This window comes from Spermophilus citellus (genome assembly GCF_964194105.1).
Source record: "Spermophilus citellus genome assembly, chromosome: 8".
In the NCBI taxonomy this organism is placed as follows: Eukaryota; Metazoa; Chordata; class Mammalia; order Rodentia; family Sciuridae; genus Spermophilus; species Spermophilus citellus.
Window position 1 is genome coordinate 57,939,354 of NC_138189.1, and position 144,179 is coordinate 58,083,532.

At 36.1% G+C, this 144,179-nt stretch overlaps 1 protein-coding gene and 1 pseudogene across 2 annotated transcripts; both read left to right on the forward strand.

The window, feature by feature from the left end:
* The first annotated feature begins 7,377 nt into the window (after positions 1-7,377).
* Positions 7,378-113,460, forward strand: LOC308654680 (afamin-like; annotated as a pseudogene). Its single transcript has 12 exons — positions 7,378-7,465; positions 9,748-9,793; positions 10,088-10,219; positions 10,807-11,031; positions 12,451-12,555; positions 12,787-12,931; positions 13,748-13,917; positions 19,076-19,207; positions 22,903-23,000; positions 24,430-24,547; positions 25,386-25,609; positions 113,301-113,460. The product of its transcript is annotated as an afamin-like (transcript).
* LOC308654602 (albumin-like) lies at positions 52,666-80,261 on the forward strand (the record flags this gene model as incomplete). Its single annotated transcript, XM_081304256.1, has 14 exons — positions 52,666-52,744; positions 53,416-53,473; positions 54,401-54,533; positions 63,140-63,351; positions 63,880-64,012; positions 64,776-64,873; positions 71,974-72,103; positions 73,059-73,273; positions 74,325-74,457; positions 75,542-75,639; positions 77,137-77,275; positions 77,871-78,094; positions 79,459-79,591; positions 80,220-80,261. 14 exons carry the CDS (start codon positions 52,666-52,668, stop codon positions 80,259-80,261), a joined length of 1,827 nt encoding a protein of 608 aa, XP_081160382.1.
* Positions 113,461-144,179: the final 30,719 nt, after the last annotated feature.

Below are 144,179 nucleotides of genomic sequence, written 5' to 3' on the forward strand. Positions count from 1 at the left end.
ACATTGTTTCTTAAATGACCACTAAACATCAGAATGGATAATCTGGAGGCAAGAAAAGAAATTATTGTGCTTTTATAGGATCCATGAAAATTTAACATCTCAATCTTTCCTCAATCTTGTTCACTTCTCTACTCACTGGCATTTTAAAAACGTGTTCACTGTGCTATAGATGTCTGTATTGAATGGAATTAATATTTATATCAATCTTTTTATTCCGCAAGGATTTACTGAGTACACACTAGGTGGCAGCCCTGTTTTGGGTATAGTCACTGTCCCCAGTTGTTTTAGTAGAGAAGGAAGCAACTAAGTAGCAATACCACAAGAGTATGACCCTAGTGGAGCAGACAACAAATTGTTGAGGGAATCAAAGGATGAATGAGACCAATTCTGACTTTGGAAAGTGCCACAGTCAATTAAGGAGAGACTTAGAAGATGAACAGTCATTCAGCAGTTCTAGTAAAGGAGGAGATCATTTCATAAAATTAGAAACCATGGCCAAGGGACTGGGCATGACAGAACATGAGGATGGAGGAAGTTAAAGATGCTCAGGGACTGGTGTGCCTATGTGGAATGTGGTCTTGGAGCAGTGGTGTAGGGTAGCTGGTTTAAAAGACAGTGGGCTGGGAATGATTTTAATTTGTGATTTTGCCTATACACTAATTGCAAAGAAGACTCTCATTTGTCTCATTGCCAAGAAGTAATAGAAATCAGAAGTCCTTAAATTTTCTGGTGTCCATGGGATAATACTAGAAGGAAGCTAAACTTCTGAGGGAACAAGGTGATGCAAATTGGTGCCTGGAAACTAGCCACTCTTAAAAAATTAGCTCTCTCTTCAAAGCCAGCCTTAGCAACAGTGAGGCGCTAAGCAACTCAATGAGACCTGTTTCTAAATAAAATACAAAATTAGGGCTGGGGCTCAGTGATCGAGTGTCCCTGAGTTCAAATACCAGTACAAAAAAAAAAACAAAAAACAAAAAACAAAAAACAACAACAACAAAAAAAACAACTCTCTAAACCTCTTCCCTGGTTAATTATCATATAAAGAATTTGTCTATCCTCAATGATGCTGCTTTAAAAAGATTAAGGAAGATAACAGAGAATTACTTGATAATATGGAATTAAATTTGCAATCTTTAATAATAATATCTCCAGAAAGTTCCAATTATATATGAACTAAACAACACACTTCTCAACAACTCGTGAATCAGAGAAGAAAGCAAAAGGGTACTTAAAAACATTTTGATCTGAATGAAAATGAAACATATCAGAATTTATGAGAGGCCACTAAGACAGTACTTAAAAAGAAATTTATCCCAGTGGCTTGGGAGGCTGAGGCTGAAGGATCACATATATATTGATATATCTAACAGTATGATATATCTAGCCAGCCTCAGCAAAAGTGAGGTGCTAAGCAACTCAGTGAGACCCTGTCGCTAAATAAAATACAAAATAGAGCTGGGGACGTGGATCAGTGGCCAAGTGCCCCTGAGTTCAATCCCTGGTACCAAAGGGAGGGAAGAAGAAGAAGAAGGAGAAGGAGAAGGAGAAGGAGAAGGAGAAGGAGAAGAAGAAATTTACATAGAAGAGGAGGAGGAGGAGGAGGAGGGGGGGGAGGAGGAGGAGGAGGAGAAATAATTTACATCAGTAAATGTCTACATTAGAAAACAAAGAAAATATCAAATCAGTGATGTTGGCCTCCATCTTTCCAATAAATGTTGATGGAGCAATTATAAATTTGTGTCAAAAAAGAACTTAGAACTATATCTTACATCATTTAAAATTAATTAAAATGGATCACAAGAGTGAAACCTAAAGCTATAAAATTTATAGAAAATTCAAGAGACATTATTTGGGACTTTGAGGTTAGAAAATCCTTCTGAGACAATAAAAGTATAGTCTATAAAAGAATATATTGATGAAATAGATTTCCTAAAAAACTAAAATAAAATAAAAACTGCTCTAGGAAAAACACCATTAATAGAAAAAAAGATGAACCACAGAGTGGGAAAAATCTTTGCAAAGCATATATTTGATAAGGAACTTACTTGTAGCCAGAATAATTTTTCAGAGTCTCAAAACTGAAAGAGAAAAGCAATACTATAAAAGAGAAAAATAATTGGAGCAAACACTTCACTGAAGATGTGTTAAATACATATGTGGATGCCTACTCACAATAAATTTGGGTGGGGGGAAGGATAGAAGTTCACTAGATTAGACAAAGAGGAATGAGGGGAATGAAGGGGGAGATGGGAATAGGAAAGACAGTAGAATGAATCCAACATAACTTTCCTATGTTCATACATGAGCATTTCCAGTGTAACTCCACATCATGTACAACCACAAAAATGGCAAGTTATACCCCAAGTATGTATGATATGTTAAATACATTCTACTGTCATGTATAACTAAAAAGAACAATTAAATAATTTTTAAAAGATGAAGGCTGGAGATGGAGCACAGTGGTAAAGCATCTTTGGTTCAATCCCCAATACCAAAATATAAAAAAAAATAATATGCTGTGGGTTGAGCCCAAAGTGTGCATTCTAGGAGAACCCTTACATCTTGTCATAGTTGTTTTAAATTCCCAGCCTGATAATTCCACCATACCTACCATATCTGATTCTGGTGCTAATATTTGCTCTCTCTCTTAAAATTAAAAAAAGATGTGTTAAATAAGCAAAAATGGCAAATGAATACATGAAAACATATTGAATATAATTAATCATTAATTCAAAGTTATCAGTACACGCTTATTGGAATGGCTATAATTTAAAATACTAACACTAGTTGTCAAAGAAAATTTGAAAGATTGGATTGAGAATGTAAAATGATCCAACTAATTTGAAAAATACTTCAATGGTTTATTAATATTTTAAATTAATGCCTATCACATCATCTAGCTACTCTATTTCTCAATATTTACCCCAAAGAAAAGGAAATATATATATGTTCATACAAAGATATGTACACAAATGTTCATGGCTGATTTATTTGTAAGGATCTCAACTAGAAACAATAAAGATGTACAACAGGCAAGTGTATAAACAAACACATTGCAGTTTTATTCATACAATGGAATACTATTCACAATAAAAATTAAATTATTGATATATCTAACAGTATAAATGAATCTCTCTAGTTATGAAAAACAGCCTGAAAAAAGTACATGTTCTGTGATTCCATCTACAAAAAGAATTTTTGAGAATGCATACTCTTTATGATGTCAGATCTCAGTAATTGCTTGAGAAGGGAAAGAGTGGGAAGAGGTTGGAGGGAGGGGTTTACAAAGGGTCTCAGGGAAACTTTTGGAGGTGAAGGACAAGTTTACCTTGTTGATTATGATGCTGATTTCATGGGTGCTGCAATATGTCAAAATTTATCAAAATATGCACTTTAAATATATGCAGTTTTTTTGCACATCAATTATACTTCAATAAAACTGTTTTATAACGTTCATTTAAAAATGAGGGTTGCGTAGTTTCAACTGAAAATTTGTTATTTCTTTTCTTACACACTAAACAATATGATTTCTAAGACATTAACCTAATTCCTTCTTTTAAGTATTCTGCATGATATTGAATAGTTTCAAAATAATAACATAATATACTTAAAATAAGATTATTTTTGTGAAAACCTCAAAACTTAGAATGAGGGTGAGATACTTGCATGGAAAACAGAACCAAAACAAAACCAAGAAACACATTGGAATGGTAAGAGGAAGGTCTCATTTTGAACACATTTCCTGCACCCCCCAAGTTGGTATGATGCTACACAGAGGGGATTCTCTGGGTCCAGAGTTACAACACTGGGAAAAGAGAAGTTGAAGTGTACATCTAGTTTACCCAGAATTGTGGGATGTTTCTTAGTAGGACACTCCTATCTTGCCTCATGGGGCACAATAAAGATCAAAACATGACTAGATTGTCTGGAGTCAGGTAGAAACAAAGAAAGGCTCACAGGGTCAGCATGAAGATCTTGATGGTAGCTGTGTGTTTTTTCCAGCGGTGGTGATTAGAGATCAGCTTATCCCTTAGGCTGAGCTGACTGCTCCCAGAAACACAGTAAGAAGTTCTACCTGGTTGAGTCTTTAGACAGCCATCCCTTCCAGTCTCAGAACCAACATGAAAGCTCTCTGTGCATTTCTGCAGAGCATAGCAACTGCCCCCCACCCACTCTGGGAGTTTAAGCCTCACCCAAGCCCACCCACCCAAAGCTATTCCCAGGCAGAGAGGCAAGCCTCAACTGTACATCCCCATTGAGCATAATTTCTGTTCCCATTTGTCTTAAGCTACAGCTGTAGCTTTGGAACCCATGCTGGGACCTTGCCCAAATGCAGAATGCAAATAGCAATACCACCTGACTAATGAATTCAGCCTGCATCTCTGCCTGATGAGAAGCAATTGCAGTACCCGGCCAGTAACTGTGCCTGATTTCAGAGTCTAGCCAGTGGTCTCATCAGAGAGTGGAGCCCATTCAGTAGCCCACATGCTTTCAGAGCAAAGGCAATGGACTAGCCTGGCTAAAGAACCCAACAGCAAAGTCTGCCTGTCTATGATAATTACCAACTGGCTCATCCAGAATCCCAGATAAGACTAAGCGGTGAAGGTGTACCCCTGCCTAAGAACATTTATAAAATCTGGAAGAGGTAGCTACTTTTTCAAATGCACAGACAAAAATCAAAGAACAGAAGGATTGTAAAAAATCAGGGAATTATGACATCACCAAAATAAATTAAGAAAGTCTTAATAAAGAACAATGAATAGGTGATGATATATGAAATGACTGACAAAGAATTCAGAATCATCATCTTTTAAAAGTTCAGTGAGCTACAATAAAATGTGTATAGAAAATTATATAAAGTTTGGAAAACAACCACAGTAACAAATCAAGAAGTCTGACATAGAAGTAGAAACAATAAACAAGATATATTAGGTGAAGAGTGTAACAGAACTGAAAAATTTAATAGAAATCTTTATTAGCAGACTTGATCAAACTGGATAAAAAACCAATGAGCTGAAATACAGGACATTTAAAATTATAATAAGAATAAAAAGTTCTGTTAAAATTATCAGACACTACCGAAAGAATTATATTTGCATAATTTTAAGAAGTATGTGAGAAAAAATGGTCACAAAGCCTATTTAAAAACGTAATGCCTGAAAACTTTGTAAATCTTGGGAAAGATGACAACCTTCAGGAATAGGATGCTCAGATTTCTCCAATCAAATTCAACACAAAAAGGCATTCACATTATAATCAAACTATGGAAGATCAAAGACAAATAATTCTGAAAGTATCAAGAGAAATGAAGCATATAACATTCAAAGGAGACTCAATATAGCTATTGAATTTCCCAGCAAAAATTTTATAGGCTGTGAGATAATGGGATAATACAAAGTGCTGAGAAAAGTACCAACAAAAATCATGCAGAAAAGCTATTCTTCATAAATGAAGAAGAAATAAATATACCCTTAGACAAACAAAACATGAGGGAGTTCATCACCTTTGTAGACAAGCCTCACAGGAAATGTTAAAGTTCTTTAAGCTGAAGGAAAAAAAAAATGCTGATTAGTATCATGAAAACATAAAAAAAACCACATAAATCAATGGTAAAAGAGAATGTGTAGCCTCATGATAATCACAAAGCAGACACTTTTAGTAGGTACACAAGGGATAAAAAGAAAAAATTCAAAGTATATTATTACTAAAAAACATTAAACCACAGAGGAAGACAGCAAGAGAGGAAGAAAGGAACAAAGTCCTATAAAATAACCAGAAACAATTAACAACTTGCTATAGTAAGTCTTTACCTTTCAATAATTACCTGGAATGTAAATAGATTAAATTCTTCAATCTAAAACTATAGACTGAGTGATGGACTTTTTAAAAAAGACTCAACTCTATGCTGTCTATATGGAGATTCACCTCAGTTCTAAGGATGCACATAGTCTGAAAGTGAAGGAATGAAAAAGATATCCCATGCAAATGGAAACCAAAAGTCAGCAGAGGTAACTATACTTACATCAAAAACTAAAAAATAGACAAAGAATGTCATTATTAATGATAATGGGGCAATTAATCAAGAAGACATATAAATTATAAATGTGTATGCATCCCCCACTGGAATACCTAACTATATAAGAAAATGTTAACAGGTCCAAAGGGAGAGATAAATTGCAATGTAGTAATAGTAGAAACTTCAATTTTCCACTTACAGCAAAATTACACTTTAGACCAAATAAACCTAATAGACATATACACAACATTCCATTCAAGAGCAACATAATGCAAATTCTATTGAATGGCTTCAGAGCTAAAATCTACCAAACGTTTAAAGAACTAATGTCAAGTCATTCTCAACCTCTTCCAAAAAAACTCAAAGAGGAAGGAACACTTCCAAAGTTATTTTATGAGACTTGCATTACCCTGATACCAAAAACCAAAAAGGACATTACAAGAAAATTGTAGGTCAATATTCCTGATGACAAAAAAATGCAAAAACTTCTCAAAAAATCCTCAGTAAATTGAATTCCACAGCACATTAAAAGGATAATTCACTAAGATCATGTAGGTTTTACCATTGGGATGAAAAAAACGGTCAAACATAAGCAAATCAATAACTATGCTACACTAAATATGGAATAGAGGACAAAACCCATATGGTCATCTCAATGAAAGCAGAAAAAAATTGACAGAATTCAACCTCCATTCATGATAAAAACTTTTAGTAAATTAGGTATAGAAAGGAATGTCCCTCAACACAGTAAAGGCTATGAGCCTGTATTGAAAAATGTTTCTATATATGGAATCATGTCCTTGGTATAGATTTCCAGAATCTGGGTGATTGGTTCAAATGACATGAATATTTTTAAGACTATCAATTCTTATTATAATCTTATTTTCCAAAAGCTTTGAATATATGAGCACTTGTTTTTCTATGTTTCCAGAATTAACTATTTTCATTGTTCTAATTCTATGAAATATATAAAATTTACTATTTTAAAGGTTAAATTTCTTTGATTACCAGTGGAACTTAATGTCTTCAGAGTTTTTATTTCTTTTGGTAAATGTTTTTCCTTTAAAATTTTCAGCATTTAAAGTTTTTTTTTTTTCTTCTTTTGGTTGTCTGATTGTTCATACTTAGCTTGTAGACCCTTTTTCTAATTCAATAGATTTTTCCAGAGAAACACAGAGGCATATTTCCCCTAGCTAATAGTTCACAAGAAATTCTACAGTGTGATCAAATAAAAATCAAATACACAGTATTTCATAAATGGATTGAACAGGTTACTTTTTAACTCATGGTGTGAAAGGTAATATAAAACAGCATTCCTCAGCCACATGTCTTTCTTTTGTGAAGGTGATTTCTTTAAAAAAATGAAACAATTAAAACTTCCAGATTTTATATTTTTCTTATTGTTCTTGACTGAATCCCTAAGCCTGCTTACAGAGCCTCAGGATGTAGGTAAGAAATATACTAAATATCAGTAAGGAATGACAAAATTAGTATAGTTTCTCTTTTTAAACACATCTTAAAATTTAATTATTCACATATTTTTTCTCCTTCTCTCTAATTTATATTTAAATTTCAGTTATCTCAAGCTACCTCCTTCAGAATTTGTATTTTGTTGATTATATGACCAAACCTGTAGGCAGAGACAGTTTTCACACTCTGAAAATGGTCAGCAACCTATGGCAAGAAAGATGGTGTTGCTTATAGATACAATTTGAATTTCAAAATATTAACACTTCTTGCAAATGTATACAGTTGATGGTAACATTAGAAGAACAGATGGTGAACAACTTTAGGGTATAAAGGACCCTGATCTCTCCCTCAACTGTACATTTTATACATTCTCTCCAAAACTGCCCTAAGCAGTGTCAACCTGGAGGAAGGGGCAATTTTTCTATTTTTTTTTAATGCCCCAAAAGGAAAAACTGAACTTGTAAACTGGTCTTGTAAACCCTCTGACCTGGAAGTTGTACCTTTTTGTAACTTGCACAAAAATGTCCTAAGTGTCTTAGTCACAGGGCTTGATGAAAATGATTGTTCTTCAGTTCTCCCTCTCTTTTCCCCTTGTAACAATCTGTTTCAAATGTGGATGTGTAACCGATGTGAATCTGCAATCTGTATACGGGGTAAAAATGGGAGTTCATAACCCACTTGAATCTAAAGTATGAAATATGATATGTCAAGAGCTTTGTAATGTTGTGAACAACCAATAAAATAAATAAATAATTAAAAAAACAATCTGTTTCAAAATCCTGTTGATTTTTGTCTAATATCTTTTATGTTTGTGTTTTCCATTTCTTTTCTATTACTCCTACCCAAAGTAAGGTCCTGATGATTTCTCAATAGGACAATTGCAAAAATCTCCTAATGTGCTTCTTCTTCTATCCATCTATTTGACTAATAGTTCTTATCAGTTTCTGTGTGTTAGGCACTGTGGAAGTCCCACTATATAAAATATATCACTACCCGATTGGTATTTCTTGGTAGATAGCAATCATCATGTTACTGTCCCGTATAAACATATTCAATGGCTTTCAATTGAGGCCCTAACTCTTCAATTTTATATGCAAGAGTCCCATAATCTGAACCCAGGCCCTTTTTATCTTAAAGAGGTCCTATTGCCTTTCTTTATGACCTACCTTCTCATCAAAATAATTTGGCTTTCCCCAAATATATCTTAAAATTTATCATCTTTGTGTTTTAATCACATCACTCTCTCCACACTGAAAGGCAGGGCTCCTTATTTTCATGTTAGTTGAATCTTTTACATTTTTTTCATATGCAACCCATATGCCACTCCTGTAAATCCTTTTCTGGTTCCTCACTCAGGGATCACAAAGCATCCCTGTGAAATATGTAACCACATTCTAAATGGGATAATAGTCATAGGCACAAGCTGATTTCACTATGAGGGTGATTAAGAACACCATCTCCAGGAGACATATCTTTCTTGATCATTGGTGATGGCCTCATAGTGTCCAGCTTGATAAAACTAAGGACTTCATAAACATATTCTATGTGGAAAACATAAATGTCTTCTGATACACTTGCGCTCATTGGGAAAGAATCTATGATTTTATGATTTTAGTTGAGTCTGGAGATCACTTAAATATCTATGTCTGAGTAGTACTATAAACTATACTCCCCTCAGCATGCTGAAACCTCTCTTATCAACACCTGTTCTGGAATTATATCACTTACCAGTTAGTCTTCACATCACTTCTCTAGTCATAAGTGACAGACATTTGGCATGGACATGGTGTTTGTATTTCACATTAGTTATTGGGGGAACCATCAATGGCAAATTTAAAATCCTATCAGTTTGAGATTAAGTCAATCAGTTCAATTTAGTAAACATATCCCGAGCACACAATTAGCTAGGATTAAGATCTCCTATTTAGGGGCTGAGGTTGTGGCTCAGTGATGGAACGTTCGCCTAGCATGTGCAAGGTCCTGGGTTTGATCCTCAGTACCACATAAAAAGAAATGAATAAAATAAAAATATTGTGTCCAACTCAACTAAAAAATATATTTTTAAAAAGATCTCCTTTTTGGTTCATTTGACTCCTATCTTTCTCATTAAATGTCAAGATAATTTCTATCATAATATTTTATTTTATACTTTGTATGCTTAAGTGTCATATGTAGTTTTTCATTAGAAAACTGTTAAAATACCAGAATATTTAATAACCTAAATATCTTTTCTTTCCAGACAACTTCATATTTCTTTCCAGACAACTTCATATTTCAGAAATTTATAGAAGAGAACATGGGATCCATGTGAATTGTGATAGATCTTTTTTGATGATGATAGTTTTGTAATCTTATGTAATCATTCCAAAAATTTTAGTGCTTCTTAAAGATAATTTAGTTAAACTGAAGCCATATAGAAAAGTAAATACAACAACATTAATTATAAAATTCAGGCTATGCAATTGAATTGTTAAGAAAATATAAAATTTATAGCCTTCATACTTAATCTCCTGAGGCTATAGAACAAGTGGACATTCCTCTGAGTTTTCGTTAGCGGAAATTCCGTAGATGATCACTGATTCTGCACGCAGACTGTTGCAGCACCATTATTGCTTTGCTCAGTATGTTCAGGAAGAAACCTTTAGTGAAATGGAAATTCTGGTGAAATACACAATAGAATACAGGGATAAATGTTTTGCTCACAAGACCCTTCTAGAGTGTGCTGAAATAGCTTTAAATAAATCACTTGCATTTCTTATATATAGGAGATTATTTGCCAACAATGAGAAAGTTTCTGGATTACAATCATGAAAAGAAAGATACCTTTTCTGCATCATTTTTATTTTACCTAGTTTTAGTATTTAGGATAGGGCTTATTTATCAGGTGAGATGCACTTCTTTTTATTAAATACAGAAGGACTTAGTTATATACTTGCAATTTGTATGCATATATGTCTTATATATGCAGAGTCACCATCTGCATCTCTAGAAACTACTGAAAACTATTTCCAAGTCCTCTGCTGATACACTGACCTTGTTTCCTTGGGAGATCAGGAGAAAAGCCATGATGCAAGGGAAATATAGGTAGTAAAGAAAGAGTAGCAGGTTAAGGGGGCTTGTGGTGGGATAAAGACAGCTTCCCAACTCATGGGAGGGTTGTCAAGGGTGTGGGTGAAGATGTTCTGCTGGAAATAGCCGGGAAATTGCAATCTTTTCCCCATAAGATAGCACTGATCATTTGTTGTGTTTATTGTTTCTCTTCAGAAGATAGAACAGATTAACCATGACTAAAAATTGTCCTCTTGTTCTCTGTTGTCCAGATGAATGTGTTACAGGGAAGGATATGTACTATGGAGGTGTTGTCACAAAAGTATATTTTTTCACAGTGCTGCAGTAAAAAAAAAAAAAAAAAAAGTGGACTTTGAAAGAAGACTCTGTTTCTGTATAAAAGAAAGCTGTTGTAGGATTTCTGCCCCTTTCCCTACTCTGGATCCTGAAGAGAAATGCCAGGCTTATAAAAATAAAAGAGAATCTTTTCTAAATCAGTAAGTTTAATCTTGGTAGATAAATGATTTAATCAAAGCATTATTCTTAGGATAAGACATATACTTACCTCAAAAGAACATGACAGGGTTCATTGATTGATTGAGTCAAGGAATGTGTTATCATATGTCAGGTTCTGTTTAGGATACGGTTATGACTAAGATGTGGTCCACCTTTAAGATCTTTACATTAGTGCTGTGTATCTTCTGATGAGAAAAGCCCTAGAAGAGAGGTATGTGCCCAGTGTTTCAAATTGCTAGGAAACTAGTGAGTAAATGACATATTTTCCCAAGGTGAAGTTTCAGCTCTTTTTTTTTTAAAAAAAAAAATTTGTTTTAACTAATTATACATGACAGCAAAATGCATTTCGATGCATTGTACACAAATGAAGCGCAACTTTTTATCTCTCTGGTTGTACATGATTTAGAGTTGTACTACTTGTGCAATCATACATGCAACTAGGGTAATGATGTCCAGCTCATTCCACTATCTTGCCTACCCCCATTCCCCCTCCCTTGAAGTTTCAGCTCTTAGTTTGGGAAGACATGAAATTATTGGCTGTTTAGCTAACAAGCTATTTTAAAAGTTCAGTATTTGCAGAAGCACAGGCTTTGTATGGAAAGATAGTGTGCTTTGAAACCTTTCACAGACTTATTTGAATAGAAGTAAAAATTATCCTTGAATCTCAAATGGGGTGTATATTGGTTGTTATTCTTTGAATATGGAAGGGAGATCTGCTACCCACCAGGAATCAAGGGTAGAGAAAGAGATTATTCATAGATGAGTGTGCTAGATTAGAGCTGCAATTATCAATCTTAATTTAGAGTTAGCAATGTCAGGGATATGGACTTTGAAGGATGCTACTAAGGAATGTATAATGTTGCCTGGTATAAAATTTTCTATAATATAGACCTTTCTTTTACCTTCTTTATTTTTGCGGGGTGGTGGTGGTGGTAGTACTGGGAATGGAACTCAGAGGCACTCGACCACTGAGCTACATCCCCAACCTTATTTTATATTTTATTTAGAGACAGTGTCTCACTGAGTTGCTTAGCACCTCGCTTTTGCTGAGGCTGACTTTGAACTCACAATCCTCCTGCCTGAGCCTCCTTAGCTGCTGGGATTACTGGTGTGTACCATTGAGTGTGGCTTACCTTCACTTTCTTTCCCTTTCATTTTCTCTCCCTTCCCTTCTCTGATCTACCATTCCTTTCCTGCTTCTTCCCTTTACCTTTTCCCATTCTTCCCATCCCCTTGCCTCCCTTCTCCTTTTTTCACTCCCTTTCTTCATTCTCACCTTCCTTCCTTAGTGCTGGGGATGCAACTCAGGGCCTTGCCCATGTGAGGCAAGTGCTCTACTACTGAGCTATACCCCTACCCCTTCTTCTCTGCTTTGAGAAATATTTTGAACTTTTTTATGGCTACATGCATAAAGTTGCCAGAAGGAACCCCTTTGCCTTTGGCCCTACACTTTTAACTGTTGCTGCTTGATTTGAGGAAGAAGCAAAAACAGATAGCAAAGGTGGGTATTGCATTTTTTTATTAAAGGATAAGGAATCATCCCACTCCATGGCTCTGGACACTTACTTAAAACTATAATTATTTTATAGCAAATGAGTTATTTACCATATTCCCATATACCAAGATAGTATCATGGTATACTCACTGATTTAAACCCATTCTCTTTACCCCAAGACCCTTGACAGATAACCACAAATTTTCAGGGTCTATTTTCTGGCTTTTTTTTTCTTTTCAAGTTGGAGAAAAACGCTAGTGAGTCAATATCAGGGTGAAGGGAACTGTTTATCTTCTATCCTGGACAAACCCTCTTTGACACTTCCTCTTTGGCACTGGAGCCATCAAAGGAGAGATGGCCAAGCTCACAGCATACTGCCCAACCAGGTGAGCACCACACATCCCAGTCAGTTCAGCCATCAGAGACACCAGCCTAACCTTCAGAGTGTACCACAAATGCATATTTCTTTCCATATGCAAATGTGCCAACACAAAAATTCCATAGATTTTCTTCTGTGAACAAACTCTGTAATGATACAGATGTAGTTTATAAGAGAATAGGGAGATTTTGGTTTTGTTTTCAACAGAATTTCCTCTTTCTCCTTCAGGCAGCACCTGTCACACAATATTTAAAAGCATGGTTTTCCCATGAAAAACTGTGGTACCTTTTTGATATTTGGACCCAAAATGTTAAGCTCTGTATGAGTTCTACGTCATCTATCTTGTCTATACTTGTATTTTCTTGTCTGCATCCCATTTTGGTTAAATAATTGATCCTTTTCATTTGTATTCCTCCAGAGGTTTTGAGGTGGGTGAGCATGGCTGGCTCAGAACCAGGTCATTAGAATAGGATGAGATAAAACTTGGGAGGAGGGAAGCTGTCAAGGAGAAAGGAGGCACTTCTGAGATGTATTTTGGTCAGTTTGTGGATTATCTATGCCTCCTGTGGGCTCACAGCAGGAAGTGGAGGCCCTTATGCCTGTGCCCTGCTGGGATTATGGAAGGAAACATCTCTCTTGGGTCTTTTATTTGCTTGGATCCAGCCAGGATTTTTTGAAGTTTCGTACAGATGGTGCAATATGACATCAGCTGTTTGATGAGGACATCTGGGCAAAGTCAGTGTGATACCAGTGGCTTTGGAGCTGTTTATGTTGTATGAACAAAGAACTCGCTATTGTTTTATGGTTGTTCAAATTATTTCAGTGGTTTATCAGTTCTCTTTCTAGAAATATTGCTGTATTCAATCAAAAATTCCCCAAGATTGAATTTAAGGAGCTTACTTCCCTCCTAGAAGATGTTTCTTCCATGTATGAAGGATGCTGTGAAGGGAATGTTTTGCAGTGCATCTGTTGCCGGGTAAATATTCCCCAAAAGTAAGTAAAAATGTGATTTGTGGCATTCATCTAAAATTTTCTATTTCTAATTAACATGTAAAGTTGTACATACTTTTTAGATAAAGTGTGATATTTCAATAGATATATAAATGCATACTGATCAAATTTTCAATTAGCATTTCTTTGTTTAGATCTCTTCAAGCTCTTCCAGTTCTTCAATATATATATATGTAGGTTATTATGAACTATAGTTACTGTAATGGACTGCAGAACACTAAAAATTGTTCTTCTTACCTAACTATATTTTGGTAGCCATTATCCAACCTCCACTGCCTTATGCAACTCTAGTCTCTAATTGCTATTCTACTCTCGCTTATTTCAAGATAAACTTTTCAAGGTACCATACACGAAATAAAACATTTCACTCACTTAACATTATATCCTCCAGTTTCATCTATTTTACCACAAATATTTTATGGATGAATAGTATTCCTTTGAGTATAGAGATCACATATTTTTAAAAATCTATCATCTGTCAGTGGACACTTAGGTTGTTTCCACACCCTGGCTATTGTGAAAAGTGTTGCAGTAAATGCAGATGTGCAGGTATCTCTTTGATATGCTGATTTCATTTCCTTTGGTTATAGATCCAGAAGGGAAAGAGCTTGATCATATATCTATTTGTAGTTTTTGAGGAACATCACCATAATGTTCTCCATAATGACCATACTAATTTACATTTTCACCTAAAGTGTATTAAGTGTATTTCCTTTCCTCTGCATCCTCACCAGCATTTGTTATTTTTTGCTCTTTTTGAACATAGATGTTCTGATTGTAGTAAGGTAACATGTCATTTTGGTTTTGATTTGAATTTTCTTGACAGCTAGTGATGTTAAGACCTTTTTCTTATAAGCTGTACATTTTCTTCTTTTGAAGACTGTCTATTCAGATCATCTGCATATATTTAAATTGGATTATCTGCTTTTTTATTGTTGAAAATTTTTAGTTCCTTTTGTATTCAGAATGCCAAACCTTTCTCAGATGAATAGTTTGTGAATATTTTCTCTCATTCTTCATGTTGACTCCTTTGCTATGCAGAAGCTTCTAGTTTGATGTAATTCTGTTTCTCTAATTTTGCTTTTTTTTTTTTTTGTATGTGTTCTGGGGTCCTTATAAAAAAATGATTTCCTGTAAGAAATTTTGAATTGCTTTCTCTGTTTTCTTTAAGGAGTTTCAAATTTTCAGTTCTTAGATTTAGGTCTTTGATCTATTTTTTTTTTTTTGAGTTGATTTTTGCATATGGTCAGAGATAGAAGTCAAGTTTCATGTTTCTGTATATGGATATTTGTTTTACCTAGCAACATTTATTGAAGGGGATGCCCCTTTCCCAGTATGTTTCTCATACCTTTGTGGAGAATCAGTTGGTTGTAGATGTGTGGATTTATTTCTGGACTCTCTATTCTGTTCTACTGGTCAGTATGTCAGTTTTTATACCATTGCTATGCTGTTCCAGGTACTATAGCTCTGTAGTATATTTTGAAGTCAGGTATTGTGATGCTTCTATTTATGTATCTGTTTACCGATTCCTTCTTCCCTCCCTTCCTCCTTCCCTCCCTCCCTCCCTTCCAATTGACAAGTAAAAATGTGTGCATTTATGGTATATGGTACATTTTGATATACATATATATTGTGTAATGTAAGTAAAGCTATTAGCATATGTATTTTCTTATATTCTTATCTTTTCTATTATCAAAACACTTTAAATCTATTTTCTTAGCAAATGTTAAGTGTAAAATATATTGTTATTAACCATAGTCACCATGATATACAATAGATCTCTTGAACTTGTTCCTCCTGTTGAACTGAAATTTTGTGTCCTTTGAGTGACATCTCTTCAATATCCCTGTTCCCCAACATCTGTAACCATTAAAGTAGTTTTATAAAATTATATATTGGTAAGCATATTGTTGGCATGGTTTAAATTGTTCATGAACTCAAAGATAATATGGTTTCATTATAACCTGAAATAGTCTGCCTCAGTTAAATTAGGCTTTATCGTAGTGAATTTTAGTTTAAATGTTTTAGACTCAGTGAGGATAACATATAAATATGATGTATTTTAGTGTATTGAGAAATATCCCTTTCATTTTAAGCAGTAGACAGCAGAGGTTCCCAAGAGTCATCTTATTTCCAACAGTATTGCAGTGAAAGGAATCTTACTCATGTTTATATTTGTGGTTGTTTTGTTGCTTATGGAAATGCAGGATTTATAATGTTAAGTTGAAAGTATTGAATTAGGACATAATTAAAAATTTCTGTGAAGTTTGGAATGAAACTAAGGGATTGTATTGTATTTCAAATGATCTTCTTTTTAATGCTTTTATAGAAAAATAAAGGAATTCTATTGTTGTTAATTGAAAATAGAAGTAGATTCTCAGAGAATAATGATGCTGTTCCTGGGACACTGATGGCCTCAGCTGAGATCTGAATGTGTGAACTGGTGCCCTAGTCCTGTGTGTTTTGTCAGAAACGTGGTGCCAATCTCCATTCCATTTCTAACCACAACCCCAAACTTCATCTCATTCCTCACTCTTAGTGTTCACCAAAAGATTCCAGGCAGTGGGAATAATTTGAGTAGAGGCAGGGAGACCTGAAACAGTCAATGAGCCTGGATCAGAGTAAGAAGAATGTACAGCCTCATTCTGGAGATTCTGGAGAGGATTAGGGGCCAGATCAGTTTTTTTTTCTTTTGTGGTGCATATTAACTGTACAGCACAGTGGGTTTCATTTTAGACATTCAAACATGAATCTGATTTGATCAATTTCACTCCCCATTTCCTTCTCTTAGCATCCCCTCTCCTCCCCTATCCCCTTCTTCTTCTCCAGTAGTCTCCCTTCTACATTTATAATGTCCTTTTTGGTTGGTTTGTTTTCCTTCCTTTAGCTTCCACATAGGAGAGAAAACATGTAATACTTGTCTTTCTAAGTCTGATTTATTTAACTTAACATGATGATCATCAGTTCCATCCAGTTACCTGCAAATGACATAAATTTATTCTTCTTTATTGCTGTTATGGTTTAGAAGTGAAGAGTCCCCCAAAAGTCTAGGTGTGAGACAATGCAAGAAGGTTCAGAGGAGCAATGATTGGGTTTTGAGAGTCTTAATCCAATCAGTGAATTAATCCCATGGTAGGGCTTAACTGAGTGGTCACTGAAGGAAGGTAGGGTGTGGCTGGAGGAGGTGGGAATTAGAGGTGTGACTTTGGTATATATTTTGTATCTGGCAAGTGGAGTTTCTCTCTCTGCTTTCTGATCAAAATGTGAGCTGCTTCCTGTCATGAGCCATCCATGGGCTGTGTGTGTGAGCTATCATAGCGATATGAGGGGACAGGTCTGGCATTGCATTCTAATTGGGCTGTGTGATGCAAGTGCACCTCTCCTCTTGCTCTGCCTGTGGTCCTACACAGCACCTGAGATAGTGCCAAGATGTTAATCAATCTGCTGATCACAAGACATGATGAAGCAGAACTCTTTCGCTGACTAAAATAATGGCCGAATAATACTTCATTGTGTATATATGCCTCTTTCTTTCTTTCTTTCTTTCTTTCTTTCTTTCTTTCTTTCTTTCTTTCTTTCTTTCTTTCTTTCTCTCTCTCTCTCTCTCTCTCTCTCTCTCTCTCTCTCTCTCTCTCTCTCTTTCTTTCTTCAATCATCTGTTGATGAGCATCTGGGCTGATTCTGCAACTTGGCTATTGTGAACTGTATCACAATTAATGTGGGTATGAAGGTATTTGTAAAATATGCTGACTTTAATTCTTTCAGATAAATACCCTGAATCATATGGTAGTTCTATTTGTAGTTTTTTTGGGGAAACTCTGTATTGATTTTCATGGTGGCTGTCCTCATTTACATTAGTATTAAGTGTTTCTTACACTTCATTGCCAGAATTTCTTGCTTTTGTATTCTTGATGATAGCCAGTTTGATTGGAATAAGATGGAATCTCAATGTAACTGTGATTTGCATTTTAAATTATTGGCCATTTATACTTTTTGGAGACCTATCTGTTCAGTTCATTTGCCTATTTATTGAATGATTTATTATTATTATTATAATTATTTGATGTTAAGTTCTTTTGGCTTCCTTATATATTCTGAATATTTATCCTATCAGAACAGAAGCAGGCAAAGATTTTTCTCTCATTCTACAGGCTCTCTCTTCACTCCATCAGTTGTTTCCTTTGTGGTGCAGAAGTATTTAATTTGATGACATCCAAGAGACTGGTTTATGAAATCAACCTGTGCTTACATCTTGAAGTGTTTTCCAGCATTTTGTTCTACTGGTTTTCAAGTTTCAGGTCTTAGATTGAATTGACTTTAGTAGAGGTAAGATCTTCTATATATGAAAATGCAGTTTCCCAGCACCATTTGTTAAAAAGGTTGGCTTTTCTTCAATTTGATTTGACATCAGGAGGTCTGGCCTAAGAAGTTAACTGCCATGCAATGCTACCCCACAGCTCTTAACGGGAAGGTTAGCATGGACTAAATTGAATTCTGGTTGAGTCACTAGGACAGGTTAAATGTTTTGTGCTTTAATTTTTATCACATATAAAGTTCACAGAAGAATATTCATTTGAAGTTATTAGTTATGAAATATCATCTAAAGACTATGGGGTGTCTTCCTCCAGGACGATTTCATCTACAGGGAGTGTGAAATGGGAAGAGACAGATGCACAACTGAAATAGTGCAAAAAATGTTCTTTTAGTTCCGATAGCACCATGTGTTAGGAATGTGGCAAGTAACAGGTAGTAATGGGAGAGGCTGCTTCTCTTCTCTCAGGAAGGCTGCACTGGGAGTGAAAAGAAAGCCATACTGCCCCCCATCCCAAGTTGGAAGTCTGAATGTATTTTCCAACAGAATTCGTCACAGTGTATAATTGCTAAAATACTAGTTGCATCAGGTACTATTTCTGATACTTGATGAGTTGCATTGTTCTAATAATTAACTCCAAGTAATTCTAATAATTCTATCCACTCAAAAAAAAAAAGTCTAAAACATAACATGGATGAGAATTTATCAAACCTGAGGAGGAGCTTAGCAATTGAAAGTGGACTCAGTATTAGATGTGAGTAGCCTAAAAGAAAGCGAGGCTGGATATTTTTTTAAGTTTTAATATATAAAATATTTTACACATCTCAGATTTCTTCATGAATATACAAGGAGACATCCAGAGCTGTCTATACCAGACCTTCTAAGAGTTGCTAGAGTATATGAGGATCTGTGGGAAGGTTGCTGCTACAAAAAAACCCTCTAGACTGCTACTGTCAGGCGGTAGGTTCCATTGTTGCAGGTTCAGAAAAATCTAAAATAAATAAATGAATATAACACTTCAAAATTGGTATTTAAGTTTTACTCCAGTTTAGGACTGTAAAATGTGATTGATTGACCTGAGTTTATTTTAGATTCAATGAAGATGATCACTGGCAAAACCCACATCATCAATTTGGTTTATGCAAATGCTTTGAAGTACTAGTCCAGTTGTAATCCAAAAAACTCTTTCCAGTTAAAATTTTTTATTTTCACTTTTATTTCTATGCTATGTTTTATTGAGTCTTATTGGATTTTGGTATGATTATAAAAGTAATAAATGATTATTATAGATGACTAGAAAAGTAGTAAAGTTACAAAGAAAAAAGTAAAAAAAGAAAACTTTTGATTCTATTGCCAAGAAATAGCTATAACTATCATTTCTTTTAATCTTTTCTGTGCATATAGGCATATTTGTGTGTGTGTGTATGTGTATGTGTGTGTGTGTGTGTGTGTGTGTGTGTGTGTGTGTGTATGTGCCTGCTTAAAAACAAGATTAGAATAATTCCTTTATAGGAAACATTTGGACCTGCAATTTATTTGGAGTCATAGAAATTTTTGTTATAAATGATGCTATATTATCATTCCATTATGGTCACAAACATAGTAACTTAAAACAACAGAAATCTACTCTGTTTCAGGGGCCAGGAGTCTGAAATGAGTCTTATAGGGCTAAGATCAAGGTTTTAGAAGGACTGTGTTCCTTCTGAGGCTCTAGGGAGAATCTGATCCTTGACTGTCCCAGTTCCAACCTTACATGTCATTAAACAAACTTCAACATATATATCATTTTATTTTATGTTTTTAGTTGTAGATGGACACAGTATCTTTAATCAATTTATTTATTTATTTATTTATTTTTATGGGTGCTGAGGATCGAACCCAGTGCCTCAAGCATGTGAGGCAAGGGCTCTACCACTGAGCTACAGCCCCAGCCCTACATTATTTTAAATAACGTTTTCCCATCATAATGATTTAACTAATTTTACTGCTTTATTATTTGTGTTGGGCATTGTGGATGTTTAATTAGGTTGTTTTTCATTTTATAAGTGATTCGAACGTAAGTATCTCATTTCATTTTTTTATGAGTTTTTATGAGTTTTCTTAGGATAGATTATTAGAGGAGAAATTATTGGGTTTAAATATATGGACTTTTAAATAACATTTGACACAAATTGTCAAGTTATTTTCTAGAGATGTTTTGTCAGTGTACATAGCAATGTATGAGTATACTCATTTCAATTTCATATTTACCAACATTGGACATGATTATTAGCTTTGTTAGATTTACACATAAAAAATATGGCTGAGCACATCAATGTTGACAGCAGTACAATTCACAATAACTAAACTGTGGAACCAACCTAGATGCCCTTCAGTAAAGGAATGGATAAAAAAATGATATGTATAATATATAATGGAATTTTACCCAGCAATAAAAGAGAATAAAATCATGCATTTGCAGGTAAAATGATGGCGATGGAGAAGATAATGCTAAGTGAAGTTAGCCAGTTCCAAAAAAACAAATGCTGAATGTTTTCTCTGATATAAGGAGGCTGATTTTTTAGTGGGGAAGGGAGGGGGAGCAAGGGAAGAATAGACAAACTCTAGATGAGGTTAGAAATGATGGAGGAATGAGGTGGACATTATCATCCAAAGTACATGTTTGAAGACCCAAATGGAGTGAATACACTTTGTATACAACCAGAGATACGAAAAATTGTGCTCTATGTGTGTAATATGATTTGTAATCCATTCTGCTGTCATATATAGCAAATTAGAATAAAAAATTAGGGCTAGGTATGTAGCTCAGTTGTAGAGCATCTGCTGAAAACGTGCTAGGTTGTAAGTTTGATCCCCATCCCCCGCCAAAAAAATTGAGAGAAATATATATGTAAAAAAAATAATGGTTGTGTTTTAAGTCAACATTTATTTGATATTTTAAATTTCATTAAACTTTTCACATATGATTTTAGCTATTATGTTTATGAATTTCCTGTGAAAAATTAGTTCATGTCTGTTACCCATTTTCCTACTGAAATTAGAATGTTTTTCATATTAACTCTGATGCAATCCTTATATATTATAGAAATTAAGTATTTGACATTCTAAAATTTCTCATTCCTTTGATAAGTGCTAATTTTGCTTTATTTAAAATGTTTCTTTTACTTGCTATAATTGTTAGTTTACTGGTTCAAATTTGAGCAATGAAGTAAGAAAACTTGAGTTTTTAAATTCCTGCCCTGTCACTTTCCCTAACAAGGCAGTCTGCTCCTGATTCTTAATGAATCATGGTGCTAGAAAAGTCTTTTTATAAAGGGAAACACAATTTGTCCCATAGCATTCATACACTGGTATGTAGTTCTTTATGGTGGTCACTTGTTAGAAGTCCAGTTTTTATGCCATGTGACTGACGGTCCAAAATATATTTGAAGAAGACTATTGGAGGCCCCTACGTCCCAAATCTAAATGATGAAAAAAAAGATAGATAAACACAATTTAAAATGTTCTGTAGTAATACTTACTTGTTGGGTCATTCCAAGTAAGTCACTTAATTTTACAAGGCCAGTTTCATTTACTTAAAAATTCAAGGCACACTCAAACATTCCTGGTGGGACTGAAAATTGGTGTAACCAACCTGGAAAGCAGTATGGAGATTCCTTGGAAAACTTAGAATGGAACAATCATTTGATCCAACTATCCCTCTCCTCCATCTATACCCAAACAACTTAAAATCAGCATACCATAGTAATGCAGCCACATAATGTTTATAGCAGCTCAATTCACAATAGCTAAATTGGGTTTCAATAGTTATTCCATAGACAATGGGAACCTACTTATGTTCAGAACCAAATTAGATGTCCTTAAATAAATGAGTGGATAAAGAAACTGTGGTGTATATATATATATATATATATATACACACAATGGAATATTACTCAGTATTAAAAGAGAATAAAATTATGAAATTTTCAGGAAAATGAATGGAGTTAGAGAATATCCTGTTAACTAAAGTAAGCCAATTCCCCAAAACAAAGGCCAAATATTCTCTCAGATAAGTGGATGCTGATCCATAATGGGTAAGGAGGGGCATGGAAACAATGGAGGAACTTTGGGAAAAGGGGAGAGAGGGATAGGGAGGAGGCTTGAGGTCAGGAAAAATGGTGAAATGAGATGGACATTATTACTCTAGGTACATGTATGACTACACATATGGTGTGATGCTATATCATGACAACCAGAGAAATGAAAAGGTGTGCTGCAATTGTGTATGATGAATCAAAATGCATTCTACTGTCATATAGACCTAATTTATATAAATAAACTAATTAATAAAAAATGCAGATAACAACCACCCTGGCCATTTGAATGAGAATGAAATATAGTCATTGTCAACATAAAATTTGAATTGTACTTTGAAATTCTTTAAAGCTCCAAAAATTTTGTACTTTCAAATTTCAGCAAAAAATACATCTTTAATAGAAAAATTCAAATTCTTACACATACATGTAAGACATGCTCTCAACTTATTGAGTAACTTATAATAAGGAGAGTCTGAAAATGTTCTATAAATAGAGAAGGTATTGGACAAGTTGACATAGAGTTTATGACCGAATCTTAGATAAATGTTTCTACCTGTGATTATTCTTAATTTTCAGGAAGACAAATTCAATGAGACAACTGAGGGAAGCCTTAGGATGGTCCAACAAGAATGTGAACAGTTGCAGAATTTGGGGAAGGATGGCTTGAAATACCAGTAGGTTGCTTACACAAGTGTGCTAATACTTGGTGGGACTGAAAATTGGTGCAAATTGGTGACCAGGGCAAAATAAAAAATTCCTAAGAAGTAAAAAATAAAAGTCAGTCTTTGTTTTGCAGTTCACAAACTCTGGGAAATAATAAAAACACAAAACCCAACAATGCACATTGGATTGTCACATTAAATCTTCTATCAGAAATGAGGTTAGAATTGGGAAGAGATCTAGTATTCTGGACAAATGGCACAATTTGGTTCTCTGATCTTTAATTGCTGTTTGAAGTTGACTTTCCCAATCCCAAATCAGGGTCCCTGGATTTTGCCTTGTTTGGGAATAGGACGGAACAAACTAAAGGTCATTATCATTTTCTGAGAAAGAGATGGTTTGCCCAGGATTTGAGCCTATCTTAACTAAGTTTATAGAAATATCTCTGGATTTGCTTAACACTGTAATAATTATTCTTTCAGTGCTCTTGTGAGCAATCACGAATAATATACAGTTAATTCCAATTTTCTTAGTTATGCTAATACAGTGTTTGTTGATAGCGAACATCTTCAAAACAAAACATGGTTGTATTTATTTATTTATTTATTTGGTATGGGGGATTGAACTCAGAGGCACTCAACCAAACAGCCACATCCCCAGCCCTATTTTGTATTTTACTTAGAGACAGGATCTCACTGAGTTGCTTAGCACCTTGTTTTGCTGAGGCTGGCTTTGAACTCACGATCCTCCTGTCTAAGCCTTCTGATTCTCTGGGATTACAGGTCTATATGACAGTGCCCAACTAAAACATGGTTTAAAAAATATGACTTTACTATTTCTGCCATCTTGCTGTTAGCTGAGAATTCAAACCCAGACCATTAAAGATCTTATTTTCCTTCATCTCACTGCCAACATGTGTCTATCAATTTCTCCCTTTAATTCTTTTTTTTTTTTTTAGAGAGGGAGAGAGGAGAGAGAGAATTTTTAATATTTATTTTTTAGTTCTCGGCGGACACAACATCTTTGTTGGTATGTGGTGCTGAGGATCGAACCCAGGCCGCATGCATGCCAGGCAAGCGTGCTACCGCTTGAGCTACATCCCCAGCCCTCTCCCTTTAATTCTAATTGACTACACAAATGATTTCAAGCAGGATTTTCACTTATAAGCCAAGGTGTTTGCTGCCGTGGAGCTCCACAGGGGAGACAAGAAAAAAATCTAAGAGCTTCTGAGATGACCATGAAATGAGAAAGGGAGCAAAAATGCAGAGATATAGGAGGCAGGGTAGAGGAAGATGGAGAGTGAGGAGACATTTCTCTACCATTTTCTGAGAGTAGGGAGCACATTGTACTTATTTTGACTTACTTGAAGGGTCTGGGTTTCAATAGTTATTCCATAGACAACGGGAACCTACTTATGTTCAGAACCAAATTATGTTCTCTCAGCTCCCTTATCAAGCTCACAAAGATAGCCCCCAGATCTTCACTTCTTGGCAAGGAAGTGGTGACAGCTTTGACTACCTGCTGTACACTAAGTGAGGAGTTTGCCTGTGTTGATAATATGGTGAACATGGCCCGTACATCTGAAATTGATTCCCATGCATGTATGAGTTTATCAGGATGAACCAACTACTATGTAGAATCAAAAAGATAGACTAAAACATAAATAAATAAAACAAAATTTAAAAAGGAAAATGAAGAAAAAGTATTTCCACTCACCAATTAGTATTGATTATCTACTTTCCTCTCTTCCTTGTTTTCAACATTGTTGAGCAAGTAATGTCAAGTCCTCCTTTTGGTTTACTGTATGAAGACCCTAAGAGGGAAAAGAGAATGACTTAAATATTTGTCAATGATTTTCTAAATTATCTTGCTCATTCCTTATTTATATGAGAAATGATTTGTTATGGTAAATGATCTAGGAATCACAATATTGTTTCAGAATCATGCAGGAAACCTTATAATTTTAAGTCCTGATACAAATTCTTCCTTTTGCTCTGAGAGGAAGAGTTCAGGAAGAGATCTGCTACTTCCAGCCCAATCCTTTTAAGCCTGGGGAGGAAAATACCCAGCAGGGAAACATACTCAAGAAACACAGTGTTTGCTCACCACTTTCTGTTTGTTGACTGCAGTTCTCTGCTTACAACTAAAAATTTGTGTGTATGTTACTAAGAAATTGATCTGTACGCATTCCAATTGCTATACTTTGAATTTTTGTCATAATGTCACTTAGGCCCTAGGCTTCACTTTCCTTTGGGCATAATATAGTGTTTTGAGATCTTGTGTCTTCTGAGTGAAGTTCACAGTGATCATGGAGCTTATAACTATTCATCTAATCATACTTTTCAAAACTCCATTTAATATTTAAAATCACATCTGAGTTCCAATCCCCATCGGTACAGGAGGATTTAGATCTTGGAGAATTATGTGGAATAAATGAAAATCGAACCATCAACCCTGCTGTGGACCACTGTTGTAAAGCAAACTTTGCCTTCAGAAGGCTCTACTTCAAGGATTTGTAAGCTGATGAAATGTATGTGCCGCCCTCCTTTCAAGATTTCTTTACCTCTTGTGTGGACTGGTGTCAGGCTTAGAATGAGGACCTTCAGAGAAAGATAGATAAGAAGTTATTCTTCTATGCCTGCTCTTTTCAGCCAGGGGGCACACCATACAACCAAGAGAGGTTTATTGTAACCTAATGACATGGGTTATGTGCTTTTGGTGTTCCTTGCACCAAACTGTCTACTCTCTCCTATCAGAAAAGCACCAGTGTATATTTATTGCCACTGTTTATAATAAAATCCCGTTTTGTCTTTTCCTCTGCTAGACACTTGGAGTGCTTAGCAGACCGTGATTTGGAAATGTGAGCTAGGGCAACTAGCAAAACGCCCATGGACAGGTTCACAGTGAATTGGATTTTATTAAGAGAATGACAAGAATATTTGTCTTGAATATTTCACTTAATGATTGAAAAAAGAAGGAATCCTAAAAAAATTTACTCACATTCCTTTAGATGTGATACTTTAGATGCTAAGAAATAAGACCTGTTTTTAAAATTATTTACACAATATCTGTATCAATGTAGTACAAACATTGTTCTTGAAGAAGGGAGATTAGAATTGTTTTGGAAATAATGTTCTGGAAAAATCAAGTATAGCAATTTATTTTACAGTTCTGTTCATATTTTATACCGTTTTACTTATAGATCCACAACCCTCCAAGAGTCCATCCTGTAATTTTAATGGTAAAGTTTCAGAAGATCTTTTCAAAAATGGAATATTTTAGCTCTTTACATTTACTCAATATTTAGATGCCCAAGATATGCAATTCTCCAACAAGCATTTTGGAAAAGAGGAGTGTCAGGGGCTGGGGATGTGGCTCAAGCGGTAGCGCGCTCGCCTGGCGTGCGTGCGGCCCGGGTTCGATCCTCAGCACCACATACCAACAAAGATGTTGTGTCCGCCGAGAACTAAAAAATAAATATTAAAAATTCTCTCTCTCTCTCTCTCTCTCTCTCTCTCTCTCTCTCTCTCCTCTCTCACTCTCTCTTTAAAAAAAAAAGAAAAAAAAAGAAAAGAGGAGTGTCAGGAAGAAATTGTAAACTAATTCTGTTTGATTTCTTTGGGCTCAAGCCTGGACTCACCTATGAGTAGCTGCAGCCTTTGTTTACAAATCTCTATAATATGGCAAAGAAATGTTGCCAAATGCAGGAGTCGGAAGCCTGTCTTCTTGAAGAGGTAATTATATTTCTTTTCCACTGATGTGCCACTGGTATCTCTGGTCAAATAAAATCAAATAGAATTCCCTATGGAACTCTGTGTCCACTGTGCATTGTCTCTGAGACCTGTGTTTGAGAGTACACGTGCTGTCTAGCTCACCTGCAGATACCTCTCTGATTCAGGTGTTGGGTACTGTCTCCTTCATGAGCACATGGTGTAAAGATAGCTGACAGGAGTCATTATAAGATTTTGAGTGAAAGAAAAGATAACAGATGCATATCATATTCTAGAAAACAATTTGGGGGAATAATATGCAAAATAGCTTGTGTTTGAAGTATATCTACTCTTTAATATATCACTACAATGAAATAGACTAAGAGATGAAGTACAAATAGATTGAAAGAATTAAAAATTAATTATTACTCATTGACTGATATATAGGGAACAAAGAAGCACAAAAAGATAAAAGATACAAAGAGTTGTCAGCGAATAAAATGTGAACAATTTTTTCCATTACGTCCAACTATGATGCACCAATAAAAAATAGGGGGGAAAAGAATATGATTTCACTGAGGTCAACATCAGAGAGGCTAATCAAATGCCATTGACTGTGTCCTTTCATATGCATGGAACATATAGCCAGTTCTTTCTCACTGGGATTGAATAGTGACTTGAATGCAGTTTCAGAGCAATGATAGGGAGTGGTGTGACAGAAACGTGTGAATTAGGCCAGGGTAGGACTGTTGGGAGTAAGGCTCTGTGGTGAACTGAATGGTCCATGATCTGCCTAATGACATGCAGATTAAAATGCTTATAAAACATTTTTAACCACCAAGTTAACAACTGGAATATTTATGTAACTGATCAACGAGATTTAAAAATGCAAATGTTAGATTGAGTTGTAGAGGGAAGGACCTCTTGCATTATGGAGTGGTCATATAACCTGACCTCTATCAAATGGATGTTTGGGTTAGAACTCAGACCTCAGGTTTTACATCATATCTTTCCTTTCTATCGAGTTAGTAGTTTAGGACATGAAAGAATGATAACAGTGACTCACTTGAGTTGCCACTATCTCTGGCTATAGTGCTTGGAATAAGGCATTTTTTACAGTCTTAATTCTTATGTTTAATTTGAACTCCCCCTACCTTTAGCCTAGTCTGAGTAGGAGAACAACACAGAACAAAAAGGTTGTTAAAAACAAATATGTTGAATTCTTAGTGAAGAGGGGATAACTGGGTATTTTTAGAATTTTCCGTGGTTGTTCACTTTCACTGAAAAATAAATAGTAGTGACCACAGCCAATTAATATTGTTAATATTATCAATACTGTTGTAAATATTTATAGGCAATTAACTCAATTTATTTAATTAAATGATTGCAAGTGCCTTTGGTATATAATTGTGTGGCTTTAATTGGTGAAGAGGTTACATTTTTCCCTATAAAAATAAGCATATAATGTTATAAGAAAATCCAAGAGAAGAACAGAAATACCCTATCAGAAATTTAAGAACACTTTTGCACTTCAACACAGAATATTATAAAGCAAAGCAGTTGAAGATTATCATATCATAAGATATTTTAACATTATTTTCAAGTAGCTGTAACACAAGATCATACAGGATTATTCTTTTGAAGAATAAAGCAGAAAGGTAGAAGTTCTTTTTATATGAAGTGTAAGTGACAGAAGAGATAGGAAATATTTTTTCAGCATGAGGATTTAAAATTTACTGTTTCAGGGGATGACACCCTTTAAACAGCATGTGTGTATGTCCAAGGGTTTGTTTAACTTAAAGAGATGCAATATCTACAAGTTTCCACACAAAAATGTCTGGTACAAAGTTCTGTGACCAGTGGCATGTAAGGCAATCCAATCAGGGCAACTCTGGTGATGCTCTGTTAAATTTCAAAGGTTACCATGCATGGGTTTAGAATTTGTTTAGAGAAGCTGTGATAACCTTTACTCCCTTTTGGCAGAAGCACAATTTTATTAATCTGAGACCCACTCCCTACGTTTGAATCATTAACGTTTACCTTGAGTTTCAGGTAATCACATTTTTTCTACTTCAGGTTTGTTGATTCTTGAAGCTGGGTGACTATATCTTGTTTGCTTTTCTTCATGCTCCACCATCTTAAATTATCTTTCTACAATTTAGTATTAATTCAATTATTAAACTTAATGAAAGATGGCTGAATACAGTTATTAGGGATCCTTCTTGATATTCTTGTAAATAGTAGGATTGGGTTCATGACTCCATTGTTAAACTCAAGTTTAGGCAATCATTGTTTTGTTGAAGAAATGGAAATAGATCTTAATTTTATCTTATAAATAATCCACTTTTTATTGGAAAGGTCTTTTGTATACAAGTCAACAAACATTTCTTTCAAAAAAATATTTAAAGATAAATTGGTTGAGATCGAACCTCATCAAACTCAGTGAAGAGGTGTTTAATGTGCAAGAACATATGCTCCATGAGTATCTTCAGGTTTCTCATTCAGGCTTCCCCCTTCCTCTTTTACATGTGATCAGTTCTCAGTTTTCTTTTATGATGTCTGAAAGGCAGATTTGCATTTCACTTTATGATGTGTAACAAAACCACAATTGTTATCTTCTGTTAGTTGTGATCTCCCAGTTTCATCCTTTCAAATGCCAATAAAATAAAGCTTGTTTTATTTTGGCAGATGTTGCTGTGACAACCTTTTATTTGACATCTATATTTAACACACATTTCTTGGATATTGGTGCATAAGGTAATAAATCTGCTCTTGTATGCTTTACATGTTTTAAATGAATACTAGGAGAATGGGAGGATGCTAGACTCCAACTTAGAAGAACCAGGTTTTCATCCTGCTCTACCACTTACTAGCATTTGAACTTTGGGCAAGTTCACTCTTCTGTCTGTGCTTTCCTCATTGCCTTCCAGTGCTGTTAGAAGAGCTGTATTCAATTGTACAAGTAATTTTGTTGCATAGCTGTTAGTGTTACAGTTCTTGTTAGGTCCTGAAATTAAGGACTAGTGCCTGTTTAATTAAATTACGAGGGTCATATTTTGAGCAAAAAATCATTGTAAAACAAAAGATATTTTTTCTTTGTGAATTTTAATGGGAAGACTTGAAATGTATAACATTAAGTCATATTCACTCTTTTATCTTTATTTTGAAAGATAATTATAAAATTATCTTTATCTGAAGATAATATTGAATAGAATATAATTACATTAAAAATCAGTTTGTCTCAGAAGATTTGGATGGTGATTTGCCACACATAGGAATCAAACAATTTTCGAAAGCAATAATTTGATCATTTAAAATACTCTAACACTTCTATTAAATGTATTTTTTGTTGTTGTTGCAAGGAGAATGAACAGTAGAAAATCAGCTACTTTTCTAAAAAATAGTATAAAAATTTTTGTTTCTGATTTTGGGAACAATTGGTGCATATGTGCTCACTCATTTAAATAATATTTATTGAATGTGCAGTATTTTACCCAATGGAGATAAAATAAGAATTAAGATTGGTTAGGAACCTATGATCTTGGGCTGGGGATGTGGCTCAAGCGGTAGCGCGCTCACCTGGCATGCGGGAGGCCTGGGTTTGATCCTCAGCACCACATACAAAGAAAGATGTTGTGTCTGCCAAAAACTAAAAAAAAAAAAAAAAAAATTAAAAAATTCTCTGTCTCTCTTAAAAAAAAAAGAACCTATGGTCTTCAGTGAGAAATGTTTTATAATAAAGGAACAAGTTCCACTGAAGGCTTTCAAGAGGAGGATGGGAATTCAGAATTCAGAATATAATAATCAGGATAGTCAAAAGATGTCTGAATTCTTCATGAGACCTCTATTTTCAAAATATAATCGCAAATATTATTATAATGTATAATGGAATTTCAGGGAGATATATCTATATCTTTGTCTATATATCTATCTATCTATATTTATATCACATGTTTGTTTATCTCTGCCTTTTGCCTTCGGTTAATATTTAGGGAAACCAGGTACTGTTTATGTTGACATGTATTAACTAATTTAGCTTTTTATAGCCACCCTATTAATAAATATTATCCTTAATTATCAGGAGAAAAATTCAAGGACCACAGTGTTGAAGTAAGTTACCTAATTCCATGCAACAAGTAAGTAGTAGAGTTGGTATTTGAATCTGGGAATCTATTTCCAAGTCTGTCTTCTTAACAAATACATAATAATATCTCAGATGGCACCTAGAACAGACACTTAATAGAGTGGGAAATATAGCACACACTAAACACACATTTGAATGAACTCAGTGAATAAACAGGAAAGAAATACAAAGGTGTAGCTTTGTGGAGTGTATGTATATCATATATATACTATTTTTCTTAAAAATAGTAAATTAATATAAAATAGTAGGTTCCATCCTGGATCTATTGGGAGAATATCTAAAATTTGAAATGGGGGTCATGGATACATATAAAAATTCAAATTAAATTTATTTTTAACTTAAAAATAAAAGTTATTATTATTAATGGTATGTCATATAATGTAGTGATACAGGTATACATGGTGTAATGTTTAAATCTGGTTAAACATACACATACACACACACACACACACACACACATCCTCAAACATTTATCATTTCTTTGAGGTGAAAACTTTTAAATCTTTTCTTTTGACTTTGTAAAATGCCCAGAACATTATTATTATCTGAGGTCATCCTGTTATGCCATAGAACACCAGCACTTCTTGCTCCTATCTAACTGCAACTTAGTACACATTGATCAATCTCTCCCCACCCCTCACTTCCCTCTACACTCTCCATCCCCTTATAACCACCATTCTACTCTCAACTTCTATGAGACCAATTTTTTAGATACCACATATTAGTGAGATCATGCCTGCTTCTGAAACACATTCCCCTCACATACTCTCTCTCTCTCTCTATATATATATATATGTATGTGTATATATATATATATCACTTATTACATTTTTTTGGTTTAACAAGAAGGGAATCTATGTTAACATCTGACCAAACCAGATTTGTTCTTTTGAGTGAAAGAATGCCACCAATATCTGCCCTTCCTTTTCTTGCAAACACATTTTATATTTGATATTTCCCAGGATTATTCTCAATTTTAATTCATAATGAGAATGAGCCAAAGAGTAACCTCTATAAGGATGGATTAGGTTGTTGTGGCTGACATTTCAATTTGACTTTCAAGAACCATCAAGAACCATGGTGAGTGGCTATGAACATGTTTCTCTACAACAAAGGCCCTTGTTTTGCAGGATGGTTGAGTTACTGGAAAGATTTTCATGGTTTTTTTTTTTTTTTTAAAGAGAGAGAGAGAGAGAGAGAGAGAGAGAGAATTTTTTAATATTTATTTTTTAGTTATTGGCGGACACAACATCTTTGTTGGTATGTGGTGCTGAGGATCGAACCCGGGCCGCATGCATGCCAGGCGAGCGCGCTACCGCTTGAGCCACATCCCCAGCCCAGATTTTCATGTTTGACTTTCTTCAGCATTCCTTTTACTTACTAAGATAACAGAATACAAAAGAATGTAAGTGGGAATTACCATTAGGTTGGGACTTAGATTTGGGTGGGGAGGGCAAAGAAGTGTCTGTCTTAAAGGCTCATTGTAAGTAAGTATTGACCAATATTCTTTGCAATACATGTATCTACTGGGCCAATGGGATAGATCATAAACCTGTTTAAAGAGACCCCAGTATATCTAATGCTAGAGTGGTTTAGCCTCTTCAGTTGGCCATGGTGAAAACAAGACAGCTTCTGCTAACCTGTTTACCTCCATTTTATCTAACTATGCTAATATTCATGGCATTCTTGTGAATAAAAGAATAATGTGGGAGGACACATCAGTTGCTCAGGACCCCTTGCCACATGAGTGAGGTTGTTTCTTTATCAGTTAAATTAAATTAACAATCAATGAAAGTTTTAAATCGCTCTTGATTCAAGATACGTCCTAGACTGTTAGATATAGTGAGCATGAGACATGGATTGTGCTTTCAAGGACTTTATGTTGGGGATGTAGGACACAAAATGAAGCATTTCACTTGTAAGGAAACATTAATCTATCAACCTCAATGAGAAACACAGTGATGGGTGGATTTCTGAACAGCCAAACAAACATACATTCCAAAGTTTGCACATCAAAGTTCAGGCTGTAATGGCTGTTTACAAAAGTCAGTTAACCTTCTGTCCTAATGCACTAAGACCTGTGTGATAAGATCTGAAGCAGCACAGAACTACTGCTTTAGTTTCTTCTCTCCACTTTGTCACCTCACTGAGATGCCCTCCATTAGGAGCTCACAGAGACTATAGCAGCCTTTTCTAAAATTCTTCTACTTCTAGGAAGGTTAGGTGCAGTTTAGGAGTGGAAATAGTGCTAAGGAAATTGTGAATATGGTTTTGGGGTAGGGAGAGACAGTCAGGTTTTGTGAAGCTTGTTTAATAAATTGTTGCTCTTCATCACCTGTCTGATTTTGTCCACAAGTTAAGAAATGGGAATTTCTAGCATGTGGTATGCATTACAGAAAAGGCACATGGGTAATAGTGCTGGGTAATAGTGGCGGACTTGGTGCCCCTAAGAGATATGTCCTGGGGCGGAGCGGGGGGGCGGGGGTGTAGACCAGTGTTTGAGGTTAGGGTTATAGATTTTTCTTACTTTTCAACGTAGCCCAAGGCAATCAATCTCTCCACTCAGGACTCTCTCTCATTCACTCTGACTGCCTCATGCTTCTCCATTTCCCTGTAGTATTCAACTCCAGGCTCTTCATTCTTAGGTGCCCCTACTTTAAAGACAAAACACTGTAGGAGTTACAGATGGATTTTGATTCTAAATGAACAAATCTAACTGTATCTACATCCATTCAATCCTGCTTCCCTTCAGTTTTGCTAGGTAAGCTGCTCCTCTGCTCAGCTTCATTTGTACTTTTGAGCTTATCCTTTCATCCACTATCTCTTCTATTTTCTATGTTTAATACCTGAATCTCAGCGGAACTCTTCTTTTTAACTTCTGTTTGCGCTCAAGCAAAATCTTTCATTTCCCTTCAGCCCTTTTCAGCTGCCCACCTTCACATTCAAATTTCTTGGGAGATTTATCTATGTCAGTTTCTTATTTTTCACTTTCAGTCTTCCTTTTTTTTTAAATATTGTTTTTAGTTATAGATGGACACAATATCTTTATTTATTTATTTTTATGTGGTTCTGAGGATCGAACCGAGTACCTCACAGGTGCAAGGCAAGTGTTCCACCCCTGAGCCACAACCCCAGCCCACTTTCAGTCTTTCTGTATCCACTCCAGTCTGGGTTTTGGTCTCAACATTCTACCAAAGTAGCTGTATTAGGGATCTAGGTCACCTTCGTGCAATAGATGGTTTTTCAATTCTCATCTGTAATCCTTGCTGGTAATATTTGTAACTCTTGAACTATTCCTTCTCAAGCATTCACTTCCCTGTGCCTTGACCTACCACCCCTCCCGACAGCTGCCTGATCTTGACTCATTTATCTTTCTCAAGACTCCATCATGGGGCTCTCCCTGTTTCACTTTCCTTACTTCCTCGGCTATTTCAATCTTGCCCTTCTTGAAGGTTCACAAATAATGTTCCAAGGTTAGGCTTGTCTCTAGATCTTTTCATCTATAATACCTACTTGATGTCTCTTCTTAAAAAATAAAAAATGCCTAAAACTCAACATGTCCAATCCTACCATAGATTTTTCTATAGGAAGACTGACACTTGCTAGACCATTTTGTTGTATTAAAATTATTGCATTATACAAGGCAAAAGGCCTAAATCGTCACACTTGGAGTTTTGTACTGGGGACAATCAGGCTCCAGCCCTGGCCCACATCTGTGCTCTGCCCATCCTTGGCTCCCTCATGCATTGTGTGGAAACTTCACTCCTCCTTTCCCAGCTCCACCCTTGCCCCTGTGAATAGCTGCCTCCTGGCCACTCCTCAGGCCCAATGGTAAACACTTCAGTGATGTTCTTTGCTCAAGGTGGGATTTGTGCATATCAGAAGCCCTCTCAGGCTCTAGAAGAGATTCATGGCTATTTGGATAGGGAAACCCAGAATCAGTGTGCCCAATCATGGTCTAGAAGAGAAGGAAGGCAGACTTTGGTGTTCACATAGCCTTGGTTTTGTAAACTTTTTGGTCCATGGGGCAGAATAGAGATGGAGAAGCTCATGAGAGGTCTTCTAAGCATTAACTTTCAGAAAGAGGACTCTCTTGCTTAGGTGAAAAGCCAGTACTCCTCCTAAATCTCTCTAATATTTTTCCTTCTCTCCATTCCTCCACCACTGATGCAATTCAAGATCTCATCCTGTTTCAAGGGATTGTTGCATTTGTTCCCTGACTGGTCTTCCTGTATACACTCTTGCCCTCTTCATGCTGTTCCCCACATGTTAACCAGGGTGACCTTCTGAAGCATAAATCAGATGACATCATTAAGCTAATAAATTCATTCAACATCATGTCATTGTTTTTGAAAAACCCAAATACTTACTGTAGCTAAGATGACATACAAAGTTACCTCCTACTCTTCTTACCCTCCTCACACTATACTTCCCTATAACTTAGAATGTAGACTTTCTTAGTTTCTTTCTCACATTATTTATTTATTAATTTCCTCAAGCATTTGCACATGCTATTGCTTTTGCCTGGAAGCTATTTTTTTCCCCTCTCATTATTCATGCATTTTATATTCTCAGCTCAAAACCACATCTCCCTGAAGGCCCTTTCAGATTTGTAGGTCCATGCTATTGATAAAAAAAATATATACTGCCTGAATCAGGTAGAGTGTTTCATCCTTAAATAATCATGTTGTCTACAGACTTTGTCAATCATCTTAGATAATCCGTTTCCCCTTGAAGCTTTTGTAGTTTTCTATGAGAATATTATTCTGTGGTGGTGGAGGGAATTATAATATTAAAATGACCACATCCTCATACTTACCTTTGACTGGAAACCCAAATAATTGCAAGTTCTGCTTTTCTTTTCAGAATGCTTTTCTTTATTTCTTAAAATTCCTGCAGGGAGTTCCCTTCCATCCTTCTCTATGTTGAAGCCCATTTCCTTTTTAAATATGTGACACTAGAATGTATTTTGCAAATTATACATAGATAGGATATAACTTATTCTACGTAGGATCCCACTATGTGGTTGTAGATGATATGGAGGTAAGGCTAGGAAAGTTATGACCAATTCATTTTACTGTTCCTGTTACCCACCCAATCCCATCTTTTTTTCCCCCTTTGTCTAATCCAATGGATTCCTATTATTATTTCCTACCCCAGCCTCCCTTGTTTTAGGTTACTATCCATGAATCAGAGAGAACATTTGGCCTTTGGTTTTTTTGTGATCAACTTATTTCACTTAGCATGATATTCTCCAGTTTCATCCATTTACTGGCAAATGCCATTATTTCATTCTTCTTTATGGCTGAGTAATATTCCATTGTGTATATATACCACATTTTATTTATCTATTCATCCATTAAAGGATACCTTTGTTGTTTCCATAGCTTGGTTATTGTGAGTTTAGATACTATAAGCATTGGTGTAGCTGCATCACTGGAGTATGCTGATTTTAAGTCCTTTGGGTATAGACTGAGGAGTAGGATAACTGGGTCAAATGGTGGCTCTATTTCAAGTGTTTTAAGGAATCTTCATACTGATTTCCATAGTAGTTGCACCAATTTGCAGTCTCATTAGCAATGTATGAGTGTAAATTTCTCCCACATCCTTGCACCATTTATTGTTACTTGTAGTCTTTACAATTGCCATTCTAACTGGACTGAGATGGAATATCAGTGTAGTTTCAATTTGCATTTCTCTAATTGTTAGAAATGTTGTAATTTTTTTCATATATTTGTTGATTATTCATATTTCTTCTTCTGTGAAGTGTTTGTTCAGTTCCTTTTCACATTTGTTGATTGGGTGATTTATTCCTCTGGTGTTAAGTGTTTTGAGTTCTTTGAATATCCTGGAAATTAATGCCTTACTTATCTGAGGTACTGGTGGTAAAAATTTTCTCACATTCTGTAGAATCTATGTTCACATTTTTGATTCTTCCTTTGCTGAGAAGAAGATTTTCAGCTTGATACCATCCCATTTATTGATTCCTGATTTTAGTTCCTGTGCTTTAGTCTTGTTGAGGAATTCAGTTTCCAAGCTGACATGTTGGACAGTTGGGCTTACTTTTTCTTCTAGGAAGTGCAGAGTCTCTGGTATAATGTCTAGGTCCTTGATCCACTTGGAGTTGAGTTTTGTGTAGGGTGAGATATAGGGGTTCAATTTCATTCTATTACACATGGATTTCCAGGTTTCCCTACACCATTTGTTGAAGAGTCTATCTATCTTTTCTCCAATGTATTTTTATGGTGCCTTTGTCTGGGATAGCATAACTGTATTTATGTGGGTGTGTCTCTGTGTCTTCCATTCTGTTCCACAGGTCTTCAATCTGTGCTGGTGCCAGTACCATGCTGTTTTTGTTATTATAGCTCTGTAGTATAATTTAAAGTCTGATATTGTGATGCCTCCTGCATCACTTTTTGTGGTGAGGATTGCTTTGGTTATTCTGGGTCTCTTATTTTTCCAAATTAATTTAATGATTGCTTTTTCTATTTATGTGAAGAACATCATTTGGATCTTTATAGGAATTACATTAAATCTGTATAGTGATTTTGGTAAGTATGGCCATTTTTATGATATTACTTCTGCCTATCCAGAAATATGGGAAATCGTTCTGTTTTCTAAGGTCTTCTTCAATTTCTTTCTCAAGTGTTCTGTAGTTCTGTTTATAGAGGTCTTTCACCTATTTTGTTATATTGATGACCAAATATTTTATTGTCTTTGAGGCTATTATGTATGGGTAGTTTTCTAATTTCTCTTTCAGCTGGTGTATCCTTGGTGTATTGAAATGCAATTAAATCATTGTTGTTAATTTTATATCCTGCTACTTTGCTGAATTTGTTCTAGAAGCTCTAGAAGCTTTCTAGTAGATTTTTTTGGAGGAGGGGTAGTCTAAATGTAGAATAATGTCATTGGAAAATAGGGATTGCTTGAGCTCTTCTTTTCCTATTTGTGTCCCTTTATTTACTTTCTTTTTTCGGATTACTCTGGCTAGGGTTTTGAGGGCTATGTTGAATAGGAGAAGTGAAAGAGGGCCTCTTTGATTTGTTCCAGTTTTGGAGAGAGAATGTTTTCAGTTTTTCTTCATTTATTTCAGGGTCCATGATCATAATTGTATTCTCATCAGGATTTTAATAATTTGGGCTTTTCTCTTTTTCTTTGTTAGCTTGGCTAAAGTTTTATCAATATTGTTTATTTTTTCAAAAACCTAACTTTTTTTTCTTTTGAGTTTTTTATTTTTGTTTTTTGGTTTCACTTTCATTATATTTGGCTCTGATTTTTATTGTTTTGTATCTTCTACTGCTTTTGGTGCTTGTTTGTTTTTCTCTTTCTAAAGTTAGATTTTTTTTTTTTGTGATTTTCTGTTCTTTTAATTAATGAGCTCAATGCAATGAACTTTCCTCTTAGAACTGCCTTCATAGAATCTCATGGATTTTGGTATGTTGGTTTACTATTCTCATTTACCTCTAAATATATATTTTTTAATTTCGTCCCTGATTTCTTCAGCTACTCATTGTTCATTCAGTAGTGTATTATTTCGTCTCTAGGAGTTACAGTTGCTTCTATTTTTTAATTATATAATTAATTTCTAATTTCATTCCATTATGATCTGATAGAATGCAAGGTATTATCTCTATTTTTTTTTTGTATTTGCTAAGAGTTGCTTTGTGGACTCAAATGTGGTCTATTTTAGAGGATGTTCCATGTGCTACTGAAAAGAAAGTGTATTGATTCGTTGATGGATAAAATATCCTACATATGTCTGTTAAAACTAAATTATTAATTGTATTTTTTTAGCTCTAAGGCTTCTTTCTTTAGTTTTTGATTTGAATATCCATCTATTGGTGAGAGAGGAATGTTGAAGTCATGCAGTATTATTGTGTTGTGATCTATTTGATTCTTGAGATTATGAAGGATTGGTTTGATGTACGTATGTACACCATTGGTTTGGGGCCTAAATATTTAAGATTGTTATGTCTTGTTGAAGTATAGTTTCCTTAGGCATGTGAAATAGCCTTCTTTGTCCCTTCTGATTAATTTTGACTTGAAGTACACTTTATCAGATATGAGGTTAGAAACCCCTGCTTGCTTGCGAGGTCCATGTGAATGGTACATATTTTGCTATCCTTTTATCTTCAGTCTGTGGATGTCTTTTCCTATGAGGGGAGTCTCTTGGAGACAGCATATTGTTGCGTCTTGTGGTCTTGATTTTTAGTTCAATCTGCCAATCTAGGTCTTTTGATTGATGAGTTTAGACTGTAACATTCAATATTATTATTGAGAAGTGATTCTTATTCCCTGTCATTTTGAATTCTTTCCAGTTTTTAATTTGAAATAGCTTCTTTTTTGATGGACTGTACTTCTACTGTAGTTTCCCCCTTTGCTGGATTTCATTTTCATTTTATATTTCTTCTTCAAGAAATATTTGGTTGCAAATGTTTTGTGGTGCAGGCTTTTTGGTTGTGAATTTTTTTGTTTATCATGAAAGGTTTTTATTTCATCCTCAATATAAAGCTTAGTTTTGGAGGGTATATTATTTTTGCTGGAATCCATATACTTTCAGAGTTTGGTACATGTTATTCCAAGACCTCCTAGCTTTAAAGTTGTGGGTTGACAATTCAGCTGAGATCTGAATTAATTTCCCTCTAAATGTTACTTGATTTTTTCCCTCTGGCAACCCTTAGAATTCAATCCTTAATCTGTATGTTAGATATCTTCATAATAATGTGCCTTGGTGTGGACCTGTTGTCATGTTTTATATTTGGGGTCCTATTTGATTTTTAAGTTCATTCTTAAGGTTTGGGAAATTTTCAGACATTATTTCATTGAAAAGATTGTGCATTCTTTTGGTTTGTATCTGCGAGCCTTCATCTATCCTGATAAATCTTAATATTTTTTTTTCATGCAATCCCATATTTCCTGGAAGTCTGTTCATAGTCTCTTAACATTTTTTCTGCATACCCAGCTTTATTTTCAATATTATATATTTTGTCTTCATTGCTTGTGACTCTGTCTTCTAGTTGGTCTAGTCCGTTGATGATACTTTCAACAAATTTTTTTTATTTGATTTATTGATTTCTACATTTCCTCGATTTCTGTTTGTTTAGTTTTTTTAAAATCTCTCTTTATTGAAGTAATCTTTTGCTACCTGTAATTTTTCCCTTACATCAACCTTTACCACACATATCAGTTTAACTCTGTACATTCTAAATTTCTTCTCTGACATTTCTTCCATTGTGGTGTTGATGGATTCTCTTTTTGACATATTTTGTTTATTTCAGGCAAATGGTTCCCTTGCTTTTTTTATGTTGTTTTTATGTATAACCATCTAACAGTTGATTTTGAGACATTAGGTTTTTTCCTTGTGGTATTATAGTGTTCCTGAAGGTTTCCAGTATCTCACGGTTTAACAGGAGATAGATATTAACAATACTGACCCAAACAATTACAGCATTAAACCAAGGAGCTCTTGCAATGAACTCTACAATGCTGGTTGTTACAATACTGAGAAATGATACGATCATTTAGATCATTTATTACCCACGAGTAAATCAGTAAGTTCACATAAGAATTTACAATTTCATGTGATGACAGGGGTATAATAGAAGTGATATAGGATGTGATGATTATAAAGGTGGAGGAGGAAACATTGAGGTAGAAAGTTAAATAATCAGTGGAAAAGAGAACATTAGAGCTTGGCTATTAGTGGAAGAAAAGAGAGAAGGAGAGTGAAAGGAAATTAATAAGTGAGAGAAAAAATAATAATGAAAATAAAATAAAAAATAGAAAAAAATTAAAAATTAAAAGAAAAAAATGAAGTATACAGAAAAGAAATAAAGTTTACAAGAACAAAATTGATACATTCTAATCAAACATTTTAGTCTATGAAATATTGATCCATGAAAAATAACTGCATTCAAATAAAATGGTAGAAAGAAAAAGAAAAAAAAGGATATGTAAGTATGTATAAGTACCAGTTAAAAATAGAGTTCTTTAAGAGGAAAAGAAGAAGAGATGGGACAGTAGAAAAGGGTTTATAGATTCAAGAGGGGAGTAGGGTCTATGCAGATGCTACAGGATGTATTATTAAGAGGTGAGACAAAAAACCAAAACAACAGCAACAACAACAACAAGAAGAAAACAATAATTAAAGATAAAATAGAAGTAAAAGAATTAAAGGAAAAGTGAGAGAAAAAAAATAGTAGAGTTTGGCTGTTAAAAATAGAGAAGTATAAATAAAGGATAACAGAGTTATGAAAGAGTCAATAGGGAGTCAATCCAACATATACTAATCCATGACCTAGTCTTCCAAAAAATAAAGAAAAATTAAAAAATAAAAAACTTTAAAAATATAAAGAGAATGAAATAAGGAAAAAAGCTATCTTAAATCCTAAAAGCTAAAAAAAAAAAAAACCCAGAAACAAATTGTATATGTACAAATGCATAAATGTCAATCATTTGTCAATCAGTACACTTCAAAAACAATTCAAAATATGACGAAAGGAAAATCAAAGTAGCAAAATAGTCAATGAATTTTTTTTTTTTTTTTTTTTTTTTTTTTTTTTTTACTGTCTGTACTAAAGTGCCTTTCAGTTTCTAAGCATCCCTTCTCAGTATGATGGGCTGAGGAGCTGTGGAAGATGCTGGCAGCATGACTCCTTGAGTGTTGTCTTTGAGATCTGTTAACTGCAAGTGAAGCTCCCCAGGGTGGGGATTTGCTATTTCCCCAGCTGTTTTTTATGAGGGGATTTTCAGGTGTTTAATGAATCAGCTTGCTTCTAGGACTGTATTCCAATGCCTTGCACAGGGCACTGCCCAGGGAAAGAGGCAGTTGGTCCTTCAGCAGTTCTGTGTTTCTGGGATACTGACTGTTATTGTATTTTTGGATTCTCAAGGATGGCCGGGGTCGGGGGTGGGGGTGGGGGTTGTGGTTTAGAAACTGAAATCAGTCATTCAGCCCCCCTTCAGTTTCTCCCAGCTGCTGGTCTTGCTCACTGCCCATTCAATGGAGTAGAGAAGGGGGCATGGACTTTCTCTGGCCTCTCTGATCTGTAATGCCCTGAGGCAATATGATCTCCATGCAGACTCTGCTGCTTTGCTAGGCTCACTTTACATCTCACAGTTGGAATCTGCTGGATTCATGTGCTGGGATTTTGAGGATCCAAGCACCTGATCTGAGTTTGTGCTGCTTTTACATGGAGGTATTTAAGCCTATGCTTCCTGTGCTGGTCTGGCTGGCTATGTCATTTGAGTACCAGTTTATTTGGACAAATAGCCTCTGGCTCTGCCCAGGGTGGCCTGCCCTGATTCCAGGGTTCCCCACACCATGATATTCCAGAATTTATAGACCTTTTCAGAACTTGCAGTTTTCTTTTTTTCTTCATCTCCAGCTCCTGCCTGGAGTTCAGCTCCAATTCAGTTCCTTAGCCTTGTCTGGTATATCCCAACTTTTCCAATGTTCAAGGTTTTCTGTCAGACATTGAGTATCAAGGGAGTTTTTTTTTTTTTCCCCCTTTCACTCACCTCCTGCATAAGTAATTTCCCTGCTGTTTAAGTCCAAGTCATGGAGTTGTGAGCATTACCTCTTTCAGCTAATCTGCCATCTTTCCAGTTTGCTTTAATCTTTTGTACAACAGAAATTGCACATCTTGATTTTTCTTACCTCCCTCAGTACTCTGCCAACTCATTCCATTTCTGCAGGCAAAGTTCTTTCACAAGTTAAAATGAGCTCAGTGACAAATTTGAAATTTAACAGTCTGTTTAATTGCATAGGTAGCTAAAGAGGTTAAAGTCCACATATCTCATTTATGCACAAGATTGCCTTTCTCCAAGTCCTAACTTGTATTCTACATGCATAGTAACTTATAATGTTGCACTATAATTATCTTCCAATGTTTGTTGAACGGCGAGCTTCTTGAAATCAGGGGCTGTGCCTTATTAATCTTTTGTATCTTCAGAGTTTAGTAAATGCTTGCTTGGCATATAGGGGACACTCAATAAATTTTAAATCTGAATTAGAATAAGAGACACAACTGAAAGTATGAAACGTTACTTAGTTCCTTCTGCCCTGTCAACAAGAACACTGTGGTTCTTAAATAAATAGTTACCTAACTGTTTACTTCACATTTCTCAATTATTTACTCTGTAGTTAAATTCAGTTCAGTGTCAGTTTCCAGCTGCAGACTTGCACATGTAGATCTGAATATATCTCCATGTTGCATGAGTCAAGTTGTGTTAAATTATCTTTAAGACAATAATCCAAAAATTTTGCTGTGATGCCAAGACAGTGTTTGCTTTAGATACTAACATTCCTGATGTACTTTCCCCCCCAATATTCCATATAGCTGCAAAAAGAAATTTGCACTAATCAATACCATCATTTGCTTTTAAGATGTTAACTGCAGAAAGACTAATTTATATAATTTTAATGCATGAACAAATAAATTGTATAAATAAAAATTTAAATTGTATTCAAATAGTAATTATATATATTTTAAACTACTTGTTGAAGCTATTAATGCTAAATATACTTGCCATGTCACAACTATAAATCAGAAGCTGTTTCTGATTTTGAAAGGACAGCACCATCCTGTTACTGAAATTCATTCTTTATTCTATTTGAATGTGTACTTCTGACAGTTTTTATTATTAAGTGAACTATTTTTGCAAAATACCTTCAAACCCACATATATTGTTCTAATAGAAAGTTTTTTTCTAATGTTTATATAATTAAAAACTAATTTGAAGAATTCAAAACTTATATATCCTATAGTAATATATTAAAATCACTTTAAACCATTTACATCAGGTTTTTTACTATAATTTAGCCAGAGAATAATTTTTCTCCTTATTAAAAAAACATATAGGCCAATTATTTATATGATCTATTTTTTAAATGTTTCATGGTTTAACTTTTAGATCAAATCATCCATTTTTTAATGTTAGCCCACACACAGCTCTTAAAAAGCTATGACAATTCCAGGACTTAAATTCCCAGCTTCAGTTGGGTAGCAGGTTGGGAAGGATTTAGCTAAGAACTAGCACTAGAAGATCACAAGATACCTAACAATTTCTAAAACTTTAGAAGATACTGAGGAGAAAATTTTACCCTGTAATTAAAATAATCTGAATCTGAGCCACTAAAATTTCAACAAAGGAACATTATAACAATACAATCTTTGTACAAGTTAGGAAAATTTATTTTTGTAACTTTAAACTTCTTTTAGTTAGTCTTTTGAATTGTATTTGGAAAAAACATGGAATGTGAAAAGACTCTCAATAGTGCATTCATTTCTGCTTGATTTCCATCTTAGCTATCATTATGAATGGAGTTACTAATATTAATTTCTGTTTATGTTTATATATTCTATTTGTTGTGAATATTTCAAGAATGAATAAACAGATTATAGACATTAGTATATTTTTCTTTCAGGTAAGGGAAAGTCTCATTAATGTAGCTTAGAAAGTTTGCCTTTTTAAATTTCTTAAAAATGTTAAGCTGAGCTCTATAGAAAGAAATGCTTGCCAAGCACCTGTTTAGCTTAGGAATGGACAAGCTCTCAAATTTGAGTTCCAATTCCCTAATGTGTTATATTTTTTCCTAACAGATAGGATGTTTTTTCATTTGATAAGACCATCATCAGAAGTATAGAATTATGAAATATTCAAGGTAGAAGGCTCCGTAAGTGTAATTTAATCCAACTTTATTCATATGGCATAGAAATGTACATAGATTTACATCTCCATGCCTGAAGCTAGAAAATTACACTGAACTAACTGAAACTACCAAGTAAATAATCAAGAAATTTGAAGTAAATGGTTAGGAAATATGAGTGGAAATAAACAAAAATTCCAGAGACTCAATCTAAAATGAGAAAGGGCAGAAAACAGGACCCTTACCCCAAGGGAGCTTTGGGGGAAAGGAATTAAGAGAGAGGACAAGCTGTTTTAGACAGTGTTTTTGCTGCTGTGACTAAAAGACCCAACCAGAACAACTTTAGGGAGGAAAAGTTTATTTGAGGACTTATGATTTCAGAAGTCTCAGTTCATAGACAGCCAAGTCCATTTCTCGGAGCTTGAGGTGAGGCTGAACATCATGATGGAAGAGGTGATCAGAAAGAAGAGAGAGAGGTTTTCACTATCCAGATACAAATATATACCCCAAAGCCCTGCCTCAATGCCTACTTCCTCTGGCCACAACCTACTACTTCAGTTACCACTCAGTTAATCCCTATCAGGGGATTAATTTACGGATTGGGTTAAGACTCTCACAACCCAAAAATTTATCCTCTGAACTTTCTTTCATCGTCTCACATGTGAGATTTTGGGGGACACCTCACATCCAAACCATAACATTCCACCCTGGGTCCTCTAAAGCTCACAACCATCTCATAATGTAAAATACATTTTGTTCATTTCCAAGAGTCTCTATAGTCTCAACAGTTCTGAAATAGCTCAGAGTTCAAGTCCAAGTCTTCTCTGAGGCTCAAAGCAATCTTGCATTGTGAGCTCCTGTAAAATTGAAAGCATTTTACAAGTATCCAATATATAAAGGTACAGAGCAAACTTTGGTCTTACTTTGGTCCCATCCCTGTGGATGGGACCAAAGTAAGAAAAAGGGATGGGACCAAAGTAAGACCAAAGTCCAACTGGGCAAACAAGTACTATAGTTCTGTGTTCTACATCTGGAGCACATGGCATGATGTCATCTCCAAAGGGCTTCTGTAACTCCATCCCTGTGTCCTTGTTGGTTGCAGCCCAAGTGGCCTTTCTTTTGCTTGTCTCAGCTGAATTCCTACAGCTTTCCTAGGATGATGTCATATATTACTGGCATTTCTTAATCTTGGGGGTCTCCAATGCAGCTTCATTTTCCTCCTCAAATCTCTACACTTTGCATTCTCAGGGAGTGCCTCCAAGGCTCTGATTCTGCTGCACTTAACCTGACTTCCAAGGTCTTCCTTCGAAATCTTGCTGGAAACCTCCAGTGACCCCCTAACTTCAGCATTCTGCATTACTGCAGAACCAGCACTATGTGGTTGACACCAAGTTCTACTGTCATCTTGAGCAATAGCCAAACCTCCAGGGACCCTGGCTGCAGCAGCTTCAGACTATGTGGGTGGCTGAGCATGTTAAAAAAACTTCCTCTATCAGACGCCGTGTCTCTGATTTAATATCGAGCTCCTTGATCCATTTTGAGTTAACTTTTGTGCATGGCGAGAGAAAGGGATTCAGTTTCATTTTGATGCAAATGGATTTCCAGTTTTCCCAGCACCATTTGTTGAAGATGCTATCCTTCCTCCATTGCATGCTTTTAGCCCCTTTATCAAATATAAGATAGTTGTAGTTTTGCGGATTGGTTACTGTGTCTTCTATTCTGTACCATTGGTCCGCTCGCCTGTTTTGGTACCAGTACCATGCTGTTTTTGTTACTATTGCTCTGTAGTATAGTTTGAAGTCTGGTATCGCTATACCGCCTGATTCACACTTCCTGCTTAGCATTGTTTTTGCTATTCTGGGTCTTTTATTATTCCATATGAATTTCCTGATTGTTTTATCTATTTCTACAAGAAATGCTGTTGGGATTTTGATTGGGATAGCATTGAACTTATAGAGAACTTTTGGTAATATCGCCATTTTGATGATGTTAGTTCTGCCTATCCATGAGCAGGGTATATTTTTCCATCTTCTGAGGTCTTCTTCTATGTCTCTTTTTAGGGTTCTGTAGTTTTCATTGTATAGGTCTTTCACCTCTTTTGTTAGATTGATTCCCAGGTATTTTATTTTTTTGGGGGATATTGTAAATGGAGTAGTTGTCCTCATTTCTGTTTCAGAGGATTTGTCGCTGATATACAGGAATGCATTTGATTTATGCATGTTGATTTTATATCCCGCCACTTTGCTGAATTCATTTATTAACTCTAATAGTTTCTTTGTAGAACCTTTTGGGTCTGTTAGGTATAGAATCATATCGTCTGCAAATAGTGATAATTTAAGTTCTTCTTTTCCTATTTTTATGCCTTTAATTTCTTTCGTCTGTCTAATTGCTCTGGCCAGTGTTTCGAGGACTATGTTGAACAGAAGTGGTGAGAGAGGGCATCCCTGTCTTGTACCAGATCTTAGAGGGAATGCCTTCAATTTTTCTCCATTTAGGATGATGCTGGCCTGTGGCTTATCATAGATTGCTTTAACAATGTTGAGGAATGATCCTGTTATCCCTAATTTTTCTAGAGTTTTGAACATAAAGGGATGCTGTACTTTGTCGAATGCCTTTTCTGCATCTATCGAGATGATCATATGGTTCTTATTTTTAAGTCTATTGATGTGGTGAATAACATTTATTGATTTCCATATATTGAACCAGCCTTGCATCCCAGGGATGAATATGATCTACATACTGTGGGGTCAGGCCCCAAATTCCTCAATAGGACACCCATAGCGCAAGAGTTAACAACCAGAATCAACAAGTGGGACTTACTCAAACTAAGAAGTTTTCTCTCAACAAAAGAAACAATAAGAGAGATAAACAGGGAGCCTACATCCTGGGAACAAATCTTTACCCCACACACTTCAGATAGAGCCCTAATATCCAGAGTATACAAAGAACTCAAAAAATTAGATAATAAGATAACAAATAACCCAATCAACAAATGGGCCAAGGACCTGAACAGACACTTCTCAGAGGAGGACATACAATCAATCAACAAGTACATGAAAAAATGCTCAGCATCACTAGCAGTCAGAGAAATGCAAATCAAAACCACCCTAAGATACCATCTCACTCCAGTAAGATTGGCAGCCATTAAAAAATCCAACAACAACAAGTGCTGGCGAGGATGTGGGGAAATGGGTACACTTGTTCATTGTTGGTGGGACTGCAAAATGGTGCAGCCAATTTGGAAAGCAGTATGGAGATTTCTTGGAAAGTTGGGAATGGAACCACCATTTGACCCAGCTATTCCCCTCCTCGGTCTATTCCCTAAAGACCTAACAAGAGCATGCTACAGGGACACTGCTATATCGATGTTCATAGCAGCACAATTCACGATAGCAAGACTGTGGAACCAACCTAGAAGCCCTTCAATAGATGAATGGATTAAAAAAATGTGGCATTTATACACAATGGAGTATTACTCTGCAATAAGAAATGACAAAATCATAGAATTTGGAGGGAAATGGATGGCATTAGAGCAGATTATGCTAAGTGAAGCTAGCCAATCCTTAAAAAACAAATGTCAAATGTCTTCTTTGATATAAGGGGAGTAACCAAGGACAGGGTAGAGACGAAGAGCTTGAGGAAGATTAACATTAAACAGGGATGATAGGCGGGAGGGAAAGTGAGAGTTAAGGGAAATTGCATGGAACTGGAAGGTGAGCCTCAGGGTTATACACAATTACATATAAGAGGAAAGGAGGAGTAGGAGGAAAATTATATAAGTGGAAGAAACGATTTATAGTAGAGGGGATGGAGAGAGAGTAGGGGAGGGGAGGGGAGGGGAGGGGTGAGGGGACAGTGGAGAATGGGATAGACAGCAGAATACATCAGTCACTAGAAAGGCAATTTGTAAATCAATGGAAATGTAACTGATGTGACACAGCAATCTGTATACGGGGTAAAAATGGGAGTTCATAACCCACTTGAATCAATCTGTGAAATATGGTAAGTTAAGAACTATGTAATGTTATGAACAACCAACAATAAAATAATTAAAAAAAAAAAAACTTCCTGAGCTCCCTTGTGCAAGAAGGATGCCCCACTGGTCTCAAGAGAATTTTTACTTTTACTTACTTGAGTCTGAGATGGATATGATCTTGCTAATTCCTGAGATGCCCTCAAGCCATCTTTCCTATTGTCTCTGAGCAAAGTCTTTAGCATTTCTTTAGTGGCAATAATGTCTTTAACAACTGCAACTCCATTAGTCCCAGTTTTACTCTCACCTTTCAAGTCCAAGTTTTTCAAATCTTTCTGCTCTGCTGTTTGTTCCTAATTATCACAATAAACTTGGCTAAAAACTGGCAGCAATATCCACACAACTGCCTGAATGCTATGCTACCTGAATATTTCTTCCACCAGATTAAGAAGTCCATCACATTTAAAATTAGCTTCACAGAAAGTCATGGGCAAAATGCAGACTACTTCTGAGCCAGAACATAACATGAATGGCCTCTACTCCAAATTCCACTAGAGTTCTCCTTCTCTGAACCCTATTGATTCCTGCCCTCACTGTCTATGGTCCTTTTGGCATTCTGGTCTCCTGAGCTCCCACCAGAATTGGTCATTAAGCTCCATTTACAACAATCTAAAGTATTTCCAGCTTTTACTGCTAAACATCACAAAATTCCTCCCACCAATTCCCCAAAGCTCCAAAACTTATGAACCATATTGTTAGATAAGTCACAGCAACAACCCCACTCTCAGTACCAATTTCTTTTTAGTCAGCTTTTTCACCACTGTGACTAAAAGAACCAACCAGAACAACTTTAGAGGAAGAATTTATTTGGAGGTTTACAATTTTATCTCAGTCCATTCCTTAGGCTCAAGGAAAAGCTATACATCATGGTGGTAGACTATGACAGAGGGAAGCAGCTCATATGGTGATCAAAAAAGTGTGTGTGTGTGTGTGTGTGTGTGTGTGTGTGTGAGAGAGAGAGAGAGAGAGAGAGAGAGAGAGAGAGAGAGGTAATTCACTTTCCAGATACAGTTATATACCTATATACCCAGGCCATGCCACCAATTCCCACCTTCTCCAGTCACATCCTACTACTCAGTTAATTCCTATCAGGGGATTAATTCACTAATAGAGTTAAGGTTCTCACAACCCAATCATTTCTCCTCAGAACCTTCTTGCATTGTTTCACATGTGAGCTTTTAGGGGCATCTCACATCAAACCATTACACTAGCCAAAGATGGTGATTGTGTGTGTGTGTGTGTGTGTGTGTGTGTGCGTGTAAACACCTAGACAACAGTGCTTTATTGAAAAGATTTGTTTAAATGAATATAAAATTGTGAAAAATAATTGTTTTCGAAATACAATTCTGTAGGTAAAAATTATCTTTTACTAAATGAGCAACTATCACCAAGAATATGTATTTAGATTTGGGTAGCAAAACAACAGGGGATTAAGAAGTGTGACAGTGTGAGCTCTCTCACCCAAAATAACCATTATTAGGTGGCAACTCTTTCAACCAGCAGTTTTACTCAAACATACATAGGGTTTTCATTGATCACTTGAATATGTTTTTTAAATTTTTTACACTTTTTTTTCCTAGCAAAGTTAATAAATGTCAAAATAATTCAAATAACTGACTCTGCCTGGATGTACTCTGAAGTCATGTAACACTTTTCTTGGTAAGAACTAAACACAATAAGTGTAAACATAGAGTTTTTTGACCATTCACAATTATGCAACAGTGAAGGGACAAAGTTAGAACAGCAGATTATTTTCTGTAATACACCTTTGTAATATTTCTTGATCAACACTGACTTCATTTTATTTTTTTTCTGGTCAAAATAGCAACAACAACAAAAATTGCTTTCTCATTCTTGAATGAAGTGTTTTTTTCTATCTCAACTTTTGCTGAAGCAAAATGATAGCACTGACCTAGCACTTGCCTCCTCTCAATGAGTTGTCTCCTTTCTGTAGGCCCTTTCTGTGGTCAAGTTTCCTAACATTAGTGTAAATGATTAAAAAAAAAAAAAAAAGCTACTCCTGAAGTGTGTCACAGGGATACAAAGGAAGAAAGGGCAGGAAAACGAAAGCACAAGGCCACAGTGCACCGAAACCTGACCAGGTGCAGTTTTGACTGTGGGCAACTATTGATAAGCTTAGGCTACAGATTTGAAATGTATTTCATTTTTTCTTCCACACATGGATAAAATTGTACCAAACAAATGAATAAACTGACAATAGCTGAAAATAGAGTAGGAAGTCTACCACTGATATTTTCCTCCTAACAGAAAAATTATTTCAAAAGGAAACAGAGGAAATCCAAGACAGGTAAATTGGTAGGCATTTGGGTTTCCTGGTGGGGAGACTTTGGGAGTAGGAACTCTGTCCAGTAACAAGTCTAGATTCGGGGGTGTGCCTACCAAAGGATCTCAATTTCCATTGCTAGGGTGGATCTTGTATACTTGCAGATACTGAAAATGCATTATAGTGCAGTATAAAATATAAAAAGGATGATTTCTGAATAGGTCAACTGCCAATTTTCCTTAAAAAATTATTCTCTAATTTAGTTGAGTAAAAATAGTGTGTATACTTAATTGTAATATGAAAACTGGAGATCATAGCTGCTTTGGTTTTCTTTATAACATAGTAATAACGCCATTCCTGGAGAACGCTAAATAAATTGACTTTGTAGGGTATGCTCTTCAGAGTGGATTTAAAAATTACCTAGTATGAGAATCCAGAGACTTCTTAAAGTTTATGCTTAAAAGTGTGCATTTTAAAAGCTATTTAAATTTAGAAATTTGTCATTAGATAATTCTATTTATTTCATTTTGCTAAAAATGTGCATATATGTAAATGAAGTAATGATATTGTCATAAAAGCAAACCTGGTTTTAAATGTTGTATATAAACATAAAATAAAGGAATTTAATTGTTACCACAGGGTATGTGGTAACATTTTATAAACATAAAATAAAGGAATTTAATTGTTACCACAGGGTATCTAGTGATATAAAGCTTTTTATATCACTAGATATATGTCTCTGCCATACAGGAACATTCTGGGTAAGTCTGAATGTTCTAGATGTAAATCAAGAATGCTTGTTAGTGTAATTATTAGTTAGGCTATATAAATCAAAGAAATTCAAAATGAACTAAACATTCTGACTCATTCTTGGAAATCAGTTCTACCATTTGTGATTAGTTAAGGAAGAAGAAAATGAAAACAAAAGTTTACCTCCAAAAATATAAAGTATAACATAGTGGTGAAATACAAATGTCAAAAGTACTCCTTTGAGTCACTGAAAACAAAAACAAAAACAAAAACTCAATGAACAAAACAGAAACAACAATAAAAACTCCTATGTTTCTCTCAGTTATTCTAGCCTCTTCTGTGTATAATTATTTAAAATAAGGTCATAGAAAATATATTTCATTATAATACTTCTCCTGAGTATTTATTAGTTTCTGTACCTGTATGTGTTATGGGGCATTTTGACTGACTCAATTATTTAGTTAAATAACTGGCTTGTTACTTAGGCCATAGCTAGGATGGAATCATGGGACTTGTTAATATCTATTTTAGTTGTCATTGTTGCTATGCTTTTCTCCTAGTTTGTGTTTGAGGCAAAAGTCAGACTTTTTCTGATAGTTTCAAAAAAAAAAAAGTAGAACCCCCATGAGATGTCTCTTTGTGTAAATTTCTCATTACCTTTAGTAAAAAGCATACTTGGAATTATTAGTAGATGCAGTTTAGATCTTAACTCAATTCCAAGCAGCAGCATCGGGTTAGTTGTATTTTTTGCAAATATCACAAACCAAAATATTGAAATGAGAAATAGCAGATATAGAACATGGTCTTGAATAATAGGTACAAATCATTTAAACTGTTATACAAAATTTGATAAGATGTTTTACATAACTTTGATAAATTGACAAAGTGTTGTGGAGAAAACAGTTCCAGATGGCAAACATACGCAAAGAATCTAGTCAAACATTTTTTTTGGAAAGAATCTTATGACTTTGTAATCATCTGGGAGCCAATGAAATACAGAGATGAGTCTAGTTAATAATCTACAATTATTGGTTAAAGAAGTATATTAGGGCTAATTTTCCTGCATTCATCCTGCCTTTTCTATCAACCCCACAAGCCCTTGGCACAATGAAGTGGGTAACCTGCATTTCTCTTCTCTTTCTCTTCAGCTCTGCTTATTCCAGGGGTGTGTTTCGTCGAGAAGCAGGTAAGAATTCATTTTTCCCTTTGTACAACTTTTTTTTTCCTAATAAAAGTTTCAGTAAGCCCCCACGTATTTAAAGAATTGAATTTTCCTTTAGCATTTATATCTAGAATGTGATGATTTTTTGTTTTTGTGAATGCTTATGTGGTTATTTAATTAATATAGTTAAGAAGAAACAACATGGTGAGAATTATTTAGTGAATGTAATTTCTTTTCTCTAATGAAGAAATGCCAGGCAGAGTGACTTACACTTCATAGAACAGAGAAGAAGATAGGATTCACAACAATTTCTAAGGCCTACCTAATGCACCTTGCTTTATTTAGAATAGAAAAACTCTTGTGTTATTAATAATAAAAATAGGATTTCCACTTGTATTTACTTCTCATTTGCTGTTCATAGGTTCTATAAGAGCATTAGATTTTATACAGCTAGAATATAAAGTTATAAATATTTAATATTAAAAATAATATTCTTTGTGATCGAATAATATCTTCTTTAAGTGCAGAAGACATAGTTCACCATCCTAAGACTTTCTGTAAGAATAAGAATCCAATATTTTGAAGCAAATAAACAACCTAAGTTAAATGAAAAGAAATATAGAACATAGCATATAATTAATTGTTTTCTTCAGTATTTAAACACATGTTGTTTTGTTTCTTCTCCTTTTCCTTAGATGAAAGTGAGATTATTAAACGATATAAGGAATTCGGAGAGCAAGAGTTCAAAGGCCTGTAAGTTAAAATATGGAAGAGTCAAATTTAATGTTTCTGATTACATTGATTATTACTCTAAATGTCTTACATTTTCCTGTCATCATGGTCCAGATTTTAGAGCATTGTTGCCCCATACAATTTTCTGTACTGATGAAAATATTCTGTATCAGTGTCATGTAATATGGTAGCCACTGGCCACACGTGGCTGTTGAGTACTTTAAATATGGCAAGTGCAATGGAGGAATAAAATGTCAAATTGTATTAAAGTTTAGTTAAATTGCATTTAAGTATGTACATTTTAATTGATTTAAATTTAAATAGAATATTAATTAAATTTAAACAACTTAAGAATATAGTCACATATGTCTAATGGCTACTGTATTGAACAGTTAAAATCCAGAGTTCTCATACTACCCAGAAACTCTGGAACAGTGGTGGAAAGACTAGTACATGTTCCTTTGGCAGCTCACTTACTAACTTCCCTTTATATAGCAAATTCTTCTGTGGTTTCTTGGGAACATTTTAATATTTTTTAAAAAATTGAGAAAATAATCTATTTTTTTAAAGGTCATTACAATCCTATAGCCCGAATAATGATGTATGTGTTTTTATTTTCATTTTAAGTAACCCAAAGGATTTATGCAAAGCCCAGTCTCAACAATTAAATCTATTTGGTATAAAAGTTTTCTAGTTTGCCCTCTGTGTCTGCCTCTACTGACATGAACCCATACAAATTTGGACATGGCTGAAATACTATCCTGCCTACCTAAGAAGCCACATGTACCTGATAGGCCTTAGATAACACCTCATATGAATAGGCTTTCTGGATAATTATAAGAAAGATACATAAAACATAGATTAAAGACACATAAGTGATTTGCTCTCTAGTATAGCAACCTGTTTTATGTTAAAGTTTTATTGTGCTACTGTATTTTTTTGTTTCAGGGTACTGGTGACCTTTTCTCAGTATCTCCAGAAGACCGAATATGATGACCTTGCAAAATTTACAGTTGAAGTGACTGACTTGGCAAAAGCATGTGCTGCTGATAATACAGGAGCAGATTGTAACAAACCACTTGTAAGTTCTGATTTTGAGGATTCTTTCTTTTCCTTTAAGTTATTATGAGTATTTCAAAGGAAAAAATTCTTTTAAAACATTACTATTAAGTGACAATTTGTAAGCTACACTCAAAAGTTTCATATGGACTGATAAGTCATTCACTGTTTATTCAGGGACAGAGATGTTGTGGGTATGCCCAGTTTTTTTTTTATTGGTTGTTCACAACATTACAAAGCTCTTAACAAATCATATTTCATACATTAGAATCAAGTGGGTTATGAACTCCCATTTTTACCCCAAATACAGATTGCAGAATCACATCGGTTACACATCACATTTTTACATACTGCCATATTAGTGACTGTTGTATTCTGCTACCTTTCCTATCCTTTACTATCCCCCTTCCCCTACCCTCCCATCTTCTCTCTCTACCCCATCTACTATAATTCATTTCCCTCCATGTTTGTTATCCCATTCCCCTCATAACCTCTTATATGTACTTTTGTATAACAATGAGGGTCTCCCTCCATTTCCATGTGATTTCCCTTTTTTTTCTCCCTTTCCCTCCCACCTCATGTCTCTCTTTAATGTTAATCTTTTCTTCCTGCTCTTCCTCCCTGTTCTGTTCTTAGTTGCTCTCATTATATCAAAGAAGACATTTGGTATTTGTTTTTTAGGGATTGGCTAGCTTCACTAAGCATAATCTGCTCTAGTGCCATCCATTTCCCTGCAAATTCCGTGATTTTGTCATTTTTTAGTGCTGCGTAATACTCCATGGTGTATAAATCCCACATTTTTTTTATCCATTCATCTATTGAAGGGCATCTGGGTTAATTCCACAGTCTAGCAATTGTGAATTGTGCTGCTATGAACATCGATGTGGCAGTATCCCTGTAGTGTGCTCTTTTAAGGTCTTCAGGAAATAGTCCGAGAAGGGCAATATCTGGGTCAAATGGTGGTTCCATTCCCAGCTTTCCCAGGAATCTCCATACTGCTTTCCAAATTGGCCGCACCCGTTTGCAGTCCCACCAGCAGTGTACAAGAGTACCCTTTTCCCCACATCCTCGCCAGCACTCATTGTTGTTTGACTTCATCATGGCTGCCAATCTTACTGGGGAGAGGTGGTATCTTAGGGTGGTTTTGATTTGCATTTCCTTGACTGCTAGAGATGGTGAGCATTTTTTCATGTACTTGTTGATTGATTGTATGTCCTCCTCTGTGAAGTGTTTGTTCATGTCCTTGGCCCATTTGTTGATTGGGTTATTTGTTTTCTTATTGTCTAATTTTTTGAGTTCTTTGTATACTCTGGATATTAGGGCTCTATCTGAAGTGTGAGGAGTAAAAATTTGTTCCCAGGATGTAGGCTCCCTATTTATCTCTCTTATTGTTTCTCTTGCTGAGAAAAAACTTTTCAGTTTAAGAAAGTCCCATTTGTTGATTCTTGTTATAAACTCTTGTGCTATGGGTGTCCTATTAAGGAATTTTGAGCCCGTCCCCACAATCTGTAGATCAGAGCCAACTTTTTCTTCTATCAGACGGAGAGTCTGTGATTTGATATCTAGCTCCTTGATCCACTTTGAGTTGACTTTTGTGCATGGCGAGAGGAGGGGATTCAGTTTCATTTTGTTGCATATGGATTTCCAGTTTTCCCAACACCATTTGTTGAAGATGCTATCCTGTCTCCATTGCATGTTTTTAGCTCCTTTATCAAATATAAGGTAGTTGTAACTTTGTGGATTAGTCTCTGTGTCCTCTATTCTGTACCATTGGTCCACCCGCCTGTTCTGGTACCAGTACCATGCTGTTTTTATTACTATTGCTCTGTAATATAGTTTGAAATCTGGTATCACTATACCATCTGATTCACACTTCCTGCTTAGAGTTGTTTTTGCTATTCTGGGTCTTTTATTTTTCCATATGAATTTCACGATTGCTTTATCTATTTCTACAAGAAATGCCATTGGGATTTTGATTGGCATTGCATTAAACCTATAGAGAACTTTTGGTAATATCGCCATTTTGATGATGTTAGTTCTGCCTATCCGTGAACAAGGTATATTTTTCCATCTTCTAAGATCCTCTTCTATTTCTTTCTTTAGGGTTCTGTAGTTTTCATTGTATAGGTCTTTCACCTCTTTTGTTAGGCTGATTCCCAAGTATTTTATTTTTTTTTGAGGATATTGTGAATGGAGTGTTTTTCCTCATTTCCGTTTCAGAAGTTTTGTCGCTGATACACAGAAATGCCTTTGATTTATGTGTGTTGATTTTATATCCTGCCACTTTGCTGAATTCATTTATTAGTTCTAGTAGTTTTTTTGTGGACCGTATTGGGTCTTCAAGGTATAGAATCATGTCATCCGCAAATAGTGATAATTTAAGTTCTTCTTTTCCTATTTTTATGCCTTTAATTTCTTTCATCTGTCTAATTGCTCTGGCCAGTGTTTTGAGAACTACATTGAATAGAAGTGGTGATCCCTGTCTTGTTCCAGATTTTAGAGGGAATGCCTTCAATTTTTCTCCATTCAGAATGATGCTAGCCTGAGGCTTAGCATAGATAGCTTTTACAATGTTGAGGTAAGTTCCTGTTATCCCTAGTTTTTCTAATGTTTTGAACATAAAGGGATGCTGTACTTTGTCAAATGCTTTTTCTGCATCTATCGAGATGATCATATGGTTGTTATCTTTAAGTCTATTGATGTGGTGAATAACATTTATTGATTTCCGTATATTGAACCATCCTTGCATCCCAGGGATGAATCCTACTTGATCATGGTGCACAATTTTTTTGATGTGCCTTTGTATCCGATTCGCCAGAATTTTATTGAGGATTTTTGCATCTAGGTTCATTAGAGATATTGGTCTGTAGTTTTCTTTCTTTGAGGTGTCTTTGGTTTCAGAATCAGGGTGATGTTGGCCTCATAGAATGAATTTGGAAGAGCTCCCTCTTTTTCTATTTCCTGAAATAACTTGAAAAGTATTGGTATTAATTCCTCTTTAAAGGTTTTGTAGAACTCCGCTGTATACCCATCCAGTCCTGGGCTTTTCTTGGTTGGAAGTCTTTTGATTGCTTCTTCTATTTCATCTATTGATATTGGTCTGTTTAAGTTGTGAGTTTCCTCCTGACTCAATCTGGGCAAATCATATGACTTAAGGAATTTTTCGATGTCTTCACTATCTTCTATTTTATTGGAATATAGGTTTTCAAAATAATTTCTAATTGTTTTCTGTATTTCTGAAGCGTCTGTTGTAATATTGCCTTTTTCATCCCGTATGTTAGTAATTTGAGTTCTCTCTCTTCTTCTCTTCGTTAGTATGGCTAGGGGTCTGTTGATCTTATTTATTTTTTCAAAAAACCAACTTTTTGTTTTGTTAATTTTTTCAATAGTTTCTTTTGTTTCAATTTCATTGATTTCTGCTCTGATTTTAATTAATTCTTGCCTTCTGCTACATTTGCTATTGTTTTGCTCTTCCTTTTCTAGGGCTTTGAGATGAAGTGTGAGCTCATTTATTTGTTGGTTTTTCCTTTTTTTGAGGAATGACCTCCAGGCGATGAATTTCCCTCTTAAAACTGCTTTCATTGTGTCCCATAGATTCCGATATGTTGTGTCTGTATTTTCATTTATCTCTAAGAATTTTTTGATTTCCTCCTTTATGTCTTCTGTAACCCATTGATCATTCAGTAACATATTGTTCATTGTCCATGTGATGTAGGATTTTTCCTTCCTTCTTTTATCATTGATTTCCAGTTTCATTCCATTATGATCTGATAAAGTGCATGGTATTATCTCAACCCCTTTATATTTACTGAGGGTTGCCCTATGGCATAATATATGATCTATTTTTGAGAAGGTTCCATGTGCTGCTGAGAAAAAAGTATATCCACTTGATGATGGTTGATATATTCTATATATGTCAGTTAAGTCTAGGTTATTGATTGTGATATTGAGGTCAATAGTTTCTTTATTCAACTTTTGTTTGGAGGATCTGTCCAATGGTGAGAGAGGTGTGTTGAAGTCACCCATGATTATTGTGTTGTGGTCTATTTGATTCTTGAACTTGAGGAGAGTTTGTTTTATGAACGTCGCAGCACCATTATTTGTTCCATAAATATTGATAATTGTTATGTCTTATTGGTGAATGGTTCCTTTTAACCGTATATAATGACCTTCTTTATCCCTTTTGATTAACTTAGTCTTGAAGTCGATTTTATTCGATATGAGAATGGCCACCCTGCTTGCTTACGAGGACCGTGTACGTGGTATTTTTTTCCCAACCTTTTACCTTGAGCCTGTGTATGTCCTTTCCAATCAGATGTGTCTCCTGGAGGCAGCATATTGTTGGATTTGTTTTTTTAATCCATGTTACCAGCCTATGTCGCTTTATTGCAGAGTTTAAGCCATTAACATTCAGAGTTACTATTGATATATGGTTTGTACTTCCTGCCATGTTTGATTATTTATCCTTTTTTTTTCTAATTTAGTTTGTTTCTCCATGATTAGCTTTCCCCCAGTCCTCTGTCTTTACCGAGGCACTTCCCGCTGATGGTTTTGGTTATTGTTTTTCATTTCTTCCTCATGTAGAGTTTTGCTCAAGACGCTTTGCAATGCTGGTTTTCTGGCTACAAATTCTTTTACCTTTTGTTTATCATGAAAGATTTTTATTTCGTTGTCGTATCTGAAGCTTAATTTTGCTGGATACAGAATTCTTGGTTGGCATCCATTGTCTTTCAGTTTTTGAAATACATTGTTCCAGGATCTTCTCGCTTTCAGCGTCTGTGATGAAAAATCCGTTGTTAACCTTATTGGTTTACCCCTAAATGTAATCTGCCTCTTTTCTCTTGTAGCTTTTAATATTTTCTCTTTGTTCTGTATATTGGATAGCTTCATAACAATGTGTCTTGGCGTTGGTCTACTGTGATTTTGTGTGCTCGGTGTCCTGTATGCATCTTCAATTTGTATATCTGTTTCCTTTTTTATTTCTGGAAAGTTTTCTGTAATTATTTCATTCAGCAAGTTACTCATTCCCTTGGCATGAATCTTTGTGCCTTCCTCTGTCCCGATGACTCGTAAGTTTGGTTTTTTTAAGTTATCCCAAATCTCTTGGATGTTTTTCTCGTGATTTTTTTTACCAGCCTATCTGAGTTGGCTAGACTCTTTTCAAGATGATATATTTTGTCTTCATTATCTGACATTCTGGCTTCTACTTGCTCCACTCTGTTGGTGATACTCTCAATTGAGTTTTTAATTTGGTTTATCATTTCCTTCATTTCTAGAATTATTGTTTGATTTTTTTTTATAATCTCTATCTCCTGATCTAACTTCTTCTTTTATCTGTTTATGTAATTCATTTTCAATGTGATCTTTAAGGTTCCTTTCCATCTGTCTAAGGTCTTCCTTGAGTTCTTTATATGGCCATTTTTCTGATTACTCCAGGTCCTCCTGAATATTTAGGCTGTCTTTCATTGTTTGTACTCCTTTTCTTCCTTGCTTTTTTATGCTCATGATACTTCTTGTTCTGTTTGACTGCTGAGTTACTGTTTACTCTTATATATTTATTTGATGCTTGGGAGGAGAGGTATTAGAAGGGAAGGGAAGAAGTCACTAAAGAGAGTGAGTGTAGGCAGGTAGAATTCAAGAAAGGGGGAAATAAGAAAATTGAAAAGAAATGAAAAGACAAAAGAAAAAAAGTGAAAAGAAAGAAAGAAAAAACGAAAAAATAAAAATTTAAAACAAACAAAAAAATTATAATGATAATAAAAAATGGAAATTGAAGTTTAAAAAATAATAGTAATAATAGTAGAATAAAAAGAATTTAAAAAAATTGAAACCATTAATAAGAAAGTTAAAGAACAACAACAACATCAACTACAAAAAGTGAGAATAAAATAAAAAAAATACTAATAATAATCATTAAAAATAATAATAATAATAATAAATGCAGTCATAGAGCTCGATTAACTTCTCTTCCAGTAGGTGGAGCTATGCCCACTGGGCCATGCTTCTCCTCTTGATAGGTGGGAACCAATCACTGTGCCTCAGCTCTTCTTCCCAGACTGTGCGGGTCTCCAGTCCTGAGTGCCTAGGTCCTTCTCTTGTGGTTCCTCAATCCAGGCCCCACTCGCCCCCTCCTCCAGAGCACGGGTCCCCTCGCAGGGGGATGCCGAACGACCCCAGAGCAGGCTCTGCCCCAAGGTGCAGCAGGGAACAGGCTACCGAGGCACTTGAGGCCGTGGTCCAGCCTTCGGAGGACAGGGCTCGGCACGCAGCCCAGTTCCAGTCTCTAGATGCGGCAGCTGGACTGTGTAGACAGGGCCATCAAGACAGCATGCAGAAAGCAAATGGCGGCTCCCGCGGAGTGGATTTTTGGCCCCGAAACCACAGCCCAGCCAACAATTCCAATCCACTAACTCTCCCTGTATAGACAATATTCAAAAAAAAAAAAAAAGGCGGGGTGTACTGAGCTTTCTTTGCCTCAGGTACTTACAATCCACTGCTAATTACCCATTCAGCTTCTCTGCCGGGAGCGAAGTGAAAGAGGAAGCAGATGGGCGCAAAGCGCCCACGGCTCTGAGCAGGAAAGCGTCACGGAGCCAAGCGTCTCTTTTTCAATCTCTTTGTTTTTTCTGCTGCTTGGCCGGGTGGTCCAATACAGATTAATGGTGAAAGGAGCTCTAACAAGCTGCGCGAAGTCTCGATTAAAGCTGCTGCTCTGAGCACCAGGCTCAGCACTTCAGCAACCCCCCTACGCAGCGGCCATCTTTGGTATGCCCAGTTTTAACAAGATTTTTTTCATTGAGAACACACGTGACAGTCACAGTGTATTTAAATGGCAATTTGTGATTTGTAACCATCTCTTTTCAAGAAGTTTGGTTTCTTTTCATAGAAGCTAATAGAGATAAAGTATCTTTGTGTATTTATTAACTTTATTTTATTGTGGTTAGAACACTTGACAGGAGTTCTATCCTTTTAAAAGTTTATGTGTGAAATACATTATTCGTGATTATAGGTACAATATTATGCAGCCGATTGTCACAGTTTATTCATCTTGCTTAAGTAAAATTTTTGCCATTTCATTAGCCACTCCCCATTTCCTCCTTTTCCTAGTTCCCGACATTTTTATTCTTTGATTCTGTGAATTTGACTATTTTAGAATTTATTATTTTTTTTTAAATGCACTTTAAAAAATTCATATGTAGAACTATAAAATTGGGGGAAGTTAAAGTACTTATTCGCAGCAATGAGATATTAACGGAATCATCCATCTTCGTCTGTGATTGGTTTATTGCACTTAGCACAATGCTCTCAAAGATCATCTGCATTAGTGCCCATTGTATAATTTCCTTCTTTTAAAGGATGAATGATATTCCCTTGTATATAGATACTACATTTTCTTTATTGCATCCACATTTTTCTTTATCCGTTTATTATCTGTTGATGGACACTTCAGTTATTCTCATATCTTGACTAAATAATGTAAATAATGCCTGACTGAATACAAGAGTCTAATATCTCTTTGAGGTAATAGCATGATTTTTACTTCCAGAAAGCACCAACTGATTTCTATGCTATGGGCAAAATAATAGTTATAGTTATTTATTCATCATTTTAGGGTTATTAATTTTTTACATAAAATAAAAAAACAAGGCACTCAGTCCTTTTGAAGAACTTGAACGTTTGCTATTTCTAAATACATCTTTAAAATAAGAGGCCTATGTTTCTTTCACCACTAAATCTTTATATGCCTCTCCAGGGTCAAGGTCCATATTGTCATTGGACCCTTTCCTCTTATTGTTTATCTCTGGACACACAACTCTCGTTGCTCCAAATAAGTACTTTAACTTCCCCCAATTTTATAGTTCTACATATGAATTTTTTAAAGTGCATTTAAAAAAATAATAAATTCTGTCTAGACCAGTGAATTTTCTATATGGTTAGAATTACTTATATAATAACAATGAATGAGGGAAAAAAGGATTTATTCAATGAGTGAAATAATTAGAGAGAAATATTTCTAGAATAAAAAAATCTATATTTTAATGCAGTAATAATGTGTGGTAGATTTGTATATGGTATCTACCAAAAAATTGAGTCTCTCAAAAAGAAGCAGATTAAATGAGAAAGTATCTGAGTATTTCCTCCCTAAGATGAATTCACCTGCTGCACTATAGGCTACTTTCCCTAGTGATGGGTAAGAAGCAGAGAAAGGTAACATTCCTTAGAGCCATCAACTCTCTTTTTGTCCTTCAATTTTATTCATCATAAGTAATATTGTGGCAGTTGATTGTTATGACAATTTCACAGAAGTAGCCAAATCAAGGAAATTTAATGGGGGAAGTGAATTTTTATATAATTTCCTTTTTTGATGGGTTTAAAATTTTGTATTTCATTAAGTTTTTTTTCATATTTAAATTTATTCTTTCACTCATACATAAAACATATTCATGGGGTCCCCTGGGATGTTTCAATATAAGATATATCAGATATATGTGCAATATAGATGATTTCTTCACCAAGCTTTAACAGTTTGTTAAATATTTATGCTGGGTTTTTTTTTTTTTTTTTTTTTTTGTAATAAAGAAAATAAACACCTTCCCAGTAATGTGTAGGTTGCTCTCTTTCATTTAGGACACTATCTTTGGAGAGAAAACATGCTCAATTGCCAATCTTCGTGATACCTATGGTGATATGGCTGACTGCTGTGCTAAACAAGACCTTGAGAGATTTCAATGCCTCATAAAGCACAAAGAAGAAATGCCTAACATCCCTGCACTTGATCTAAAACATCCTGATGCTTTGTGCACCTCCTTTGAAGAAAGTGAGCCGAAGGCTTTGGGACAGTAAGTAATCTATGTTTCAAAATTAAAAATTAAGGAGTAAGTCAATACCCATTATAATAAATACCATACCACAAGCCATTTCCAAAATTAAGACTTGGAAGTTTTGTTTTCATGTTGAGTTTTAAAGAAGTAATACTTCACATCACAAAATTCTGGTCAACAAAAAATATAATCAAAATTCTTTGATCTTGAAACAGTATGATCTATATGAAAATTTGAAAGAGACATGTTTTAAAACATTCTGAAAAAATATATACTCTCTCAGGATTGATTTAGTCAGCAATATTATATCACCCCAGTTTAACCATTTATTATGTGATCCACATACATGTACGTCACAAATTCATCCTCTCTTTTCACTGACTTAAAGAATGACAAAGACAAGGCCATCATATGCAAACTGAGCTTCAGTGGTAAATTACATGTCTTTGGCTTTTGGAGGCTCTTGGGAGAATGTTGATTGTAATTGTTTCTGTAATATTGTGTGGTATGGAAAAATGACTTCTTGTTATCTTCTTTTAAAATTAGCTTTGTATATGAAGTTGCCAGGAGAAATCCTTACTTATGTGCCCAGAAAATCATTGACTTGGTTGAAAAGTATAAAGGCTTTGTGACAGAATGCTGCCAAGCTGCTGATAAAGCAGAATGCCTGACACCAAAGGTATTTCCCAAAAAGAACCAATTCATAGTGCAATGTCAGATTTTAAACATCCTATGGTTAGGTTTAGGAAACCTTATTCTCCTAAACACACTTCCCTACATGTTCCAAAGACCTTTACTTTTATGTCTTCCAAAGAAGTTTTATTCTTTTTGAAGGCCTCTCCTATTCTTCCTTCCTCCTTTTGAGATTTAGAAGTGCTGATCTGATGGAGGGAATCACTGTGCACATAGTTAAATGTCATGCCCCTCTCTATGGTGATTCTCTCTATAGGGAAGTATTTGTCAAGCAAGGGCCCACAGTTTTGTTTTATTTTTCATGAGACTTTTTGATGGATAAGGAATTCAAAGTAGAGAATTTTACTGCAACTAGAAACAAGAGATCATTTATTTCTTCCATAAGTATTTATTGTGTACCTCGTTGTGTTCTCCGGGGAGTTTCTTGATGTTATCAGAGGAGGGACTTAAATGGATTATGCACAAAATGCAGAACTCAGCTAGGTTATATGTTCCTGGGATATTAGCATATACTTTTTCTTTCAGAAGCCTTTTTCTCTGGCAATGTGTCCTAGCTGGTTTTAACTACATAGAGGCTTCCACTGTGACCAGAATAATTTTTTCTCTTACATAGCAAAATGATTATTTCCCAAAGGGAGTACTTGGGAATTTAGATTGAATGTGGCATAGTCTCATCTGAGTTTTTGAAGTTGTGTTTTGTATAGAAGTTTTCTTTTCTTAATTTTTTTCAAATTGCTTTCTTTCTTTAGATTGAGAATTTGAGGAAGACAATAATGCTTTCTTCTGCCAAAGATAGACTCAAGTGTAGCGTTATTGAGAAATATGGAGAAAGAGGTTTCAAAGCATGGTAAATATTTTTAATACAATTTTGTATCTTTATAAAAATGTAAAAGTGATAATGGTTCAATTGACAAAAGTATAATTTATGTGTCATTTCTCCGAGTGTTTACAAATATAGTTTGTTGTCATTGTGTCTAAAAGGTAAAATTTCTTTGAGGTGAAAATCAGAGCATAAGGAACAACTTGACATTATTTTTGTCTTATTTTTCTAAGTTGTTAAAGAATTAAGAAGACATTATCATTTTTGTCCTAAAATAAAGACATATGGATTCTATTTTTTATGAAGACTAGGAAACACACTCTAATGGTGTATTATTTTTACAGAGCTATAGTCAGGATCTTTAATTTAATTTTATCCTTTCCCACAATGATCTGAAAGCATCTACTTGTCTTGTTGTGTCCTATAATTAAATTCAGTCACGAAGTAAGCCAAATTAGTACTCATAATTTTTACTTAGCTTCAACTCTGCTCTTAATCTCGTATTTTTGCCTTGGCCTCTGTTTTTATACTATTTAGTTGATTCTGGGAACATCCTTCAGTATTTGACTAAGAAAAATATTACCTACCTCTCTAACTCCTCACTTGTCAGTCAACAATGAATCTATATAACAGGAGATAAAATTAAAATAACAGACATTATGCATGCTCTCTAGAAACTGTCGATTGAACTATCTTTGCTTTTCATTCCTACCACCTAGACCACAAAATACAACCAAATTGATAAACAAAATACCCTTAACATGAACCAATGCACATTACACAGGCAATGATTGGTTCTGGGAAAGAATTCTCTATTTCTGGATTTAGACAGCATGAAAATGATTTTGGAAAGAATGATGATATTAGCCTTTTATATCTTGTCAGAGAGCTTAGAGGCTGTGCTGGATAAATTTCTTGGTAAAAGTATGCTTAATAAAAACTCCATCAGTATGTAGGTGTTATGAAATTAATTTTCTTGAAGAATTTTAGTAGTCAGGAAAATTGTTTTTTTTTTATTGGTTGTTCACAACATTACAAAGCTCTTGACATATCATATTTCATACATTAGATTTAAGTGGGTTATGAACCCCCAATTTTACCCCAAATGCAGATTGCAGAATCACGTCGGTTACACATCCACAATTTTACATAATGCCCTATTAGTAATTGTTGTATTCTGCTACCTTTCCTATCCCCTACTATCCCCCCTCCTCTCCCCTCCCATCTTCTCTCTCTACCCCATCTACTGTAATTCATTTCTCTCCATGTTTGTTATCCCATTCCCCTCACAACCACTTATATGTAATTTTGTATAGCAATGAGGGTCTCCCTTCATTTCCATGCAATTTCCCTTTTCTCTCTCTTTCCCTCCCATCTCATGTCTCTGTTTAATGTTAATCTTTTCTTCCTACTCTTCCTCCCTGCTCTGTTCATAGATGCTCTCATTATATCAAAGAAGACATTTGGTATTTGTTTTTTAGGGATTGGCTAGCTTCACTAAGCATAATCTACTCTAGTGCCATCCATTTCCCTGCAAATTCTATGATTTTGTCATTTTTTATTGCTGCATAGTACTCAATTGTGTATATATGCCACATTTTTTTTATCCATTCATCTATTGAAGGGCATCTGGGTTGGTTCCACAGTCTAGCAATTGTGAATTGTGCTGCTATGAACATCGATGTGGCAGTATCCCTGTAGCATGCTCTTTTAAGGTCTTCAGGGAATAGTCCGAGAAGGGCAATAGCTGGGTCAAATGGTGGTTCCATTCCCAGCTTTCCCAGGAATCTCCATACTGCTTTCCATATTGGCCGCACCCGTTTGCAGTCCCACCAGCAGTGTACAAGAGTACCCTTTTCCCCACATCCTCGCCAGCACTCATTGTTGTTTGACTTCATCATGGCTGCCAATCTTACTGGGGAGAGGTGGTATCTTAGGGTGGTTTTGATTTGCATTTCCTTGACTGCTAGAGATGGTGAGCATTTTCTCATGTACTTGTTGATTGATTGTATGTCCTCCTCTGTGAAGTGTTTGTTCATGTCCTTGGCCCATTTGTTGATTGGGTTATTTGTTTTCTTATTGTCTAATTTTTTGAGTTCTTTGTATACTCTGGATATTAGGGCTTTATCTGAAGTGTGAGGAGTAAAAATTTGTTCCCAGGATGTAGGCTCCCTATTTACCTCTCTTATTGTTTCTCTTGCTGAGAAAAAACTTTTCAGTTTAAGAAAGTCCCATTTGTTGATTCTTGTTATTAACTCTTATGCTATGGGTGTCCTATTAAGGAATTTGGAGCCCGACCCCACAATATGTAGATAGGAGCCAACTTTCTCTTCTATCAGACACAGAGTCTCTGATTTGATATCAAGCTCCTTGATCCATTTTGAGTTAACTTTTGTGCATGGTGAGAGAAAGGGATTCAGTTTCATTTTGTTGCATATGGATTTCCAGTTTTCCCAACACCATTTGTTGAAGATGCTATCCTTCCTCCATTGCATGCTTTTAGCCCCTTTATCAAATATAAGATAGTTGTAACTTTGTGGATTAGTCTCTGTGTCCTCTATTCTGTACCATTGGTCCACCCGCCTGTTTTGGTACCAGTACCATGCTGTTTTTGTCACTATTGCTCTGTAATATAGTTTGAAATCTGGTATCGCTATACCGCCTGATTCACACTTCCTGTTTAGCATTGCTTTTGCTATTCTGGGTCTCTTATTTTTCCATATGAATTTCATGATTGCTTTATCTATTTCTACAAGAAATGCCATTGGGATTTTGATTGGTATTGCATTAAACCTATATAGAACTTTTGGTAATATCGTCATTTTGATAATGTTAGTTCTGCCTATCCATGAACAGGGTATATTTTTCCATATTCAAAGATCTTCTTCTACTTCTCTCTATAGGGTTCTGTAGTTTTCATTGTATAGGTCTTTCACCTCTTTTGTTAGGTTGATTCCCAAGTATTTTATTTTTTATGAGGATATTGTGAATGGAGTGTTTTTCCTCATTTCCGTTTCAGAAGTTTTGTAGCTGATATACAGAAATGCCTTTGATTTATGCGTGTTGATTTTATATCCTGCCACTTTGCTGAATTCATTTATTAGTTCTAGTAGTTTCTTTGTAGACCCTTTTGGGTCTTCTAGGTATAGAATCATGTCATCCGCAAATAGTGATAATTTAAGTTCTTCTTTTCCAATTTTTATGCCTTTAATTTCTTTAGTCTGTCTAATTGCTCTGGCCAGTGTTTTGAGAACTATATTGAATAGAAGTGGTGATAGAGGGCATCCCTGTCTTGTTCCGGATTTTAGAGGGAATGCCTTTAACTTTTGTCCATTCAGAATGATGCTAGCCTGAGGCTTAGCATAGATAGCTTTTACAATGTTGAGGTAAGTTTCTGTTATCCCTAGTTTTTCTAATGTTTTGAACATAAAGGGATGCTGTACTTTGTTGAATGCTTTCTCTGCATCTATCGAGATGATCATATGGTTCTTATCTTTAAGTCTATTGATGTGGTGAATAACATTTATTGATTTCCGTATATTGAACCATCCTTGCATCCCAGGGATGAATCCTACTTGATCATGGTGCACAATTTTTTTGATGTGTTTTTGTATCCGATTCGCCAGAATTTTATTGAGGATTTTTGCATCTAGGTTCATTAGAGATATTGGTCTGTAGTTTTCTTTCTTTGAGGTGTCTTTGTCTGGTTTAGGCATCAGGGTAATGTTGGCCTCATAGAATGAATTTGGAAGAGCTCCCTCTTTTTCTGTTTCCTGAAATAACTTGAAAAGTATTGGTATTAATTCTTCTTTGAAGGTTTTGTAAAACTCCGCTGTATACCCATCTGGTCCTGGGCTTTTCTTGGTTGGTAGTCTTTTGATGGCTTCTTCAATTTCATCCATTGATATTGGTCTGTTCAAATTGTGTGTATCCTCCTGACTCAGTCTGGGCAAATCATATGACTTAAGAAATTTATCGATGTCTTCACTATCTTCTATTTTATTGGAATATAGGTTTTCAAAATAATTTCTAATTGTCTTCTGTATTTCTGTAGCATCTGTTGTGATATTGCCTTTTTCATCCCGTATGTTAGTAATTTGAGTTCTCTCTCTTCTTCTCTTCGTTAGCATGGCTAAAGGTCTGTTGATCTTATTTATTTTTTTGAAGAACCAACTTTTAGTTTTGTTAATTTTTTCAATAGTTTCTTTTGTTTCAATTTCATTGATTTCCGCTCTGATTTTAATTATTTCTTGCCTTCTGCTACATTTGCTGTTGTTTTGCTCTTCCTTTTCTAGGGCTTTGAGATGAAGTGTGAGCTGATTTATTTGTTGGTTTTTTCTGTTTTTGAGGAATGACCACCAGGCGATGAATTTTCCTCTTAAAACTGCTTTCATTGTGTCCCATAGATTCTGATATGTTGTGTCTGTATTTTCATTTATCTCTAAGAATTTTTTGATTTCCTCCTTTATGTCTTCTGTAACCCATTGATCATTCAGTAACATATTGTTCATTTTCCATGTGATGTAGGATTTTTCCTTCCTTCTTTTATCATTGATTTCCAGTTTCATTCCATTATGATCAGATAAAATGCAAGGTATTATCTCCACCCCTTTATATTTACTGAGGGTTGCCCTATGGCATAATATATGGTCTATTTTTCAGAAGGTTCCATGTGCTGCTGAGAAAAAAGTATATCCATTTGATGATGGTTGATATATTCTATATATGTCAGTTAAGTCTAGGTTATTGATTGTGATATTGAGTTCTATAGTTTCTTTATTCAACTTTTGTTTGGAGGATCTGTCCAATGGTGAGAGAGGTGTGTTGAAGTCACCCATAATTATTGTGTTGTGGTCTATTTGATTCTTGAACTTGAGGAGAATTTGTTTTATGAATGTTGCAGCACCATTATTTGGTGCATAAATATTGATAATTGTCATGTCTTGTTGGTGAATGGTTCCTTTTAACAGTATATAATGACCTTCTTTATCCCTTTTGATTAACTTAGTCTTGAAGTCGATTTTATTCGATATGAGGATGACCACCCCTTCTTGCTTACGAGGACCGTGTACGTGGTATATTTTTTCCCATCCTTTCACCTTCAGCCTGTGTATGTCTTTTCAAATCAGATGTGTCTCCTGGAGGCAGCATATTGTTGGATTTGTTTTTTAAATCCATGATACCAGCCTATGTCGCTTCATTGGAGAGTTTAAGCCATTAACATTCAGAGTTACTATTGATATATGGTTTGTACTTCCATCCATGTTTGATTATTTATCCTTTTTTTAAAAAATTTAGTTTGTTTCTCCATGATTATCTTTTCCCTCGCCCTCTGTCTTTACTGAGGCACTTCCCACTGATGGTTTTGGTTATTGTTTTTCATTTCTTCCTCGTGTCGTGTTTTGCTCAAAATGCTTTGCAATGCTGGTTTTCTGGCTGCAAATTCTTTTAACTTTTGTTTATCATGAAAGATTTTTATTTCGTTGTCATACCTGAAGCTTAATTTTGCTGGATACAGAATTCTTGGTTGGCATCCATTGTCTTTCAGTATTTGAAATACATTGTTCCATGACCTTCTTGCTTTCAGTGTCTGTGATGAAAAATCCGTTGTTAACCTTATTGGTTTACCCCTGAATGTAATCTGTCTCCTTTCTCTTGTAGCTTTTAATATTTTTCTCTTTGTTCTGTATATTGGATATCTTCATAACAATGTGTCTTGGCGTTGGTCTACTGTGATTTTGTGTGCTTGGTGTCCTGTATGCATCTTCAATTTGTATATCTGTTTCCTTTTTTATTTCTGGAAAATTTTCTGTAATTATTTCATTCAGCAGGATACTCATTCCCTTGGTTTGAATCTCTGTACCTTCTTCTATCCCGATGACTCGTAAGTTTGGTTTTTTTATGTTATCCCATAACTCTTGGATGTTTTTCTCGTGATTTTTTACCAGCCTTTCTGAGTTAGCTAGACTCTTTTCAAGATGATATATTTTGTCTTCATTATCTGACGTTCTGGCTTCTACTTGCTCCACTCTGTTAGTGATACTCTCAATTGAGTTTTTAATTTGGTTTATCGTTTCCTTCATTTCTAGAATTTTTGTTTGATTATTTTTTATAATCTCTATCTCCTGATAAAGATGCTTAACTTCTTCTTTTATCTGTTTATGTATTTCATTCTCAATGTGTTCTTTCGCTGCTTGAATTTGCTGTCTTGTATCCTGTTTAAGGTTCCATTCCATCTGTGTAAGGTGTTCCTTGAGTTCTTTATATGACCATTTTTCTGATGACTCTAGGTCCTCCTGAATATTTAGGCTGTCCTGCATTGTTTGTACTCCTTTTCTTCCTTGCTTTTTGAAGCTGCTCATGTTACTTCTTGTTCTGTTTGACTGCTGAGTTACTGTTTACTCCTATAAATTTATTTGATGCTGTAGCCTCAGGTTTCAATGAAGTTCTGTACCAGCATATCTTCAACAGGGTGATCCTTTTAAAAGATAGGCAGGCCACAGCGCTCTGGCCAAAGCAGGCAATGGCTTCTGATATATACTCAAAGGAAAAGCCAAAGTCTTCACAGGACTATAAGGCCTTATGCACTCTGTCTCCACACTTCCAACCTCCCTGCTCCCCTTCCTGCCATCCGAAAATTGGGTTTTAATGAGGGAAAGAAGAGTAACTGGAGTTTGTGTGATACTTCCTAGATTATCTAATTTAATCTTCAAAATACTCCTTCCATTTAGCATGGTGTTGTGACACTGAGAAGGCTAAAGTTCAGAGAAGTAACTTGCCTAGGTCTCACTGTTATAAGATATGAAGTCAGATCAGGAATACAGATTGGGGTTCCATACCTGATGCCCCTCACACTGTTGCCCCTTTCAACATTCCTCTTTGATTGCTAATTTTATGAATTATCAGCTTTCCATCCAACCCACACTCTTACAATGGATAATTTTAAGAAAACAAGAAAAAAAAAGAACACCATTTGATTCAGCTCTAGCATTAAAATAATTAATGAATTGAGAAAAATTTCTATGTGTCTGTCTTGAATTTCCTTGTTATAAATGGAATTTTCATAGGAGTTTAACATCAGTTATTGCCTTATTATAATATGTTGATGGGGGGACATTTTTTTTTAGGGTAGTATCTCGTCTAAGCCAGAAATTTCCCAAAGCTGAATTTACAGAAATTACCAAGATGGCAACAGATTTTACTAACATCAACAAGGAATCCTGCAGTGGTGATCTGCTTGAAGCTATACATGACAGGGTAAAGAGCCATATATTTTCCATTTGTAGCTTATATGCTTAAGATGCTAGAATACATGTACTTAGCATAACTGGGAACAACTGGCAATGGATGACTGAGTCTTCTGTGCTTTCATTTGCTCTGTCTTCCAGTTTTCCCTTCTCTGTGGTACTTTCTTGTAAACCTTACTATCCTAATTACTAAATGACCTGAAAAACTCTTTCACCCATTTGTAACTTTTTTCGGTCATACTCTGAGAATCTAGGCTGAAGGTGAAGGAGGACGGCTGGTTACTGACATATTTGGGGTGGGGGCAAGGTTGGGTTGGAGAAGGGCCATTTTTCTCAAGAGACCTTTGGAAAGAATGCATTTTTCCCCTCTATGTTGTCTCCTTTCATTAAGTGTTTTCCCCAAAACGATCTTTTCCCCCAAATTTGTAGTGTTGTCTCCCTTTCTTCAAAGATTAAAAATAATGACCATATATCAGAATCCTGAGCTATCATGACACTTCCTGGAAATTTAAGACAGATATTTTATACATATAAGCAAAACCCATGACTGTCATCCTGACTCATTTGTTAAAATCTTTCATGCTTTACTTAGTTATTTGGTTTCAAAATGCCTGCATTTATTTTGAGTGCAATATTGAAAAAAATAGCCTTGAATTTTAATTAAAAAAATTACATGCCTCTACAGTGGAAATATAAAACTGATAAATAGCTGAGATTAATTAATTAATTATAATAAACAAATAAATGATAACTGGTTCCTAACTAGTGTATTTTGATCAAGTAGGTGTGTTTTAGTAGCCTAGAGCCTCAGAAGTACTGACAGAGGATATATGTTCATAGAAGGCACAGTAGTTGTGAATGAATGGCCTTGGAATACAGTGAATGTGTTCTGCAACATCACAAATATCTGAAGAGAAAGTGTAGCAATGCTAATTTATGTTGAACAATTGTTGACCTTCTCACAGATAACCCTTTCTAATTACACTTGTGATAATCAAGATACAATCTCCAAGAAAGTGGGAGAATGTTGTACTAAGCCCCCGTTGGAAAGATACCACTGCATCATTGATCTGGAAGAGGATGATAAGCCTGCTGACTTACCAGCACTAACAGCTGATTTTGCTGAGGATAAGGATGTTTGCAAAAACTATGCTGAGGCAAAAGATATCTTCTTGGGCACGTAAGTTATATAAGGAATTACCCTTTTTAGCACTTGATTTAACAAGATCATGATTTAGGAAGATATGCTAGGCTTTCCTTTGGAGTTACTACAGTTTCCATGTTGCCAAGGATGCTTTTTTGACTCATCGTCTCCCAGTCTTTAAAGGTTGAAACAATTAATTAATTTCAAAAATTGTCATTCAGTATATATTCATGGTAAAGCTCAATGTTCCTTACTTCTTAGGGACATCTCTATAAATATCTCTAGAAATATTTGTATGTATACAAATTATGTATATAATGTTTACTTGTTCAATCATTCATTGAAAGGCTACTTCTTAAATATCTAAAATATATATGAACTTATATTGCCTATCAATCATCTTAATACATCTATATCTATGAATCTTTGTGTTGACAGGAAATATATAAAACAAAGTATAGAATTTGACACTAAGTGTTTCATACTTTGATGAAAAGGCTAAAAGTTCAGTAGTATGGCAAGGCAGTTAAATAACAAATGATTATATACGATCAATAAGAATGATGACAAGCTTTACAATTTTATTGTTGGATTGCAATCGCTTCCTTTGCACTAAATAATATCATAAAAGATTTCAATCATATGAAGAGGAAAAAGAAAATTTTAAGAACATATTTCTGTCTAGTACAATACTTTTGAGATATAATCCAAATCAAACTACATATTTATTTTAAAAAGTGACAGATATGATTCATAAAATATTTAAGATGTATGAGTATATATTTTGCACACATTGTTCATGTATTTCTCATAACCCAACATATGAGATGAATATTATCATCATTCCCAATCTACAGAGGAGGAAACTAAAGCTCTTTAGTTTTAATAAGTTGCCAAACGTAATAGAGTAGAATAAGCGGCAGAAACAGAAATTGAGCACAGGAAGAACCCCAAGTCCTTTGCCACTAAGCTTCACTGCATGGGGATTTGTCAAATTCAGACCCTGGGGAGATGAATTACACTTGGAGTGAGTTAAGTACATATTCTTTCTCATTGGTTCAACTAAATCTATGTTTCTCTTATTTAGGTTTTTGTATGAATATTCAAGAAGGCACCCTGAGTATGGTTCCCTCTTGCTGCTGAGAATTGCCAAGGTTTATGAAGCCAAACTCGAGAAGTGCTGTGCTGAAGCTGATCCTCCTGCATGCTATGGCAAAGTGGTAGGTGTCCTGCAGGAAAAGAAGAATACAGCTCTTTGCTGATTCTAATAATGAGAAAGAAAAAAAAATCAAGACTGAAATGATACACAGTTCAATTTTTAGATCTTTTCTTGAGATGGATTCAGTTCTGTGCTCTTAAACATTTTAGAAAAATAGCTTTAAATAGAATGGTTAATAAATTTTGAACAGTTGGTCTAGAAAAGAAAGATATAAAGACAGTAATCTCTAATTTCACAAAATCTTGGCCATCCTTTCTTTGTTTTCCATATTCCTGAGAAATGTTAATTAAAAGAGATGTAACTTAGATATGAAGAAAGTTAACCTGACCCAAGATTTATCAAGTACTGGAGGTAATATCTTTAGGGAGGTTATGAAACTTTATTTCTTTAGAATATTTTAAAATCTTTTTGAGAAGGTTTAGGAATTGTTTTACAAGATGATAAGTTAGAATACATCTGTTCTGGAGGATTTTAGGGTGCCTACTATTACATGTTAAAGGTTTCCAAAATGTTATAGAATCAGAGAAAGACTTTCTTTCCTCTACCAAGAAGCTGCTGTATTCCAGGCACTGTCCTGCAACTGATGCTGAGGGCAACATTCTTCAGAGAGCTGCGGATCCAACTGGAGAGATGGCCTAATAATAATAGTAATAGTAATAATGATGATGATGATGATGATAATAATAATAATAATAATGCTCAGGACCAACATTTATCGGCCTTTTACTATGTACTAGGTGCTGTTTTAATTTCATTACCTTAGTTGAGTCCCAGAGCAATTCTGGGTGGTGAGCACTATTTTTACCTCTATTGTGAAGATGAGGATTCTGAATCTCAGAACTGGTAAGTAAAGCTGCACCACTGGAAAATGAGTCAGGTGGCCTGGCTCCAAAGCCAGCCACTGAACTCCAGAGACTCTTGCACTATACGGTCTTGTCAAATAAGAGAAACAATTTGAATGTGATGTGACAGATGTGGCACTGAACATCTGCTCATGTGGTTTGGGGAAGAAAGAAGGAAGGGGTAAAAAGTGACCGGTATCTGTCCTCAGAAGGATAGTATAAATGGATTCTTTTATGTTTCAGTTTGAGGAATTTGAGCCTCTTGTGACTGAGCCTCAGAATGTAGTCAAGCAAAACTGTGATCTCTATGAGCAGCTTGGGGAATACAAATTCCAAAATGTGTAAGTAGTTTTGTTTATTCACTGACTTTCTTCCTTGACCAATTTGCTATTATTTAATACTTCATATATAGGCTGCCTAGCATATGACTTTTAATAGCAAAGATACACATATATTTCTAAACTGTCTTTATCAAGAAAGTCTGGAGAGTAGAGAAAATATAGTCGATGGGATGCAGAGGCCTCTATTTATGTACAGTTTTTAAAAATGGTCTTTTGAGACTGGGAGTATGTAGGCTGGGAGGGTTAGTGCCAAATGTTGGCTTATCAACTGAGGACGTTCCTTGGAGGTTAAGGGATAGTCTGTGAGTAAATGAACCCTAGCAGCATTTTACAGATCAGGAAGTAGCAGGCCTTGAATAGTAGTAGTTCAAGAAGTAATATAAAAGCTGAACACAAAAACATGACAAAGATATGGACTTAGCTAATATGGGAAATTGCATTCCTATTGGTCCATTGGTGGGAAGAGTGGATGTTCAGAAGGTACATTAGACTTTGATGGTCATGACCTTGTTTTCCTGTGGAATTTCCCTCCCTAGAAGAGATAGAGACAAAAGGACATGTTGAAGTAATGTCCCCATTTAATAGGCCCTTATGTGTGGAGGAAAAGTTAAGAAAGAAGAAGGGACACATGATTCAGTAGAAATTTATTGTGCAGTTTTATATACATAGTTAGCACTTTTTTAACTATAGCTCAGGGCTAACAATAATGAATGATACATAGATTCTTCCATTAAGTAGATTACAGTCATACATTGACTTTACATGGTGACTGGGATACTTTATAAGTGATTCTTACATGCTGGATAACATGCCTTGTTCATTGCCTATATTATCACTTTCAATTTAATCCTTTCATCATACCTATTGAGGCAGGGATATTTCCTCCCATTTTTCACCTACATCTTTCAAATTCATCATAGTCCTGATATATGTTACACTCTCAAAAGAATTTAATGAAACAAAGATGCAATAATAAGTATACTAATGCCACTGGATTATAATAAAGTAGCTAACCTTCCTGAGATTATATGGTGCAGGTGGTATTCAAAGCCATGTTTAATGATCTCTTGGACAGGACAAAGTCTTTTTCTGATATTGAGCCATCATTCTGAAGATGAAGATAATTTTTGGTAGCAGGTACTGGGTATTAAACTCAGGGGAGATTTACCACTGAGCTGCAATTCTTTTAAAATTTTAAATTTTAAATTCTTTAAAAAATTTTTTTGAGACAGAGTTTTGCTAAGTTGCTTAGTCTCTCACTAAATTGCTAAAGCTGGCCTAAAAATTGTAATACTTTGGCTCAGCCTCCTGAGCAACTGGGTTTAGAGTCCTGCATCACTGCACTTGACTTAGACAAACATAATTCTATGAATGGTAAACAAGAACATATTAGTTGATTTTAATTTTGTTTGAATTTTCTCTGCCTGATATACTGTATTATAAAAAGACAGTTTCTTGTTTGGTTAAACACACATGAAAATTTTTTTTCCCCAACAGACTTGTAATTCGTCATACTCAGAAAGCACCCCAGATGTCAACTCCAACTCTTGTGGAGGCTTCAAGAAAATTAGGAAAAGTGGCCACCCAGTGTTGTAAGCTTTCTGAATCACAAAGAATGCCCTGTATTGAAGGCTATGTGAGTCTTTTAAAATATAATAATTATAATACTGAATTCTCATCTTATGAAATTGACAAAGCTAACTTTTAGAGGCAGGAGTGGACTAACGTGTGTACATGACTAACAGGGGTATATCTATGTCTATGTATTTTTGTGTGTGTGCAGAACTTGGTCACCTATATTATCTCGACTGCCAAAGTTAGAATTTAGATAAGATCTCAAAGTTATAACTTGCTTTTAAAAAGGATTCATGAATATTCAGTGTTTTGGAATTTCCTAAATATTTACATTTTTGGGGTCTCTGTTTCATGTGTCAGTATAAGACTACTTCTTTTTCATTCTAACACATATGTTAGGACATATTACTTTCAATTATTTTTGTGAATCATCTTCTCAAGTATTAAGAATATTGAGACATCTAGACTTACTTTTAAAAGAGTCAATATTAAAGAGTCCCTTATGTTTAGTTCCAAAGATAGTCATTTGCTGCCTCAGTAAACTTTGGATTCATTGTTCCTAGTTTAATATGTCACAACTTTGGGTGCATGGGAAAAAGAGTGTTTGTGGACTCTTTTGCCTCTTTTGAGTTTCTGCTCTCCTTCCTGTTCTTCAGCTGACTGCAATCCTGAACACAGTGTGTGTGATGCATGAGAAGAATCCAGTGAGTGAGAGAATCACCAAATGCTGCTCTGAGTCCTTTGTGAACAAGCGGGCATGCTTTTCTGCTCTATCAGTTGATGACACATATGTTCCCAAAGAATTGCACGCTGATACATTCACCTTCCATGCAGATATATGCACACTTTCAGAGACTGAGCAACAAATCAAGAAACAAACGTGAGCAGTATTTCATTATGACATGTTTATAGTTTTTATAAAGAGAACTGTTAATTGAAAGGAGTAAACCCTCTCATGTACTGATTATATTCCTTGGAGGAAAGTACTTAAGTATTGGCCTTATTAAGTTGATAAAATTGTCAAGAATAAAATGAATGGCTTTTTTTTCCCCTTGGAGGGCAAAAACTATTCATAGTGATATTGTGGATGAACACCCCAGTAGAATAAGATCATAGGCTAGGTCGAGTAGAAATGGCTTAACATTTAACTGATGAATTTGTGGCTAGAAAAAAACTAGTTGTAGAAATCATAGGGGGATTTATTTCTAGGCATGAATGGTACTTTAAGTTTGTTCTAGAGTGACCCCACAGGTGAGAGAAAGCCCTGTGATGTGACGTTTGGGAATGACAATTGAATAGAAAACATCTAGAAATGTGAGTTTTGAGGCTTAACTCCTCAATGCTGTCAGAAAGGATGAGAATAGCATGAACTTTAGCAAAAGAAAGTTGCTGTCATCTCTGGTCACCCATAGTCATGATAGAGACTTAAAACTAATATTATAAAACCTATTATTCCCACACAACACATTGGGGCACTGTTGTCTTTTTATTTGTCAATGAAAGGGAAACACCACCTTCCACTTGTTTGGAAGTCTTAACTCCTGTAGCCTCCCCTTAATTAAATTTGAATAGGGCAAAAGTGACAGACCAACTTTAAAGATTCTTAAAGAAGAAGATTTTTCAATGAAGTTCAAGGTCATTAAAAATTTAGAGGTCATTTTAAACCCTCCAAGAGCTATAAAGTCAATGAAGCATAGCTCATAAAAATCTGAACAATATCTGAATGCCATGACATACGTTTTCTGGCAATCTACTGAAACTCTGTAAAACACTGAGTGATTTGCATTGATTATCTTATTTGATCCTCTCACCAACCCTAGTGAAGTGGATTTATTAATGTTACATGAGGTTAGAATGGCATACATGACCTCAAACCCAGAGCTGCCTGGCTCCAAAATTTAATGCTTTTTCTTTCTTTCTTTTCTTTTTCTTTCTTTTTTTTTTTTTTTTTGGTACTGAGGATTGAACCAGGGGTGCTTAGCCACTGAGCCACATCCCCAGCTCTATTTTATGTTTTGTTTAGAGACATGGTCTCGCTGAGTTGGTAAGTGCTTCCCCCAAGTTGGTGAGGCTGGCTTTGACTTTGTGATCCTCCTGCCTCAACCTCCTGAGCTGCTGGGATTACAGGTGTGCGCCACAGTGCCCTGCAAGGTTTATAATGTTAAGTGCCATTCTTATATCCTTCATATTTCTTATATTCTTAAGTTTTTCTCGCTGTGTCTTTCATTTTCTGTTCAAATGCAGAGCACTTGCTGAGCTGGTGAAACATAAGCCCACAGCAACAATGGATCAACTGAAAACCGTGATGGGGGATTTCGTAGCTTTTCTAGACAAGTGCTGCAAGGCTGACGACAAGGAGACCTGCTTCTCTGAGGAGGTGCTGGAGCTGCTTTCATTTTAATATTTCCAACTTTCATTTTTGTGCATTTGGTCAGGTCAGGGATTAGGGATTTAGGTTTTGAAAGATGTGTGGAGCAGAGATCTTATTCTATGAACAATTGTCTTACAAAATGAGTTTAGTAGTTCTTGGTTTTATCTCCTGTGGCACCGTGGAATATTATTAAATTTTTGTAATGTCTCTTTTGTTCCAAATTTGTGATCGTTATGAATAGATAGACATATTTATAAGGCCTAAAATGTTTTGGTCAGTAAAACAAAGCATTAATCTAAACATTTTCCCCCAAATTGCTGTCTTCTCATTTGGCTGAATTTTACAAGTTAGTTCAGGTGGGAATAGACTTTTAAATATCTAAATCATTTAATAGTCATCCCTGTACCCTGACTATCTATCTATCTATCTAGATAGATAGATAGATATTTATTTTCTTGGGGAGAGTGATTGTTGGTGAACTTCCTTGTAGAGATCCTGGTAGTTTAATGTGAATTAAAGGGGGTGATGCATGTACAATCACTGTATATCACCTATTTTTTGTATAACCTGCTAATTTTTGTATTCTATGGTAATGCTAATATTTTCCCAATGTCTGTCATTTCTTTGTATTCAGGGCCCCAAATTGGTTGCTGCAAGTCAAGCGGCCTTAGCATAAAAACATCACAATCACAAGGATCTCAGGTAACTATATACTTTGTATTTTTAAAAAAGTAATTATAATTGTTATTATTAAAAAAAGCAAAGATGACTGAACATTTGTCAACAGTCATATAGATAAGTACCAACCACTACTTTTAGCTCTTTGTATATATTAACTTATATAATTATTTTAAAAATATCTGAGTTGGGTACTCTTATTATTCTCATTTTGTAGATGAATAAATGGTCACATAAAGGCATGGGTTATATAATATATTTACCTAAGGGGCAACCAAGCTAGTAAGAGTTGGAGTCATATTTCAAAATTCCAGCAGGAATTGAGTTAACCATTGTCCTCTTCTGACATATGTGAACTGTGTGCAGAGTCCTCTCAGTGATGCCTCACGAGCAGAGACTCTAGTGTTAGAACCATATGAAAGAACATTTTGCATGTTAAAAACAGTTGAATATCAATGGTTTCACATGGTTCAACCTAATAATTTAATAAGCAATCTATCTTACATTAATTTCCAGTGTAGAATGAATAACACGCTCCTAAATTTTTATGCTAATATAATAGAATTTAATATAATAGAATAATAGAATTTTTTCTTCTTATGACAAAAGGTCCACTGTAAAACATAGACATTTGAGCATAAACATGTTTGACTATTTTTTGGAACAGAATTTTAAAAATAGAATAGCAATGAAATAAAGTATTGGTAAAACCAGATTATTTGACCATATAATACTACTTGTGCATCCAAACAAAGAATAGCCATTTTGTATCTCCAAAAATTTTGTCATTCCCAAATGTGATGTGTTTCAGTCCTAAGTGGAAAAAATGTCTTCCTAGGTTTCCAAATTTGAGCAGATATTTTTTTGTTTAGATATGACTTAGGTAAGAGTAGGTGCTAAATAGCCCTGAGGAGTGGTGATAGAGGCCTCTGACTTGAGTCTGGTGGAACCATTGAAGAAGAGGGCACTTCACAACATGTTGGTGTGTCCTGTGCCCTTGCCCAGCAGAAGGGAAACCCAGCTAAGCTTTGGAAGGTTTAAATTGTTTCTGCTGGTGGAAATTGTAGAAAGACAATCGAAGCAATTTAGCATTAGTTGTAACAGATTGGGAAAATATAAGATGTTTTACAAACAGCTCTTCTATCTTTCTCTTTTTGTTTTTCAGCCTGACCAGAGAAGAGAAAGAGACAAAGACTTTATCCATCTGTTTGTCTTTTCTGTTGGTGTAAAATCAACACTCTAAGAAACACAACTTTTTTTCAAACATTTGACCTCTTTGCTCTATGTTGTAATTAATAAAAAATGAAAAGAATCTAATATTGTGATCCAGGACTGTTATTTTCCAAAAGTGTGTTTCCATCCTTGAAAATTCTGTGGATCTGTGAAAGTTTCAATTTTCTGTCTCCCACCCCACTTCAGCAGAGGACTTCTAGTTCCTCAGAGGCTACTTCATGAAAAGAAAAGTTAATTCTCATCTGAGTTATGGGTTATAAACATTCAAAATAGCCTTTTAACATTATGAAACAATAACACCTGTGGCAGGGATAAGGCATTTACAACCTGTCTCTTCCTCCTACTGGGATTCTCTGAGAACTAGTGAGAGACAAAAGAGAGATGACTTTTAAGGTGACTAATTAAAATTTAGATTTAAAATTCTCCAAGTCATTCTTGGAGAAATTTAATGACAGTTTAGGATGAAAATACATGAAATGTGTTAGAAATTTGTAGAAGCATTAATGGAAGAGAGGGTTGGGTGATCTGGAGGAACTTATATCCAGTATTGGTTAAAATGTGTTGAACTGATGAAGTACAAGCATCTTTAAAGTTTCTTGTAAAGAAGTTAAGGGGTTGTACTCAACACTAAGCCTCTTTTCCCTGTTCCTGGAGGTAATTACTTATACCACACTTTTGTCTAGGAGTTTACATAGTCATTTATATTCATAATAGTTTGTATTTTTTTTTTAATTTTTACAGGCTTGGTTTCATTCTGTGCTTACTATTTCACAACTCATTCTTAACAAATAGTGCTCTATAGTTTCATTTTAAGTCTGATGCTTGCTCAAGTTGAAAAAAAAGTCCCTTCTCTTCCTGTTATATTCTGCACACCCACCTTTACATCCCTCATCCCTATGCAACCCCTACTTGGCCAGCTCAAATGAATCAAGCACTTAACATATTTGTTGCAATCTCTCCAAAGCAGGAGAGAGCCCAAGGGGACAATAAAGTGTGGGATCTCTGGACGATTTATATTTTTAATATTTCCATCCACTCATTGCAATGATTCCAGATGCTTGGCATCAAAGATGAGGCCACAAACATAAAGTTCATCTCAGTTTCCAAGAAGGGTTTTACAAAAAGTATAATTTGGGCATAGGTTGCTATGTACAGAGCTACTGCCTTGAAAGACTGAGCAGGACTCGAAAAGACCTAAGACGTCCTCCCTTTTCTTTTGAAACAACAACGTATTTCTGTTCTTCCTCTGAGGTTTAACTGTAGTGATATGCTGTGAATGCTACATTATTTTGATTGTTAACCTAAGTTTATTTTTAAATCATTCTCAGAGGTCAGTCCAAATACTGAATCTTCTGATACCAGATTAGTGTCTTTGAGAGGAGCAAGGAATCCAGAAATTCATGAGGAACTCAGTAGGACTTGATGAAAAATGCTTCCTTCAAGTTTCTCATTGCTTATGTGAAGAAAGTGCCTCAGCTGACCTTGGCTGAGCTGATGGCCTTCATCAGAAAAATGGCCACCATGACAGCTACGTGTTGCCAACTCAGCCAGGACAAGCAACTGGCTTGTGGTGAGGGAGCAGTGAGTGTTTTCTTTAGTTTTTATCTGGTTTCTGCTGCTTGACTTGAAGTGGCCTTCTAATTCCCATGTAGGGGAAATGGGAGAAACCAGCATGGAGACGGCTTTAGCAAGCTCCTTCAGTGAGGTGCAGTTGGAGGCAGTGTGAGAACCCAGCTCCAAATGGTTGGCCTGTGGCTAGGACTCCAGTCCTTCTAGAAGGGCTGGTGGAAATGCAGCCAGGCTACAGCACAATGTCTGGGCAAGCTTTCTGTACAGGAAAGATGGAATACTAACCTCATATTTCCTCTTTTTGCTCATCAAATGCTTACTTTAATATTGCAAAAGAAAGAAAAAGCTGTACCCTCAATAGACTAAAATTTGTCATGTGACTTGATCCATTCTTATATTTTTGCCCTTTGTAGAACAATCTTATCATTATAATGATATCAGGGCAATTCGTTCCTTTTTAACAGATATAAAGTATAGAACAGTGTAAATAAATCTCATCTTGTAAAGAGTAAAATGACTTTCCATTTACTAACAGCAATAATATTTACTTTCTCATCACTCATGTCATACAAATAATTATAGATTGAAGTGCTTAAAATTATTTTCTCCTTAACGTCAGAATTGTGAACAAAATCATATATCAGTTTTATCTTGCTCTTCTTTTTGATCATGGGGAATTATTTGTTAATTAGTTTTCATGTCACCAAAGGTTAGGAGCAAAAGGAGAGTTTCCTGTGATTGTTACCTTAATCAATGATTGGATTCTTCACTGAGAAGCTGTAGGGATGCCAGGTGGTGTAATGATTAAGGAGTGGAGGTTGTGGGGCTGTCTTCCTGTATGTTCAGCCCATTTCACCACTTATTAGTTATGTTACAATGGAGAAAATATGTGTGTCACTAAGCTTCAGCTTTTTCATCTGACATTTGAGAATAAAAATTGTACCACCTTTTTAGGACAGCTTTCTTAAACTAGGTAATCTCAGTAACTCATACAGCATTAAGCTGAAATGTAGTATACACACAAAGCATGTTAACACTTATTGAAAGTTTTTCCTATGCATTTAAGAAGAAAGCAGGAGGATTCCACATTAGGAAAGCCTTCATGGCACATGAATATTGACCCTATTTCTTTTGTGTTAGCTGTGTGTATGTGTGGATATATAGATGTGAGAGAGCTCAGTTTGTACAATTCTTATCTTCAGAAAGTGATCCATTGTATCTTGAAAGTAAGGCTCAACTAGACATACACAGGAAACAACCATGTGCTGATTTTCATGAATCAGAGAAAAGTTCTATTTTTCTCCCTTTAGAATTAGGTATTTGGAAGGGTTTCAATAGCTGGTATCAAATAGCTGAAGGACTGTCTTCAACATCAATAAGGTAACATCTGTCACTAAAAGGTAAGATTTATCCCTCCAAAATGGGTAAACACTGAATTTATGATATGGCAACACATGATCCTTCACACATAGCAAAATTTCCTTCAATATTAATTGTAAGTTGCTGGACATTAAAAATAATTACAAGTGTCTGTTCAGGTCCTTGGCCCATTTGTCGATTGGGTTATTTGTTTTTTTGTTATTTAACTTTTTGAGTTCTTTGTATATCCTAGAGATTAGTGCTCTATCTGAAGTGTGAGGGGTAAAAATTTGTTCCCAGGATGTAGGCTCCCTATTTACCTCACTTATTATTTCTCTTGCTGAGAAAAAACTTTTTAGTTTGAATACATCCCATTTGTTGATTCTTAATTTTTTTTAAAGAAAGAGAGAGAGAGAGAGAGAGAGAGAGAGAGAGAGAGAGAGAGAATTTTTTAATATTTATTTTCCATTTCTCGGCGGACACAACATCGTTGTTTGTATGTGGTGCTGAGGATGGAACCCGGGCCGCAAGCATGCCAGGCGAGCGTGCTACCGCTTGAGCCACATCCCCAGCCCTCTTAATTTTAACTCTTGTGCTACAGGTGTCCTATTAAGGAATTTGGAACCCGACCCCACAAGATGGAGATTAGGGCCAACTTTTTTTTCTATTAGACACAGAGTCTCTGGTTTGATTCCTAGATCCTTGATCCATTTTGAGTTAACTTTTGTGCATGATGAGAGAAAGGGATTTAGTTTCATTTTGTTGTATATGGATTTCCAGTTCTCCCAGTACCATTTGTTGCTATCCTTTCTCCATTGCATGCTTTTAGCACCTTTGTCTAATATAAGTTAATTGTAATTTTGTGGATTGGTCTCTGAGTCCTCTATTCTGTACCATCGACCATCGATTGTAACCCAATCGACAAACGGGCCAAGGACCTGAACAGACACTTCTCAGAAGAGGATATACAATCAATTAACAAATACACGAAAAAATGCTCACCATTGCTAGCAATCAGAGAAATGCAAATTAAAACCGCTCTAAGATACCATCTCACTCCAGTAAGAATGGCAGCCATTAAGAAGTCAAACAATAACAAGTGCTGGCGAGGATGTGGGGGGAAAAAGGTACACTCATACATTGCTGGTGGGGCTGCAAATTGGTGCAGCCAATTTGGAGGGCAGTATGGAGATTACTTGGAAAGCTGGGAATGGAACCACCATTTGACCCAGCTATTCCCCTTCTTGGACTACACCCAAAAGACCTTAAAAGAGCATATTACAGGGACACAGCTACATCAATGTTCATAGCAGCACAATTCACAATAGCTAGACTGTGGAACCAACCTAGATGCCCTTCAATAGATGAATGGATAAAAAAAATGTGACATTTATACACAATAGAATATTACTTAGCACTAAAAACTAATAAGATCAGGGCATTTGCAGGGAAATTGATGACATTAGAGCAGATTATGCTAAGTGAAGTTAGCCAATCCCTAAAAAACAAATGCTGAATGTTTTCTCTGATATAAGGGAGGTGACTCAAAACAGAGTAGGGAGGAAGAGCATGAGAAGAAGATTACCACTAAACAGGGAAGAGAGGTGGAAGGGAATGGGAGGGAGAAGGGGAATTGCACGGAAGATGGAAGGAGACCCTCATCGTTATACAAAATACATATATGATGGTGTGAGGGAAAAGGAAAAGAGAGAGAGAGAGAGAGAGAGAGAGAGAGAGAGAGAGAGAGAGAGAGAAATGTGTCACAGTAGATTGGGTAGAGAGAGGTGAGGGGAGGGGAGGGGAGTGGAGGGGGGGATAGGGAGGGCAGCAGAATACAACAGACACTAGTATTGCTGTATGTATATGTAACCAATGTGATCCTGCAATCTGTACACGTGGAAAAATGATAATTCATAGCCCATTTGAACCAAATGTATGATATGTCAAGATCATTGTATTGTCTCAAGAAACTAATAAAAAATAAAAATTAAAAAAAAGAAAAGAAGGAAAAAAATAAAAATCTTGTAAAAATAAATAAATAAATAAAAATAATTACAAGAGTTTTTTAAAAATCTGAACCAACTTTGTGACTAATGTCCCATCTCCTTGCTTTCTTCTTTCTCCTTCTAATCAGGGTGACCTTATTATTAGGCAGTTGTATATCAGGCAGGAAGTGACTCCTGTGAACTCTGGTGTTGGCCAGTGCTGCAATTCTTCATATGCCAACATAGGCCATGTCTCTGTTTTAATTATTGTTTGAGTGCATTTTGGGGCTAAGGGAAAATTAACAATCTATTTAGGGAGATTAAAGCCTATCTTTGCAGTGAGTGTAGTTACTTCTATTGCATGCACTTGAGGCACATAATTGAGTCTGTTTTTACAGTATGTTTTATAGAGAATAATCATATTTGATTCAACCTGCTGTTGGTCAGTATTGCAGTTCTTCATAGGCCACGTTTCAGCAGCTTGAAAATCTATGATCTATTGTGGGGAGCCATTCTGACACGTGATTGGGTGACTCCCGTTAAGGGCCTGAGGCACTCTGGCTGTGTCGGAGTTATCCCGACCCTTTCCTGATGAGAGAGCCCATCCGTGTGGGGGTGTGCGTGACCACTGACCCTGGAGACCCAATCACTGACCCTGACCTTGGAGTACAGCCCCCCCTCAACCTTCATTGGATGGAATTCTCCCCTGAATCTCTTGTTCCCCCAAATAAAAGGCTGCTCCCAGGCGTGTTCGCTCTCTCTCTCCCCTGCTAGCCCAGAGTAATCCTCGCTGCCCTGCTGGGCGGCTGGAGGCGGGAACCAGGGAGGCGAGCCGTTTCGGTCCTAGCAATGTAAAATAAGGTACTGTCTGTGTGTTTTATTTTGATCTCTTCTAACTAACTTAATGCCAGAACCTCATTAATGAAACCACTGCGCAGGCCGCGTGGTAGAATCTATGTTCCTCCATCATTCTCTGCTGATAAATTCATCTTCCATCTTACTTTCCCACCTCAGGGTGTAGCACTTCAAGCAACGAAACAAGAATAAGAAATTGTCTTTTGCTAGTATGGAGGAGACCAACAATACCAAGTAGCAGTTGAAAGTTGTATCTTGCATATGTACAACTCTTGGGCTGAGTAGTACAACATATTATCCCCCAAACACTTATTCTTTCAAAATAGTTCTGTTCTCATAGACTCATTGGAAGTTTAGTCTGGAAAATTCACTAGGGCAGACAATCTCCTGTTTAGAAAAATTGTCTCTGTTTTAATGCATTTTGGGGCTAAGGGAAAAGGAACAATCTATTTAGGGAGATTAAAGTGTATCTTTGCAGTGAGTGTAGTTACTTCTATTGCAAGCAGAGGAGGACACTTAATTGAGTCTGTTTTTACAGTATGCTTTATAGAGAATAATCATATTTGATTCAACCTTGTGGCATGGGTGTTCAGAAATGAAGTATACATTGCATTAATTGTAGGAGCCATTCTGCAATGATGACGGTAATGCAAGATAGTGGAACTTACGTTCTCCAAACACCCATGCATGTTAAAACTCACTTGCTTTGTAGACTCTTCCTTCATTGGAAACCCTGTTCTTCCCCTTTTTCTCCATCACAGCCTGAGGCATGTTTTAAGGCTCTTGCCTGCTCTCCTAATTGCCCCAGGCAACACTAATTCCTGCTGAGGGGCCTGCCCTTCCTGTGGGGGAGCTTGAGGGCAAGGAGAAACCCCTCCCAAAGCAGTTTCAGGGAACTTTTGTCTGCTTTATTGTGCAGCAAAAATAGCTTTTATAGTGGGTGTATGCCAATTTACATATAACAGTCATGATAGGCCAGAAGTGATACACAACATATCATATTTCAGGAGTCCAGACACCAGGAGTTCAGAACCTGCCACACAGGCTGACCTTGTACTAACAGGGGAATAAGTTGATGTCAAAGAAGCAAGGACATTGAGCTTGCCAGTGTTCTGACAGCACTTTGTCCTAATACATAGCGTTCTATGTTAGGACTTCCCTGCTGAACAGTGAGCAAGATAAGCATTCCTCCATGAGAGTCCAGAATCAGGCCCATCAACAAATTCCAGTGAGAAAGCATTGCTAAATGAGTAGTACAGGGGTAACTGGTGCTACCAGTGCTAAGTAAAGGTGTGATCATGGTGGGTGGTAGGGTCTGGAAATCTGGGCCTTTGAGTATGGATAAGACACACTTTAGAGGAGAGAACAGCAAAGGATATTTTAGGCAAGTAAGAAAAAGACCACACTTCATTCACTACATAGAAGTATGACAGAATTATAAAATAGTATTTTATCTATATTCTACAAAAGTCCAGACCAGTGGTAAGTTGGCATGGGACCAGCCTCAGTCTTTCTGATGAGAGCGCTTTAGACAGGTGTGTGCGCTAAGACTGAAGAAGGTTTGATGGACTGGTGGTTTGGGCTGAGTGTAACTAGACCTTTGAAAATTCTCTAGGAGGAAGCTGTAGAAGAATACCAGTGTATAACAGACTTCTCTCTTATTTTGTGTTGTTTAAAACCATAGGTTTCTCATTAACCTTGTGAAGCAAAAGCCACAAATAACAGAGGAACAGCTTGAGGCTGTCATTGCAGATTTCTCTGGCCTTTTGGAGACATGCTGCCAGGGCCAGGAGCAGGAAGTCTGCTTTGCACAAGAGGTGAGCACAGCTCATTTTCACATGCAAACCTTGGTGTGGAGTTTTCTGTAGTGAAAAAGGGAAAACAAAAATCTATCGATGGATAATTTTAAAATAATGATTTTAAAATAATTTAAATTTCATATAGAAATAGATTGAAGAATTTCATGGGTTTTTTAAAATAATTACCTTTTCCCCACTAAAATATTAGGAAGAATTCTAATTTTATATGGCAAATTGGCAATTTTGATTTATTTCCTAGTAGAGAAAACTAGTAAGTGACTCTCTAAGTAATTGATGATAATTTAAATGGTTTTTTTGGCCTAAAATTTATCAATATTGTTAAAGGGATTAAAAAGATTTAACAAATTAATTGCGCAAACAGGATATTGAGAGAATTTAAAAAGTGTTTTGAACTCATTAAGGAGCATGCCTTTGTATACCAACAGAGAAGTCACTAAGAATTGTCTTAAACCAATTGCTTAGTAATTTTAGCTGAATTTGTAGTTGACAACACATTTTTTTCCCTCTCTGGCTTCTACTGTCCCAGCTTGTTGACCTTAGAGTTTAACTCCTTAATTTCTCAATTGACTAATATACAAACCTGTGAATTCACTCCAGATGCTACAGAGTGACCTGTAGGACTGGCATGGTCATCCATTCCTTTTTCTGATTGTTTTTATTTGTTATTAATTTACAGGGTCCAAAACTGATTTCAAAAACTCGTGCTGCTTTGGGAGTTTAAATTCCTTCAGGTAACAATGAATCCAGATGAGGCTAAATATAATGTTGATTCTACCCAAATATCTACCCATAGTGAGAGAGATGCTAGGAAGTGCCTTAAAAATAAATGTGATTTAATTTTAGAAGCTTACTTAAAAAAATACACTGGGACAAATTTACGCCTAAAATGTTAAATTAGTGATTCAGCTAATACAAAAAAAATGATTAGTTTACTTCGAAGCCTTCAGAGAATGCCATCTGAAGGCTTCCTCATGTGCTGTTTCCCTGACATAAGGTAATAGAGCCCATTGCCTTCTACGCCTGTTCATTTAATTAGTACTTAATATATATTTTTGTGTTGTTTCAGAGGGAGGATAAGAAGACAACGTGAGTCGTCATTGTTTGGTGTGATTTTTTTTTTTTAAATTACAACTGACAAAACTTATAAATTTATAAAATGATGAAAAGTTTTATGTGAGATAGCTCTAACAAATAAAGTATCCTCAGATATTTCTGTTTTTCTAGTCTGATTATTCGTAAATATGTACAGATATTTCTTTAGTTTTATATATCATTGTCTGAAATATTCTGTTAAAAAAAATCACTGAGGGGGCTGGGGTTGTGGCTCAGAGATAGAGCGCTTGCCTAGCATATGTGAGGCCAATCTTCAGCACCACATAAAAATAAATAAAATTAAGGTATTTTGTCCAACTACAACCAATAAATAGATAAATACATAAATCACTGAGGACTGGTTGTTGTAGGAGATTAAAGCCACCTCGGATGGACCTACAACACTGAAGGCTAGGTTAGCTTGGTGACTTGAGAAATTCACTCTTTGGTGCTTCCAGGGCACATTGTTTCTTAAATGACCACTAAACATCAGAATGGATAATCTGGAGGCAAGAAAAGAAATTATTGTGTTTTTATAGGATCCATGAAAATTTAACATCTCAATCTTTCCTCAATCTTGTTCACTTCTTTACTCACTGGCATTTTAAAAACGTGTTCACTGTGCTGTAGATGTCTATATTGAATGGAATTAATATTTATATCAATCTTTTTATTCCGCAAGGATTTACTGAGTACACACTAGGTGGCAGCCCTGTTTTGGGTATAGTCACTGTCCCCAGTTGTTTTAGTAGAGAAGGAAGCAGCTAAATAGCAATACCACAAGATTATGACCCTCGTGGAGCAGACAACAAATTGTTGAGGGAATCAAAGGATGAGTGAGACCAATTCTGACTGCAGAAAGTGCCACAGTCAATTAAGGAGAGACTTAGAAGATTCAGCAGTTCAAGTAAAGGAGAAGACCATTTCATAAAAATGGAAACCATGGTTAAAGGGACTGAGCATGACAGATCATGAGGAATGGAGGAAGTTAAAGATGCTCAGGGACTGGTGTGCCCATGTGGAATGGGGTCTGGGAGTAACAGCAGTCGAGGGTAGCTGGTTTAAAAGACAGTGGGTTGGCAATGATTTAACTTGTGCTTTTGCCTGTACACGAAATTGCAGAGAAGACTGTCACTTGTCTCATTGCCCCTATGAAATAGAAATCAGAAGTGCTCAAATTTTCTGGTATCCACAGGACAATATTAAGAATAAAGCTAAAATTCTGAGGCAACAAGGTGATGCAAATTAGTGAATGAAAACTAGCCACTCTTAAAAAATTAGCTCTCTCCACTTCTTCTTTGGTAGATTATCATATAAGCAATTTATCTACTCTCAATGATGCTGCTTTCAAAGGGTTAAGGGAGATGACAGAGAATTGCTTAATAATATGGAATTAAATTAACAATCTTTAATAGTACTATCTGGAAATTCCCCAATGAACTGAACAACGTACTTCTAAACAACTTGTGAATCAGAGAAGAAATCAAAAGGGTATTTTAAAAGGTGGACAACAGAATGAAAACCAAATCAGGAAACACATTGGAATGATAAGAGGAAAGTCTCACTTTGACCACATTGCCCCCACTAATGTTGGCATGGTGCCACACAGAGAGGATTCTCCTGGGTCCACAGTTACAACACTGGGAAAAGAGAAGTGGAAGTATACATCTAGTTTACCCAGCATTGTGGGATATTTCCAACAGGCCACTCCTGTCTTGCCTCATGGGGCACAATAAAAATCAAAACATGGCTAGATTGTCTGCAATCAGGTAGAAACAATGAAAGGGATTCGGACTACAGGGTGAGCATGAAGATCTTGGTAGTAGTTCTGTGTTTTCTTCCAGCAATGGTGATCAGAGAACAGCTTATCCATTAAGCTGAACTGACTGCTGCCAGAAACACAAGGAAAAATTATACCTGGCTCGAATGTTTAGACAGTCATTCTTCCCAGTCTCAGAACCAACCTGAGGCTCTCTGTGCATTTCTTCAGAGCATAGAGGCTCCCTCTACCCAGTATGGGAGTCCAAACATGCATTCATTCCATCCTCATATAAGCCTACCCACCCTAAAGCTATTCTTATGCAGTGAGACAAGTCTCAACTATACATACCCATTGAGCATAATTTCTGCTCCTCTTTGTCCCAAGCAACAGCTGTATCATTGGAGCCCAGACTGTGACCCTGTCCAAATACAGCAATACTACCTGACTAATGAATGCAGCCTGCATCTCTGCCTAAAAAGAGACAATTGCAGTGCCCAGCCAGTAGCTCTGCCTCATTGCAGAGTCTAGCCAGTGGTCTCATTAGATAGTGGAGCCTATCCAGTAACCCCACATGCTCTCAGAGCAAAGACAATGGACTAGCCTGGCTAAAGATCCCAACAGCAAAGTCTGCTTGCCTATGATAATTACCAACTAGCCCATCCAGAATCCCAGATAATTTTTACTCAGTAGTGAACACCTATAAAGTCTGGAAGAGTTGGCTGCTTTTTAAAATGCATGGACAAAAAATCAAATGACACTAGTATTATAAAGACCCTAGTGAAGCAGGCAACAAATTGTTGAGGGAATCAAATGGTGAGTGAGACCAATTCTGACTGCGAAAAGTGCAGGAAGGAGAAGAAGGAAGGAGAAGAAAGACTTGTGTGGTGGCACACATCTGTAATCCCAGCAGATTAGAAAGCTGAGGCAGGAGGATCTAAGTTCAACGCCAGTCTCAGCAAAAAAGAAATGCTAAACAACTCAGTGAGACTCTGTCTCTAAATGAATAAAATACAAAATAGGGCTGGGGACATGGCTCAGTGGTTGAGTGCCCCTGAGTTCAATCCCTGGTAAACCCACAAACAAAAGACAAAAAAAAAGAGAGAGAATCAGGGAATTATGACTTTGCTCAAAGAGATTAAAATAGCTCTAATAGAGAACACCAAGGCACATTATAATGAAAATGCCTAGCATACAGCGAAAGGATAGACTAAAAAGCCACAAGAGAGAAGAATCAGGTAACATGTAGGAGCAGACCAATTTGTATCTCAGCAGATTTTTCAATCCAGACCCTCAAAGCCAGGAGATCATGAAACAACATATATCAAACTCTGAAAGAAAATAGATGCCAACCAAGAATCTTATATCCAGCAAAACTAAGCTTTAGATTTGATGATGAAATAAAAACCTTCCATGATAAACAAAAGTTAAAAGAATTTATAGCTAGAAAGCCTGCACTACAGAACATTCTCAGCAAAATATTCCAAGAAGAGGAAATGAAAAACAATGATGAAAATCAGCAGAGGGAGGGATTACACTAAAGGAAAATCTAATCAGAGGAGAAATCAAGTCACATTAAATACAATAAATAAATAAAAATGGCTGGGAATACAAATCATGTCTCAATAATAGCCCTGAATGTTAATGGCATAAAATCACCAATCAAAAGACATATAGACCAGCAATCTGGATAACAAAAAAGACCCAACAATATGCTGTGTCCAATAGACTCATCACATAGAAAAAGACATCCACAGACTGAAAGTGAAGGGTTGGGAAAAATCATACCACACCCATGGACTGTGGAACCAAGTAGGGGTTTCCATTCTCATATCAAATAAAGTATACCATTCAAACTAAAGTCAATCAAAAAAGATAAAGAAGGACACTACATACTGCTCAAGGAAACCATACACCAACAAGACTTAACAATTATAAATATATATGCCCCAAACAATGGAGCAGCTATGTTCATCAAACAAACTCTTCTCAAGTTCAAGAGTCAAATAGATCAGAACACAATAATTTTAGATGAGTTTAACACACCTCCTTCATCACTAGATACATCTTCCAAACAAAAGCTGAACAAAGAAACTATAGAACTTAATAATACAATCAATAACTTAGGCTTAACTGACATATATAGAATATTCCATTCTTCCATGAGACAATATACTTTCTTCTCAGCAGCAAATGGGTCCTTCTCTAAAATAGACCATATACTATGCCATAAAGCAATTCTTAGCAAATACAAAAAAGTAGAGATACTACCCTGAAATCTATCAGATCATAATGGAATGAAATTTTTAGAAGTCATTGATAAAATAAGAAATAAAATCCACTCCAACACCTGGAGACTAAATAATATGATATTGAATGAACAATAGGTTACTGAAGACATCAAGGAGGAGATTAAAAAAATTTAGAGGTGAATGAGAACACAAATACAACATATTGAAATCTCTGGAACACTATGAAATAACAGTTCTAAGAAGAAAGTTCATTTCATGGAGTTCTTTCCTTAAAGAAGAAAAAGTCAACAAATAAATGACTTAATACTACATCTCAAAAGTCATCATTCATCACATCAATAGACTTAAAGATAAGAATCATACGATCATCTCAGTATATGCAGAAAAAGCACTTGACAAAATGCAGCATGCCTTTTTCAAAACACTAGAAAAACTAGGGATAATAGGAACATATTTCAACATCAGAAAGGCTATCTATGCTAAGCCCCAGGCCAACATCATTCTAAATGGAGAAAAGTTGAAGTCATTCCCTCTAAAAACTGGAAAACTGGAATAAGATAGGGATGTCCTCTTTCACCACTACCATTTAACATAGTTCTTGAAACATTGGCCAGAGCAATTAGACAGTCAAAAGAAATTAAAGGGATACACATAGGAAAAGAAGAACTCAAATTGGCACTATTTGGTGATGATATAATTCTATACCTGGAAGACCCTAAAAGTTCCACCAGAAAACTTCTAGAACTAGTGAACGAATTCAGAAAACTATATAAACTGTATAAAATCAACAACTATAAATCAAAGGCATTTCTGTATATCAGTGACAAATCCTCAGAGAGGGAAATGAGGAAATCTATCCCATTTTCAATAGCCTCAAAAAAAAAGTGGGGGGAATCAACTTAACAAAAGAGGTGAAAGATCTATATAATGAAAATTATAGAACCTTAAAGAAAGAAATCAAAGAAACCTTAGAAGATGGAAAGCTCTATCTTGTTCTTGGGTAGGCAGAATTAATATTATCAAAATGACCTTACTTCCAAAAGCACTACACAGATTTAATGCAATTCCTATCAAAATTCCAATGGCATTCTTCATAGAAATAGAAAAGACAATCATGAAATTCATTTGGAAAAATAAGAGACCCAGAATAGCTAAAGCAATCCTTAGCAGGAATAGTGAAGCAGGTGGCATCGCTATACCAGAACTTACACTATACTACAGAGCAATAGTAACAAAAACAGCATGGTATTGGCACCAAAACAGACTGGTAGACCAATGGTACAGAATAGAGGACACAGAGACTAACCTACAAAACTACAATTATCTTATATTAGACAAAGGTGTCAAGAACATGCATTGGAGAAAAGGGTCTCTTCAACAAATGGTGCTGGAAAAACTGGAAATCCATATGCAACAAAGTGAAATTAAATGCCTATCTCTCACTATGCACAAAATTCAACTCAAAATGGATCAAGGACTTAGAAATATAACCAGAGACTCTGTGTCTAATAGAAGAAAAAGTAGGCCCTAATCTCCATCATGTGGGATTAGGCCCCAACTTCCTTAATAAGACTACTTTGGCGTAAGAATTAAAATCAAGAATCAATAAATGGAATTGACTCAAACTAAAAAGTTTCTTCTCAGCAAAAGAAACAATCTGTGAGGTGAATAAAGAGCCTACATCTTGGGAGCAAATCTTTAACCCTCACACATCAGATAGAGCACTAATCTCTAGGGTATATAAAAAACACAAAAAGCTGGACACCAAAAAAAAAAAAATCCCCAAATAACCCAATCAATAAATGGGCCAAGGGCCTGAAGAGATGCTTCTAAGAAGATGATATACAATAAATCAACAAATACATGAAAAAAATGTTCATCATCACTAGCAATTAGAGAAATGCAAATCAAAACCACTCTAAGATTTCATCTCACTCCAGGCAGAATGGCAGCTATTATGAAGACAAGCAACAATAAGTGTTGGTAAGGATGTGGGGTAAAGGTACACTCATACATTGCTGGTGGGACTGCAAATTGGTGCAGCCAATAGGGAAAACAGTATGGAGATTTCTTGGAAAATAGGAATGGAACCACCATTTGACACAGCTATCCCTCACCTCGAACTATACCCAAAGGACTTAAAAACAGCGTACTACTGGGACACAGCTACATCAATATTTACAGCAAAACACATCACAATAGATAAATTGTGGAACCAATCTAGATACCCTTCAATAAATGAATATATAAAAAAACGTGACATATATATATACCAACGGAATATAACTCATTAATAAAAGAGAATAAAATCATGGCATTTTCAGGTAAATGGATGGAATTAGTGAAGATAATGCTAAGGGTAGTTAGCCAATCCGAAAAAATCAAATGCTGAATGTTTTCTTTGATTTAAGGAGGTGGATTCATAGTGGGATAGGGAGAGGGAGCATGGGAAGAATAAATGAACTCTAGATAGGGCAGAGGGGTTGGAGGGCATGGGAAGGGCATGGGGTTATTAATGATGGTGGAATGTGATGATCATTATTATCCAAAGTACAGGTATGAAGACACAAATTGGAGTGAATATACTTTGTATACAACCAGAGATGTGAAAAATTGTGCTCTATATGTGTAATAAGAATAGTAATGCATTCTTCTGTCATATATAAATAAAAAAGAAAAAGAAAAAATGTGCATAGAAAATTAAGGTTTGGAAAACAATACCGTAAAAAATCAAGAAGTTTTACATAAAAACAGAAACAATAAAAAAGCTATCTGAGGTGAAGAGTACAACAGAACTGAAAAATTCAATAGAAATCTTTATTAGCAGATTTGATGAAGCAGAGAAAAGAACCAGTGAACTCAATCCAGGACATTTGTGATTATCAGCTAGAGAAAAAGAAATAAGAATAAAAAGGTTTAAAAATTATTGGACACCACCCAAATAACTGCATTTGCATAAATTTAAGAAGTATAAGAGAGTGAAAAAGGGCTGCAAAGCATATTTAAAAAAATAATGGCTGAAAACTTTCTAAATCTGGAAAAGATGACTATGTTCAGGAACAGGATGCTCAGAGGTCTCCAATCAAATTCAATACAAAGAAAAGTTCACATTATTATTTTTTTTGTATAAATATTAATTTATTTTCTTCTAAGACACAGATGATTTCTACATTTATCACAGCATTTGGAGTTTATTTTGACGTACATAAAGAGATAGGGATTGGATTTCATCTTATTTTTTTTTTTACTTTTTTAATATTTATTTTTTAGTTGTACACAATACCTTTATTTTGTTTATTTATTTATTTTTTTATTGTTGGTTGTTCAAAACGTTACATAGTTCTTGATATATCATATTTCACACTTTGATTCAAGTGGGTTATGAACTCCCATTTTTACCCCGTATACAGATTGCAGAATCACATCAGTTACACTTCCATTGATTTACATATTGCCATACTAGTGTCTGTTGTATTCTGCTGCCTTTCCTATCCTCTACTATCCCCCCTCCCCTCCCCTCCCCTCCCCTCTTCTCTCTCTACCCCCTCTACTGTAATTCATTTCTCCCCCTTGTATTATTTTTCCCTTACCCCTCACTTCCTCTTGTATGTAATTTTGTATAACCCTGATGGTCTCCTTCCATTTCCATGCAATTTCCCTTCTCTCTCCCTTTCCCTCCCACCTCTCATCCCTGTTTAATGTTAATCTTCTTCTCATGCTCTTCGTCCCTACTCTTTTCTTAGTTACTCTCCTTATATCAAAGAAGACATTTGGCATTTGTTTTTTAGGGATTGGCTAGATTCACTTAGCATAATCTGCTCTAATGCCATCCATTTCCCTCCAAATTCTATGATTTTGTCATTTTTTAATGCAGAGTAATACTCCATTGTGTATTGAAGGGCATCTAGGTTGGTTCCACAGTCTTGCTATTGTGAATTGTGCTGCTATGAACATCCATGTAGCAGTGTCCCTGTAGCATGCTCTTTTTAGGTCTTTAGGGAATAGACCGAGAAGGGGAATAGCTGGGTCAAATGGTGGTTCCATTCCCAGCTTTCCAAGAAATCTCCATACTGCTTTCCAAATTGGCTGCACCAATTTGCAGTACCACCAACAATGAACAAGTGTACCCTTTTCCCCACATCCTCACCAGCACTTGTTGTTGTTTGACTTCGTAATGGCTGCCAATCTTACTGGAGTGAGATGGTATCTTAGGGTGGTTTTGATTTGCATTTCTCTGACTGCTAGTGATGCTGAGCATTTTTTCATGTACTTGTTGATTGATAGTATGTCCTCCTCTGAGAATTGTCTGTTCAGGTCCTTGGCCCATCAGTTGATTGGGTTATTTGTTATCTTATTGTCTAATTTTTTGAGTTCTTTGTATACTCTGGATATTAGGGCTCTATCTGAAGTGTGAGGAGTAAAGATTTGTTCCCAGGATGTAGGCTCCCTATTTACCTCTCTTATTGTTTCTTTTGCTGAGAAAAAACTTTTTAGTTTGAGTAAGTCCCATTTGTTCATTCTAGTTATTAACTATTGTGCTATGGGTGTCCTATTGAGGAATTTGGGGCCCGACCCCACAGTATGTAGATCGTAGCCAACTTTTTCTTCTATCAGATGCTGTGTCTCTGATTTGATATCAAGCTCCTTGATCCATTTTGAGTTAACTTTTGTGCATGGCGAGAGAAAGGGATTCAGTTTCATTTTGATGCATATGGATTTCCAGTTTTCCCAGCACCATTTGTTGAAGATGCTATCCTTCCTCCATTGCATGCTTTTAGCCCCTTTATCAAATATAAGATAGTTGTAGTTTTGTGGATTGGTTTCTGTGTCCTCTATTCTGTACCATTGGTCCACCCGCCTGTTTTGGTACCAGTACCATGCTGTTTTTGTTACTATTGCTCTGTAGTATAGTTTGAAGTCTGGTATTGCTATACCGCCTGATTCACACTTCCTGCTTAGCATTGTTTTTGCTATTCTGGGTCTTTTTTTTTCCATATGAATTTCATGATTGCTTTCTGTATTTCTACAAGAAATGCCATTGGGATTTTGATTGGCATTGCATTAAACCTATAGAGAACTTTTGGTAATATCGCCATTTTGATGATGTTAGTTCTGCCTATCCATGAACAGCGTATATTTTTCGATCTTCTGAGATCTTCTTCTATTTCTCTCTTTAGGGTTCTGTAGTTTTCATTGTATAAATCTTTCACCTCTTTTGTTAGGTTGATTCCCAAGTATTTTATTTTTTTTGAGGATATTGTGAATGGAGTGTTTTTCCTCATTTCCATTTCAGAGGATTTGTCGCTGATATACAGGAATGCCTTTGATTTATGCGTGTTGATTTTATATCCTGCCACTTTGCTGAATTCATTTATTAGCTCTAATAGTTTCTTTGTAGACCCTTTTGGGTCTTCTAGGTATAGAATTATGTCATCTGCAAATAGTGATAATTTAAGTTCTACTTTTCCTATTTTTATGCCTTTAATTTCTTTCGTCTGTCTAATTGCTCTGGCCAGTGTTTCGATGACTATGTTGAACAGAAGTGGTGAGAGAGGGCATCCCTGTCTTGTTCCAGATTTTAGAGGGAATGCCTTCAATTTTTCTCCATTCAGAATGATGATAGCCTGAGGCTTAGCATAGATTGCTTTTACAATGTAAAGGTAAGTTCCTGTTATCCCTAGTTTTTCTAATATTTTGAACATAAAGGGATGCTGTACTTTGTCGAATGCTTTTTCTGCATCTATCGAGATGATCATATGGTTCTTAATTTTAAGTCTATTGATGTGGTGAATAACATTTACTGATTTCCGTATATTGAACCAGCCTTGCATCCCAGGGATGAATTCTACTTGATCTTGATGCACAATTTTTTTGATATGTTTTTGAATCCGATTCGCTAGAATTTTATTGAGGATTTTTGCATCTAGGTTCATTAGAGATATTGGTCTGTAGTTTTCTTTCTTTGAAGTGTCTTTGTCTGGTTTAGGAATCAGGGTGATGTTGGCCTCGTAGAATGAATTTGGAAGTTCTCCCTCTTTTTCTATTTCCTGAAATAGCTTGAAAAGTATTGGTATTAGTTCCTCTTTAAAGGTTTTGTAAAACTCTGCTGTATACCCATCCGGTCCTGGGCTTTTCTTAGTTGGTAGTCTTTTGATGGTTTCTTCTATTTCCTCAATCGATATTGGTCTGTTTAGGTTGTCTATATCCTCCTGACTCAATCTGGGCAGATCATATGACTTAAGAAATTTATTGATGCCTTCACTATCTTCTATTTTATTGGAGTATAAGGATTCAAAATAATTTCTAATTATCTTCTGTATTTCTGAAGTGTCTGTTGTGATATTGCCTTTTTCATCCTGTATGTTAGTAATTTGAGTTCTCTCTCTTCTTCTCTTCATTAGCATGGCTAAGGGTCTGTCAATTTTATTTATTTTTTCAAAGAACCAACTTTTAGTTTTGTCAATTTTTTCAATTGTTTCTTTTGTTTCGATTTCATTAATTTCAGCTCTGATTTTAATTATTTCTTGCCTTCTACTTCTTTTGCTGTTGTTTTGCTCTTCTTTTTCTAAGATTTTGAGATGAAGTATGAGATCATTTATTTGTTGGTTTTTTCTTTTTTTAAGGAATGAACTCCAAGAAATGAATTTTCCTCTTAGAACTGCTTTCAATGTGTCCCATAGATTCCGATATGTTGGTCTGTGTTTTCATTTATCTCTAAGAATTTTTTAATATCCTCCTTGATGTCTTCTATAACCCATTGATCATTCAGTAACCTATTGTGCATTCTCCAAGTGATGCATGATTTTTCCTTCCTTCTTTTATCGTTGATTTTCAGTTTCATTCCATTATGATCAGATAAGATGCATGGTATTATCTCTACTCCTTCATATTGTCTAAGAGTTGCCCTTTGACATAATATATGATGTATTTTTGAGAAGGATCCATGTGCTGCTGAGAAAAAAGTGTAACTGCTTGATGTTGGGTGGTATATTCTATATATGTCCATTAAGTCTAGGTTATTAATTGTGTTATTGATTTCTATAGTTTCCTTATTCAACTTTTGTTTGGAAGATCTGTCCAGTGGTGAGAGAGGTATGTTGAAGTCTCCCATGATTATTGTATGGTGGTCTATTAGACTCTTGAATTTGAGAAGAGTTTGCTTGATGAACATAGCTGCACCATTGTTTGGGGCATATATATTTATGATTGTTATGTCTTGTTGGTGTATGGTTCCCTTGGGCAGTATGTAGTGTCCCTCTTTATCCCTTTTGATTAACTTTGGCTTGAAATCTATTTTATTTGATATGAGTATGGACACTCCTGCTTGTTTCCAAAGTCCATATGAGTGATATGATTTTTCCCAACCTTTTACCTTCAGTCTATGTATATCTTTTCCTATCAAATGCGTCTCCTGTAGGCAGCATATTGTTGGGTCTTGTTTTGTGATCCATTCTACTAGCCTGTGTCTCTTAATTGGTGAGTTTAAGCCATTAACATTTAGGGTTATTATTGAGATATGGGTTGTTCTTCCAGCCATATTCGTTTATTTATGTTACTAAACATGGTTTGTTTTCCTCTTTGATTATTTTTACCCCCTTTACTGTCCTACCTCCCACTGTTGGTTTTCATTAGTATTTTCCATTTCCTCTTCCTGTAATATTTTGCCGAGGATGTTTTGAAGAGATGGTTTTCTAGCTGCAAATTCTTTTAACTTTTGTTTATCGTAGAAGGTTTTAATTTCATCTTCCATCCTGAAGCTTAATTTCGCTGTATACACGATTCTTGGTTGGAACCCATTTTCTTTCAGTGGTTGAAATATGTTATTCCAGGATCTTCTAGCTTTCAGAGTCTGTGTTGAAAGATCAGCTGTTATCCTGATTGGTTTACCCCTAAATGTAATCTGCTTCCTTTCTCTTGTAGCTTTTAAAATTCTCTCCTTATTCTGTATGTTGGGCATCTTCATTATAATGTGTCTAGGTGTGGATCTCTTATGATTTTGCACATTTGGCGTCCTGTAAGCTTCCAGGATTTGGGATTCTGTCTCATTCTTCAAGTCTGGGAAGTTTTCTTGTATTATTTCATTGAATAGATTGCTCATTCCTTTGGTTTGGACCTCTATACCTTCCTGCATCCCAATGACTCTTAAGTTTGGTCTCTTTATATTATCCCATATTTCTTGGATGTTCTGCTCATGGTTTCTTAACAGTCTTGCTGAGCTGTCTATGTTCTTTTCAAGTTGAAATACTTTGTCTTCATTGTCTGATGTTCTATCTTCTAAGTGTTCTACTCTTCTGGTAGTATTCTCAATTGAGTTTTTAAGTTGGTTTATTGCTTCCTGCATTTCTAGGATTTCTGTTTGTTTGTTTTTTATAACCTCTATCTCCCTGTATAGTTGATCTTTTGCTTCTTGGATTTGTTTATGTAATTCATTGTCGAAGTGATCTTTCATTGTCTGATTTTGCTGTCTAATGTCTTCCTTGAGACTCCAGATCATCTGAAGCATGTATATCCTGAATTCTTTATCTGACATTCCATCTCCTGCAGCTATTACCTCTTCTAAAGTTGAGTTGACCTGCATTGCTTGTGGTCCTTTCTTTCCTTGTCTTTTCATACTGCTAGCGTTTCTTTCTGCTTAGTGAAACTGTTGTGTTTTTGAAATTTTCCCCCTATATATTTATATTGCTCTTGTATAGTTGAAAAGTCTCCCTAGCAGGGGCGGGCGGCGGCTGTGCTCCTCCTCCAATTGGGGTGATCTGTCTACCATGCTGGCAGGCCGCTGGGTCTGTTCTGCCGGTCAGTTGCAGGTCTGCCTACCTTGCAGGCGTGGGCAGTCGCTCTGCTCTGCCCCTCCTCCAATTGGTGTGACGTGTCTACTATGCCCGCGGACCCCTGGGCCTGTTCTGCCGGTCGGTCGCAGGTCTGCCTACCTGGCGGGCGCAGGTGGCGGCTCTGCTCTGCCCCTACTCCAATTGGGGTGTTGTGACTACCATGCCAGCCGGTCGCTGGGCCTGTTCCAGGCGCAGGCAGCGGTTCTACTCTGCCCCTACTCCAATTGGGGTGACGTGACTACCATGCCGTCGGGCCGCTGGGCCTGTTCCGGGCGCGGGTGGCGGCTCTGCTCGGCCCCTACTCCAATTGGGGTGACGTGTCTACCATGCTGGCAGGCCGCTGGGCCTGATCCGCCATCGGTCGCAGGTCTGCCTACCTTGCAGGCACGGGCGGCGGCTCTGCTCTGCCCCTCCTCCAATTGGTGTGACGTGTCTACCGTGCCCACGGACCACCGGGCCTGTTCTGCCCATTGGTTGCAGGTCTGCCTACCTTGCGGGCGCAGGTGGCGGCTCTGCTCTGCCCCTACTCCAATTGGGATGACGTGACTGCCATGCTGGCGGGTCGCTGGGCCTGTTCCGGGTGCGAGTGGTGGCTCTCCTCTGGCCCTACTCCAAATGGGGTGACTTGACTGCCACGCCGGCGGGTTTCTGGGCCTGTTCCAGGCGCGGGCGGCGGCTCTGCTCGGCCCCTACTCCAGTTGGGGTGATGTGATACCACACCTGTGTTGAGAGCCACAGCCAAAGGGGCCCCAGCAAACTTCTAGCTGCCAGCAAACTTCCAGCTGCCGGCTGATGATTGGCTCACAGCGGCCCCAGCAACATCTAGCTGATTGGCTCCTCTGCAGTGATGTTCATTGGGCTGTTTCCCTGCCCTTCAGACTGCCAGCTGATGATTGGCTCACAGCGGCCCCAGCAACACCTAGCTGATTGGCTCCTCTGCGGTGATGTTCATTGGGCTGTTTCCCTGCCCTTCAGACTGCCAGCTGATGATTGGCTCACAGCGGCCCCAGCAACATCTAGCTGATTGGCTCCTCCACGGAGCTGCTCATTGGGGGACTTCTTTGGCTCCGCCCACGCAACCCAGCCAATCGGCCTCAAGAACAGGAGGATTGTGGGAGGTGGTGAGGGTTGTGTGGGGGTGAGAGGCTTGTGGGAAGCCGGTGGTGGCAGTTGGGCTCTGAGGGTTTTTTCCTGAGGAGCTGTTTTGTTTGGCGTTTGTGGTTCTAAAAATAAAGTTAGTTTCTTTTGACAAGTGGCTCCTGAATTGTGCCCAGCCAGACTGCGGCACACCTGCGGGTCGCTGGGCCTGTTCCGGGCGCGGGCGGCGGCTCTGCTCTGCCTCTCTGGCCTCCACAGTATTCAGCAGGACTGGACCGAGAAGCAGTTTCTGCGGGTTCTTTAGCCCTTGGCAAGAGCAGTTCCGGGAGCTGGAATTCTGCCGCTCCTGGCTCGGTGTATGTTCTGATAGGAGCAGGCTCCAAGAAGCAGTTTCCGCCGGTTCTTTAGCACTGAACCTGAGTAATTTGTCTGCGAGACGCAGGCGAATGGCAGCCTGAAATTACCTGTTCTAGAGCTGAATGAGCTGCGATCAGTCGAAAACAGGGATGGTGACGTCAGCTCTCCAAGATGGTGGCCGCTGGCTTCCTCTGTGGTCTGACCGGTGTGGAGAACCGAATTGGACCACTTCCTTCCCCTGTCTCAAACCCAGAATTCAGCACTGAGTACAGTGATTGCACAGCTGGCAGGAGCCCACAGAATCCGTAGCGCTGTATCTTTGCGTTGCTATCTCGTCGTTTCCCAGCGTGCGCCGCAGACTCTAGCTGCGGGGCGATTTGCTGAATAAGCAGTGTGACCCTGCGTGCTGACAAATTGCTCGAGTTTGAGCCCCCGTAGCTGATCCTCGTGCGATGAAAATCCTTCCTCTAGGTTTTGGAGCACCCCAATTTTGCTGGAAATTCCTAACAAGATAGCTTTTAGCGGTTCTAACATGTCATTCTCCCGCACAGTGACGCAGTACACGGGGGTGATGCACTTCCTTCGCTGCCATCTTCCCTTAAAAGTTCACATTATATTAAAAGACAAGTAATTTTGAAAGTATCATGAGAAATGAAGGATATCACATACAAAGGAGCCTCAATACTACTATTGGTAGATTTCTCAGGAAAATCGTTTTATTGGCTATGAGATAACAGGAAAATACAAAGTACTGAGAGAAAAAAAAAAAACTACCAACCAAAATCATTTTAAAAAGCTATTCTTCAGAAATGAGGAGGAAATAAGACTCACTTAGACAAACAAAAGTTGAGGGAGTTCATCACCACTAGATTAGCCTGATTTTTAATGAAGCATGGTGCCAGAAAATTCTCTTTTTAAAGGGAAACAGAATTTGTCCCATGGCATTCATACATGGATATGTAGTTCCTTCTGGTGTTCACTTGGTAGATGTCCAATTTTATGCCATGTGAGATAGAGTCCATAAAATATTTGAAGATGACCATTGGAGGCCCCTAAGTTACAAATCTAAATTATGAAAAAAGATAAAGAGAAACACCGATTTAAATGATCTGCAGTAATACTTAACTTGTTGAGTCATTCCAAGTAAGTCACTTAAATTCACAAGGCAGTTTCCTTTACTTAAAAATGCAGGTAACAACTACAGTAGCAATTTGAATTGAAAATGGAATATAGTCATTGTCAACATAAAATTTGAATTGCACTTTGAAACTCTTAAAGCTCCAAAAAATGTAGAAGATAATAAAAATTTTGGACTTTCAAATCTTTGCAAAAAATACACCAATAATTGAAAAATTCAAATTCTTACACACATTTAAAAATTGCTGTCAATTTAGTGAGTATAATATAATAAGGAGAGTCTGAAAACGTTCTATAAATAGAGAAGCTATTGGTCAAGTTGACAAAGAGTTTAAGATTGAATCTTAGATAAAATGTTTGTAACTGTGATTGTTCTTAATTTTAAGGAAGACAAATACAATGAGACAATTGAAAGAGCCTCACGATGGTCCAATAAGAAGGCAACAGTTGCAAAATTTTGGGGAGGATGACTTGAAATACCAGTAAGTTCCTTATACAAGTGTGCTAACATTAGTGACCAGGCAAAATAAAAAAATTCCTCAGACATAAAAAATAAAAGTCAGCCTTAATTATGGCAGTTCACAAACTCTGGGAAAGAATAAAATCAAAAAGTCCAACAATGTACATTGAAATGTCACATTAAATCCTATGTCAGAAATGAGGTTAGAAATGGGAAAAGATCCAGGATTATGGATAAACTGGTTCTCTGATGCTTGAATTTCTGTTTGAAGTTGGCTTTCCTACTCCCAAAACAGGATCCCTGAATTTTGCCTTGTTTGGGAGTAGGATGAGCAAACTAATGGTCATTATTGTTTCCTAAGAAAGAGATGGTTTGCCCAGGATTTGAGCCTATCTTAAATGAATTTATAGAAATAACTCTGGAACTGCTTAACACTGTAATAATTATTCTCTTAGAGCTCTTGTGAGCATTCATGAGTAATATGCAGTTAATTCCAATTTTCTTAGTTATCATGTAGTGCAGTGTTTGTTGATAGTGAACATCTTTAAAACATGGTTTAATCTTTATTTATTTATTTATCTATTTATTTATTTGGTATCTGGGATTAAACTCAGAGGCACACAACCAAAAAGCCACATCCTCAGCCTTATTTTGTATTTTATTAGGGTCTCACTGAGTTGCTTAGCTTCTCACTTTTGCTGAGACTGGTTTTGAACTCATGATATTCCTGTCTCAGCCTCCTGAACCTCTGAGATTACAGGCATGCGTCACCACATCAGGTTAAAACATGGTTTTAAAAATACGAATTTACAGTTTTTTTCTGCCATCTTGCTGTTAGCTAAGAATTCACACCCAGACCATTAAAGATCTTATTTTCCTTCATCTCACTGCCAACGTGTCTATCAATTTCTCCCTTTAACACTTACTAATTACACAAAGGATTTGAAGAAGGATTTTCACTTTCCAGCCAAGGAGCTCCACAGGGAAGAAAGGACAGGCAAATCTAAGAGCTTCTGAGGTAACCACGAAATGAGAAAGGGAGCAAAAATGCAGAGCTATAGGAAGAAAGGTTGAGGAAGATGGAGAGTGAGGAGACATTTCTCTACCATTTTCTGAGAGCAGGGAACACACATTGTACTTATTTTGACTTACCTTGAAGGGTCTGGGTTTCAATAGCTATTCCATGGTCGATGGGAACCTACTTATGTTCAGAACCAAGTTATGTTCTCTCAGCTCCTTTATCAACTTCACAAAGATAGCCCCCCAGCTCTCCACTGAAGAACTGATCCTTCTTGGCAAGGGAATGGTGACAGCTTTGACTACCTACTGTACACTAAGTGAGGAGTTTGTCTGTGTTGATAATTTGGTGAGCATGGCCCGTACATCTGAAATTGATTCCTGTGCATGTATGAGTTTATCAAGATGAATTCAACTACTGTGTAGAATCATAAAACTCGAATAAAAATAAATGAATAACTTTTTTTTCTTTTTCTTTTTCTTTTTTGGTATCAGGGATTAAACCCAGGGGCACTTATGAGTTTATCAGGATGAACCCAACTATTGTGTAGAATAAAAAGCTCTAACAAAAAATACATAAATAAAACAGATTAAAAAACCAAAAAAGTATTTCCTCTCACCAATTGGTAATGTTTATCTACTTTCTCTCTTCCTTGTTTTCAACATAGTTGAGTAAGTAATGTGAAGTCCTTTTGGCTTACTGTATGAAGACCCTACGAAGCAAAAGAGAATGTCTTAAATATTTTTCAAAGATTATCTAAATTATCTTGCTTATTTCTTATTTATATGAGAAATGATTTGTTATGGTAAATGTTCTAGGAATTACAATATTTTTTATAATGATGCAGGAAACCTTATAATTTTAAGTACTGATACAAATTCTTCCTTTTGCTCTAAGAGGAAGAGTTCAGGAAGAGATCCTTTTAGGCCTGGGAAGGAATGTACCCAGCCAGGGAACATACCCAAGGAACACAGTGTTTGCTCACTGCTTTCTGTTTGTTGACTGCAGTTCTCTGCATACAACTAAAAGTTTGTGTGTATGTTACCAAGAAATTGATCTGTACACATTCCAATTGCTATCCTTTGAATATTTGTCAAAGTGTCACTTAGGACCCCAGGCTTCACCTTCCTTTGGGCATAATATAGTGTTTTGAGATCCTGTGTCTTCTGATGAAGTTCACAGTGATCATGGAGCTTATAACTATTCATCTAATCATACTTTTCAAAACTCCATTTAATATTTAAAATCAGATTTGAGTTTCAATTCCCATCGGTATAGGCAAATTTCGTTCTTGGAGAATTAAGTGGAATAAATGAAAATCGAACCATCAACCCTGCTGTGGACCACTGTTTTAAAGCAAACTTCTCCTTCAGAAGGCTCTGCTGCAAGGATTTGAAAGCTGATGAAATGTATGTGCTGCCCTCCTCTCAAGATTTCTTTACCTCTTGTGTGGACTGGGGTCAGGCTTAGAATGAGGACCTTCAGAGAAAGACAGATAGGTACAAACCTGCTCTTCTATGCCTGTTGTCTTCAGCCAGGGGGCACACCATGCAACCAGTTATGTGCTTTTGGTGTTCCTTCTACCAAACTGTCTACTCTCTCCTATTCAGAAAAACACCAATGCGTATTTATTACCACTGTTTATAACAAAATCCTGTTTTGTCTTTTCCTCTGCTAGACACTTGGAGTGCTTAGCAGACTGTGATTTGGAAATGTGAGCTAAGGCAACTAGGAAAACGCTCATGGACAGGTTCACAATGAATTGGATTTTATTAAGAGAATGACAAGAATATTTGTTTAGAGTATTTCACTTAATGATTGAAAAAAGTAGGGGTCGTAAAGAATTTTACTCTCATTCTTTAAAGTGATATTTTAAATGCCAAGAAATAAACCCATTTTTAAATTTATTTACATAATCTGTTTGTCAAAAATAGTGGAAATTATATCTTTACCGAAGAAGGGAGATTAAAGTTGTTTTGGAGATAAATTTTCTGGAAAAATCAAGTGTCGTTGTTGCCAAAAGCTTGCTATTGTCCCCCATGCCAATGCAATAACAAGGACATGGTTTTTGAGAAAAAGGCAAAGAAGGTTTATTGCTTTGCTAGCAAAGGAGAAATATAGGGGACCCTTGTCCCAAAGGTTGTGATTCTGCCCATCAGTAGGAACATGGGGCTTTTAAAGAGGTAACTCAAAGGCTACATTCCTTGTGTTCTCTGTCTGCAGTTGTAATTCACTTGTTAATTTGGGAGCTAGTCATTTCTGAAATCTTCAGGTGTCATCCATCCACAAAGTCTGGATTACTTTATTCCTTGGGTGTGTGTGTACTCCGGGATAGTTAACTGTGTGTAGGATGGGAAAGAAAGGTCATCCTGTTTCCCCTGAGATTTGGGAGGGGAAGAGTTTAGGGAGGAGCAGGGAGACCAGAAGAGAAAGAAACATGTCCATTTAAAAAATAAGTTGCAGTGAGCGAGCAGCAAAGGGTATATTCCAAGCATCAAGTGGACCACTGTTACAAAGTCATTTATTTTATAATTCTGCTCATTTTTATACCATTTTGCTTGTAGTTCCATTACCCTCCAAAGAGTGCATCCTAGAAATTTAATGAAAAAATTTAAAAAATTGAATATTTTAGCTCTTTACATTTCCTCAAGTATTGAGATGACCAAGACATGTGATTCTCCAAACAAGCATTTTGGAAAAGAGGAGTGTCAGGAAGAAATTGAATTAATTCTGTTTGATTTCTTTGGGCCATAGGTTTCTTGTCAATTTGGTGAAGCGTAAGCCTGGACTCTGTAAGCACAGTCAGGCTTTGGAGGGGCTCATTTTCTGGGTGGAAAATGGCCCGTGGTTACAGAGGGGCTCTGAGTTTTATAGGTTACAATGAGGGTGAATTAATCATTGGAGATTGAAGCAGAATGTGTTGGTTTGGCCAATCAGGAAAAAAGTTGTGAAACATCTGAAACTTCTTGTTACTGGGAAGAGCCAAAAGCCCAGAACCCAGCAGGTGTTCACTGTTTATCTTCCTCCTCTGGAATTTCACTATTTGCTTTTCTCCCAGAAGGACTCATTGGCTATGGAAAAGGGTGAAAATCCATGGCCTCAGGCTCAGTCCCTTCCGGATTCTTTGTTATTGGGAAGGGTTAATGTTTGCCTTACTTTTTCTCCCTGCTCTGTCTCTACACTGCCCTCCTGTTTTCCCTGGGGGCTGTCTTGGGGGATGTTTATTTCCCTAATCCTTCACACTTACCCAGGAGGAGCTGCAGTCTTTGTTAACAAACTTCTCTAATTTGGCAGAGAAATGCTGCAAAGTGCAGGAGCCAGAAGCCTGTTTTCTTGAAGAGGTAGTTCTATTTCTTTTCCACTAAGATTTAACTGGTATCTCTGGTCAAATATAATCAAATGGAGCTCCCCATGGGACTCTGCCTTCTCTGTGCAGTGTCTCTGAGTCCTGTGTTTGAGAGTACAGGTGTTGTCTAGCTCACCAGCAGGCACCTCTCTGATTCAGGTATTGGGAACTGTCTCCTCCATGAGCACATGGTGTCAGGAAAGCCAGGGTTCTAATCCGTGCAGCTTTGGTCATGTCATTCAAACTGAATTTCAGTCTATCCTATGTAAATGGATGGGTGATAATGCCCTTGAGTTATACCACTGATCCTTACACACCTGTTTGGAATCTCTCATCATAATAAACAGAGTCAAGGTGACCTACCAAGGAAATCCTGATCTGCTTCAAAGGAAGGAGAGCAGGAAGGATATGAGAAAGGGAAGACTTGCAGAGGTGGAGTCTCACCTTCCTGAGCCATCCAGTAGCCCTAGTTGAGAGCACATGAGGGAGTGGAAGGGAAGGAGTGGGGGTAGGGATGTCCCTACTTCCTCTTGCTCCAGTGACTGCAGCAACTCCTGTGGAGTGAACCTCAGTTACCCATGAATGTTACCTGCAATGGGTGATATGTGACCTCTAACTCCTGTGGTTATTATTTCATGTCCAGAGCCAATAAGTTCTCATTAGGATTTGGTAAAAATTTTGTAGGAGAGAACAGAGTAGACAAACTTGTGTGGGGATTTTCTGGGAGAAGACACAATGTGAATGTTCTGGATGTTTTTTTCCATGTGACATTCGACCTAGTGATAAACTGCTGCCAAAGAGACTGTTGCCATCTAATGACATGGGCTAGTCAGCCTGAGACCTTTCCAGAACACCATGTTCTTGTCCAAAGATAGTGTTATCACAAGGACAGCCTGATACCAGAATGATGGTCATTTTTCAGGACTTTATTTCCTTTCTAATTTGGGGCTCACCTAAAGGGATGATTAAGATTTAACTTCCCATTCTGCCAAGTATATATGGTTCTATGTTTTACTACTATAGAGTACTTTTCATCTTTTCTCCACTACGTTTAAATCTAATTCTCTTATTGCACAGGATTCTATAGTGTACTCTCCACACAGTGAACTATCCTGTGTAGATATTTCAAACTCTTTGTAGCTGAAATATGCCAGGATTCAACTTTACCTAAGATGAAGCTTTGGTGAGGACTGTATTTGGCTGTCCTCACAAAGCATGGCATATAAATTCACCAAATAGGGCTGTCCAACCCCAACTTCAGACCCATGAGCTGGCATATGATCTTAGTGCATATGCTTCTCATCCCTTCACGGGGCATGTGATTATAAATCGTCAAGGTACAGTGATAAAGATCATTTAAGAACCCTCTTGTCACTATGTAATTATATTTATATCCACTCTCCAAGAGCCTTCCTGGGTTGGCCCAGGCAGTTATTTTGTGAGAGAATTGTTCTAAAATTTCCAAATAAGAAGAGAAATGGTGCAAAGTTGCTTTTGGCTTTCTCCTAAATCTATCTAAATTTCTCTCATCTTACTTCCCTTTTAAGGGATAATAGGTCTCAGAGTGAAATATTCTTTCTTTTGTCATTCTTTTTGAATGTCTCTTTTGCTTTCCTTATTCTTCCTCTGGAAAGTCTCTCCACTTTATTTTTAGGTAGAATGGAATGTCCCTTATTTACATTCAGAGTTCTAGCCACAGTCTATAAAATGACATAAAAAAAACCCCAAAAGATTGAGACCATTCAGCTTTTGCTTTTGATATGTAGATGAACAAGATTAAAGTGTAAAATATTTCTCTTCTATCAAAAAAAGTTCTCAAGATTTTTGCATCCTGAAAACTCTATAATGACAGATGGATAGTAGCATTTCTTTCTCTTTTCATTCCTGCTATAACATTTTAATTTTCCCCAAAGCATTGAATACAGAGAAGATAATATATAAGGAAGTAAAAATGAAAACTATTTCAAAAAATTATCCTCTGTAAATATGTATTTTCATGTCTACATATATTTATTTTCCTCTGCCTTCTTCTTCCTGGTTTTAGTAAATTAGCTTTAACACTCCACATTTGTTTCAGAAATAATTGTATTCTCTCATTCAAAAGTTCTCTTCTCCCTCCCTTTAGAGAGAGATCCTTGCAGATCACTGTATCTTCACCCAATCTCTGTGGATGTTAATTCTTTACCTTCATCTAGATCATACTGTCTCATTTCCTTAAGGTCTATTAACATGGTTGCATCTCCAGCCTTTGTATACCAAGCCTATTTCATATCTCTTCTCTATACCTCCTTGCCTTGATTTTGATTACTCTTCTCATTGATAAATATTAAATATCAATGTTATACAACCTTCTTCTTTGGCACCTTATATTTTACCAATTTGTTGGCCTTTCTCTTCTTTAAAAGAACAAGCATTTGTCACCTATGTTAGCTGAATGATTCAGATTATAAAAGACTCTAATTTCTACTTTACTTCTCTTTCTATACTAAACACAGAGTCAATCACATTATTTGCAGTTAGGACTTTATTTTATAGGCAATGGAGAGCCATTATAAATTTTTGAGTGGAAGGAAGTTAACAAATGCATATCATATCCCAGAAAAGAAAAATCAAGTGTAGTCATTTATTTATAGTTCTGTTCATTTTTTTATACCATTTTCCTTATAGTTCCATGACCCTCCAAAGAGTCTATAGTGTAATTTTAATGGAAAAGTTTCAGAAGATCTTTTCAAAAATGGAATATTTTAGCTCATTACATTTATTTAAGTATTGATATGGCCAAGACATGAATTCTCCAACAGCATTCAAGAAAAGAGGACTGTCAGGAAGAAATTGTTAATTAATTCTATTTGATCTCTTTGGGCCATAGGTTTCTTTTCTACTTGGTAAAGCTCAAGCCTGGAGTCACCCATGAGGGGCTGCAGTCTTTGTTTACAAATTTCTCTAGTATGGTGGAGAAATGTTGCAAAGTGCAGGAGCCAGAAGCCTGTTTTCTTGAAGAGATAGTTTTCTTTTCCACTGAGATTTAACTGGTATCTCTGGTCAAATAAAATCAAATGGACCTCCCCATGGGACTCTGTGTCCACTGTTCAATGTCTCTGAGTCCTGTGTTTTGAGAGCGCAGGTGCTGTCTAGCTCACCTGCAGACACGTCTCTGATTCAGGTGTTGGGTACTGTCTCCTCCATGAACACATGGTGTAAGGATAGCTGTCAGGAGTCATATGAGTTTTTGAATGGAAGATAACAAACACATATCATATTTGAGAAAGTGTGTGCGGGAATAATGTGAAGGATAGCTTGTGTTTGAAGTGGATCTATTCCTTAAGATATTACTACAAGAAAACAGAACTGAGAGAGAGAAGAAGTACAAGAGATTGAAAGAATCAAAAAGATAAAAGATATAAACAGTTGTCAGCAAATAAAAAAGTGAACAATTTTTTTTTTCACAAAGAAGATGGGGAACAAAAATAGTATAATTTCAATATTGGAGAATATTGGCCAAATTACATTGCTTTATTGTGTTCATTTATGAATATGTAAGAATAAATCCCACCATTATGTCCAACTATGATGCACCAATAAAAATAAGGAAAAAAAAACATGATTTCACTGAGGTCAACATGAAATAAACTAATCAAATGTTATTGACTGTGTCCTTTTATGTGCATGGAATACATAGCAAATTCTTTCTCACTGAGATTGAATTGTGACTTAAATGCAGCTTCAGAGCAATGATGGGGACTGGTGTTACAGAAATGTGTAAATTAGGACAGGGTAGGACTGATGGGAGTGAGGTTCTGTGGTGAACTGGATGATCCATGATCTACCAGATTAAACCATGATCTACATGCAGATTAAAATGCTTTTAAAACATTTTTCATCACAGTAAAAAACTGGAATATCTCTGCAAATGTGTTAAGATTGAAGTGTAGAGGGAAGGAACTCTTACATCATGGAGTGGTCATACAACCTGACCTCTATCAAATGTATGTTTAAGTTAGACCTCAGACCTCAGATTTTATATCATATCTTTGCTTTTTATTGAGTAGGAAGTTTAGGAAATGAAACAGTGATAATGGTTACTCACTTGAATTGCCACCATCACTGGCTGTGGAGTTATCCCTGTGCTTGGAATAAGGCAATTTTTGTAGTTTTAATATTTATATTTACTCTGGACTCCCCCTACTTTTATCCTAGTTGAAGAACATCCTGGAACAAAAATGTTAAACACAAACGTGTTAAAATTTTAGTAAAGAGGGGATAAATGGGTCTTCTTAGAATTCATCATGGCTGTTCATTTCCCCTTTAGTATTTTCACTACAAAACAAATAATAGTGATCTATAGCCCAGTAATATTACTAATATTATGAACAATATTGTCACTATTTATAGGCAATTGACTTCATTTGTTTAATTAAGTGTTTAAAAGTGCCTTTGAAATATAATTGTGTGGCTTTAATTGAACAAGGGTTTGCATTTTTTTCTAATAAAAATAAGCCTATAATGTTTTAAGAAAATCCGATAGAACATAATTACACTATCAGAAGTTTAATAACACCTTGCATTTCAATGCAGAATATTATAAAGCAAAGCAAATGAAGTTTATGATATCATAATATTTTAGCATTATTTTTAAGTAGCTGTAACTCAAGATCATACAGGATCATTCTCTTGAAGAAAAAGCAGTTTTTCTATTTCATGGAATAATTGGAGGAGTATTGGTATTAATTCTTCTTTGAAGGTCTTGTAGAAATTGGCTTAGAATCTCTTTGGTCCCAGGCTTTTCTTGGTTGATACGCTTTTGATGGCATATTCTATTTCATTGTTTGAAATTGATCTGTTTAAGTTGTATATGTCTTCCTGATTCAGTTTAGATGAATCATATACCTTTAGAAACATGTCAGTGTCTTCAAGATTTTTTTATTTTATTGGAGTATAAATTTTCAAAATAGTTTCTAATTACATTTTATTTTAATTGTGTTTGTCATGATATTTTCTGTTTTATCACGAATTTTAGTAATTTGAGTTTTCTCTCTCCTTTTTGTAGGATGGCCAAGGTTTATCAATTTAATTAATTTTTTTCAAAGAAACAGCTTCTTGTTTTGTCAATTTTTTCAATTGTTTCTTTTGTTTCAATTTCCTTGATTTCAGCCATGATTTTAATTATTTCCTGTTTTCTACTACTTTTGGTGTTGATTTGTTCTTCTTTTTCTAGGGTTTTGAGATGTAATATCAAGTCATTTATTTGTTGAATTTTTATTCTTTTAATGAATGAGTTTAATGCAATGAACTTTCCTCTTAGCACTTCATAGTGTCCCAGAAATTTTGATGTTGTATTGCTGTTCTCATTTACCTTTAAGAATTTTTTTATCCTTCCCTGATATCTTTTGTTATCTATGCATCATCAATAGCATATTATTTAGTCTCCAGGTGTTGGAGTAACTTCTATTTTTTAAATTTTATCTTGATTTCTAATTTCATTCCATTATGTTCTGATAGATTGCAGGGTAATATTTCTATCTTTTTTTTTGGATTTGCTAAGACTTGCTTTGTGGCATAACATATGGTCTATTTTAGAGAAGGATTTATGTACTGCTGAGAAAAAAGGTATTTGCTCATTGATGGATAAAATATTCTCCATATGTATGTTAAGTCTAAATTATTGATTGTATTATTGAGTTCTATAATTTCTTTGTTTAGTTTTTGTTTGGAAGATCTATCCAATAGTGATAGAGGTATGGTAAAGTCACCTAGTATTATTGTGTTGTGGTCTATTTGATTCTTGAAATTGAGAAGGGTTTGTTTGATATACATAGATGCTCCAGTGTTTGGGGCATAAATATTTATGATTGGTATGTCTTCTTGATGTATGATTCCCTTAAGCAGTATGAAATGTCCTTCTTTATCCCTTCTGACTAACTCTGCCTTGAAGTCCACTTTATCTGATATGAGGCTGAAAACCCCTGCTTGTTTATGCTGTTCATATGAGTGATATGTTTTTTCCCATTCTTTTACCTTCAGTCTGTGAATGTCTTTTCCTATGAGATGAGTTTCTTGAAAGCAGCATATTTTGGGGTCTTTTTAAAAATCCAGTCTGCCTATGTCTTTTGATTGATGAACTTAGGCCATTATGGTTTGTATTCTTGGGTATTTTGGTTTATTTTTGTTTTATAACTTGAGCTGATTTCTCCTTTGGTTGGCTTTTCCTTTGGCATAGTTTCTCCCTTTGCTGATTTTCATTGTGGTTTTTCATTTTCTCCTCATGAAATATTTTGCCAAGAATGTTCTGTCATTCAGATTTCTTGTTGTAAATTCTTTTAACCTTTGTTTATCATGGAAGGTTTTTATCTCATCATCAAATCTGAAGCTCAGTTTTGCTGGATATAAAATTCTTGGTTGGCATCCATTTTCTTTCAGAGCTTGGTATATATTGTTCCACAATCTCCTAGCTTTGAGGGTTTGGGTTGAATAATCTGTTGAGATCTGAATTGTTTTTCCCCTATATGTAATCTGATACTTTTCTATTGTGGCAAAGAGAAAAGAAGAACTCAAATTATTACTATTTGCCAAGGACATGACTATATTTAGAGGATTCAAAAAATTCCACCAGAAAACTTCAAGAACTAATAAACAAATTTAGCAGACTAGCAGGATACATAATCAACATCCATAAATCAAATGCATTTCTATACATCAGTGATGAATCCTCTGAAAGAGAAATTAGGAAAACTACCCAATACACAATAGCTCCCCTAAAAATAAAATACTAGTGAATCAATTTAACAAAAGAGATGAAAGACCTCTACAATGAAAACTACATAGTGCTTAAGAAAGAAATTGAAGATGAGTTTAGAAGATGGAAAAGCCTCCCGTATTCTTGGATAGGAAGAATTAATATTGTCAAAATTGCCATACTACCAAAAGTGCTATATAGATTTAATGCAATTCCAGTTAAAATCCCAGAAACATTCCCCATAGAAGTAGAAAAAGCAATCATGAAATTCATTTGGAAAAGTAAGAGACCAATAATAGCTGAAACAATCCTTAGCAGGAAGAGTGAAGCAGGAGGCATCACAATACCAGACCTTAAACTATGCTATAGAGCTACAGTAACAGAAAATGGCAGGGTATTGGCACCAAAATAGAAGGATAGACCAATGGTACAGAATAGAAGACACAGAGACCATCCCACATAAATACAGTTATCTCATACTAGAAAAAGGCACCAAAAACATACAATGGAGAAAAAATAGCCTCTTCAACAAATGGTACTGAGAGAATTGGAAATCCATATGTAGCAAAATGAAACTAAACCCCTATCTCTCACCATGCACAAAACTCAACTCCAAGTAGATCAAGGACCTAAGAATTAGACCAGAGACTTTGCATCTAATAGAATAAAGAGTAGGCCCAAATCTGAATCATGTTGGATGGATTAGGTGACGACTTCCTTAACAAGACTCCTAAAGTGTAAGAAGTAAAAACAATAATCAATAAATGGGATGGATTTCAATTAAAAAGCTTCTTATCAGCAAAGGAAACAATAAATAATGTGAATAAAGATCCTATAGAGTGGGAGAAAATCTTTACCACATGCACATCAGATAGAGCACTTTATTTGTCAGGGTTCTCTACAGGAAAAGAATCAACAGGAAATATAATTATATAAAGGGGATTTATTAGGTTGCAACCAAAAGTTGGATAGTCTATAATGGCCATCTGTAGGCTAGAGAGCTGGAAGAAACAGTAGCTGCACAGTCCAAGAAGCTGAAGCCAGAACAAGAGGAATCAACGGTGCTATCCTAGTCTGAGGAAGGCTTCTGGGGAATCACTGCAGAGTCTGCTTTGGAATAATGGAGAAGGGAGAGTCCAATATCCTCAGATGATTACAGCAGGAATCAAGAACCTGTTCAAGAACAATCAGGATGGCATCTGCTACTGCTTTCTTGTTCTTCCAATTTTTATTCCATCCAAGCCATCATCCTATTGGACAGTGCTTCCCACAATTAGGGCGGGTCTCCATTTCAGTTGGCTATCACACATGACAGTCATTCCTAGACACACCCTCATTGACATACCCATAAGCCTTGTAATCCTTGGCATCTCTTAATCCAATCAAGTTGACAATTCAAATCAACCATTGCAAGCACTAATCTCAAGGATATATAAAGAACTCAAAAAGCTTAACACCCTCAAAACAAATAATTCAATCAATAAATTGGCTAAGGAACTGAATAGAAACTTCCCAGAAGAAGATATACAATCCATCAACAAATATATAAAAAAAATGTTCAACACCTCTAGTTAGAGAAATGCAAATCAAAACTATTCTAAGAGTTCACCTCATTCTAGTTAGAATGGCAGTTATCAAGAATACAAGCAACAATAAGTGATGGCGAGGATGTGGGGAAAAAAGGCACACTTAAACATTGTTGATGGAACTGCAGTTTGGTGTAACCCATCTGGAAAGCAGTGTGGAGATTTCTTAGAAAACTAGGAATAAAATCACCATTTGACCCAGCTATCTCACTCCTTGGGCTATAACCAAAGGACTTAAAATCAGCATACTATAGTGACACAGCCACATCAATGTTTATAGCAACACAATTCACAATAACTAAACTGTGGAGCCAACCTATATGCCCTTCAATGGATGAATGGATAAAGAAACTGTGGTGTATATATACACAATGGAATATTACTTAGCATTAAAAGAGAATAAAATTACGGCATTTTCAGATAAATGGATGAAGTTGGAGAACATCATGCTAAGTGAAATAATTCAATCCAAAAAACCCAAAAGCCAAATGTTTTCTCTGATAAGAAAATGCTGATCCATTATGGGGGTGGGTGGGGAAAGAATGGAGGAACTTTGGATTGGGCAAAGGGGAGTGAGGGAAGGACAGGAGGTATGGTTAGGATAGATGGTGAAATGAGAAGGTCATCATTACCCTAGGTACATGTATGATCGCATGAGTGGTGTGACTCTACATCATGTATAACCAAAGAAATGAAAATTTGCATACAATGAATCAATATTTATTCTATCACCATGTATAACTAATTAGAACAAATATAACAGAAAGGATGGAGGTTTATTTTGGCTCATAGTTCTAGAGACTGAAAATCCAAAATTGGACATCTGCATCTGGTGTGGGCCTTGTTCTATGTTATAACATTTTGGGCAGATGAACGTGAGAAGAGACAAAGCAGGAGGGATGGTCTTAGCAGGCCACACTTATGGTAAGAATCCAGTGCTAGAGAACAGCATTAATCCATTTATGAGGACAGTCCCTATGACCTAAACACCTCTTAAAGAATCTATCCCTTCTCCGTATCATTACATTGTCAATAAAATTTCAATATGAATTTTGGAGGTGAGAAACCACCGTCAAATCATAGCATTCTCCATGAATTTTATTTTATTTTTAGCTGAGTATTTGTTGGCTATTTGGGTAGCACCGATTTTATTTGCAGAGGATGTGGAGTATTAAATTTAAGTGCTGTCACTTAAAAATGGACCCATTTGCTTTAAGAGCAGTTGAGCTGATAGACACATTTCTTACAAAATAAGGTTCTTTTCTCCTCCATTTATTTTGAGGAAAGTGTTTTTTTTTTTTCATTTTTCATAAACATATTGTTTAGTGGTTTCTATTCTGCAAAGCCTTCTTATAACCACCCAGCAGAGTTGATTTTCTTTGTATGTAATTTTATTATCTTACCTGTATGCATCATACATACATTATGATCTCACTTCACTACCTTATATTCTAATTATATGTCTGTGTATCTCCCGCTAGGCTGTCAGTGCCTTAAGGTTAGGAACAGGTATCATTCATCCTTTTGTGTGCCTGTGCTCCCCAGGACAGTGTCTGACATGATGTATAAAGAACAAGTATAGTGAGTATCTATATATGTTAAATGAATAAATGAATAAATGAAGGACACCCCAGTGTTGAAGCCTGCCTCCAGAATATTAGCACCTCATGCCCAGTATTCTGGATGTAGCCCTTAAAACTAGCATACTGTGTTCATTGGCAAATTCTTGAAACCTTTTTCCTCTTAGCTTATAGAGAAGCATCCTGATGTGTCTCATTGTGATCTGACAAGTGCTTGCTTGATTGCTTGTTGATAATGAGTGGTGATAAGTGCCCTCATAGCAAGGTCATATCTTTCTGTTGGTTGAACATAAGTGGGTTTTACATTTCAAGATGTAGACTTATGAAATAAAAAAAGAATACAGCAGCAAGGCAGAGGTGTCTTTTCATATGAAATGTAGGTGACAGAAAAGATGGGAAATCTGAGTACTTTTTCAACATGAGGATTAGAAGTTTTGGTCTGTACTTTTCCATTGTATTCCTAACCCGTGAAATGTACTATTTCAGGGGACAGCACCTATTAAGCAGCATGTGTGTATGTCCAAGGTCTTGTTTAACTTAAAGAGATACAATATCTACCAATTTCCACACAAAAATGATCTGTTCAAAGTTCTGTGACCAGTGGCATGTAAGGCAATCCAATCAGGGCAACTCTGGTGATGCTCTGTTAAATTTCAAAGGTTACCATGCGTGGGTTTAGAATTTGTTTAGAGAAGCTGTGATAACCTTTACTCCCTTTTGGCAGAAGCACAATTTTATTAATCTGAGACCCACCCCCTATGTTTGAATCATTAACATTTACCTTGAGTTTCAGGTAATTATGTCATTCTACTTCAGGTTACTTGATTCTTGAAGCTGGTGACTATATCTTGTTTGCTTTTCTTCATGCTCCACCATCTTAAATTATCTTTCTACAATTTAATATTACTTCAGATTATTAAAATTAATGAAAGATGGTCAAATGCAGTTACCAGGGGTCCTTACTTATCTCCTTGTAAATAATAAGATTGGGCTTGTGACTTGATTGCTAAACTCAAGTTTAGGCATTCGTTGTTTTGTTGAAGAAATGGAAATAGATCTTAATTTTTTCTTATAAATATTCCACTTTTTATTGGAAAGGTCTTTTGTATACAGGTCAACAAACATTTCTTTCAAAGAAAAATTTAAAGATAAATTGGTTGAGATCGAACCTCATCAAACTCAGTGAAGAGGTGTTTAATGTGCAAGAACATATACTCCATGAGTATCTTCAGGTTTCTCATTCAGGCTTCCCCCTTCCTCTTTTACATGTGATCAGTTCTCAGTTTTCTTTTATGGTGTCTGAAAGGCAGATTTGCATTTCACTTTATGATGTGTAACAAAACCACAATTGTTATCTTCTGTTAGTTGTGATCTCCCAGTTTCATCCTTTCAAATGCCAATAAAATAAAGCTTGTTTTATTTTGGCAGATGTTGCTGTGACAACCTTTTATTTGACATCTATATTTAACACACATTTCTTGGATATTGGTGCATAAGGTAATAAATCTGCTCTTGTATGCTTTACATGTTTTAAATGAATACTAGGAGAATGGGAGGATGCTAGACTCCAACTTAGAAGAACCAGGTTTTCATCCTGCTCTACCACTTACTAGCATTTGAACTTTGGGTAAGTTTACTCTCCTCTCTGAGCTTTCTTCATTGCCTTCCAGTGCTGTTAGAAGAGTTGTATTCAATTAATTTTGTTGCATAGCTGTTAGTGTTACAGTTCTTGTTAGGTCCTGAAATTAAGAACAAGTGCCTGTTTAATTAAATTATGAGGGTTATATTTTGAGCAAAAATCATTGTCAAACAAAAGATTTTTTTCTTTATGAATTTAAATGGGAAGACTTAAAATGTATTGCATGAAATTATATTTATGTATGTTTTTATCTTTATTTTGAAAGATAATTATGTAGTTATCTTTATCTGGAGATAATATTAAATAGAATTACATAAAAATTAGTTTGTCTCAGAAGATTTAGATGGTGATTTGTCACATGTAGGAATCAAAAAGCAGTAATTCGATCGTTTAAAATACTTTGAGTAACATTTCTCTCCATTACATGTATTTGTTTTGTTGCAAGGAGAATAAATTGTAGAAAATCAGCTACTTTTTTTTAATATTTTTTTTAAAAGAGAGAGTGAGAGAGGAGAGTGAGAGAGAGAGAATTTTTTTTAATATTTATTTTTTAGTTCTCGGCGGACACAACATCTTTGTTGGTATGTGGTGCTGAGGATCGAACCCGGGCCGCACGCATGCCAGGCGAGCGCGCTACCGCTTGAGCCACATCCCCAGCCCGAAAATCAGCTACTTTTATAAAGAATAATTTTAAAATTTTTGTTTTTAATTCAGGAAACATTTGTTGCATATGTACTCACTCACTTAAGAAATACTTATTGAATGTACAGTATTTCCCCCCATGGAGATAGAGTAATTAAGATGGGTTAAGTCCCAATCCTCAAAGTGCCTATCGTCTTCAGTGAGAAATGTTTCATAATAAAGAAACCAGATCTATTGAAGGCTTTCAAGAAGAGGATGGGAATTCAGAATATAATAAGGATAGTCAGAAGAACATCTAAATTCTTCATGAGACTTCCATTTTCAAAACATAATAGCAAATATTATAATGTCCAATGGGATTTCAGGGATATATAAATATGTGTGTATGGGTGTGTGTGTGTGTGTGTGTGTGTGTGTGTGTGTGTGTATTTCACATTTTTTCAACCCTGCCCTTTGCCTTTGGTTAATATTTAGGGAATCTCAAAGAGTTCTATGGTCTTAAATGAACAGCGCTTTTCATGTGGATAAAGTATGAGGTTTCTGTGACTCTAAGGCATGCATCAGAGTAGAGTAGTTAAGAGAACTACTTTTGAAGCCAAAACTGCCTGAATTTTGCGTTTTCACCACACTACTTGCTAACTATGCACTCTCAAATTATTGAGACTAATACTTCAGGCTCTTCATCTGTTGAATGGGCATAATAATAGTACTACTTTTTAAATGAGAATTAAATATGTGCATATGTGTAGGATGTGGTCCATTTAGTGTTATTTAGGGGTTTCATTGGGGGAGTTTAGACAGTTTTTCCGGACAATCTTTAAAAGGATATATAATATGAAAAGGTTAGAATGAAGTCTGTCATACAATTTCCACTTTTCCTGATGCTCTAATTATTTTACTGTTATTACATATCTCTTAGAATATTTTTTCAAGCTCTCAGAATATAATGTTTTATTTAATTAATTAAATTCTGTTAAACCATGTCTTGAATTCATTATCTTTAAGATTTCTTGGTTTTAATAGAAAGCTTGCTATAGTAAATATATAATTTTCTATAATTTAGTTTAAACTTTCTACCTATTGAACAATTCCTGGCACACTGCAGGTACTCAGAAAATATTGGTGGACTGATTAACTGAAACAATGAATATTTCAAAGGAGCATAATGTATTTTATTTTTTTTTATTTTTTTTTTTAAAGAGAGAGTGAGAGAGGAGAGAGAGAGAGAGAGAGAGAGAGAATTTTTATTATTTATTTTTTAGTTCTCGGCGGACACAACATCTTTGTTGGTATGTGGTGCTGAGGATCGAACCCGGGCCGCATGCATGCCAGGCCAGCGCGCTACCGCTTGAGCCACATCCCCAGCCCCAGCATAATGTATTTTAAAATGAGCTCAAGATTTTGCTAAAAAATTTTACCAGGGTATTTGAATAAAGCCTACAAATATACTTAATAGTGAAATAGAAACAGAAAGATACTAGATTAACAAATTAATATAATTTAGAAATCATAGAATATGTAATGCTGAATAATTAATCTGTTTGATCAATTTCCCCCATTATACTCGATAGTTTGGGTGTTTATTTGCATCATAAATTTGTGAATCCTCTGGGGTTTGTTGAATGTGTGGGGAGATGTAGAAAATCTTTTAAAGCAAAATTAGTTTTAATTTACTTGACTACATATAGGTATATGTATGTTTGTGTGTGTTGGATATGTTTGATGTATGAGTGAGAGGGTTCACATATGTTTTGTAAAAAGAGCAACTGTACAAGAATGTAACTTTCCTTAATTGTAAAAATAGGTTACATTTTAGAGCAATTTTAGGTTAATAGCAAAATTGAGCAGAAATTCAGAGACTTTGCATATTTTCTCATCCCCTGTACTTGTATGTATCCAATGTCTTCTACCAGAATGGCACAGTTGTTACAACGGATAAATCTACAAGGACACCTCATTATCACCCAGAGTGCACTGTTTACATCAGTCAGAGTTCATTCTTAGTGTTGTGCATTCTATGGGTTTGGATAAGTTTATGGCATGTATTTACCATTTTAGTACCACACAGAGTAGTTTCATTGTTCTAAAAATCCTCATTGGTTTGCCCATTTATCTTTTCCTCCCCACCAGTCTCTGGTTATCTTTGTACTATCTTCATAATTTTGCCTTTTCCAGAATATCATATAGTTGGTGTCATATGGTGTATAAACTTTTCAGATGGGCTTCTTAAACTTAATAATATGCCTTTAAATTTCCTCTATGACTTTTCATGGATTGATACCTTATTTCTTTTGAGTACTGAATAGAATTCTATAGTCTGAGTGTATTGTAGTTTGTTTATCCATTCACCCACTAGAGGACATCTTGGTTGCGTCCAAATTTTGGTGATTATGAATTGATGTTTTACAAACACTTAAGGTTCTATAATCATCTGTGCACAGGTTTTTATGTGGACATGTTTTCAACTCCTCTGGGTAATCAGCAAGGAGTAGAATTTCTGGATCCAAATCAGCCTCATGAGTCATTGAATGACTGTTTTATTATTAAGAAACTCCTGAACTGTCTTGTAATGTGGCTGTACATCTTGAAGTCTCACCAGCAATGAATGAGAGTTCCTGTTACTCCATGCTTTCTGACACTTGCTGTCATGAGAATTCTGGAATTTAGCTATTCTAATAAGTATGTAGTGGTTTCTCACTGCTATTTTAATTTTGCATTTCCCTGATGACATATGACATGGAACATCTTTTCATGTACGTATTTGCCATCTTTATAGCTTCTTTGGGTGAAGTGTCTTTGGCCTATATTTTAATCAGACTGATGTTGCCTTATTACTGAGTCTTAAAAATTCATTGTGTATCTTGGATAACAATCCTTTATTAGTTGTCTTTTGCAAATATTTTCTCCAAGTCTGTGGCTTGTCTTTTCATTCTTTTGGCAGTGTCTTTTGCAGAGCAGAACATTTTAATTTTAATGCAGTTCAGCTTTTTCAGTTCTTTCATTTATGTTTTTTTTTTTTTTTTTTTGCCTTTGGTATCATACCTAAGAATTCACTGCCAAAATTGAGGCCTTCTAGATTAATTTCCTAGAAGTTGTATAGTTTTGTGTTTAAATTTAGGTCTGTAATATTTCTCAAGTTAATTTTATGAAATTTATAAATTATGTTCCTATATTCATTTTTTTGACTGTGGATATCTTTTTGTTCTAGCACCATTTGTTGAAAACACAAACTTTTCTCCACACTATTTCTTTCAGTCCTTTGTCAAAGATTTGTTGACTATATTAGTTGACTATATTTATGTGGGTCTATTCCTCATTCTCTATTCAGTTCCTTTGATAGGTTTGCCTGTTCTTCTGCCAATACTCCATTATCTTGCTTACTGTAGGTTATAGTGAGTCTTAAAATAGGGTAGTGTCAGTTCTCTGACTTTGTTCAATATTGTATTGGCTATTCCTGATCTTTTATCTCTTTATAAATTTCAGATTCACCTTGTCAATATCTACTAAATAACTTGCTAGGATATTACATTGACTCTATTAATCAACTTGGGAAGAACTGACATCACAACAATATTGTTTTCCTATCCATGAACATAGAAAATCTTTGAACTCTATAATACACTTTGTAGTTTCTTATATAGATCTTGTGCACGGTTTCTTAGATTTTTTATCCTAAGATGTCATTTTTTGGGAGGTGCTAAAGTAAATGGTTTTGTTTTTCATTTCAAATTCCACTATTCATTGGTGACATATAGGAAAGCAATTTACTTTGGGGTATTAATGTTGTACCCTGAAATCTTAGTAATTACAACAAAATCTTCCAGATTTTCTATCTTGATGATAATGATTATGTCATTTGCAAAAAATTATCTTTTTCCTTCCAAATTTGTATACCTTTTCTTTTCTTTCTTATTTTATTACATTAGCCAGGGCTTCCAGTACAATATGAAAAAAAATTATTGAGAGGAGACATCCTTGCCTTATTCCTGAAAACACTCCTTAACTTTGTATAAGCTTCTATTTTGAAATGGAGACACTTTAATTTTTTATGTGTATGGTTATTTTCTAGGCCCTTTGGATATACTTAATCACTGAATACTCAAAATAAACTTTTGTTCTTAATTTGTGGTTGAGGAAATTGAGACACAACAGAGTTAATTTGTCTAATAGCAAAAACTAGTAAATGGCAGAGAGAGAATCATACCCAGGCAGACCACATTCTTAGTCACTTCTTTTTCTGAATATAGAAGGCAATATCAGGGCTGTATGTTCTTGTTGAATATCATGTTTTTTTTTTTTTTTACATTGGGAATTGAATCCAGGAGCACTTTACTACTGAGATACATCCCCAGCCTTTTAATTTTTTCATTTTGAGACAGAGTCTTGCTAAGTTGCTGAGTATCTTAGTAAATTGCTGAGGCTAGCCTTGAACTTGCTATCCTTCTGCCTCAGCCTCATGAGTCACTGGAATTAACAGACATGCACCACCACGCTAAAGCCTACATCATGGGTTTTTGACAATGGTTTAGTGGGGAAAAGAATTATTTACATAAGGCAAATATATTTGGAATAATTTTTCTAATTTGTGTGTAATATAGTACACATTTATATATATATAAATGTGTACTTATAATATAAATAATTAATTACACCTTTATATTTATATATATATATAAATGTGTGTAATATAGCACACATTTATATATATATATATATATATATAAAATATAGCATATATATATAAATATATATATATATATATATATATAAAGGTTCATCATATGATGATGAACCTTTATTTATTTATTTTTATGTGGTGCTGAGAATTGAACTCAGTGTCTCACATATGCTGGGCAAGTGAGCCACCACTGAGTAACAACCCCCACCCACACATTGCAATTTAAAAAATTTTTTTTTCCACATTGAAAGACATAAGTGATCTTTATAGATATTATAGAAATATGACATAACCTCTGGTTTTGCCTTACCACATTGTCCCTTATAAATCTTTCTCCACTTATGTCTTTAAAATTGGACTTGTAGAACATGAGACTTAACAATAAAATATGATTTTGGTGTTTCTTCAAATGAGATCTTTATATTTAATTGAATGACTGTTTTATTATGTTTTTCACTGGAGGTTTTCAGAATTTTATACTGTCACCCACATTAGAGGATAATGGGACTCATTTATTGACTCTCTGCCTGTGAGATATTCCAATTGATACACAAATGCTGGACTCAGCATTTGTCTCAGCATTTGTCCTTCCTCCAGACTCATAGACCTTGGAAGGCATGCTTTTGTGTGTGGACTTTCTGTAATTCATTTGCTCAGTGTATACTTTTCAATGGACATAGTTCAGTCTTTGTCAATTAGGATTGTAGAGTATTTGCTGTCTGCCTAGATTTTGCAAATTATCTGTGGCAAAGGATTATGGTGTAAACATCATGTCAGAGGCCTTCAGAGGTAGATGGACTGGCATTATATTTCTAAGACGTTTAAATGAATTCATCTTTTACTATTAAAGGATTCCTACAGGAGACTTGTATGTCAAAGTCTCTAACTATGGTCAGAGGTGATTCTAAAGTTTAAGGTGTTGAATATTTCTTAATTTCAAAATTTAAGATTACTATGAATGGGAGTACATAATGTTTGTAACTCTGGCGCTCATGGCTTTCTATCATGTATTATACAGTTTTTCCCCTGCTTTAGTTTTTAATTTATAAAATCCTTACAAGGAATTGATGCACACTTTTATATTTTTGTATGTCTCATAAAATCTCAGAACATTAACTCTCAATAAAAAATTTGGAGTTAATTCTTTGTCCCAGTCAAATAACTATAAATCTATTTTGTTCTATTATTTCAATCTTGGGATCAGGATATAGAGGCATGGTCATCAAAATAGGTAATATGTCATCATGACATTGGTTAGTGTGATGTGACTAACCAATAATTGTCCATGAGGATAATAACCAAGCGATGTTACACAGAAATATCCATTGACAACTCAGTAGGACTACAAATAAGTATAATGGAAGTTTATTATTTTTCATATAAAGGTAAATTTGGTTTGCATTGGGTTACATAAGTATTTAATCAATCAACAATAACTCAATGAGTTCTCCCCATGTTTCCATATAGTCAGCTCCATTAAATAGTGTTGGTGATAGAGAAATAAAATAATTTAAGGCCTCTGCCAACTTCAAGGTGCATATAAATTACTTACGAGGTGACAATAGAAGTCTGGGCTGTGCTACCAACCAGCAACATCACAATGCATGTGTGCCTGTCCTCTTTTCTAGACCCCTACATCCTGCATGCTCCTGGCTTTTCAGTGCTTCACTGCTCCTTTCTGTTGGCTTTCTCTGTCTCTTCCTCTAACCTCAGACTCTAAATTGTACAGTCCTGAGGGTTGCATGCTCAGCACCCAACTCTTTCTTGTCTATACTCCTTTCCTGGGTGTATACCTTATTCAAATCCATTGCTTTAAATACTATTTATGTAAGATCTTTTTTTTCAAATTTTTATCAGTGGCCTGGATTTCTCCCCTAAGTTACAGATTCGTATATGGAATAACATATCTCTCAGGATGTCTAATAACTTCATACTTGATAAGATGAAACAGAAGTATTGATTACCTTTCTTAAATCTAGTTTATATCCTCCCACCTCTGCCCATCTGCCCTTACCCTTAACTTTCCTCACCTTCATAAATGGCCTTAGCATTATCTCAGTTGTTAGGTCAAAACCTAAGAGTCATCATTGAGAGAACATTTTTTTTCCCTTATACTTCAATTCTGATTTGTTAGTTACTGCTGACAGCTCTAATCCCAAAGTACATTCAGAATTTTGCCACAGTTTATCATTTCCTTTGCTATAATTCTGGTACTCTGGACCTTTGTCTTCTCTCGCCTGGGCTATTGCCATAGCCTGCTAGTTTTCTGATCTCCAGTCATGACCACTGTGGGTCTTCACATTCAGTGATCTTTTTAAAGTTTAAATCAGATCTTCTCATGCTGCTTCTTAAGAATTGACCTAAAACACAACAACCAGAATAAAGTTCAATCTCTTTACTGAGGTAGAGAGAGCCTAGCTTCTGCCTCCCTCTGGGCTTCATCTCCCTCACTCTCCACTTGTTCACTCTAGTAGAGCCACCCTGGTCTCCTTTCCACCCTCTATTAGACCCTTTTCACCTACTGTGTCTTTTGCATTTAGTGAACTTGCCCCTCATCTTCCCAAACATATATTGGAATGTGTCATCATTCCAATCTCAGCTGAAATGTCACTTTCTCAGACAGGCCTTCTCTGACATCCTTCAGTAAAGTTTCTGCCTTTCATTGGTCACATTAATTGAGTACTTTTTAAATTTTATTATCATCAACTTAGTACACAAAACTAAGACATTTGCATTTTTGTGTTTACTTGCTTATTTTCTGTTTTCCCCAACTGAAATGTCAATTCCTTTAAGTCAAAGAATATGTAACCAATTTTCTCTAAAGATTATTTTTAAATTATTATTAGATTTTTAAATTGTGTGTGCATCATAGGACTAAAATCTATTTTATTCTTTTAAAACTGAATTGGTCTGAATAATAAGGATAGTAAAATGTTCAAGCTGTACTTTTTTATCTAAAGACATTCGAATAAGTCACATCTCTGACCACGGGGACCCAAAGAAGTTTCTCCCATCCTGTGTGGATAATCTTAGAGTACCTATAAGGTGATCTGCCTTGTTACTTAAGTGCTTTTGTGTGCATATCTACAACTCCATTTTTTTTAAATATCAGGAATTGAACCCAGAGGCACATAACTACTTAATCACAACCCAGTCCCTTATTAAAATATTTTATTTATTGCTACATTGCTTAGGTCCTTGCTAAATTGCTGAGGCTGGCTATGAACTCATGATCCTTCTGCCTTAGCCTCCTGAGCCACTGAAATTACAGACATGTGCCAGGATACAAGTGCAATTTCATTTGAACATCTCTGAAGCAAGACCCTCTGCTGGTCCCAGTCTTCTTTCTCTCACAGTACTAATGATAAAGTTTGTTAAAATTTCCTGAGTGTCCGCTTGTGTCAGATATTGTTTATATTGATATGTATTAACTAATTTAGCCCTTATTGCTACCCTATTAATTAATATTATCCCTAATTATCAGGAGAGGAAATCAAGGTGCACAGTGTTGAAGTGACATATCCAATTACATACAAGTAGTAAGTAGTAGAGTTGGTATTTGAATTTGAGAGTCTATTTCCAAGTCTGTGCTCTTAAAAAAAACCATAATAATATCTCATATGGTATTTAGAACAGACACTTGAAATAGTGGAAAATATAGCATACACTAGACACATATTCGAATAAATTGGGTGAATAAATAGGAAAGAAATACAAATGTGCAGCTTTGTGGAGTGTATGTATATCACATATGTACTATTTTGCTTAAAATAGTAAATTAATATGAAATAGTGGGTTCCATCTTGAATCTGTTGTGAGAATATCTGAAATTTGAAATGGTCATAGACACTTATAAAAATTCAAAATAAATTTATTTTTAACTGATAAATAAAAATAAAAGTTAGCTTATTAATGGAATATCCTATAATGTAGTGATACAAGTATTGGTGTAATGTTTAAATCTGGTTAAACACACACACACACACACACACAAACATATCCTCAAACATTTATCATTTCCTTGAAGTGAATACTTTTAATTTTTTTCTTTTGACTTTTTAAAATGCCCAGAACATTATTGTTATCTGAGGTCATCCTGTTATGCTATAGCAAACCAGCGCTTCTTGCTCCTATCTAACTGCAACTTAGTACACATTGATCAATCTCTCCCCACCCCTCACTTCCCTCTACACTCTCCATCCCCTTTTAACCTTTAACCACCATTCTACTCTCAACGTCTATGAGACCAATTTTTTAGATTCCACATATGAGTGAGATCATGCCTGCTTCTGAAACACATTTCTCTCTCTCTCTCTCTCTCTCTCTCTCTCTCTCTCTCTCTATATATATATATATATATATAATTTATTACATTTGTTTGGTTTAACAAGAAGGGGATCTATGTTAACATCTAGCCAAACCAGATTTGTTTTTTTGAGTGAAAGAATGCCACCAATATCTGCCCTTCCTTTTCTTGCAAACACATTTTATATTTGATATTTCCCAGGATTATTCTCAATTTTAAGCCATAATGAGAATGAGCCAAAGAGTAACCTCTATAATGATGGATTAGGTTGTTGTGGCTGACATTTCAATTTGACTTTCAAGAACCATCAAGAACCATGGTGAGTGGCTGGCTATTAACAAGTTTCTCTACAACAAAGGCCCTTGTTTTGCAGGATGGTTGAGTTACTGGAAAGATTTTCATGTTTGACTTTCTTGAGAGTCCCTTTTGCTTACTAAGGTAACAGAATACAAAAGAATGTAAGTGGGAATTACCATTAGGTTGGGACTTAGATTTGGGTGGGGAGGGCAAAGAAGTGTCTGTCTTAAAGGCTCATTGTAAGTAAGTATTGACCAATATTCTTTGCAATACATGTATCTACTGGGCCAATGGGATAGATCATAAACCTGTTTAAAGAGACCCCAGTATATCTAATGCTAGAGTGGTTTAGCCTCTTCAGTTGGCCATGGTGAAAACAAGACAGCTTCTGCTAACCTGTTTACCTCCATTTTATCTAACTATGCTAATATTCATGGCATTCTTGTGAAAAAAGACAAGTGTGGGAGGATGCATCAAGTTGCTCAGGCCACTTGCCACATGGGTGAGGTTGTCTCTTTATCAGTCAAATTAAATTAACAACCAGTGAAAATTTTAAATAGCTCTTGATTCAACATATGTCCTAGACTGTTAGATATAGTGAGCATGAGACATGGATTGTGCTTTCAAGGACTTTATGCTGGGGATGTAGGACACAAAATGAAGCATTTTACTTGTAAGGAAACATTAATCTATCAACTTCAATGAGAGACAGAGAGGAAGGAATTTCTGAACAGCCAAATAAACAAACTTTGCAATCAAAGTTTGCACATCAAAGTTCAGGCTGTAATGGCTATTTACAAGAGTCAGTTAACCTCTGTCCCAGTGGGCTAGGACCTGTGTGATAAGATCTGAAGCAGCACAGAACTACTGCTTTAGTTTCTTCTCTCCACTTTGTCACCTCACTGAGATGCCCTCCACTGGGAACTCAGAGACTGTAGCAGCCTTTTCTAAAATTCCTCTAGTTCTAGGAAAGTTAAGTGTAGTTTGGGAGTGGAAATAGAAAATCGTGAATATATATGGTTTTGAGGTAGGGACTGTCAGGGTTTTTGAAGCTTGTTTAATAAATTGTTGCTCTTCATCACCTGTCTGATTTTGCCAGCAAGTTAAGAAATGGGAATTTCTGTCATGTGGTATGCATTAGAGAAAAGGCACATGGGAATGACAGGCTGGGTATTAGTGCAGGACTTGGTGCCCCTAAGAGAGATGTCCTGGGGGTGGGGGAGACCAAGACAGGCCTCTGAGGTTAGGGTTAGGGTTATAGATTTTTCTTACTTTTCAACGTAGCCCAAGGCAATCAATCTCTCCACTCAGGACTCTCTCTCATTCACTCTGACTGCCTCATGCTTCTCCATTTCCCTGTAGTATTCAACTCCAGGCTCTTCATTCTTAGGTGCCCCTACTTTAAAGACAAAACACTGTAGGAGTTACAGATGGATTTTGATTCTAAATGAACAAATCTAACTGTATCTACATCCATTCAATCCTGCTTCCCTTCAGTTTTGCTAGGTAAGCTGCTCCTCTGCTCAGCTTCATTTGTACTTTTGAGCTTATCCTTTCATCCACTATCTCTTCTATTTTCTATGTTTAATACCTGAATCTCAGTGGAACCCTTCTTTGGCATTTCTGTATGCTCTCAAGCAAAACCTTTCACTTACCCTCAACTCTCAACACCTGTCCACTTCACATTGAGATTTTTTTGGGAAAGTTATCTAAGCCGGTTTCTTATCTTTCATATTTCAGTCCTTTCTATATCCACTCCTGTCTGGATTTTGGTCTTATCATTCTAACCAAAGTAGCTGTATTAGGGATCTCAGTCACCTTCATGCAACAGATGATTTTTCAATTCTCATCTGTAATCCTTGCTGGTAATATTTGTAATTCTTGAACTATTCCTTCTCAAGCATTCTTTTCCCTGTGCTCCTTAATATAAACACTACCTCGACCTACCACTCCTCCTCACTTCTGTGGGCCACCAATTCTTGATTCCTTGATTTTTCTCAAGACTCCATCATGGAGCTTTCCCTGTTTAACTTTCCTTTCTCTCTAGGCTATTTCAATCTTGCCCTTCTTGAACATTCACAAATAATGTTTCAAGGTTAGGCTTACCTTTAGATCCTTATATCTATAATACTTACTTGATATCACTTCTTAAAAAAATAAAAAATGCCTAAAACTCAACATGTCCAATCCTACCAAAGATTTTTCTATAGGAAGACTGACACTTGCTAGACCATTTTGTTGTATTAAAATTATTGCATTATACAAAGCAAAAGGTCTAAATCGTCACACTTGGAGTTTTGTACTGGGGACAATCAGGCTCCAGCCCTGGCCCACATCTGTGCTCTGCCCATCCTTGGCTCCCTCATGCATTGTGTGAAAACTTCACTCCTCCTTTCCCAGCTCCACCCTTGCCCCTGTGAATAGCTGCCTCCTGGCCACTCCTCAGGCCCAATGGTAAACACTTCAGTGATGTTCTTTGCTCAAGGTAGGATTTGTGCATGTCAGAAGTCCTCTCAGGCTCTAGAAGAGATTCATGGCTATTTGGATAGGGAAACCCAGAATCAGTGTGCCCAATCATGGTCTAGAAGAGGAGGAAGGCAGACTTTGGTGCTCACATAGCCTTGGTTTTGTAAACTTTTTGCACTATGGGGCAGAATTGAGATGGAGAAGGTCATGGGAGATCTTCTTCTAAGCATTAACTTTCAGAAAGGGGACTCTCTTGCTTAGGTGAAAAGCCAGTACTCCTCCTCAATCTCTCTAATATTTTTCCTTCTCTCCATTTCTCCACCATTGATGCAATTCAAGATGTCATTCTCTGTTTCTCGGATTGTTGCTTTAGTTTCCTGATTAGTCTTCCTATATATACTCTTGCCCTCTTTGAGTTCTTCCCCACATAGCAATCAGAATAACCTTTCTGAAACATAAGTCAGATTGTATCATTGAGCTAATAAATTCATTCCATGTCTTATCATGAATTTCGAATAAAAACCAGATACTTACTGTAGCTATGAGGACATACAAAGCCACCTCCTACTCTTGTTCCACTCACACTATACTTCCCTCCAACTTGGTGTAGTGTCCTCAGTTTCTTTTATGCTGTTTTTTAATTTTTTTTTTAAATTTTAATTTTTTTCCCCACAAGTATTTGCACATGTCATTCCTTCTACCTGGAAAGCTATTTTTTTTCCCTCTCATTATTCATGTGCATTTAAAATATACTCAGCTCAGAAACACATCTCCACAATGGCCCTTTCCGATTCCCAGATGCTAGGAGCCACAAGCAAATAATACGATGTATGGCACCTTTGGTTGTAAAGTGACCCAGCTAGCCACTGAGATGATATGATTATGTTAAGATTTACATTCATATGGAAATTGGACTCCCGCTGTTCACCTTGGCCTGCTACCTGACTCATGTTACGGGACTCCTGGAGAGTTCCCATTGGTTGGGGAAGGATAGTAGGAGGAAATTCCGGGGGAGGTCCGGGGCCCCCCGGTGGGAGGCGCGCGGTTCCGGCAGACGCCCGCGTGGGAGGACCGGGTTTGCCTTGCCGGCGCCTACGGAGTATTGGCGGCTTTTTCAAAAATAAAGTTTTGTTCCTGCTTGAGTGGCTCGTGATTCTGTGCCCAGCCAAGACTGCGGCATTTGGCGGCCCGTGCGGGGATCACCTGAAACTTAGAGGTGAGTAAAATTGCTCGCCCCTGAGGGAAGGCGACAGAATAGGTGACCATTTCAAAAAACAATGTGTTCTTGTTTTGATTTATTTTGTTTTTATTTCAAGCTCCCTAGCCCTAGAATTTTCTCAGGCGAACTGGGAAAAATGGTTGGCTCAAGGTTTGAAGTTATTTGGCCCTGAGAAAGAGAAAATTGATATAACCATTCTCTGTTCCGTTTTTGTTTCATTCTGTTTTGGCTTTGTTTTATCCTATCTTATTGGGTTACGCTACCTTTATAGTAGATTAGAATCCAGTAAAAAACAAATTGAAAAACTGTTAAGTAAATTGTTAGAGGTCCAAACTATGGTAGAAAAAACGCTAGGTCAAGCAAAAGAGAAGGTCTCTCAAGCTAGTCAGACAGAGGAAAATTTAAAGAAAGAAAGCTTAGAGGAAAAACAGCCATCAGGTGGAGAATTACAACCAGAGGTTGCTACTAACTCCGTTCTATCACCAGCGGGCGTGATTCAACCAATAGCTCCATCTACCGCTGAGCGGCCCTCAACTCCCATAGTTGATGGACGGAATTCTGAGGCAGGACCCCAAAGATTAGCATGCCCTGTGCTTGAGCAGGCAGGAGGGCAACAAATTCACCGTGCTTTAGATTTCAAAACAGTAAAGCAATTAAAGGAGGCTGTAACAACCTATGGGCCGCAAGCTCCCTTCACGGTAAGCATGGTTGAATCTGTTACCAACTTGGACATGACACCAGCAGATTGGGCTAACAAGTGTCGATCTGTGCTAAATGGAGGACAATACTTGTTATGGAAGGTTGCCAATGAGGAATTTTGCATGGAGACAGCTAGGTGAAATGCAGAAGCCGGTTACCCTCAAAGAAATATAGATATGCTATTGGGAAAGGGACCTTATGAGGGTCAAAGACAACAAATTGAATATGATCCTGGCGTATACGCACAAATTGCTGTAGATGCAGTTAGGGCATGGAAAACTTTACAGGGGCATGGAGATTTACAAGGTCAATTATCTAAGGTAATACAAGGAACTAATGAACCTTACGCTGAATTTGTAGATAGACTTATTCAGACAGCCTCTAGGATATTTGGAAATACAGAACAGGTAATGCCATTTATAAAACAACTGGCTTATGACCAAGCAAATCGTTGCTGCAGAGAGGTCATTAGACCATGGAGACATGAAGATTTAAACACATATATTAAATTATGTAGAGACATTAATGAACAAGGGCAAGTCTTAGCAGCAGTACAACAGGCTTTAGATGCCAGGCCAAAAACATGCTATAATTGTAATCAAACAGGACATTTTAAAAGGAGTTGCCCCATAAGAGGAGGGTTTAACAAAGCTGGGTATCAAAGGAATAGAATACCGGGTATTTGCCCACGATGCCATAGAGGGAAACATTGGGCTAATGAATGCCGTTCTCAAACCACCATAGAGGGTATTCCATTGTCAAAAAACGGACAAGGACCAAGTGTTTACCCACGATATCGTGGAGAAAGGTATCAAGCTCCATTGCCAAAAAACGGACTAGAGGGCCCAATGCCCCGGGGCCCAAAACCACAAATATATGGGGCAATGGAGGAACCCAGCAGCACCATCAAGGTAGTGCCCAGGACGCATTATCCATTAAATCCCTCATCAGACAAACTAGAGGGAGCGCAGGGCTGGACATCTGCGCCTCTGCCAGAGCAGTACTAACTCCAGAGATGGGAGTTCAAATCATTCCCACAGGAGTAAAAGGACCTCTTCCCCAGGGAACAGTAGGCTTATTATTGGGACGCAGTTCTTCTACACTAAAAGGACTTATGATAAGTCCTGGGGTAATTGATCCCGATTATGAGCGTGAAATAAAAATTATAGCTAGTTCTCCAAGAGGTATATCAGTAATTTCACCAGGAGATAGAATAGCACAGTTATTAATAATACCCAGCCTGCATGATAAATTTTCCAGTTGTAATGTAGAAAGAGGTTCCAAGGGATTAGGCTCCACAGGTGTAGATTGGGCTATGCTGTCTTTAAATTTAGATTCTCGCCCAATGCTAAAATTAAATATTCAAGGACATGACTTTAATGGGCTGCTGGACACAGGAGCTGACCTCAGCATCATCTCTCGTCAAGAATGGCCAAAACATTGGCCATTACAACAAGCCACTCAAATGCTTTGAGGCCTAGGAGTGGCAACAAATCCCCATAGAAGTGCTGTGGTATTAGATTGGAGGGATCCTGAAGGATGTGAAGGAACTATACAGCCCTATGTATTTGATCATCTTCCCGTAAATTTATGGGGACGAGATGTCCTAGATCAATTAGGATTGACATTAACAAATAACATCAATCCTAATGCGCCCACTACTAGGGCTAAACAAGGCTTTAGGAAAGAAAAAAGATTAAGAGAACAAGAACAAGGTATGAAAGCACCTATTCAAATAGATCAAGAAATAAGTAGACATGGTTTGGGTTTTCAGAAAGGGCCACTGAGACAATCAAAATTACTTGGAAATCAGAAAGACCAGTGTGGGTTCCTCAGTGGCCCCTGACTAAAGAAAAGATACAAGTAGCCCATGACTTGGTCAGACAACAATTAGCGGAAGGACATATACAACCTTCCGTATCCCCCCATAATACTCCCATTTTTGTCATTAAAAAGAAATCTGGTAAATGGAGATTATTACAAGATTTAAGAGCCATTAATAATGAGATGGTTATTATGGGACCTGCTCAATCAGGGATTCCCCAATTGTCTGCTTTACCAAAAACCTGGCATGTTTTAGCTATAGATATTAAAGATTGTTTCTTTTCAATTCCAATTCATCCCGAGGATAGTCCACATTTTGCTTTTACTATCCCTGCACTGAATCATGAAGGTCCTGATCAGAGATATGAATGGAAAGTACTCCCTCAAGGGATGGCTAACATCCCAACTATGTGTCAAATTTATGTTAATAAAGCAATCCAGCCACTTAAAATCAAAATCCTGAACTACAAATATTTCACTATATGGATGATGTGTTATTGGCACATAAAGATAAAAATACATTACTAGAATGTTATGCCACACTTACAAACTTATTGAAAAATTATAATCTAGAGATAGCAATAGATAAAGTACAATTAAATCTTCCAATTAATTATTTAGGAGTTCTATTATCCTCAACCATGGTCTATCCACTAAAAATTCAAATACGAGTAGATCAACTCAAATCACTTAATGACTTTCAAAAGTTATTGGGAGACATAAATTGGATAAGGCCTTATCTAGGCATACCAACAGGAGAGTTAGGACCTTTATTTGATATTCTAAAAGGTCCATCAGATCCAAATTCACCCCGCATGTTAACGCCTGAAGCAAGAAAAACATTAAAAATCATTGAAACATATATGGAAAATATGCATTTGGATAGAATTGATATAAGTTTGCCTTTATTATTTATTGTACTACCAACAAAAAATATTCCTACAGGAGTATTTTGGCAAGAAGGTCCATTATTGTGGATACATTTATCTTATTCTCCTAACACTATTCTTACTAGATATCCTGAGGCTGTAGGACAATTAATACTCAAAGGAATAAAAGCAGCAAAGGGAGTGTTTGGGATTTCTCCCAATAAAATTATTACTCCATATACTATGGATCAAAATGATGAGTTAGCTAATGAGTTAAATACTTGGGCAATAATCATGTGTAAAACTAGTGTTTCATTTGATAATCACTTACCATCTAATCCTTTGTTGTCTTTTTGGTCTAAGCATCCTGTAGTTTTTCCAAAAATGACAAGAAAAACCCCTATCATAAATGCTCCAAATATATTCACTGATGGGTCAAACAATGGTACAGCAGCAGTAGTTACTCCTGATCAAACTTTTACATTTTTAGTACCCAAACAATCAGCTCAAAAGGTAGAGCTTAATGCAGTATTACAAGCTTTTATGATGTTTAAAGATTCTGTATTTAATTTATTTTCTCATAGTCAGTATGTAGTTAATGCTATAGTATCCCTTGAAGATGCTGGTAGGATTTCACCTTCTACTGTTTTCTCTTTGATTTCTGCTATACAATGTCTAATCTGGGACCGAAAAGATCCATTCTTTATAGGTCATATCAGGGCACATACAGGATTTCCTGGAGCCCTTAGTTTGGGCAATGAACTAGCAGATAAATCTACACATGACATACATATTTTCTCCACAATAGAAGAAGCTATAAATTTTCATAAAAGGTTCCATGTCAATGCTAATACTTTACAAAAGTGTTTTAAAATAACTAAAGAACAAGCCAGACATATAATAAAACAATGTCAAAATTGTGTGACATTTTTACCACAAGTTAATCTTGGAGTCAATCCTAGAGGACTGATACTTAACCATATTTGGCAGATGGACGTCACACACTTGCCAGAATTTGGAAAATTAAAATATTTACATGTTACAGTTGATACTTCTTCCGGATTTTTGATGGGCTCCCTTCATGCTGGAGAAAAAACTAAAGATGTTATAGCTCATTGCTTACAAAATTTTGCCACTGTGGGCGTTCCAAAACAGTTAAAAACGGACAATGGTCCTGGTTATACTTCCACCTCTTTTAAACAATTTTGCTCATCATTTGGCATTACTCACATAACAGGAATTCCATACAATCCACAAGGACAAGGCATAGTTGAAAGAGCTCATCAAACTATTAAAATGTACTTATTAAAACAAAAGGAGGGAATTGGAAAGGGGTATATATCCCCCAAAGATAAACTTAAAATAACCCTTTTTACTCTAAACTTTTTAAATTTGGATTCATCGGGACTTAGTGCTGTGGAAAGACATTTGTATCCAAAAAATGTACATAAGCCTAAAGTACTTTGGAAAGATATTCTAACAGGACAATGGAAAGGCCCGGATCCAGTGATAGGCTGGAATCGGGGCGCTGTCTGTGTTTTCCCACAGGAGGAACAGCAACCGATTTGGATTCCAGAGAGATTAACTAAAACAATTTCTACAGAAAAAGAAGATGATTTGACTCAAATCCATAACAACTGACATCCAGAGCTCCAGCTTGGCTATTCTTACATCTGCAACAGTGATTAACCAAGGTGTTTTTTTCAATATCTATTTTATTATTGCATTTTTCCCACATCATAAAGTTCTATTTTATTTTTGAGCTCATACAAACCTAGGTTAATGTTTTTCAGATCAGTTTTATTTTTTGACTGTGTTTTATTTTTTGACTGTGGAGTTTTTAAACATTGCAATGGAGATTTCACCTAGGTATAGCTACAAGGCCTTTATTTACTATTGTCTTATGTGTTGTATGTTGTGTGCACACTTCTGTTTTGTGTTGTATGTCTGTATGTGTGTATGTCCATATTTCTTATATGAGGAGCGCTCATGAAAAAATGGATCCGAATTTTTTCTTTATTCACGTGATTTATATTGTTTAATTTAAATTAGGTGAACAGCTATTAATGATTGTTTTCAAAGATGGTTAACAGATCTGTTTGTTTACTAATTTAAATTAGGTAAACAGCTGTTAAGGATTGTTTTTAAAGGAGTTTAACAGATCTGTTTGTTTACTTTCACCTTTCCTTTTCATTATATTTAATAATTCTATTCAGGATAATGTCTCTTTAGCATCATTGCCAGAATTTCCATCTCCATCCCAATTCCGGTGAAGACTAAGATAAAACCAAACTACAGCTTCTATGATAGCTATCACAGTAAACTGTATAAACTGATGCATCAATGAATATAACTCAACAAGTAATACTCAATCAAGGACTTGATTTACTTTGGGAGGAAATGGACATATTGATAGACTCCTCTGATTTGAACTGCCTGCAGAACTTGCCTGGACTACATATCAGTTGCATGCATTGTGAAATATCATCTGGTGCACCGAATTGTGGTACTGCTGGCATATCTTTGCTGATGGTGTCACCAGTGATGCAATTTCCTTGCCAGCTCACCCCATGTTAATTGTGGTAATGCTGGCATATCTTTGCTGATGGTGTCACCAGTGACGCAATTTTTCAAAAGGAGCCATCAATTGGCTTGGTGTCGTGGCATTTCTGTATCCTCCTCCCTTCTACTAGTGATGGTCTAAAATTTGGGGGCCAACAGAGGTGAGGCAAAGAACCTCACCCCCCCACTGGCACCAAGGCAAAATTTGGGGGCCAACAGAGGTGAGGCAAGAACCTCACCCCCCCACTGGTGCATAGGCCTATCCACAAGCATGGCTGAATGCTGGACCGGTAGTCAGTGACGGGTTGATCTGATTGCAGTGGATTCAACCTAAGACAGGAAGTTGACGCCTAAAGGTCAGTTCTCCCATGACGGGTAAGAAACATATGTTGAATTGGACAACCTACCAGGCACGGTACCTAGCCACATTGCTTGTTGCTTAATTAAACAGAAGGGGGCAGATGCTAGGAGCCACAAGCAAATAATACAATGTATGGCACCTTTGGTTGTAAAGTGACGCCAGCTAGCCACTGAGATGATATGATTATGTTAAGATTTACATTCATATGGAAATTGGACTCTCGCTGTTCACCTTGGCCTGCTACGGGACTCATGTTACGGGACTCCTGGAGAGTTCCCATTGGTTGGGGAAGGATAGTAGGAGGAAATTCCGGGGGAGGTCCGGGGCCCCCGGTGGGAGGCGCGCGGTTCCGGCAGACGCCCGCGTGGGAGGACCGGGTTTGCCTTGCCGGCGCCTACGGAGTATTGGCGGCTTTTTCAAAAATAAAGTTTTGTTCCTGCTTGAGTGGCTCGTGATTCTGTGCCCAGCCAAGACTGAGGCACCCAGATGTATGCTATTGATAAAGAAAATTCTGGCCTGGCCTGGTGGGGCACACCTGTAATCCCAGCGGCTGGCGGGGGATGGGGGGTGCTGAGGCAAGAGGACTGCGAGTTCAAAGCCAGCCTCACCAAAGTCGAGGCTCTAAGCAACTCAATGAGATGCTGTCTCTAAATAAAATATAAAATATAAAATAGTCCTGGGGATGTGACTCAGTGATTGAATGCCTCTGAGTTCAATCCTTGTAACCCCTCCTCCTCAAAAAGAAAGAAAATACTGCTTGAAATAGGAAAACTGTTTCATCCTTAAATAGTCATCTATAGACTTTCAGTCATATTAGATAATCTATATCCCCATGGAACTTTTGTAGTTTTCTATGAGGATATTATTCTGTGGTGGTGGTGGGTCTTATAATATTAAAATGACCACATCCTCTTACTTAGCTTTGCCTGGAAACCCAAATAATTACAAATTCTGTTTTTCTTTTCTGCTTGCTAGACTGCTTTTCTTTCTTTCTTAACATTCCTGCAGGATGTTCCATCATGTTCTAAGTTGGAGCCGTTTGCTTTTTTTATTTGTTCTTTTTAGCTATACATGACAGTAGGATGTATTTAATCAAATTATACATACATAGGATATAACTTATTCTATTTAGGATACCAATATTGTGATTATAAATGATGCAAATTTTCTCTGGTCATGTATTCAAGTAAAAGGCTGGGAAAGTTATGACTGATTAATTCTACTGTCGTTCCTTTTCTCTTCCCTCCTCTCATCCCTTAGTTTCCCTTTGTCTAATCTAGTGGATTTCTATTATTCCCCTCCTTGTTTTCAGTTAGTATCCATAAATCAGAGAGAACATTTGGCCTTTAGTTTTTTGGGGATTGGTTTATTTCACTTAGCATGATATTCTCCAATTGCATCCATTTACTGGTAAGTGTCAGTATTTCATTCAACAGCTTGGCTATTGTGTTGTTGAGCTGCTATAAACATTGATGTGGCTGAGTCACGGTAGTATGCTGTTTTTAAGCCCTTTCATAAAGACTGAGGAGTGGGATAACTGGGTCTAATGGTGGTTCCATTCCAAATTTTCTAAGGAATCTCCATATTGCTTTCCATAGTGGTTGCACCAAATTTCAGTCCCATCAACAATGCATCACTATGTCTTTCCCCCCACATCTTTGCCAACATTTATTGTTACTTGCATTCTTTATAATTGCCATTCTGACTGGAGTGAGATAGAGTCTCAGTATAGTTTTAATTTGCATTTCTCTAATTGTTCGAGATGTTGTAATTTTTTTCATGTGTTTGTTGACCATTCATTTTTATTCTTCTGTGAAGTATTTGTTTAGTTCCTTCACACATTTGTTAATTGGGTTATTTATTCCTCTGGTGTTAAGTTTTTTGAGTTCTTTGAATATCCTGGAAATTCATGCCTTACTTATCTGAGGTACTGGTGGTAAAGATTTTCTCACATTCTATAGAATCTCTGTTCACGTTTTTGATTCTTCCTTTGCTGAGAAGAAGATTTTTAGTTTGATACCATCCCATTTATTGAGTCTTGATTTCAGTTCTTGTGCTTTGGTCTTGTTGAGGAATTCAGTTGCCAAACTGACATGTTGGAGAGTTGGGATTACTTTTCCTTCTAGAAGTGCAGAGTCTCTGATCTAATGTCTGGGTCCTTGATCCATAGTTGAATTTTGTGCAGTGAGAGATACAGGGGTTCATTTTCATTCTATTACATATAGATTTCCAGCACCATTTGTAGAAGTGTCCATCTTTTCTCCAATGTATATTTATGGCACCTTGT